This window comes from Tasmannia lanceolata, unplaced genomic scaffold (assembly GCF_043159265.1).
Source record: "Tasmannia lanceolata isolate RefF3 unplaced genomic scaffold, GAP_Taslan_0.1 ptg000005l, whole genome shotgun sequence".
Taxonomy (NCBI): domain Eukaryota; kingdom Viridiplantae; phylum Streptophyta; class Magnoliopsida; order Canellales; family Winteraceae; genus Tasmannia; species Tasmannia lanceolata.
In genome coordinates, this window is record NW_027518682.1 from 4,340,090 (window position 1) to 4,483,568 (window position 143,479).

The 143,479-nt window shown below is 38.5% G+C and overlaps 8 protein-coding genes across 13 annotated transcripts; 5 read left to right on the forward strand and 3 right to left on the reverse strand.

Moving 5' to 3' along the window:
* The first annotated feature begins 218 nt into the window (after positions 1-218).
* PABN1 (polyadenylate-binding protein 1) lies at positions 219-25,394 on the forward strand. The gene is made up of 6 exons (XM_077379025.1): positions 219-445; positions 622-724; positions 6,398-6,468; positions 24,062-24,253; positions 24,333-24,460; positions 25,030-25,394. Exons 1-6 carry the CDS (start codon positions 317-319, stop codon positions 25,076-25,078), a joined length of 672 nt encoding a protein of 223 aa, XP_077235140.1. The 5' UTR covers positions 219-316; the 3' UTR covers positions 25,079-25,394.
* A 2,075-nt stretch (positions 25,395-27,469) lies between these two features.
* On the reverse strand, positions 27,470-33,064 carry LOC143877156 (Tetratricopeptide repeat (TPR)-like superfamily protein). 2 transcript variants are annotated; one of them, XM_077379027.1, is made up of 4 exons: positions 29,672-33,064; positions 29,512-29,579; positions 29,316-29,385; positions 27,470-27,999 (listed from the first exon to the last, which is right to left on the reverse strand). In XM_077379027.1, the coding sequence occupies exon 1, from the start codon at positions 32,882-32,884 to the stop codon at positions 29,834-29,836; it is 3,051 nt and encodes a 1,016-aa protein (XP_077235142.1). In that variant the 5' UTR covers positions 32,885-33,064; the 3' UTR covers positions 27,470-27,999; positions 29,316-29,385; positions 29,512-29,579; positions 29,672-29,833. The 2 variants fall into 2 exon arrangements, with proteins under 2 accessions (XP_077235142.1, XP_077235141.1); XM_077379026.1 differs by having other exon boundaries at positions 28,662-29,385.
* Positions 33,065-38,227: 5,163 nt separating this feature from the next.
* LOC143877157 (tRNA/rRNA methyltransferase (SpoU) family protein) lies at positions 38,228-85,456 on the forward strand. Of its 2 annotated transcripts, XM_077379028.1 has the most exons (36): positions 38,228-38,544; positions 39,220-39,307; positions 41,313-41,407; positions 41,503-42,026; positions 42,524-42,734; positions 42,854-43,210; positions 44,672-44,825; positions 44,941-45,078; positions 49,505-49,586; positions 52,423-52,709; positions 53,006-53,119; positions 55,309-55,571; positions 56,762-57,010; positions 57,103-57,258; positions 59,835-59,972; positions 60,117-60,359; positions 60,792-60,919; positions 62,199-62,322; positions 65,718-65,882; positions 69,844-69,991; positions 70,142-70,242; positions 71,399-71,560; positions 74,489-74,536; positions 74,651-74,758; positions 75,809-75,883; positions 77,398-77,448; positions 77,514-77,660; positions 77,759-77,889; positions 81,774-81,861; positions 81,992-82,051; positions 82,120-82,372; positions 82,639-82,790; positions 82,888-82,958; positions 83,425-83,581; positions 83,667-83,860; positions 85,150-85,456. In XM_077379028.1, the coding sequence occupies exons 1-35, from the start codon at positions 38,377-38,379 to the stop codon at positions 83,844-83,846; spliced, it is 5,616 nt and encodes a 1,871-aa protein (XP_077235143.1). In that variant the 5' UTR covers positions 38,228-38,376; the 3' UTR covers positions 83,847-83,860; positions 85,150-85,456. The 2 variants fall into 2 exon arrangements, with proteins under 2 accessions (XP_077235143.1, XP_077235145.1); XM_077379030.1 differs by lacking the exon at positions 85,150-85,456 and having other exon boundaries at positions 83,667-84,062.
* A 151-nt stretch (positions 85,457-85,607) lies between these two features.
* Positions 85,608-90,415, reverse strand: LOC143876499 (uncharacterized). Its single transcript, XM_077378201.1, has 4 exons — positions 90,286-90,415; positions 89,919-90,212; positions 86,271-86,453; positions 85,608-85,935 (listed from the first exon to the last, which is right to left on the reverse strand). Exons 1-4 carry the CDS (start codon positions 90,295-90,297, stop codon positions 85,876-85,878), a joined length of 549 nt encoding a protein of 182 aa, XP_077234316.1. The 5' UTR covers positions 90,298-90,415; the 3' UTR covers positions 85,608-85,875.
* Positions 90,416-91,427: 1,012 nt separating this feature from the next.
* Positions 91,428-109,476, forward strand: LOC143877159 (mediator of RNA polymerase II transcription subunit 31-like). 2 transcript variants are annotated; one of them, XR_013250566.1, is made up of 8 exons: positions 91,428-91,595; positions 91,768-91,837; positions 92,045-92,142; positions 96,067-96,163; positions 96,343-96,421; positions 97,073-97,320; positions 101,863-101,932; positions 108,902-109,476. XR_013250566.1 is itself a non-coding variant. In XM_077379031.1 (7 exons), the coding sequence occupies exons 2-7, from the start codon at positions 91,791-91,793 to the stop codon at positions 101,873-101,875; spliced, it is 582 nt and encodes a 193-aa protein (XP_077235146.1). In that variant the 5' UTR covers positions 91,428-91,595; positions 91,768-91,790; the 3' UTR covers positions 101,876-102,087. The 2 variants fall into 2 exon arrangements, 1 of the variants encoding a protein (XP_077235146.1); XM_077379031.1 differs by lacking the exon at positions 108,902-109,476 and having other exon boundaries at positions 101,863-102,087.
* Positions 109,477-112,606: 3,130 nt separating this feature from the next.
* Positions 112,607-116,791, forward strand: LOC143877160 (glutamate dehydrogenase 2). The gene is made up of 9 exons (XM_077379032.1): positions 112,607-112,806; positions 112,900-113,013; positions 114,696-114,917; positions 115,009-115,083; positions 115,184-115,300; positions 115,427-115,677; positions 116,036-116,111; positions 116,195-116,281; positions 116,386-116,791. The coding sequence occupies exons 1-9, from the start codon at positions 112,699-112,701 to the stop codon at positions 116,569-116,571; spliced, it is 1,236 nt and encodes a 411-aa protein (XP_077235147.1). The 5' UTR covers positions 112,607-112,698; the 3' UTR covers positions 116,572-116,791.
* A 149-nt stretch (positions 116,792-116,940) lies between these two features.
* LOC143877161 (light-harvesting complex-like protein 3 isotype 2, chloroplastic) lies at positions 116,941-119,363 on the forward strand. 3 transcript variants are annotated; one of them, XM_077379035.1, is made up of 3 exons: positions 116,941-117,905; positions 118,370-118,457; positions 118,648-119,363. In XM_077379035.1, exons 1-3 carry the CDS (start codon positions 117,479-117,481, stop codon positions 118,841-118,843), a joined length of 711 nt encoding a protein of 236 aa, XP_077235150.1. In that variant the 5' UTR covers positions 116,941-117,478; the 3' UTR covers positions 118,844-119,363. The 3 variants fall into 3 exon arrangements, with proteins under 3 accessions (XP_077235150.1, XP_077235149.1, XP_077235148.1); XM_077379034.1 differs by having other exon boundaries at positions 118,373-118,507; positions 118,648-119,349; XM_077379033.1 differs by having other exon boundaries at positions 118,370-118,507; positions 118,648-119,344.
* A 1,381-nt stretch (positions 119,364-120,744) lies between these two features.
* On the reverse strand, positions 120,745-124,286 carry LOC143877162 (light-harvesting complex-like protein 3 isotype 1, chloroplastic). Its single transcript, XM_077379036.1, has 3 exons — positions 123,821-124,286; positions 121,356-121,493; positions 120,745-121,260 (listed from the first exon to the last, which is right to left on the reverse strand). The coding sequence occupies exons 1-3, from the start codon at positions 124,158-124,160 to the stop codon at positions 121,010-121,012; spliced, it is 729 nt and encodes a 242-aa protein (XP_077235151.1). The 5' UTR covers positions 124,161-124,286; the 3' UTR covers positions 120,745-121,009.
* Positions 124,287-143,479: the final 19,193 nt, after the last annotated feature.

Below are 143,479 nucleotides of genomic sequence, written 5' to 3' on the forward strand. Positions count from 1 at the left end.
CTAGTGCATCCATCTATAGGGAAATGATAAATTCGCACCCATTAAAGGATGATTCGAACCACTTGAAGGTGAATTGACGTCAAAAAGCATAAAAAAGTGTCAGACTTTAACGCCAAATTTCACGTTAAGGGGGTTTGAATCATCCTACAGGGGGTGCGAATTTGTCATGATCCCCATCGATAACACCCCTCCTATAAATTAACTTGAGTATCTTCTTCCTCTCTCTTAGGTTAGATTTTGAGATATCTGAACTCGAAAAAGCCAGAAATCCAAAAGAAGCAGAAGGTGAAAGAGAGGCAAAGGAGGAGGAGAGGATATGGACAGAGAGCAGGACGAACACGAACACGAGCACGAGGAGTACGGAGGCGAAATTCCAGACGAAAGAGATATGGATGCTGATGTTGAAATGGCTGCCACTGACGAGGACCCTAATTCCAAAGAGGAGGTCTCTTCCCTAACCCTAACCCTAACTCTAATATTTCTCTTTCTTACTCTGTCATCTTCGTTTTCTGGTCTTCTGCTTCTGGTGATCTTTTTCTGCCCTAATTTTCACATGTTTCATCTTTAATGGCGGAAAAATCTCTCTTTCTACCTCTCTTTCTGATTTGCTAATTCTTGCAGAACCTTGAGGAGATGAAGAAGAGGCTGAAGGAAATCGAAGAGGAAGCAGGTGCACTTCGTGAGATGCAGGCCAAAGTCGAGAAAGAGATGGGCGCCGTTCAAGGTACACTCACTTTTAGGGTTTTTGAATTTTTAATTTCTTCTGCCCTGTTCGTTTCAGATTATGACAACTGATTGTAAGTCCAAAACCTATTATTAGATCCAAAATTACATTTAAATTTGAATCCAATAATAGGTTTAGGGCTGACAATCGGTTATCATAATCTGAAATGAACTGGGCCTTCGTTTGTAATTAGGGATAGTTGGCGCTGTTCCGTTTCACCGCTGTGTAGAGGAATTCCCTTATGTTTTTGATGGGCTGATTGCATTGCCTGATAAATTTTAAATATCTACAGAATATCTGCTTTTCAGTTTTATTCACATTGTATGTTTGTTATTCCTCCTAGTACTCCTCCAGTTAGCTACATCATATATTTTTCTCTTCAAACATGTTTCTTGCCTTGGTCTTGTTTGGTTTCAAGAGAGAATTCTGAGACCATCCTTCCTTTCCCTTCAAACAGTGCGTGGTCCATGCGCTAGAATAGCTCTATTACGATAATGTGCCTTTGCTTATAGGAATAGCTTTTGCGACACTGGTTGTTTTTTAACTCTTGAGCGTGCATAGGTCATTGAAGAGATTTAATTGTGCTTTTAGGTCTAAATTTTCCAAAGGATTTCGTATTCTTCACGTTGGGGGTGTTGGAAATGTTCTCATTGGTTTACTCTAATCAGCATGCCAGCATCCATTTGGAAAAGAAGTGGAAATTTCAGATTCTCATCCCATAAATAGAAAGTTTTGACTAATGAAGGAAAAGGAGAGGATTTTATCTTGGATTGGCAACTTTTTCGCCTGGGAGGTGAATTTTATACATTTTTATACATAAGTACCCGTGGACTGTTTTCACTTTGAAGTCCCCCATAATCATGTATTTTAAATTTTCACCAAAAATGACACGACACAACCAAAATGTTTCTATTTACATCCCTACCGAAACACATGCATAGTGAAACCAAAACGTAAGGGTGTGTTCGGCAAAGCTTCTCATTTTTGGCCCAATAACCATGCAAAAAACGAATTGATGAGATCTTGGGAGTGACTCCATGTCTCTCTGCAGAATCCCATCTTTTTAGGGTGTAAAATGCGTAAAAAGTAAGAAAATTTAGAAACGGGTTTGTCGTGGGTCGGTGAGCCGAACAAGATTTTTGGGATTTACCTATTTTTTCTCATTCTTGTGCCTACAAAATAGGCGGAAACTACTTTTGTAATGGTTGCCGAACACGCCGTAAGCCCGTAAGTGTGCAATATGTTTCTCCCTTCCCCTCACGGTTTTCTCCTTTCAGCCTCACAGTTGGATTGCAGTCCATGACTGCACCGTCCTTCACTCTCACCTCTCCTTCCTTCCTTCCCTTTTTCTCCTCTCCTTTTCCCCTGTTATGCTACTTATGGTTGAGATCTTACCAGGTTTGATCTTACCTTTTTGTTTCTGGCCCCACTAACCCTGGCTGTGATTCACCAATATCCATTTACCATTTTCCCTTGCATCTATTTCATGCTTGAGACTACTTCCCTAGATAGGAGGTTATTGGGGCCCTAGATTTTTCATTTTCTTACTTTCAGATTATTTCAGTCCCTATATTTGTTGCTGCCTTATTTATTTATGTCTTCTTATCTTTTGGTGCGAATTATTATTGCAATGCTGTGTGGATTTAAAGACGATAGAAAAAAGTTTTCTGTAATGTATGGATATATATAAACCGTATCAATGTTTTGCTTTTCCTTTGGACTGGGCCCGGCATGTCAACCCAGTCCACTTTTAATATTTTGTAATGCTGTTTGGGACTACTGGTCCCATCTGCTATCTTAATATTAATGAAATCTGTCAATTTTCAAAAAATAAAAATAAAAATATTGCAATGCATATTTGAGCATATTCTAACCCTATTGTTGAACTCTCTTAATGGCTAACTACTCAGTGAAAACCCGAATTAGATTGCTTGCTTATCGAACGCTTAATTCTGATATTGGGGCTGTTTTTTGCTATTTTTAATTTGAAGACTAACCCATCAAGCTCCTAAGTTCTCTAAGGTAGCCCGCAAAACCCTGGGTTTACATCATAGTTACCGGAAACTTCTTAGTCGGATGGGAAGCTTGCTTCATCGGAAACTCACTTCCAAAGCTAAGTTCTTCTTGCTTCCTAAATTCATTGAAAGCACGCTTCCCAGAAGCTTCCTATGCGTTTCCTCTTAATTAAGAGTACGCTTCCTATTTCGGTGATTATTTGCTCCCAAGGTTTTAAATTTCGGTTTCAATGTCGGTTTCGGCCACCATTGAAACCGAAACGTTTTGGTTTCAGGCTGAAATTTATGCCGAAATCATGTAAAAATATGATTATGATTTCGTTTATTTTTTAAATTTCGACCGAAATGTCTAAAATTTCGGTGTCAATTTCGGCGATTTTGGTTGAAATTTTGGCTATTTTTGTGGAAATTTCATAAATTTCAGTGTACATTTTAAATTTCTGTGGAAATTTTGTAAAAAAGGACCAAAAATGAAATTTCAAGCCGAAATTCATTTGGCGACATTTTGGAATTTCGGTCGAAATTTCACCATTTTGGTGAAATTTCGGCGAAATCTTGTAAAGAAACGACTTCATTTAAATTTCGTTTCGATTTGTACCGAATCCGAAATATTTCGTTTCGGCCGAAATTTAAACCATGTTTGTTCCCAAGGCTCCGTTTCTTTCGACGTAAAAATGGACGTAAAATTTGTTTTATGTTGTAAATATGAACATAAAACAAATTTTACGTCCATTTTTATGTTAAAAGAAACGGGGACTAAAATAATATTTCTCCTTTTGATAATACTGAAGGAGCGTATTTAAAAAGAGAGTGTATTTAAAGCTTGAAAACTCATCTTAAGTTTCAAATAAAAATTACGTGATACTTTTTCCAAAAACTTAACATTACATATACATGAATAAAACATGTGAGACTGTAAGTTCCTAAAACTTGTAATTCTAATTAGTCACGCAGTGTTCTTTTCCACTCGTAATCCTTACCTATATTAACCCTTCCCCCCAACCTACTATAATACTACTCTTTCTATGTATTTGTTCGCTTCTAATGAGGTTTATTACATGGTTAATCTTGGCTTTCAATGACAGTTCCCATACATTTTCGGTTTACTTTCTCTAGAGCTTCTCGCTTCTCGCTTCCCATATTTTCTTCTTTATAAACCACTCGCTTCCCATTTCCACTTCTTGCATTGCTTCTCGCACTCGCTTCCCACTTTGGTAACTATGGTTCACACCAAACTGAGAGTATGAGTGAGTGTGAATCTGGCAGTTAGCACACAATGATAATGTATGAAACTACAAGCTACCGATAGTCAAAGAATCATATAGTTAGAAAAAACAAATTTACTTTATTGTGGTGCAAATATCCTCGATATGGGCCATATCCATGGCCTTTGGGGATGATAGGAAGAAGTGATGGTAAGCATTGACCGCGGGGTATTATGTTTGGGGCATTAAATAGGGGGGAATCTCTTGGGCAAGACGTCTCTATATTTGAGAATACAATTTAGAATTGTTTATCTGATTTCTAAAACGTATAAAAGATTATTTAATTGTTTTTCCTCTTTTGAAGGGGTTTGTATCGCGTCGAGTTGTAATTTATGATGGGGTTTCTAGATGATTTAACTATGGTAGTTTGTGGCATTGTTTTTGGATAAGTTAAGTGCTGACTATATTTGTTAAATTCAGAAAGATTCACAAACAAATCACGAAATTTGTTATTTTTTTAATAAATATCACAAACATTTCATTTATTCGGGGATTTCTCATGAAGAAATATTTTTTTAAAAAGAAGAAGAAAAGGCTAATACTATATATATTTTTTGAAATTTTTAATTTTGTAACCGTGGGGAAGCTACATTCTACACATACTTCCATTATTTTTGTTGAGTTTATTTGGATCAAAATACTATCATCCGGGTCAAACCAAGGTTGCCAGAGCGGGAATCGAAAGCGGGAATCGAAGGCTCCTAGGGAAGAATCCTGCTCCCATGGGTCAAACTGATGCAGTTCTTGTATTTAATTCCAATTTGTTTGATATATATTGTGGCAACAAATTGCTACTTGCTTCATTTACCATTTTAGTCTTCCATGGTTCTTTTTAAAGGTAACTGATATTAATAGGGAAAAGAGTAACAAGCGGGGCAGGGGTTTCTCATCATACGAAACTTCTCGATAGACACCATCTTTAGCGAACAAATCGGCTGGTTCGTTGGCCAATCCGGAGGATACAAGAAATAGTATCTGCTAAGTCTCTACAGCTGTGAGCAGTTTCATCTCTAAAGAAGTAAATTTCAAGGATCCCTTTCTCCTATCAGCCCAAGAAATTGCATTAGACGAATCACACTTAATGATATGAGGGAGACTAAACCGTCTTTATAAGATCTTAATCCTGGGTAGAGCAACCCTGATTTCCGTCTCATTTGAATTGTATCTTCCTATCGGCCCCGGGAAGAAACGAAGGAATGCTGTACTGTACCATTCTCATGCCTAAGTATATAGATCTGTCTTTGTTACGTGTACCATTCTCATCCCCAAGTATATATATAACTGTCTTTGCCACGTGGAAAAATACTGATAACTGCATATGCACGACTCGTTGAAGCATTGAGTTAAACCATGTGGCAGTTTCCATAGATATTACCTAAGTTGCTTTGAAGGGCTGATTCCATCAGTTACAAGATGCAGAAAAAAAGATGCAGTAATCATCTCATGAACATTGAAGAGCTCTTTGCCATTCAAAAAAAAAAAAAAAACATTGAAGAGCTCTTTAGAAATGATAGAGATGAAGGAATTTGCCTTCTCTGGCCTTACAGGAATCATTGATTCAAATCATTTCAAGTCTTTACCATTAAAAAAACAGGTCTCAAGCCTGTAGAGCTCCTACAAGGATTAGAGATCTTCTATCCATCTTTTTTGGGGGCATCTCTTCATCAAAGGTGAAACTGTTAATGCCTTCTTGTGGACATTGAAGAAAAGTCTGGGCCCATGGAGGTCACTGCATATGATCGATGCGATTTTTTTATTTTTGGCCTAGCATTATCATTTTCTGGGTATCATCAATGCGAGTTTTTTTTTTTTTTTGCCTAGCATTATCATATTTTGCACTAGGCTAATGAGATAGTCAGCAGTCTAAACGAGCGGTTTGAGTGGTTTATTGTATTGGAAAAAATTGACCCTTTTGTAATTGTGTCATAATAATTATGTCTTGTGATAGTCGCAATTAAAAAAAATCGGTAAACCAAAAAGTAAAAGAAGCAAGACGGTATACGCGATCCATGTTTTCTTAAATAAAAAGTAAAGAAGCAATACCGTATACACGACTCATGTTGTCTTAAATCAGAAGTTGATTCTTGTTACATATGCCTGTTTTTTTTTTTTTTTAATTGAAGCAGATAAGCATGCTTGGCGTGCATGCTAGAAATTTTCCCCTACTTCGGCAGCAGCACACTTTGTGATGATTGTCTGCCCTTTTATTCATTATGCTACAAATACCTTACATTTCATAAGGAATCAAATTTAGATGCTAAACTACACATTGCTTTTAATTTTCATATTACTTTGGCTTTTCTTTTGTTTGCTTATGAGGATGGCCTCCAAAATATTTGTCTAGTCAGCCTGTTCTAATATTTTTCTTAATTGTGGTTGAATCATGTATCAAGATCCCTCTGGTGCTGCTGTGACACAGGCTGAGAAAGAGGAAGTTGATTCCCGTTCAATCTATGTTGGTAATGTGAGGTTTTGCAACCCTTTGTTCTTTGTTGGTAATTCTTGATTATGTTCTACTTAGATGTAGCTATATTTTTCTACAATACCGGTTTCTTGTTGCTATTTCCCATCTATGAATATTTTATTTTTATGTTGGTCAATATGGATCTATGACATGTCAGTTAAGTCAACGCGGTTGTCTAGTTGTAGGCATGATTTTAAATTAGACGAAATTTAAAACAGAAACCAAAATTTAAAAATTTGGCAGAAATCCGAAATTCAAAACCGTAACCGAAATTTAAAAATTTTGGCCGAAATTGTAAGATTTACACCGAAACCGAAATTGCCACCGAAGTTTCGTTTTCAGCTGAAGCGGAATCCGAAACTGAAATTTCGTTTTCAGATGAGGCCGAAACCGAATCCAAAATTTCAAACCTTGGTTGTAGGCCTGTGGCCACCCGCTATGTTTCAAGATTATTTGGGAAGTGGTTCTCCGAGAGGATTGATTCATTGAGTTTTTAATTAGTGCACTTGGATACAAATCTTATTCTTAATATATGGATTTAGCTGCCATTCAATATATGAGGAATGATAGATGCAACGGCGCCCTTTCATAAAGAGCCGGAAAAGGGCTCTTGATTGGATCCACATCATTTTCAGTAACCTTTTTAAAATCAGTTGAATAAATAAATTCGGTTCACTTAATGACGTGGATCCAATCAAGAGCCCTTGTCCGGCTCTTTATGCGGGCACTCTTGCATCTATCATTATATATATATATATATATATATATATATATATATATATATATATATATATATATGTGGATTTAGCTTTAGGTAGAGATCGAGCATCTGAACTGGATGGATTTTGCATTATCCCAAAATTCTTCAAAGAGTTCTATGAAGGTCTAGAATTAGATAAAGGAACCACCTTCATTGCTGTTAGCCCAAAGGAAAAGGAGAAGTGAACATATCAGACTTCATAATAATAAGTTTGGTAGGATGCTTATGCAAAGTGCTGGCTAAAGTTTTTGGTGAAACGTCATAAGAGGGTTTTACCTAAGGTAATCTCAACCAGTCAGCTTTTGTTTAGGAGAAGCAAATATTGGACAGTGCGTTGATAGCTAATGAAGTCGCGTAGTAATATTCCAAAATGGGTATGAAAGGTATCCTATGCTAATTGGGCATGGAAAAAGGTGTATGACCGAGTTGAATGGAGATGTCTGTATTATTTACCAAGAAGAATGAGTTTCGGCAATGGGCGGTGTGATTGGACAAGGAGATGTGTATCCTCGACATGGTTCTATATCCTGATCAATGAGTCACCAATATTAATTCTTTGACGAGATTCAGGACCGAGTGGAAGGGTCAACAATCATTTTTAAACATATTAGAAGATTTGCTAACTGGGAAGCTGATGGACTTCTTAGAGAGAGAGTGGGGAAGTTGGTTGTGCCCCAAAAATTAGAAGATCCACAGCCTAAATAGGTTGTGCCCCAAAAATTATTTCCATAGGTTGATCTTAACCCCCTCCGATTAGAGGGTTAGGATCAATCCTCTAACATTCAGATCGGAGGGTTAGGATCAACCTATGGAAATTATTTTTGAGGTACAACCTATTTAGGCTGTGGCCCATCTAATGGATGGTTTGGATCATCCTATGGTGCGGGCCATATCGTACTTTAAATAAAGTGAGGAGTGCCCTCATCAAAATACAGTAGTGCTGATAACATTTCCCTAATTATATCATTTGATGCTCTCCTTTTTGGTGTGTAGGACAATAGAGCGTTCACACTACATCAATATCTTTCTGGGGAGCTAAGACATTAATATTCCGATCAAGCAACTTCGCAGGAGACTCCAACACCTCAGGCAAAGAGAGTTTTAATCAGAAAGCAAGCATGTGATCTTTAATCACAGATGATAGACTGACGTTGTGATGCCTTTTGACGGATGCCATACTATATCGGTAGGGGAGTGCCCTCATCAAAATACAGTAGTGCTGATAACATTTCCCTAATTATATCATTTGATGCTCTCCTTTTTAGTGTGTAGGACAATAGAGCGTTCACACTACATCAGTATCTTTCTGGGGAGCTAAGACATTAATATTCCGATCAAGCAACTTCGCAGGAGACTTCAACACCTCAGGCAAAGAGAGTTTTAATCAGAAAGCAAGCATGTGATCTTTAATCACAGATGATAGACTGACGTTGTGATGCCTTTTGACGGATGCCATACTATATCGATAGGGGAGTCATCTAGGGCGGACTGTGTTGATTTTTTCCTTTTCCATGGGTGCCATACCACATCAGCAGAGGAGTCCTCTGGGCGAACTGCACTGATTTTTATTTTTCCATGGGTGTCATACCACATTGGCAGGAGAGTCTTCTGGTCGAACTGTGCTGATTTTTCTTTTCCATAGGTCCCATACCACATCGGCAGGGGAGTCATCTGAGGCGAATTGTGCTGATTTTTTTTTCCGGCAGGGGTAGCTTATTGAGGCACCCCCTTTTTTTGGGCAGCTGTGCTATTTGAATTTACAAATTTGAACTTACTGTTGGATCATCATACTGATTTTGTATTTTCTCTGTACTGATTTTATATTCTCTTTTCTTCTTTCAGGATGGTCAAAGAAAATTTAAAATCAAAGGATGATCATGAAGGTGAATACACTGGAGTAGTATTATTATGGGGCGATCCTTTATTTAAAGTGCTGAAGAATTTTCGTGAGTTGTATTCCGAGGAAACAGAGGAACTTGGTAATCTGGACTACTGACTTCGGTATTTCTCGCAGCATAAGGAAAAAATCCGTAGTCTGGTTCCTGATAATCGTACTTTTGGCCCAGAGGAGTTCGACATCCTCTGAAAACTTATTTCCTGTAAGAGACGTCAACCTTGGAATAATTGTTTCAACATAAAGGGCTGCGTGTCACATGACCATGTATTTACGGCATGGACACAAGTTATCTTAGGAATGTTTGGTAAAGAACTTAAAATGCTGGGAATATATGGGGCAGTCGTTAGTTCTCAAAGTAAATATAAGATTGATCCTCAACTGACGCGAGCTTTATGCGAAATGTGGTGCTTGAGGACTAACACTTTTCATTTTCCATGGGGGAAGATGGCTCCATCTTTATGGGATCTCCGTTATATCTGTGGTTTGCCTATCTATGAGAAGGCTTATAGTGAGTACGTTCTGACAAACAATGAATTATATTTACCGATTTTTCACGGGCAGCAAGATGCATGTGAACATCCAAAAGAGGCTCGAACGTTATTTTATGAGTATAATAAAATTTGTTCAGATCCAGAGTATAAAAGAAGCAAGTCTCGTATTACTTATAGTGATTAGATTGATCATTTCTTCGAAGAAAATCCCTTCTCACAGAATAGTCTAGAGGGTGATCATGTTCGATTTTGCCGTGTTAACTTGTCCAGACACGGGTTCCTAGCTGCTTACTTGTCGCAGTGGTTAAGTCGCTTTGTGCTACCACGAGATATAGACCATGTTCACCCAGAAACGTTTGTAGTATCGGCACGAATGGCGGCGGGAATCAAGCACTCGCTTGCCCCGTCGGTTTTGGTAAGTATTTACAACAATCTCGGGCAAATTACCCGTTGTAAGGACAATCATGGAGATGTTAATGTACATTTTCCTGTTCATTTCTTAGTCGTATGGGTGTGTAGCTATTTTTCGATGACTTATGACAGGATGCCGTCCTATAATTGATTGGATTGCATTGCAGAGCATTTTATGAGTGCTCATCTACATGAATATACTTATCGAAGTAGCAGACTTCTATTCATAAGCAAGAAAGATGTCAATTTTCGTCCTCGTACCCTTAGTGGTGGTCCAGAAGATAAGACTTTAGTCGAAAACATCTACCTGACTACAGGTGAGAAAAAAATAGCATTTCTAAGTTGGATTTGGATTTTTTAATTTCTATTAGGGAGGCTCTTCTTCCATTTAGGGATCTTCAGCAAACTGGCTTCGAGCCGTATTGCCCATACTGATATGGTTACGTATTTGGTTATGATCAAAGGGTTCTGCTACCTCCTCCATCAGAACATTTGGATCGTCGAAATGTGAATCTTGGCGAGACGATCGGCCTTTTGGTAAATTTATTGCACGCACAGGTATGAAGTTTATAATTCCAAAGAACTCGAGAGGAAGGTATTCGTTTGGGTACGTACGTTGGTGGTCTTCTGCCTGGAAAACCTTTTTTTCTAAGAATATTGACGATCTTATTCCGTCGGAACATGCGGCTTTTGAATCATATGGGGGAAGATATCAGTTTCAATGGCGTAGCAAAGCAAACCCTAAACCTACTGCGAGGGTCCAGAATAAGACTTCATCCACACCAGTTTCAGCTTCATCCAAACCCACTGCACCATCGAAGAAGAAGAATGTTGCCTCGCCTCAAAGGGAAAAACGGTCCCTAAGACCTACTTCTGAAGGTTCTTCAGATGAAGACAGAAATCCTAAGCATAGGAGGAGGAAAACGACGATTTAGAGCATGCTCCAGATGATTTAAAAAAAAGGATCGCCAATATTCTTAGGAAAAAAGGTTTTAAAGGCAGAAGACCACTAGCGCATGTACCTAAACGTATACCTTCCTCTCGAGTTTTTTGGAATTATAAACTTCATACTTGTGCCCTCGCGCAATAAATTTACCCAAAGGCCGACCACTTCGGCAAGATTCACATTTCAACGATCCAAATGTTCTGATTGAGGAGGTAGCTGAACCCTTTGATCATAACCAAACACGTAACCATATCGGTATGGGCAATACAGCTTGAAGTCAGTTTGCTGAAGATCCCTTAATGGAAGAAGAGCCTCCTTTATAGAAATAAGAAATTCCAAATCCGACTCGGAAATGCTATTATTTCCCACCTGTAGTCAGGTAGATGTTTTCGACTAAAGTCTTATCTTCTGGACTACTATCAAGGCATAAGGACGAAAATTGACATCTTTCTCGCTTATTAATCGAAGTCTGCTACTTCGAGATGTGTATTCTTGTGGATGTGCACCCATAAAACGCTCTGCAATGCAATCCAATCAATTATCAGACGACATCTTGTCATAAGTCGTCGAAAAATAGCTACCCACCCATACAACTAAGAAATGAACCAGAAAATGTACAATAACATCTCCATGATTGTCCTTTCACGGTCAATTTGCCCGAGACTGTTGTAAATACTTGCCAAAACCGACAGGGCAAGCGAGTGCTTGATTCCTGCCCCCATTCGTGCAATCGTGCCGATACTACAAACGTTCCTGGGTGAACATGGTCTTTATCTCATGGCAGCACAAAGCGACTTAACCAAGACGACAAGTAAGCAGCTAGGAATCTGCTTCTGGACAAGTTAACACGGCAAAATCGAACATGATCACCCTCTAGACTAATCTGTGCGGAGGGATTTCCTTCGAAGAAATAATCAATCCAATTACTATAAGTCACACGGGACTTGCTTCTTTTATACTCTGGATCTGAACAAATTTCATTATACTCATAAAATAACGTTCGAGCCACTTTTGGATATTCATATGCATCTTGCTGCCCGTGGGAAATTGGCAAATATAGTTCCTTGTTTGTCGGAACGTACTCATCATAAGCCTTCCCGCAGATAGGCAAACCACAGAGATTACGGAGATCCCACAAAGATGGAGTCATCTCCCCTCACGGAAAATGAAAAGTGTTAGTCCTCAAGCACCACATTTCGCATAAAGCTCGCGTCAGTTGAGAATCAATCTTATATCCACTTTGAGAACTAACGACTACCCCATATATTCCCAGCGTTTTAAGTTCTTTACCAAACATTCCCAAAATAACTTGTGTACACGCCGTAGATCCATGGTCATGTGACACGCAACCCTTTATATTGAAACAATTAGTCCAAGGGTGATGTCTCTTTTAGAAAATAAGTTTCCCGAGGGTATCGAACTCCTCTGGGCCAGAAGTACGATTATTAGGAACCAGACTGCGGATCTTTTCTTTATGCTGCGAGAAATACTGAAGTCGGTAGTCCAGATTACCAAGTTCCTCTATTTTCTCGGAATACAACTCACGAAAATTCTTCGGCACTTTAAAGACAGGATCTAAAGAATATCTTCCAAATAAAGGATCGCCCCGTGATAATACTACTCCAGTATATTCACCTCCACGATCATCCTTTGATTTTAAATTTTCTTTGACCACCTTGAAAGAAGAAAAGAGAATATAAAATCAGTACAGAGAAAACACAAAATCAGTATGATGACCCAGCAGTAAGTTCAAATTTATAAATCCAAATAGCATAGTCGCCTAAAAAAAGGGGGCGCCTCAATGAGCTACTCTTGCTAAAAAAATATCAGCGCAGTTCGCTCCAGAGGACTCCCTTGCCGATGTGGTATGGGACCTATGGAAAAGGAAAATCAGCATAGTTCGTCCCAGAGGATTCTCCTACCGATGTGGTATGGCACCCATGAAAAAGAAAAAATCAGCACAGTTCGCCCAGAGGACTCCCCTGCCGATGTGGTATGGCACCCATGGAAAAGGAAAAAATTTGTGCAGTTCGCCCCAAAGGACTCCCCTCTCGATATAGTATGTTACATGTCGAAAGGCATCACAACGTCAGTCTATCATCTGTGATTAAAGATCACCTGCTTGCTTTGCGATTATAACTCTCTTTGCTTGTGGTGTTGAAGTATCCTGCGAAGTTGCTTGATCGGAATATTAATATCTTAGCTCCCCAAAGATACCCGATGTAGTGTGAACGCTCTATTGTCGTGCACACGGAAAAGAAGAACATCAAATGATATAATAAATGTATTGAAGATATAAATGATTGATGAAATTGGCAAAGTCATGGGTACTGATCATGATGATGATTTAAAGCGAAAATGTCCCATGTTCTTTCGCCAAAATCAGCCTCCATTTATAAATGACATGAATAAAATATACATGAAGACATTGCTATTATCAAAGAATTTTCCTCAGATGAGCTAGTTTACTAGCTAATAAGTTGGGAGTGCCTACGTAACTATTACAAAGATGCATTGTCAGAAGCAGTTACAATACATGAAATGGCAGTTACAATACATCTGATGGTGTGGGAAATCCGAATTAAATGTCCTTAACAAGAGATAGTTATCATGGAGTTGGATAAGGAAAATAAACAGGTCCAGCTTTTGCTGGGATCCCCGCAAGTCTGCTGTACTAAGTGAATTTTCCTTATTCCAAGTTATATGACAGAAAAGGAATCTGAAATTGGATGATTGAAGCCATTCAATTATTTGGCTTCAAATTAAATGTAATATCACCACAGAATCATCCTACGACTCCGATCTGTCGTAAGATGGCTATGGAAGCATCAGTGAATCGGAGCTAAGACCATTATAAATGATTTCCGAGGCTCAGTCTATTCAAGTATAGACCCAACAAATGAATGGTTTGGATGCTTCAACCATATGGAACTTACCGTGTTTTTTTTTTTTCTTTTTTGATAAGCTAATTAGTCCAAGGTCGCCTGCAAAAGTGAACCTTGAAATGACTTTCTACAAAATTGCCTAGCAAATCCCCTGATATGATATTAAGTTCGTGGACATGAACTATGTTCCTGCTGCAGAAGAAATTGCGGAAAGATCACGTCAGGACCATGGCAAACCAGTCTACCAAATCATCTTCATAAACAGTTCAGATCATCTCCATTGAATAAATTTTCAAAAGAGGTTTCGCCAACAACTCCACTCAAAAGGCACGAATGCCAACAGTGCTATATAAAAAAAAGAACAAAAGCATTTAAATGAGACAGCAGGCGATGCCTTTCAAGACCCGCGATCTCTGATCGCTTTAAAGAAAACTTTATTTCATCCCTACAATTTCTGAGGAATTCAATTTCGGAAATAAATTAAAGACATTACAATTCTGGAAATACAAACGTTTTGATCTCACGAATGGAGCCGACATGAAAACATAATCATGTTAAAAAAGAGAGAGCAGGAGGGTGGTCTCACACTGATTAAAGAATATATATAAATATATATATATATATATATATATATATATATATATATATATATATATATATATATATATATAGAGGAAACTGTTGGTGAGCTTAAGCGCCCCAAACCTATGGTGCGCTTAAGCTCCCCAATCACATGTGGTGATCCAAACCATTCATTTGCAAGGTCTTATGATAGATAGGGGGTGTACCAAAAATCAGCTCCATAGGATCATCCTAACCCCTCCATTTGTGGAGGACAAAAAATGGGCAGATTTGTGTCTGTCCATTTTTGTCCTCCACAAATGGAGGGGTTAGGATGATCCTATGGAGCTGATTTTTGGTACACCCCCTATCTATGTAAGGGACTTTAAAATGAATGCTTTGGATCATCCTAACAAAGTGGGCCCCCATGTGATTGGGCGCTTAAGCTCACCATAAGTTTGGTCAGCTTAAGCGCACCAACAATTTCCTCTATATATATATATATATATATGGAGGAAAGTGTTCCTAAGCTCTAGCTTAGATAAGCTTATCTAAGCTATAGCTCAAAAACACGTGGCCCCACATTTTTTGGGGGATCCAAAGCATTCATTTGGAAGGCCCTTCCATGGATAGGGTGTGTACCAAAAATCAGCCCTGTATGATCGTCCTAACCCAATCAAAGGTGGAGGGGGAAATGGACAGACAATGTGTGTCCATGTTTCTGCCCATTTTCCCTCCACAAATGGCAAGGTTAGGATGATCCTACAGGGCTGATTTTTGGTACACACCCTATCCGTGGAAGGGCCTTCCAAATGAATGCTTTGGATCCCCCAAAAATGTGGGGCCACATGTGTTTTTGAGCTATAGATTAGATGAGCTTATCTAAGCTATAGTTTAGGAACACTTTCCTCATATATATGATAATAATCATCTTTCACCACACTTTATCAGAGAAAGCTGCGATACCTGCATATAAGCGTTGAAGAGTTGCACAGGTGAGAGATGTTGGAACTGCTCCACAGCCTTTGATGAAAAAATATTCCTAAACCTAATTGAATTGCCTCTTGACGAGATGAGGCTTCCAAACGATGCACGAGTTAGAAATGTAAATGCCATAATGGATGGAGGATTCAAGGGTCTGCGAAAGAAGAGCAGTTGATCATGGATTGAGAAAAAGAATGCTTATAAAAGCAGAGAATAAATAACAACTTAAAGAAACCTGGAGAAGCTGACGAATCCTTTGCTTGTGAGAAGAGAGAGTTCGGTTCTCTTTTATAAGAAAAGGAGAGAGAGACCCACTTAACTTGGGCTCTCTCTCCCTCTCCTAATTGAACTTCTATACGCGGATATGATTTCCTCTCTAGTTGTTCTCATCCTTATCTTTTCTCCTTTTCACGTCTTTTGGAAACAACTTAGGGCGTATCCCCTGATTACTCTCATCCTTATCCGTTATGAGGTGTAAAATTTGGCCTAAACTGGGCCCACAAGATGCGTACTGGATTTATAAATAACAAGCAGTTTATTTGCACTTAAAATATACGATGATGAATTATCATATCACGAGCTTATTATCAGAGACTAAAATATAATAGAGTTATAGTCAGTACGTTTGTTGCATGTGCTTACTCCCATTAACTTTCATCCTTCCCTAATGAGGCCCACAGGACGCGTATGGGAGTTGTATCAAATTTCGTGTGAACTGGTGCGTTGATGGTGTGGGGCCTATCACGAGCCCATTATCAAAATCTGAAGTATAAGAGGGTGGGCCTTACATGATGCAAAAGAATTCACCCCACCCGATCGAGATTTAAGGAAAATTGTAGGCCCAATTTGTACAATAGACCGATGACTAGAACATCCCTTTTATGAAGCGGGATTGCCGCAATTGGGGAAAAGTGTACAGTACTTCCGAATTAAGGCATGAAGTGTGGAATGGTAGCCGCACCATCCTATCTATAATATGAAATAGTGGGCACATCAAATTGAAGATTAATCTCAGCCATTCGTGTGGATCCAGTGGGAACTTTCCTCGAATTGAGGAGGAATTCATTCCACCTCAAATCGAATGTGGAAATCAAATCCGAACCATCAGATCAAACCACGGAGACTTTCCGACTCCCAGAATTAGATCAAGTAATCCATAGTTCATATCAAGGATCGATCATGCTGTACATTAAGACCAAATAATTATCTGAACCAGATCGAGTTGAAATTTGGTGCATGCCATTGATTAGACATAAGAATAAGATCAGAAGTTTTAGATCGCACTATGGAATCATGGTTCCTCTCCATATTATATTATTTTAGTTTCACCCTCACATTGAAAGTCGATCTCGACCGTTGGTTTAGAATGAGTGGTTAACCTCTTCATATCAAACCTTAAGTTGTTGGGCACATCAAATAGAACGCGAAAATCAGGTCTGGAATGCCAGATCGAAGTGTGGAATAGTGGGAGCTCACCAAGTCAGGTAAAAAGATTAGAATACCCTCGGGTCAAGGGATATGGTCAAGATACCACCAAGTGAGGTAAAGAAGACCAGAATACCGTCAGGTCAAGGCAAATGGTCAAGATACCACCAAGTGAGGTAAAAAAGACCAGAATACCTTCGGGTCAAGGCAAATGGTCAAGATACTGCCAAATCAGGTAAAAAGGACCAAAATACCCTCGAGTCAAGGAAGATGATCAAGATATCGCCAAATCAGGTAAAAAAATCATAATACTCTCGGGTCAAGGAAAATGGTCAAGATACCACCAAGTCAGGTAAAAAGACCAGAATACCCTCGGGTGAAGGTAAATGGTCAAGATACCACCAAATCATCAGGTAAAAAGACCAGAATACCCTCTGGTTAAGATAATGGTCAAGATACCACCAAGTTAGGTAAAAAAAAAGGCACGCCCTCGGGACAAGGAAAATGGTCAAGATACCACAAAGTCAGGTAAAAAGACCAGAATATCCTCGAGTCGAGAGAAGTGGTCAAGATACCACCAAGTCAAGTAAAAAAAGAAGAAGACCAAAATACTCTCAGGTCAAGGAAATGGTCAAAATACCACCAAATCATGTATAAAAGACCAGAATAATACTTTCGGGCCGAGGAAATGGAAATTACTATACTATCCTTATATCAAAATCAAGTTTTGGGGCATTTGTTGGACTCAAAATTTTACAAAAAAGGGCATAAAAGTAAAATCCATTATTAAAATAAGAAAAAAGAGAAAAGGAGTGGTTACGCATCACGCTATCTCCTAAAAGTAATAAGGGATAAATATAAAAAGTTAAATCCGTAAATTTTAGGAAATAAAAATGACTCGCAAAAGGAGAAGTGAGTCACCCACTTTTCAAAAAAAGGAGTTACGTAACTCCCCACGTAAAGGGAAGTGGAGATCGTGAAGTTGAGAAAACAAGGGGTGAGGTGGCAATTGCTAACCATTTCAAGAGAGTTCGATAAATAGACTGAATCTAAGAAAGAGATTGGATCTTCGGGGGAGAAAAAGCTACGCGAAAGGAGAAACATAAGAAAAAAGAGAGAAATGTGAGAAAAGATTTGGGTTAACATTTTCTCTTTTATTCTCTCTTTCTTTTTTGGAAGTTTTCTTCGGGAAAGAAGACCTTTCTCTCTTTAAAGTTTCTTACAGGGACATTCTAAAGGGAGAAAGATGATAAAGACTCCCTTTAAAGTCTCTTGCAGGAACTTTCTAAAGGGAGAAAGATGATGAAAACTCCCTTTAAAGTCCCTTTCAGGGACTTTTCAAAGAGAGAAAGATTATAAAGATTCCCTTTAAAGTCTATTCCAGGGACTTTCTAAAAGGAGAAAGATGATAAAGACTCCCTTTAGAGTCTCTTCCAAGGACTTCCTAGAGGGAGAAAGGTGGCAAAGACGGTGGTTTTCCCCCAAAAGATAAAGACGACGGTTTCCCCAAAAGAAAGAAGGCTTTTATATTTTAAAGAGAAGAATAAAGACTTCCTTTAAAGTCTCTTTCATGGACTTTCTAAAAGGAGAAAGACGATAAAGATGACGCTTCCCCAAAGGAAAAATGAAGAAAGTTTGAGAAAGATGAAATTTCCTCCAAAAAGATCTGTTAACAAAAAATCAAATAATTCTGGAGGATAATTAATTAAAAAATTGTATTTAGATAAGGAACCTCTTGATGGATAATCAGAGGTATTTTCTTTCTTCAAGAAATATAATTAACGGTCAATAAAGCCGGAAGTGTACGATCCCTACCAAAATTAATAAAACCTCGTCTCGCAAGAGGGAAATTTGATCCCATTATATTTTATGTGTGTGATTTCCCTTTTCATGCATGTGAAATTTGTTGCGAACAACAACTTCGGTCTTCTGTTTTTCTCTTCGAATGAAAATTGCAACCATTTAAAAAAAAATTACTTGAATTGGAAGAGTACTCTTAATTAAGAGGAAACACGTAGTAAACGTCTGGGAAGCACGCTTCCCGTTAAACTAGGAAGTTTCCTGTAACTATGCCATTGTTTATCTTATGTTTTTTTTTTTTTTTTTGTACATTTATAGGAATTTTCTTGGCTTTTATATGTACATGGGTATTGTGGGAGTTTTCTCTCATTATGTTTGTTTTTCACTGAAGTCACTTGAGTGACTTAAGAGTGGGTCCTCTTTGGGTTTTCCTACCCATGTTGGTAATAATGTATGTTCATGGGAGGGGTACCCCACCGGCCCACCCTCACACTCCCACCCTGCTCTGCTGCTTACTGTTGCTGTTGCACGAGTGTGCATTTCCTCACCTCTCCATCCTTTGGTACGTGGTACGGGCGACTGATACAACACTTGGCTGGATCGGGAATCCGCTACTTCTTCACCCCCTCTTGGACTTCCTTAACATCGAAATTTGACACCGATGCATGTCAATCCCTTGATTTCACCAACTTGATTTTGCTTCCGTATCCTTAGATCAACCCTACATATACCCAGTTTTCACATTTAGATCACTTATCACAGCTTGGTGACTTTTGGGCCCTATTAGTTTATTGTTTTCTTATAATTTCAGATTGTAGACAACTTGTCAGACTCGCTGCACTGTTGCTGTAAAACTGTTTTGTTTGAGATGCAAACTAATTATTTGAATTGAGAACACGCTTTAATTTGAAAAGTAGTCTCTTTTCTCCTAAAAATTCTCCAAGAAAACATGCAAACCCTAGGCTTGCATCAAGTGTACACAATATGGAAAGAAATGACATACTCGAGTCATGTGTTGGGATTTACACCATCGTCTTTGCCCAAAGACAAGATTAGAATTTGCCTACATTTCTTCTATTGAGGGGAGATAATAGTGCCCACCACAGTATTGTAGGAAGGTTGATGATCAACCTGAGGGGTTAGGCTATCGAAGAACTCAGTAAACAACATTTTGCCCTCAAAAGTCTCTTTTAGCACCTCATCCGCCACGGATAAACCAGGTATATCTTGCATATGTCTCTGTTAATCATACTTTCACCTGGCCAAACACCTCCACTTCTTATATCATTTGTTTAGGAGTCACAGACCGTATAACAGCTAAATATTATGATTTTCTTTTACTTTCTCCCTTGTCTGGTGATGTCAAACTTGCAGGTAGATCCCTTTTGTAAAACTCTTGAGATAGTAACCTATCAACAGCCTTCATTATGATTTCCTTTTGTTATTCATGCCCTTATTTTTCCTTCAAATGGGGTCGCTATTAGCAGTTACAAAACAATTAAATTGTAGTGAGACCTTTTTTCCTTCTTACTGTATCTTTCAAAATTTGGAAACGTAGATGATTGGTGGTGGTCATGAGCATAACGGATTGTGCTTATTGGATATGAAGACTACTTGTCCCATCACTCGTCATTCAACATCTGTGGATTCTTCTAGTCATATGTATTTATGGCGTTGTCGTCTTGTCCATATTTTATTGGAGTCCTTGAAATTGATGTTTCCAAATAAATTTACCTCAAATATTTTGTTTAAGTTTAATTGTGAAGTTTGTCATTTGTCAATTCTCAAAGCGAGTGCAAATGGGTTTATACACCAGATTGTACCATCGAGAGATGCAAAGCGTGTCTAGTTGCAAATGGCTTCACTCAGCTGAGAGGCGACATTGATCGTTTATGTGGATAACATTATGCTCAATTAGAACCAATTAAAAAAAAACCATTATGCTCACTAGAGCTAGCCGGTAGATCCTTTCACCTTCTTCATGAAAATTTTCTAAAGGATTCATTAGCCAACCCCAACTGCAACTAGTTTGGGACAAAAGCTTAGTTGAGTTGAGTTGACTTGAGTATGCTCACTAGAGCTAGCCAATAGTTCTCTTGAAGTTAATCACTCGCTCTTCATCAAGAATACAACTCTTCATGATCCTTTCAAATATCACCGCTTGGCGGGCAAACTGATATACTCGATCTCGATCACCACACATCCCAACATTGCGTATGTTGTACGACTAATCCATTCATATATTTCCCTTGCTTTCATTGTTAGGAAGCTTCTCTCCGCATAATGTGTTATCTCAAAGGGTGCCACCGGGAAAAGTTGATTATACAAGAATCATGGGCATTTGGAGGTCATGGGATATTGAGATGCTGTTTGTGTGGGATCTTTGACTGTCAGGAAATCAACTAGCGGCTATTGCACATTTGTGAGTGGTAACTTAGTAACGTGGAAGAACAAGAAACAATAGATGGTGGCTTGCAATGTTGTTATACTCGTACGATTCAAATCGAATTGTGGGTAAAACGATGCAAATCAGAAGGAAGAATCGTTTTCTGTAAAAATTGCAAAATCGCACGATTTTTTATGATTTTTATGATTTTTTTTACGATTTTTATGATTCTTTTTTTGCTTGTTTTTCTAAGGTGGACCCTTTGTGATTAGAAATAAATCGTATATAAAGTACTCGCCCCAACTTATAAGCTAAAAATAAGTAAAGAAAACCCTAATTCTATTCTTTTTCTCCTTCCTCCTTTTCCTCCTCTTCTTTCATTCTTCCCCTCCTCATCCTTCATACTTCTTACCAACTTATAACCTATAGACCCATTGTCCTCATTATCTTATATTTAATTTAATTTAATTGTTTTAAATGAAAAATAGATAATTACTCATTTTTTCCTTGTTTTTCACCATTTTATATTTTTTCATATTTTTTCTCATTTTTGCCATTCAAAAAAATATTTTCTCATTTATATATATATATATATATATATATATATATATATATATATATATATATATAAATCTGGAAAAAAACTTACAATTTACGATCCGATTTACGATTCGAACCCTGTTACGATTTAGGATTTGATTTCAATTTTCACAACCTTGGTGGCTTGATCATCGGTTGAAGCCGAGTATAGATCCAATGCAAGCATCTAGTGAGTCAATGTAGCTGTGTTGCCTCATGATTGAGATGGGAGTTGAGATTTTACTCCAATGGCAGTCCATTGCGATAATCATGCTGCTATTCACATTGCCTTTGATATGCTGTTTCATGAAAGGACGAAGTACTTCGAAGTTGATTGTCATTTTGTTAGGGATGAGGTGACTTCCCAAGGCCATTGATACCTTATTTGTTTGTTTTACCTCCCACTTGGCCAATATATTTACGAAAGTGACAGTTTGAGTAGCTTTTTATGATGTCTTGGGCAAGCTAGGCACGTGTGACATGTATGCACTACCTTGAAGGGGAGTGTACGAGAAACAGTGAGGCCCGTCATTGCACTATTTATCTTATGTTTTTAGTACATTTTTATAGGGCTTTTCTGGGCTTATTACATGTACATGGGTATTGTGGAAATTTCTCCCCGTATTATATTTATGAGGCTGTTTCACATGCGTCGCGGCGCATGACAGAAAGCTTCGTCGCCTATGTCTCGACCGTTAGATTAGGTGAACGGTCGAGATTAGATATGGTTAAAAACCCATTGAAAAGGTATCTGATATCCTCGCTTTCCCCTTTTTTCCTATGTTTTAGATGAAAACCCGGATCTAGCTGAAAAAATGCCGCCAGTTTCCCATCTCTGCTCATCATCCCTAATCTCCTTCTTCTCTGTACTTTCTTTGAACAAAACCAAAGAAATTTCCTCTCAGGCTTCCAAGGGAGATTTTTTTTTCTCGCCTTTACCGACTCCTACTAATTTTGTATTTGAAGAAATACAATTGAATAGAGAATTGAGAGAACCAAAAAATAGCAACCTGTAGATGAGAAAAAAAAAATAGCAACATGAAGGTCCTGAAAATGGATGCAGAGATCAAATAAAGTTATAAACAAAGAGCTGCTCACAAGAAATAGAATCTGCACACTTGTTGTTCATTTAAGAGCAGATTTAGAGGTCTGGGTTTGTCAATTTGGGTCAAATTTTTCATTGACCAGACAATCTCAAACAGATTTCAATTGATTTTGCCAAATTTTAAAAGTTTTCAATAACCGATTTACATCAAGAGAGTGGAAATTCTTGTTTGAGCAGGGAGCAATTTGAATTGGCATGGGCAATGTACCTTTGGTCTCGCTGTGGGGTGATGATTCAGGTTCGGATCTGAAGTTTAAAAAAAAAATCTCCATTCTTATTAGATAAAATATCAATTCCTATTTCCTTTGTATTGCTTCCCAAAGGTTTTCATTCCAACAATTTTGTTCCAACTTTTCTCTGAATTGGAGTATTTGAATCTTTTTTATTAAACTTAGCATCTGATCCTGAACCTCTGCACCTTCCCTTTCCCTTTTAAAAGTGTGAAAGTGAGAATTATTCTTCCACCATAACAAGTTTTCCCCATCATTTACCCCTTTTTCATGTTATTTTAAAATTTTGTTTCTTTTCCAGCTTAGTTGGTGATTGAAATATATGAAACTCTCTCTCTCTCTCTCTCTCTCTCTCTCTCTCTCTCTCTCTAGCTTCACCTGGATGGAGATCTTCGAACATGAAGAATTCTTGTGAAGTAGGAGGCTGGTAAGAGAACTCTCTCTCGCTCGTTTGCTCATCTGGGAATTTTTCTCTTCGTTCATACTTCATACTTCTTCACATATTAAATGAGGAAGAAAAGAGAAAAAATCCCCAGAGGAAATTTCTTTTGTTTCGTCCAAAGAAAGTCCTGCGAAGCAGATGAGAGAGGGAAGGAGCCATTTTTTCGATTGATTGCGATTTTTCATCCCAGAACACAGGAAAAGGGGAACAGAGGATACTGGATACCTTTTGGAGCAGCTTTTAACGCTATCTAATCTCGACCGTTCACCTAATCCAACGGTGGAGACATAGGCAAGCTTGTTGTCTTGTGTCACGAAGCATGTGAAACGGCCTCTATATTTATTTGTCACTCAATTTTTGTGATCTTAATTCTTTTTGTAGGAAATGCTATTAGGGGTACATTTTAGTTAACGTGTAACGGTTGCTAATATGCCTGAAATAAAGTGACCAGAGTTTTGACCAAGTCAAGCATGTCCCATGTTGGTGACTGGCTAGATATACATTATCCAGAATTATTCCCTCTTTATTTTCCAAGTCACCGAATATGTTCTTGTTTTAAATTTTCTTTATATCATCCTGTTTCATTTGGGTATCTATTGCATATGTGAATTATCGCTTGTCATGTCAGAAAGATGTTGGCCTATGCATTCTTTCATCATCATTCCCTTAATTTTTTGGTGCGAAACCTCAGGTAGACTATGCATGCACTCCAGAGGAAGTCCAGCAGCATTTCCAATCTTGTGGAACGGTGAACAGAGTGACTATTTTGACCGACAAGTTTGGGCAACCAAAGGGATTTGCCTACGTAGAGTTCGTTGAAATCGATGCTGTTCAGAATGCCCTCCTCTTAAATGAATCTGAGTTGCACGGTCGCCAACTGAAGGTTATCCTGTTTTCAATTAATATAACATGCTTTACCTGTATTTTCACTTACATATGAATATTGTTCTATTATTATACAGGTATCAGCTAAAAGAACGAACGTTCCGGGAATGAAGCAGTACCGAGGAAGGCGCCCAAACCCATATCTTGGCTTTCGGTCACGAAGACCATACATGGCAGCCCCCTTCTATCCTCCTCTAGGATTTGGGTAAGTGCTTGATTCTCGGTTGATGGTGTTCAACTTTTACTGACTCTTAGGGCATGACAACGCTGAATAAAAATTCATGGAGTATTTGGTTATCTAGTGTAAGAGAACATTGTCAGAGGAGAATTTTTTTTCTCTGTTTTCCAACCCTTTACATGCTCTTTTCCCTCAGAACCCTCTCAAATCTCTCTCACCAGCCTCTCTACCCTTCTCACCTTGGGTAAACAAATATTGCATGAATTTTTTCCATGGCTTCCAAACATTCCCTTAATTTCTATTCATTTTTTTAAAAAGAAAAACTATTAAAAAAAAAACATTCCCTTAATTTATTGAAGGGCATTATGAAGGGAATTTATGCTTGGTGCTATTGGTTCTAAGTTCTATTTCTCATTTTCTTTGGTTGATCTTTAATTATTGTTGTTCTTAGCATTTATTATTAGTCAAGGCCTTGTTCATTCTGGAATATGAGAACCGACTGTGGGTCAGTTTTGGACACAAATCGGTTCTCGTGGTCAAACGGGGTGTTGCCGCTACCTCTTGCGCTCTAATCTGTTTTGCGTCTGTACCTGCAGAAAGGCTCCAAGGTTTAGGCGGCCAACGCGATACAGGCCATACTACTGATGGGATTCTTTCTAGCTCATGTTTGCCCCAAAGTTTTCGAGTTCTCCGAGACATTTTGCTTGGGGGCTATATTTCATGATATGCCTAGGCGTCAGATCCTTGTTTGTGCATTTTGGGGTAAGGAATCCATTTTCCTTGCAGCTTTTGTATCATCTTTGTATTGAAGGCTAACTTGATTGCCCAAATTTGCAACCCTCTTCTAGGACTGTCCAATCCCTGGTCCTTTGAACAATGGGTAATTTAAGCGATGGTCGCTTGGAAAGGATGGGAATGTTCTTACGTTGTAGAAAATACAAAGTTTTTTATTTGTTGCTTAGCTTGAGATAAGGCAGAGGTTTCATGTCAATAATCAGAAGATTTCTGTGTTCTCAAACTTCTGCTACCAATTTCTTACTGAAGTAAGTACACCATGAAATAGCACAATGCTAAAAGACAGGTGGTGTCAGGCTCCTCCCTAACTCCCACCCATTGGACCCCTCATGTGCCATGTGTCAGTGATCATATCCATTGATTCAATCAGGGAGGACAAGTCTGGCCTAAACCTGTTGAGAAGACCTTGATCGGATGATCATGTGCCTTTGATCCGTTGAGCCTCACTTAGGATTCTCCAAAGAAAAGCTAAAGGGTTGGATCACCATTGCTGTGGTGGTTGTGGCACATCTACATAGATTAGGACCTTGATCAGGTAGAGCCCCAACTGTGGTCGTTGGTCCAAATTCTACCTTCTGAATGATAAAGCCTGTGCAATCTGGATCATCGATCGACTTTTGATCTACTATTTTCTAGCCTTCCATTTCATGTTTGTTGATCCAACTGCCAAGATAGTCCTTGGCAGTGGTTCGGGGTTGGCCTATCCAATTCACAACGTGATAAAGTAAGCGAAATTCTGTTGAATCAGGGAACAGGGCCGGAAAGGTTTTTTTTTGTTTTGTTTCCTGACAGAGGTTTTGGGGGTTGGGCCAATTGAGCTTTGAACCAATAGACTGTTGTGGAAGGCGATAGACTTGACTTGAACTCTTTCCTCCAGAACACCTAGATCGGATGATCTAGGCCCTTGATCTATCAAAAAAGTTTTAGGGTTCCACTATGAGAAGCTAAACCGTTTATTTTTGTTGTCCATATCTTATGCTTGTGATGTCTATTCGAGACAAGACCAAAACAATGTGGATTGCCTTATGATACTCTACAAGATCGACGGTCTTGATCTCACATACACAGCCACCAGTGCCCCCTTGCGAGACCCTTTAATTGCCTTTTCACCATTGATCCCAAAGTCACTTTCTACAGCCTTTCTCTAAACTTGAAAGAGTTCAGCTACCCTTGCAGTACCCAGAAGGGCATGCGGCGCATTAGAAGATCTGAACCGTTGATCTAATTGGTCAACACTATTCTTTCAAATTCCAAGCTGAACTTTAGCCTCTATTTTTTAGAATAGCAGGATGCAAGAATCTATGGCTAAACTCATATTGCTGAACTTATAGGATGCCTTTAGGCCAAAGGGCTGAGAGATAATCTATTGGCAATGGGTCACAGTTCCTCTTGGGCCATGCAATGTAGCAATAACATAAGGCCAAGGAATTTTCCGTTAAAAGGTTGGAAAAGAAAAAATTTCTCCTAAAATTTCATGCTTTTCCATTGTTTGATACATATGAAAGAGGTGACTTGGAACAGTGACCTTTAAGTTATTTGTGCCTTGCTCAAGCCCCACTTTTGTCCTTTTATAGAAGAGGAATGACAGGGGGGGAGGGGAGAATATCAGTGCTCTTTATTTATTTTTCACTGAAACTTTCTCTCTTGTGTGTGAACTTGTGTTGGTCATGAGGGGAGAATATCAGTGCTCTTTATTTTTTTTTCACTGAAACTTTCTCTCTTGTGTATGAACTTGTGTTGGTCATTTTTGGCTCGGAAAATAACTAAAATCTATTTAATTTTTGAAACTACTGTGCAAAAAGTCGTAAGATGAATGATAGAATGCAGAGCTGTGGGTCCCATCAGGGGACATTTTTCTTAATTTTTTAACTAATTATTAAAACCAACTTAAGAATTGAATAAAGTTAGGGCAATGATAAATTCGCACCCCTCTAGGAAAATTACGCATAACATGAATTGACATTAAATAGAGTTAGAGTCCGCCACATACCCCCCTTTAATTGGGTGCGAATTATCCTACAGGGGGTTTATATGACTACTTATGCGACTGTCCTGTCTATTAGGTATAGCTATATCCCGGCTCTCTAATTTTGATAATGAAACCCCTAGATCAGTAGAAGCCTCAGATCCTTAAGATGTTGCATCATAACAGGACTACTGCCACAACTGTAGAATCTTCAAGTTCATAAGATTAAAAAAAAAAAAAGGGGGGGGGGGGCCTATTTCAGGTCATCCATCCAGAATAGAATTTCATGTACAAGATACCCAATAAATAGTCTGTACATAAGAGCAAAGTTATCTCAGTAATAGCCACTGGAATAACGAGGCCAACCTTCTTTATGCAGAGTGATAACGTTCCATGTTCACAAGCATTTTTCTTTCGAAAATCAGCAGTTTTATTATAATTAGTAGCTACATACAGCAGAACCCGTAAATGGTTGGTAGTCGCCATATCTTCCAACTCCACTCCTTGCTTGGCCAATCTATCTGTTTGTTCCTTCGCCAATCTCCTCATATGGTAAAACTCCCGTTCGTCGCAACTAAAGATCTTGTGTCTACATAATTATGTTCATCCACATTTTCTCTAAAATAACACCAATTTACACTAACGGGTAAAGTAAACTGCAGATGGGTTCCTCTGGTTCCTGCAAATCCACTTACAAGCTGTAATTATATTCACATGCATGCATTGCAACATGTTAGTATGCCAATTAAAATGTTGTCCGGGGTTCAAAACTTCTTAAACCCAGTTGTATCAGACCCCAACCTACCTGCAAGAAAAATATCATGTTAGATGACTGGTTACTGGGTTCTTCTGAGATTAGAGATTACAAGGAATAAAATATACGGTAATGCTTGAGATGAATAAGCGTCCAGTTTGACATAATGACACAAGAACATGCTCACTTCATTGTAAGGAAATTAAATCATCTGTAAAGCAATGACCAACAGTAATTTGACTGAGTGGGACTCAGTTGAAAAAACCAATTGGGGCTTGAAGATACTCAAAAGATTCAGAACCCATCTGATGTTTGCTAAACAGGAAAATAAATTTCGCCAAGGCAATAAATGAAGTGAAAGATAAAATGGAAATTCAGGGTTGACTGGCAAAATCTGTGAAGTTCTAATACAAACTTCTTTTATGTGGGGCAACTTTTAACGCTTTTTGACGTCAAATCACAATATAAGGGGGGCGCATGCCTAACGCATGGGGAGTGAAAATATCATCTCCCATTTGAAATTGGGATATTTTACCGAAGAAACATGAGCCATAAACAATAGATGTAGAGAAACCGATTCTTTTCCAGAGATTGATGGGTTTTTTTGCAGTGCCAAGAAAGGTTGGGCCGATGGGTATCTAGAGTATATGAATGAAATAGTACATTTATGTAAACTAATTCTTTAACTTTATTGTGAATGTTATGTTCATTACCATGGGTATCTAGAGTATTCTCTTCAGAGGCCTTGCACATTTGTGAGGTTCCGCCTTGCAAGCGTGCGGTGCCTGTCATGTGCCACAGGGTTGGGGGCGTGACAGGTAGTAACTAAGTGGTCGTAAGATTGATGAAGGGATGCCAAAAGAAGTAGGGCTTGATCCTCCTCTTCCAACTTGCCTCCAGAGTTCAACAGTTTCAAGACCATCATTTTGCAAGTGTTGAGCTGCCCCAACAAACTTGAGTTTTCTTCCATCCGAAGAGCATATAGTTGCTTCTTGAGAAACAACTTGTTGGTTAGCGATTTCTCCCTGTTGAGACTCAACTTGATTAAGTTGTAAACAACTTCATCAGTCAAACACAGACGGGTCACGCTAGCCGCCTTCTTATCCAACTCTTCCCAACTCCGTAGCTCATCTTTTCCGGTTTAATGTCTCTGCCTAACAAAGCCTTCACGAGACCTTGCTGAAGCAAGAGATCTCACACTCTTGTTTGCCACAGACTGAAGTTGTCAGCCCCATGGAATTACTCCACCTCGAGTTTGTGTATCATTTTCATTATTGATTGTGCAAGCAAAAGAACAGTTGATGCATAGCTTAACAATAGGAATAGATCCAACAGCAAACTTGTAATAATTTAATGTAGGAAACTACCCGGTGGTTGTTAACAGCACATAACAGACTTCCTTTGTATATTGTCTGGTCCATAGACTCCACCAATTCCCTGAGAAAAATAAACCAATCAACATTTTCCTTACTGATCATGCAAGCAAAAGAACAGTTGATGTGTAGCTTAACAGTAGGAATAGATCCAACTACAAATTTGAAATATTTTTAAGTAGCAAACTACCTGGCAGTTGTTAGCAGCACATAAAAGACTTCCTTTGTACAGTCTGGTACATAGACTCCACCAATTCCCTGAGAAATATGAACCAATCAACAACTGAATTTCACATTTCTACGTTGATTAATTTAGAAATTCAATGAGGTGCCTATGAGTAAAAAATTACCTGGAAAGAGTATATTTTAGTAGTGCATACAGCAAGCAAAAAGCTTTGGGACAAAGGCTTTAGTTGAGTTGAGTTGAGTTGGGTATACAGCAATCAAAAAGATTTGCACTTCATCCTTGGAGTGACTCTAGAAGCTTTATGACAGGTGTGGAAAAACAAAAGCTAGTCCTCATAGACAAGCATATTTTCCTCAATCATAACAGCTAATTCAAATTCTCTTTCCTTATAGCATGTTTCCACCAGGAGCGCCTTTGTTTCTTGATCCGGAGCTTTTCCCCTTTTGAGCATCATATCAAAAACTCGGTGAGCCTCCTGTAATTTGACTTCTTTACAGAGGATTTGCAACAATCTGTTATAGTTACGATGGCTCGGTAAATAGCCATGCCAAAGCATTTCTTCAAACAACTTGAAAGCAAGATCACTAGAATGACTGTCATAAAGACGTCCAATTAATCTATTGTACGAAACCTTGTTGGGAATAAGGCCCCTCTTACACATTGATTGTATCAGTGATAAAGCATCAATTGATCTTCCAGCTAAAGAAAAACCTTTTATTAAGGCATTGCATGTGCCCCTATCTGGAGCACATCCAGTCGCGTTCATTTCATTGAATAACTTAATGGCCCAATCAATTTGACCTAATCTGCTGTGGGTATTGATGAGAGTGGTGTAAGTCACCTGATTTGGGGCCACACCAGCTTCCAGCATCACATCTCGAAGTTCATATGCATGTTGCATCATGTTAGCTCTACAATATCCATTGATCATTGCATTGTAGATGTATAAATCTGGCATTAACCTGGCCTCAAACATATCTTGCATCAAAATGAATGCGAGGTCAATCTTTTCTTCGGGAGATGTGCAAGAAATTACTTGCTCCAGTTCTCCTGGTGTTACAGTTTTTTGAGGGAGCAAACTGAAAAGCTCATGTCTTGCTTTCTCCAATCTTCTAGCCAAAGGGGCTCTTCTAGGGGTACGAAAGATGTCTCTGCAAACCCCACTGATCAATGATCCATATGTGAACAAATCAGGTTCGATCTGGTTTCTAACCATCACATCAACCAAGTTAAATGCAAAGCTGAGTTCTCCTTTTCTCGCAAACTGATTGATTAGAATCGTGTAAAGAACAGTGTCAGGTACAAAACCATCTTCCAACATTCTACCAAGATATCGGCATGCTTTCTCAAACATGTTTTTCCTGAGTAATCCATTTATAAGTGCGCTGTAAGCATGAGAACTCGGCTGAAATCCATAGCCTAGCATCTCATCAAATAGGCCACAAGCATCAATAGCTCTTCCATTTTTAGAGTAACCATTAATTAATGTGGTAAAGACATTTTCATCCGGCATCACCCCAGCCTCCAACATCCTTCTAAACATAAGATCTGCTTCTTTCAACCTTTTCTCTTTGCACAAATAACCAATGATGGAATCATACATAGCAACAGTAGGTTCAAGTCCTCTATCGATCATCTGTTCAAAAACCCTGAGGGCGGATTCTATATCCCCATGTTGGCAATGTGCATTTATCACAATCAAATATGTCGCTAGGTTCGGAGCTATGCCTCTATCCTGCATAACGCCTATCAGGGACTCGGCATCCTCGACCCGGTTCTCCTTAAAAAGGCATCTGATTAAAGAATTGTAAGTAGAAACCAAAGGCTCGCATCCATGGCCAATCATTTTATCCATGAAAAGAGAAGCAAGATCTGTCTTTCCTTCTGAGCAGAAGGCATTTATCAAGATATTGAAAGCCACCTTTGCAGGAAAAACATTGGTTCTGATGATTTCGTTGAACACGGTCTCGATTTCTTGATGTAGACTCTCGATCGGATGAGAACTAGTCAACCTAGAAAATGACTGGTCTATACAGCAGTGCTTGGCCATAGCCCGCAATATCTTGAGAGCTATAAGAGTCCCTTGACCTTTTGGATACGTATTAATTAGGCATGAGAACATTCGATGATCCGGAAACAAACCACTGTCTAGCATATCATCAAACAACTTATCAGCCTCCACCAGCCTATTTTCCCTGCAAAGTGTAGAGATCAAAGCAGTGTAACAACGAACATTAGGAGCTAAACCGCAATTACGCATTGCACCAATAAGCTCCAAAGCACAATCAGCCTTCATATCCCTGCAATACCCATAAATCATAATACTATAAGTTACCACATCAGGATCCAATCCCCTACCCACCATTTGGTTGAAAATCTCCCAACTCATATCAACATGACCCAATCTCAGAAACCCATAAATTAACGTGTTATAAGCATAAACATCAGGCTTGCAGCCCATATCTTGCATTCTTTGAAAAACATCCAAAGCCATTTCCATCTTACCCTCCTTACAATACCCATATATAAGTGAAGTGTACATAACGCGATTTGGAAACAAACCATACAACTCCATCTCACCACATAAATACTCCGCCTCCTCAATCCTCCTTTCCTTACACAGACAATACACTAATGATTTATACAAGTGAAGTGATGGCCGAGTACCGATATTCACCATTTCAGTAAACACATAAACAGCATGGTCTACATATCCTTCATTGCACAGTCCATCAATCAGTAAATTATAAGACGAAAAATCAGGACGAAGGCCAGTTTCAAGCATTCCAAACAAAAAATCAAAAGCCTCTGATAATTTTCCTTTTACACAAAGCACGCGAATCAAAGAATCATACCCTACCTTACAGGGCAAAGAACCGATTTTTAAGATTCGAGCTAAATGGGTCTCTGCTTCATTTAATTTCCCTAACCTACAATAACATATTATCATACAATTCAACATAGAAGGGTCCAAACATATACCTCTAGAAACAATGATATTCTCATAAAACTCTTCAGCTTTTTGCGTCTGACCGGAGTTGGTGAGGCCATGGAGAATATAGTAAGTGACGGAATTTAGGTCTAGTCCATGAGAGGCAGCGAAATTAACAGTGGAGATCGCTTCGGAGAGTGATGAATGCGTCATTATGAAGCGTTCGATCACTCCCTGAGCTGAGGAAATCATGCCGCGATTAATTAGTTGCTCCGCTAGAGAGAGACAGTGATTTTTGTGCTCATCGGCTAGGGTTGAATGAGATGAGTTATGGTCGGTTGGGATGGGGCAAGTGAGAGTAGTTCTGATTTTCATGAAAATTGAAGTGTTTGATTTTGTTGAAGAGAGGAGATAGTTTCGACGATGGAGTTTGAAAGCTCTCATCGTAGTAATAAGGTATGTTTAGAGAGGTTTTTCGATGGAAGAAGAAAAACCCTAATAATAAGAAGGTTAAAGCCGGTAAATGGCGTTGGAGAAGCATTCGAACCAGAGAAGCATTAGCCCTAGAGAGAGAGAGGAGGGAGTAATCTTTTTCGACGGGGAGCTTATATAAGGGAGTTTTTATATGGTGTAAGCCCTTATAGTACCGTATTTTTCAAAAAAAATTGTACGGAACACATCATAGGATGGAGAAATTACATGGTGCAAGGCCTCACGAAAGAGTAGCCATAGTCCCAAGTAAAGAAGGGGGCGAATATATCACTTACTCCTAGATGCTTGTTTTTTGAGCAGTGATATTGCCCCCCTCTGATGGCTACTCCCCCACGGGTGGAGACGCAGCCGTTTCTGTTAAAGGGTATCCAGGTAGGGGGGTGAAATATCACTGCCCAAAAAAAAAAGGATAAAGTTTCAGTGATTGGATGGCTAAGATAGTCCCATTAGAAGATTGGGAAATGATACATTCACCCCCTTTTTACTTTGGGACAGCCCCATCAAGTGTGAAAGAGCGGTGACTTCTCTAGAAGGGGCGCGCATTGTGTGATCGTGTGGTCCACACGCCCCCTGTTAATGTGAATTGTGGGCAGACTTGCTTTTGACGTCAAATCACGTTAGAAGGGACGGCGCATTATCCTAATGTGGGGTGAATAAAATCATCGCCATTTTTAAATTAAAAGAAAGCTTTCCTTTTTCTTATTAGGCCTCGCCATGGTCCGAAGTGCAACTCGGCCCGGGTCGGGTTGGGTTGAGGCCAACCCGACCCGAGGAACCCATTTTTCCAACCCAAACCCGACCTGATTTCCAACCCGATGAAGTTCGACCCGAGGAACCCAATTTTCCAACCTGAAGGGACTCTCTCCAAAAAGTAGCATCGTAGCAAGAGTGGTTTTGACTAAGCATATGACGAAGGATCGGCCGAAGCTAGAGCTAAGTGGCTGGTGGCTGGGTCAGGTTAAGTATGGAAAGCATAGGTCGACTTAATCCAATTGATTGGATTGGTTCATTTCGTTACTAATCCGAAAAGGTCAACCCATATACATCATTTGGAGGGAAATTCCCTAAGTCATTTCGGGACCCACGAACACTCACTTCCAACGCGAGGTCAGGAATCAGCCGACTAATGGGCCGCCGCGGGAAACAAGGCAGGTCGGGTACTAAGAAAACTGAGGCAAAGGCCTCTGTAACGGTCGGACGATAGTAAAAAGTCATAGCAAACCCTGTAGCTACTTGTACTAAAAAACAAGTAAGTGTAATCCCCCCTAGGCAATGAAATATGTTGACATGAGGAGGAACATATTCACTAAACTCCCTCCCGGGCTCCACGGCCCATATCCGATAGCTATGGAATGCTCTTCACTTATTCTCCACCTCTATTTCTACTTATGCCTCGCCTCACATCCCTGCAAATAACCGATAGCCAGTCCTTCCCAACCTTAAAGGCGGTTGATTGGTCCCCAGGTGCGTAGCATGCCCTATAAGTGTAGCTAGGCAGTGGAGCTAGTCGGTGCAGCAGGGTCGGGTAGGTCAGTCATGCTTCCTTCCCCCCCTAATACCTCTGCAACTAGGCTTACTAATAGGCCCTATTATAGTAAGGCCCTTTGGATGAAATGCTTCCGTCTTTCCATCCCTCCCAAAGCAAGGAATGGAATTGAGAATCAAGTTCTTGATGGTAATGTCACTCAAACCTCTAATCAGTTCGTTTACGAAAAGGCAAAAGTCGAGATGTCGGGGACCCAGCGACGCTTCTCGGTTGAGCGTTGATTCCATCCAATGGGCCGCCCTTACTAAACTAATATGGCATCACAGAATCGGCCCTTTCTTCCAATCCTTGGCGGTTGATCACTCGACTCTACCCCACGAGCTCCGCTGCGAAGGGTTGTTGCCTCGCTTGTACCTGAGGTGTCAAAGTAGTTCTCTAGACAGAAACTCAGGTGTGTTAGCCAACCCCGTTACTAAAGAAAGGAATGAGACCTTCTAAGCCCCATACCTGCCACCCCTGCTATACTTGCTATAGCCCAAATCTCTGTCTGGGGCCTGCTCATGGCCTCTCCCAAGCATAGGGAGGCGGTGCTGAAAGAGCTTAACCGCGCACAGGTCTCCTTAGACAGTAGAATCATCATTAGTGGATACAGCACCAACAACAGCAGCAAATCAAGAGGCAGTTCCAGTCCTTGTCGCAGTGCAATAGTTAGTAGGTGATCCAACACCAGAGATAAGAGACGCAGCCGAATTTGTTGATTCTCGGATACGAAGATATCAAATGGCTTACATCAAACTGGCATTTCCAGTGACTCATGTGTGGTATTTTAAACGTCTTCCTAGTTATATCGCGAACTGCTAGGCTGCTTTACATCGTTCGGGTGAGTAGCTATAAGGATTCCTACCTATTGGTCCGAACAAGTGCTTCTCTCCCTTGACTGCCTCGGAAGGCCTTATTAAATGCTTGTTTGTAAACAGCCAATTCGTCACTCAGAGAGGAAAGCACAGGAGGTGTCGTCGGAATGTGGAACGGTGGACGGACCAGAGTGAAACCAGTAGCGAAGGTATTGGACTCCCGGGGCAGTAACGAAGTGAAGGCCGATTGAATCAGCGAGTGGAAGTGCTCGTACAATCAAGCCACCCGGCCGGCATGTATGTCGGTGGTACCCGTGGGTGGAAGAAAGACTTCTTATCAAAAGAACGAGTGGCGTGACGCGGTCTACTCAATTAATGGGGAATACGCTTTGAGTTGAGAAAGCTCCATTTCCAAGGCAATGATGAGCGCTTGATACTCAGCCACGTTATTTGAGCACTTATGAGTGAGAACGAACGAGAAAGGCAGGATGTCTTTCTGTGGAGTCTCCCGCACCTGCACCATCTCTTTGGGCAGCCCCGTCAATGAAAGAATCTTCTTACGACGGTGTCCGGTTACTAGTGTTGCAGGCCTGAGACACTCGTGTCCCACGTTGGCCTAGAATGCTACACCAAAAGGGCCGGCCGGCAGATTGAGGGCAGGGTATCGATCATTTGTTCATGGTCAAACAATAGGGGGCCGTAGCACTGACCTCCTTTTTTACTGATTCAATACAACAGGGGAAAAGATCGTATTGTTCCCTACCGAGACAACGGTACCGGCTCTTATGCCTTGCTAGCAGAAATCAATCAACCCAGGGCCAAAGCTATTGAATCGAGGGATAGCGAGTTCGAAATAGCTGATAACCAGTCTTGGGGGATTACCCACCCTTAGATCTCAAGCCCAGACCCACCTACCTCGTTGCCTAGATTGGACGATAAAGCAAGCGCGGTCTCCAACAAACCAATCCCTAATCCCTTCCATATCATAATCAAAAGTAAAGCTATTCAAGTAGTATCTTAGTTTTATCCGGTATGGCTCGCTTCTTCTGTGTAATAGGCTTTATCCCTTGCTTCTTTGCTTCTTCCCGCAGTTAAGGAGTTTGATAAGGTCTTAGCTCATGGAATACTAGCTCTTCCTCTAGCTCCTGCTTTTGCTAACAGTCAAATCAAATAGGTCTAGCTCTATGGAATTCTTTAGCAGTTGCAGTAGCAGTACGGATGGAATCCCTTTAGCACTATACTTATTTTCAGGTACTTGCCTAGTCGCTCGGGTAATCCGTCCACGAATGAATAACGCTTCCCTTTTCTTTTTGGAAATCGTTATCTTCCTTCCCCTGCCAGGGCAGAATTTCTTGTATAGGTCTCCTTCCCTTGTCTTTATCTCTTTCCACTCTCGCAATTGGTCTCCTCTGGAATCTTGAATTGGCTTGCTTGTTTGGCACAACTTCTACTATAAAAAAGCAATCTGATAGGTCTGTCTGGTTTGCTATTCCATTACTGGAATTAGTTTGTCTCTTCTGTCATCGGTCTGAGGTCTCGCAAACGATCCCGTCTCCTGTCTCAATCAGTCTGTCCCGTACTCAATCTGTATAAAAGACTTCTCTTCCCTGCCAGCGAATCTATCTTGGTTGGCTCTCTAGGTTAGGTGCTTCCTTCGGCCGATAGGTGCTTTTATGTTATGAGTGAATCTCTCTCTATGGCCTTATTGGATTGAATCTCGTATAGCCGATTTTTTGCCTTTACTTTAAGGCGTATGAAATGGCTTTCATCAAGGCCCGTCGATGATTGAAAAAGAAAAAGGGCTTGATTTGAGGATCTCTTTATAAGGTGCAAAATCCATAGTAGCATTTGGGGATGCAACAACAATAGTAGAAGCTGGAGATCCAAGAATAGCTTCCGCAGGAGCTGCTTTCGAGCCCCTTTATTATTATTATTAGTAAGATAGTTGCTTCTTCCTATGTCCAGTACCGGTCCCTGTATCAGGGAAAGAGGTAGGCGCAATTTGTCAATCAGTTCGATGGATTGTCAATCAATTGCTTGGTCTGCCCGGTCAAACGGTCCTATTCAGTCAATCCGGTAATTGAAGTATGAAAGTACTCTTCGCTAGTGCGCTCATCCAGCAATAAACTTTATGTATAAAATAGCGCGTGAAGCAATCAAAGGGCTGCCCTACTTCTCTAGCCTACAGCGCCCTTTATCGATCAAGTTCTTTCGCGCTAGGGTAGGGCGCTCAAGCAAACGAAGGCTTGGCTCGAAACAAGCAACGGCCCTTGACTATCTTTACAAAACTAATAAGTGTGCTAGCGCGCCTTTGAAATCAATAAAGGATTGATAAAGGGCAACAAGCAAACAAGCAAGGGATTCGCGTCCTCCGGTAGCAGCCTCAGCGGTCCAAAGTCACGCCAAGGCGGCTCGGGCCCCCCAGTGGGAAGCGGGTGAGCGGTATGAGCCGCCCCGGCTGGAGCCCGTTCCTGAGCCGCCAGGGGCAACCATTGCCTGTAGAAGGCTGCCCCGTTTTCAGCAAGAGATCGGGGGACAAGTTCCCCCGAGCAACCCGAGTTTTTAAGCTTTAAAAATAAAAAATTATAAAAAATATTGGGTTTCACTCGGGTCGGGTTGTCAAAATCTCAACCCGACCCCGACCTGGGTTGGGAAAAGTCAACCCGACCTGACCTTTTTTTCGGCTGAACACGTGGGTTCGGGCTGAACCCGACCCGAGTTGCTCCCCTAATCCCAAGGCCCGCCTTTTCTAGTTTTCTTCGGGAGATGATTTTTTTTCTGTCCGCTTTAGGATAATACACCCCTCATTTAACGTGATTTGACGTCAAAAAGCGTTAGCTCACATCCACGTTACCCGCGGGGGTTTGGGGCGCGGGGTGTATTATCCTACAGGGGGAGCGAAAATATCATCACCCTTTTCTTCCTTTATAAAATTCGGCGGGCTTTTTAATCTTTTTCCTGACTTCGAATTAATACAAGCACTGAATCCATCATTTCTAACCAACTCATTAGGGTTTGTTTGATTGCACAAAATTAGGGTTCTGTTCTTAAGTTCTCAAAGCGCCGAATCTATCCTACCTTCGATCTCTGCAATTTCTCCAAACATGTCTGCATCCGATCCCTCCGCCATGGTTTCTTCGCTAACCAAGAGCTTCGAAAACGTTCCATCTGAAGCTATTCCTTCAATCATTGATTGCATTTTAGCTTCGACCAGTCTATCCCCTTCTTCACTCTTCTCTTTGCTTCTCGACACATTCCACACTCTCACAACGGTAATTTTCTAATCCATTTCAACATGGAAAGTATTAAGCTCTTTAATATGATATTTCGGTACTCCGTAGAAATCTGTGGCAGTAGTACTGATTTAGAAACCCTAAACTCCTACGTAGAAAGAATTCTGTGGCGGTAGTACTGATTTAGAAAATTCTTATTAATTTATTAATTAATGCAGTGATTTTCTCCATTCAATTCCATTCAAGTAGCTTTTAAACTTCAGATATTGTAAACCACATTTTTCATACCTAAAAGCGAAAAAATAACTTTTAGATATGTATTAGAAGTGTAGATTCCTTTATTCATAATAAGATATTTAATCGGAGTCTTAGTGATTTTTTACTTTTTTGATTTTTCTCCCACATTTCATGGAGATGCGAAGGCTGATAGATGATAAACTCAAATTAGTAAAACAAAACTTTCTTACGTGCTTATTCATTCTTTATGTACTTTGTTTTCCTTTGCTATCAAATCTCTATTGTTTTTATTTTAGGGATTTTTTTTATCACGGCATGAAGTCAATGTTATGCAAATACCATCTTTGATTTCATTTTTTTCTAAGAATTGTGTTAGATGCTATTAGAAATATTTTGTTTTTGCAGTTGTCTTTTGATTCTTTTTTTCTTAACATTGCATACAAATAGAATTATTGATATTTTGATTCTGTTTCTCAGGATCTTCTCGGTGCAAAATTGAACTGTGATCACTCAAGCTATATCATATCCTTCACGAGTGCACTTTGTTACCTGATAAAAAACTCTGGTGAGTTATCTCAATCAAGATTCGATAGTGTAGTTTCTTCATATGGTTTTACTAGACATGCAAATGGCCATTATATTGCAATTTTGACTACTCTATTTCACTGTGGTACATGGAACGGTCGGAGTTCCTTGCATCTAGATGGACTAAAATGAATTATGAACTTAGTTCATTTTTTTACCCTCTCTCTCTTTCTGTCTCTTCTCTGATGAACTATAACGTTCCATCAAAACACATCAACTATTTTTATTACAAGACTGCTAAACGATGCCATGTCATCAAAGCCCAAATCTCAACTCAAAAGCTGGTAGTTTATGAACCAAAACATAAGTTCTCCTATCTATATGGGAACTGGGGTATTGTTTATTTCATTTTCTTGTACCTAGGAAAGAGGCACCATGGTGGTGAAGATGGCCTCTAAGCTATGTGATTGCATTTGTAGTAGATTCTCCACCAAAGGATGATTCGGTTTTGGAAACTTCCTTAGAAGCTTCTCAATTGTAACCATTGAAAATAACTAGGTCCTTATGCTAGAGTTGGGGATGGAGCTACATCTAGATATTTTACTATACTCCATGGACTAGTACTCTTACTTTCTATCGTAAACTATACTTGATTATTCTATCCAATGTTTCAAAATTCACATGCAGTCCAAAACCTGGCATCAGCAAATCCAAGTCAGATAGGCCTGACTTGGCTGTGTATCGGTTGCTTCTTTTAATATAAATTTATATTTTTTTAAAGTAGAGAAATAAAGGAGCCAATAGTGTTGCCGGTTGTAGTGTTCTAACTCCAACAAAACCAACTGTGGTGAGGAATGATCACTCTCTGTTATGTTGGCTAGTTTTCTGCCGTGAAAGAAACTCCTTCAATAAAAGGACATTAGTTTAACTTGTAGAGGCATATCAAAGAAACTCCTCTAGATCAAGCAACAACAAGAAGGGGGACCTCTGAAGATGGAGTTTAAGTATATGGGGAAATTTTACAAGTCTTTAACAAGGTGATTCTATACTAAATGCTATGGCTGCTTTCTGATGAGAAAAGTTTAACCTTTGATCTTCTAGTTCAAAAAAAGAGTTGCGTTTACTTGCACCAAAATTGTTTGATGATAGGAGCCTTAAAGCATAGCTTCTTATAATTGATGCAAGGATAGTCCTGCTTGAATGCTGCATATTATCATTCTTCTTCTTTGAACTCAGTCACCCACTGATAAATATAGTCAATGCTTTAACATGAATTTTCATATAATACGGAAGGTGAGCTTATCAGCTGCATGTTGAATACGGGATACATGCATGTTCTATTTGATTTTGATTGAATTCTTTATTATGCAAGTTTTTGAATGCAGTTGTAACCAATAAGTTTTCTATGTAAATAATAAGATGAGATGAACGTGCTTCTACTCTAAGGGCGAGGAAGTAATCAATTGAATGTCCGTTACAATTGAGAATTCAGGATGTTTTGTGGAAAGGCGAATCAAATATTCTTTGAATTTTAATTCCAGATGGGTATATTTTTGATTGGAATGCTTTGTGAGCCTAGAAATCACCACACACAATTTTGCGAGCCATTGTGCCTTGCTTTGAAGGAAGATTATCAGTCAGGATGATGGCTCATGGTCTCTGGATAAGATTAGCCAGTTTCAATTATCATTGTAGATATTTTGTGCTTGTGCTGCGTACATACGGATGGTTTTTTTTGGAATAGATGCGTATTAAAAAGGAACTTATCTGATTTTCGCTTGATAAAACATGAATGTTTATTCCTTATGGTGAATTGTTGTCACTGGTGCGATGATAGGTTTTCTAATCTCAGCAACTTTTTTTTGTGTGATTTTTTCACTGTTTCCCCAGTTTATAGAATATCTAAAATTTAAATACATGCAATGGCCAATAGTATTTTCATGCGATAGGCAATAGTATTTTCATGAACTTGTTTTTATCATTGGGATGTATGGAATATGTAGAGGCTTCCTTTGGCTTGGGTATTTATGGATTTATCAATGTAGGGACTGAAACTGGTGCTTTGCAGTCATTTATTTGGAGAGCTTTTCTTCCTTTACTAAAGATAATCGATACAAATGATTATGAATTACTTAATCAGGTACGAGTTCTACTATTCTTAATTGATAGACTTCATATCTCCTGCAGAAAAATTTCCTAACGAATAAATTGATATTTATTTTAAACCATTCTTAGATTGCAGAATTACTATGTGATATTGTTATAGAAAGTCAAACCTGGGGGCTTATGGAAACAACTTTGGTGCCATTTGCTTTAAGGTCTGTGGGTCTTTCCATAGGTATGTTTCAAAATAAAGAATCATCCATTTTCCAGTGGAGTAGGCACAGTCTTATTCAAGGGCCAAATGGCGATGTGAGGGATGTGGATTTAGATCAAGAGGTCATGCTGCTCATGTCTGGATCTTTTCCGCCATTTAATGCATGCCATATTTTAACTTCGCTATTAGTTGCTGCTCTAAAAAATTGTCAAGCAGCCCAAAGTACAGTACAACCGAAGGTGATGGATAGGCGTGGTTCCTTGGACAATTTTGCCAAAAACATTCTTTGGGATCTCTCTGATATGACAGTTTGCATGCTTTCACAATGTGCGGAACATCGGTCCTGTGCAATTCACTTTCTTCTTCCGGTCATCTTTAGGGCACTTGATGCATTTCTTATGTTTGAAGTTTCAGTACATGGATTGATGTTCATCCTTTCGAGGTACAGGACCCCAACTTAATCTAGTTGTATGTGCAGCACATGTTGTCCATGTAAATCTTCTTGATGTCATGTAAATTCTATGTCACACATATCTCTGGTATTTTCAAAATATCGCGTTTTTATCGTGACATTTTGATAAAATGACAAAATCCCGAAATAATCCTGGGATTTAAAAAATATAGCGATATTTTCATTTTTATCATAAAATATCAAGATATTTTTACGATATTTTTATTTATATTTTTTCTTAAATTTTATGTATTTTTATATTTTTTAAATAATTTTTTTTTATCATTTTTCCCGATATAAACCCAAAAAAATAAAAAAAATTGATATATCCTGAGATTTTCCCTTGCCGAGAAATTCCTGAGAACGATATTTGTGACATAGTGTAGATTTAAATCAGCTTATCCAATAGATCAGTTACACTTTAATCTGATGCTTCGCCATTGAAACCCAAAAGTGGCCTGCTAAGCATCTTTGGCATGGTTGTGCAGGGAGCATTTCTTTAGAAAAATTTGGGAGTGCTGCAAATCACTATTTTCTCGTGGGCCCCTAGAGCGACAAGATGCATATAGTTTACTCGCTTTGTATTTATCTTTCTTGTTACATATTGAAGGGTATGAAAATGATGCTGTGAGAAATGGTGCAAGCGAATTTGATGTAAGAGAAGAAAAGGAGTTTTGGGAGGAAATAAGGAGAGGCTTGGTACATTTCTAAAGTTAAATTATTTTCTTCATTTTATTCGTACGATTTTACCTTGATTTGTTAAAACATTGCACTTCGTGTATGTTCTAATATGTTCATTTTGTCTTGTGGCATATTAGGTTGACAAGGATGCATTAGTGAGAAAACATGCATTACATATTTTGAAAATTTCATTGGGCCGTTATTCTTGTTCTGTAAGTAGCGCAGAAAATCAATGCCATGCTGTTGTTTCAGAAAATAATTTAGACGCTAAGAATTGTTCGACAATCTTGTCCGATGGAAGTTCAACACTTTGTGGTATGTCAAAGAGAGGAAAGTGGGCTGAAAAGGAAGCCAAATCTCTAGGTGTGGGGCAATCATGCAATTCCGCAAATTCTTATATGAATGGTCTGCAGAGATGGGAGGCATTTCTTCTCCTGTATGAAATGCTTGAAGAGTTTGGTACACACTTAGTTGAGGCAGCCTGGACTCATCAAGTAAGTTGCCATGTGTTTTGTGTTTCATTATGCAACTGAACTTACATGGCTTCTCAATCAACTGTTCTCAAATGACTTTTCAATCATTTTTAAGCACTTTTTGAAATTGAGTAGATAAAAATATATTTTTCTTAGTGAAGCTATGGTTAAGGTTTTTGAACACTTATAATATGCCGGCTGGGACAACCGGTCATGAGTTTTGCTATCTCCAGCAGAACTCTTTCTGCTTGCTATGTTTCATTGATGTACCCCGTTTAAATGTACTGATATGTGTTTTACATGAAAAAAATATAATGTGTTTTCTGTGCTGTTACAATTTTTTCTACACTGTTATGATTACAGTCGGGTCCAAGTGATCTAATTCTGTGTGTTGTTTATCTTTGATTGAATATAACATGTTCCTGTCTTGCTACAATTTTTCTACTCTGTTATGATTTCAGTTGGGTCCAAGTGATCTAATAATTTGTGTGTTGTTTTTCTTCGATTATGAGCAACATTTCACTTGCTTCCAAATGCTTCATATTCACTAACTATGCATAATAATTAGCGTTAAAATCCTTTTAACTTGTACTTATATAAGTTCAACAGTGTAGGGGTGGAACACTTTCTAACAACGATATTGAACTAGTATTTATCATATACAATATTTGGTTATTGGGGGATGTATTAGAAGAACAGAAAAAATGCTATGATCTATATGGTTAGGACTGATTGAGTTTATTGGCAGAGAAAGAGGTAACACTTCTTCACCCGACCTCTCATGTCTTGACAGTGATGGTATGCTGTTTGAGATTGATCTTTCCGAGGAATGTAAATCATGTGACAGAATCTTATGTACCGCCTATCACGTTCTCTTAGTGACATAAAGATGACTTATCCACTAAAGTCTTGTTTTTATACATTGAAATTTATCTTTCCTGATACTTGAACCTTGTCATATTTGGGCTAGCAGATGAGGATGGTTTGTTGGATTGTGAGAAGCGTAGGAGACTACAGGTCATTAAGGGATTCATAAAGGGATGATGCTAAAAACAGGATAATGATTTGTATGATCATCGACCTACATATTTACACACATGGTTATTTTCATCATGTGTACTTTTACTGTTTAGTGTCATTATGTGATTCAATAGGTAGATGGAGCGTCAAAAACATCCAATCCACTTGCAGTTTGCTAACTTCTATCATTCAAAAAAAAAAAAAAAAGTTTGCTAACTTATCTTTATTTGTTGTAGTTTTTCTGTCCTTTCTTCCGGTCGTGATAAGAATACTAGTCTGAATCATGATTTTTTTTTTTTGAAATGGTCTAATCCTTTAGAAAAGGGGTCGACTCCACCATTATTGCTATTGTGTACAAATCCTTCTTTTTAATGGTGCTAATATCTACAAATCTTAAACTGGTAGCCAGTTTCTGCCTAATGTTACCAGCTGTTTGAGTGACTGACCACATTATTCTTCCAGGTATCCTTGTTGCTTCATTTTTCTTCTCCATGTGATTTGGATATGAACCCTGTTGGTAGAGGGCTTCACCAAATTCAGTTGGAAGCTGTAGATGGAATTTTTAGCTGGTTAGCAATCTTATGGGAAAGAGGCTTTTGTCACAATAATCCTCAAGGTATATCAGGGCCCTTATGTTGATGGTGAATGGTTTATGTGATTAGTTTAGAAACTTAGTTATGCAACTTTTTTTGCCATTCTGAACTAAATTTCTTTTGACGTTTTGGTTGCAGTTCGTTGCTTGATCATGCAGTCATTTTTGGGTATAGAGTGGGAAAATCATGGAAATTGTGCAAAACTAGTGCCTGAAAGTTTTGTACTCGGTCCGTTCATACAAGGCTTGAATGATGCTGTGCACCACAAGGACTTCGGTTAGGTTTTCAACTATACTTCTTGCTCTTTTAATTAGCCCAATGAAAGGACCAAGGTATCATTATTTATTGCACCACTCTACTAGCTGACAGTTTTAGAGATGAGAGGGGTTTTTGTTTGATCACTTCGGTTTCAGTCGGCACGGAAGCGGAAACATTTTGGTTTTTGTGGAAATCTTGTAAAATCACGGGAATGTATGGAAACATATACAAATGATGAAATTTTAAGATGAAACTTTTCGAATTGCTAGAATAAGCACAAATACATACTTAGAAACCATCACATAAGCAAGAAAGCCATACATAACAGCTTAATCACGTCAAACACTTAGTGACATGTGTCACTGTCACACATGTCACGGACAGTAAAGCCAATAAAGAAGTACAATGCAATGAATTATAAGAAAGTACAATGACCAGTCTCCCCTCCAAGGACCCCGACTCTATGTCAATACGATGTAAATAGCTTGATATGATGGAAATCAGAGCAACTTTCCATTTTTTAATCGTTCCGACTATTTCAATCAAATTTCAGGAATTTCGGTGATAAGCAACCTAGATCACGTCGGTTTTGGTCAGCACGGAAACTGAAACATTTCGGTTTCGGTAAAGTTTTGGTGGAAATCTTGTAAAATAACCGAAATGTATGGAAACATATGCAAATTATGATTTTTTTAAGATGAAACTTTGAGAAGTGCTAGAATAACCACAAATACGTACTTAGAAACCACAAATACGTGCTAGAGTAAGCAAGAAACTGAAATGACCATATTGAAGACTGATTACATTCAGGCGGTCCCTCATCACAAGTCATTATTCTTGGTACTAGGAGCTTGTGACCGATAGGGCTAATTGAGTTTGTTACAGTTCCTATGCTTGCTCTACAAGTCCAAATATGCCCTGCTTTGATGGGTAAGAATGTGCAAGACATATCTAACTAAAAGTGATCTAGGTTGCTTAACGTCAAGTCGTCAATCAAGTGTGGCATATCATGACCATACTCTTTGAATTTGATCATGCATTGCAGGTCTCTGTCATTATATAGTCCTAGACTCTTGCTTGGGAGAAGATACCACCATAGTTTTAAATTTCAGCCGAAATACTTCAGTTTTGGTTATGACCGAAACAAAATTCCCACGGAATCATATTTTTCATTTTTACAATATTTTTTTATGACGATATTTTCACAATATCACTGAAATTTCGGCTGCACACCTATTTACACGTTTTCCACCAAAATTACACGATTTCCACCGAAATTTTCACGAGTTCCACTGAAATTATAACCTATTTTTACAAGATTTCAGCCAGAATTTCCACCTTAACCGAAATATTTCGATTTCGGTAGTGGCTGAAACTGATTTTTTTTTTTTTTTTTTGGTTTTGTTTTGAAAGATCCCGAAGCCGAAATTTAAAATACTGGATACCAGTAGTGTCACAGTTCCTTTCCTTGGCTGGATTTTGATCTCATGTTGGCTACTCGTATTCTGATTGACATCTTTTGCCTTTGCTGCCGCATTTGTGTATGTCAGCGACTCATTATTTGCGACAAACTCTCTTTACTACTGGCAAACAAAATAGTTCTCCCAACCATTGCAGTGTATCTATGGATAAGTCATTGAAATTAATTCAACATACAAAACTAGCATGGACATTCAACAGAGCCATACTGCATGTGTAATCTGCTAAAATTCTCTCTTGACTCTTTTCCATTTTCAAGAGAATTGATGTCCTGCCTACATTATTTAAACCAAAATCTAGGACCCCATGCTCTTGAATCAGGTCAAGCGAGTCCATGTAAAATCCTAAATTTTGCCGAAAACTAAAGGAGAAAGACCGGAACACATATTGTTCAAAAAGAAGAAGAAGAAGACAGGAACACATAAATAAAAATGGAAGACCTCTGCTAATTGTAAGTAATAAAGGGAGACATGTTTTTTTTTGTTAGAATAAATCCTAGTTTTTGTTGTCTTCATCTCCTCTTTATATCATAAGTGTTCATAAAGTAGTGCCCCATGTGCAGCTGTACAAGTGGTTGACAGGCAGCAGGATTGTAAAAGTGGCTATACTTTAAGCTTCAGCTTTCACTAGGCAAGCTTTTAAGAACTCATGAAGTTTACCATTCAAAAAAAGAAGAAGAAGAACTCGTGAAGTTTCTATATGAATGGAAGAACACTTGCCTCCTGACCCCGTCTTATCGTGGCTGCTGGCACGGAGTTAGCAGGGGCTTCTTCCTCAAATCCTGCCATGATCACACTCGTCGAAAGAGCTTTACAAGCGTCATTGCCCTTCTTCACTCTCGCGATATTGCTGGATCGGGCTTTTGCCCATTGTCTAAGACGAAAGAGCTTTACAAGCGGCATTGCCCTTCACTCACGCGATATTGCTGATCGGCTTTCGCCCAATGTCCAAGATTCCCCACTGCTGCCTCCTGTGGGAGTCCGGGCCAAGGTTGCCAGAGCGGGAATCAAAAGCGGGAATCGAAGGCTCTCGGAATGGTCAGAAGCGGGAATCGAAGGCTTCCGAAGTGGTTAGAAGCGGGAATCGTGAACTCGCGGGAAAGTCATCGGGAATCGCCTGAGAGTTGGGAATCGCCAAGGAATTTCCGAGGAATCGTTGGAAAATCGCATTTCACTTAACATTAAACCGCGGTTCCCAAAAGTGGGAATCAGGTTTCCGGGGAATCATTAACCGCGATTCCCAAAAGTGGGAATCCGGTATCCGGTGAATACGAATCGGGATTCCTAGTTTTTGGGATTCGAGAAGATTCCCGTTTCGGATTTGCGAACCAGGGAATCGCGGTTCCCCACTCCTAGAGAAGAATGCTGCTTCCTTGGTCCGGGCAGTGTCTCAGTCTTTGAGTGCTCGTCGTACCACAAGGTTGGTGCACTAGGCTGATCGAGACTCTACTTTTCGGATCTGGCACTCGTGCCCGGCCCGGTCTGCCAGCTCTTAGTGGCTCTACGCCCAACCGTGCATGGGTAGCCCCAAAATTGGGTTGGTTTGGTTAAGTTTTAACTGGACCCTATGAGGTTTTAAATATTTGAATGGTATATAACCCAAATATACAATAAATTCACTAATAAAACAGCGCATGAACTGAGAAAAGCAATCCAAACTAGAAATCCTTTAACCCTAACCACACCAAGCTGAGAAAATGGAAAATAATTAAATCAAGAATTTCTTATCTACTTTTCCTTCTATAATCAATTGTCTACATGTTATGCCCTTTTACAAATTGAAGTTTCTAAACTAATTTTCTATTTTCCCCTATGTGGTTTCCTTGTAATATAATCCAAGTCCGTATTTTTGTTGCAAGCAATGGATTTTAAGCAACAATTTTCTCAATCAGAGTGATTATTATAGGAATATTGAGTTTCCCAGGGAGCTAGAACCCTATAACGATAACAAAGCAGTGGGAGGGATCTATACTAGGCTAATCTCCTTTCATCAGGGCAATACTCTTCCTGATCAGGGAAAACTGGTCACTAGCAAATCTAATATCACAGTGATCTATTCATAAAGACAGTCTGATGGCTAATCAACTGCATAACGGTCATAATAAATCCTTAGACTTGCTTTCCGTGGAATCCTACAAACCTACATCGTAAAATGAAGAATACACAGCTCTGATCCATTATGCCCTGAAATCATAGGAAAAAATTGTACATCTGGATATAATGGCACGAGCAAAAAGAAAAAAATTATGTCAGCAACTACGGATTTTCTCGGTAATCTAAAACCTACCTAATTCAGGGGTTCCTATTCTCATGTTTTTGCTCTTGGCTTTTTGTGGATTTTGGGGAGCTCTAGTTTCAGATTTCATGACCAAAGTTTAGGAGATAGGGTTTAAGGTGGTAAAGTTACATTTACTTCTTCGTTAAGTTGTATTTGTTTCTCCTAGAATTCAAATTTTTCCAGTTGAATTGTGCCAAAGTCGTCACAAAAGACAATTCATAACGACAATTGGTTGCATGGACATTTTCATATGTTCTTCTAGAAAGTCAGGATTTTGATTAATACGACACTCTTGAAAACATTTTGGGATCTGTACGCCTACTCAGGAGCTATTAGGTGAAACCCATTGAGGGAAGGCCTAGAACCTCAAAAGTTTATTATTTCACTGCTTGTCATGACTTCATGTACTTGAGACTCGCCTGTAAGCTCCATAACTTCTTTCTAATATATTGTTTCACATATAGCTTTTTTTAATGGTAAATTTCACATATAGATTTTCTAGCAATATGTTTCATTTCATCTCTGTGTAAGGCAACTTCAATAAATTTGTTCTTGAACCTCAAAATTTTGGTCGTGTTAAAAAGGATTCGGTGGGTTACATATTTCACGTGTTTAAAGTTCAAACTTGTTTGTAAGCTTGAGGATGTTTCTGATATGCTAATAAGCAGATTGCATCATTGTGTTGCAGGTGTGAAAGGAGTTTACTCTTCAAAAACAATTGAATGCGCAAGAAATTTTATACGCTACTTCTCTAGCTATTTCTCTAGAAGGTATGTTGGTATTTGTTTGATTATTTTGTGATTCATGGCATTTTGATTATTTGCTTGATGGAAGTAACATCACATACTGCTATTAGCTCTTTTGGCCAATTTATTGTTGGTGTAAAGTTAAGGGTTTATGTGAGAGTAGAAGAGAGAAAAGAAGAGGAGGAGAGTGTGGGAAAAAGGGAGATTCATAATGGTGTGCAAATTTGGTCGGCATCCAATTTCTCCTTGCTGAAGTGTCTGTCCACTTGCAAGTTACAATATTATTTGTTCAACGATGCTGTACTAGATGATATGCAATGCTGATTGCAGCCTTTTGATCACAGTACAATCTCCTATGTTCTCAAAATGCATTTGTATGGGAAAAAGTGGAGGTGCATGTGATCGATGGTCCTTCAAGCTGAGCCATCACATGCCTTAGACTTTATAGATTTGTTATTATTTTCTTAGAGGGAATTGAAACCTACTGAGATGGATATTAGGTTGCATGTGTAGAAGGATGGCCTGTAGAACTTGTACTAGATGAAGTGACTGCATGAGCTGCAGAGATATTCAGCGTATTGAACTTGGTCGGTTGACCATGCAGATTCCAACATGTCTCCTTAGTGTGCCAAGAAGTCAAGAACATCCACTATGGTCATACTTCAATTTATCCTTCTCACCTGATACTTCTCCAAAATTTTTTCCAACTCATTCGACTCTTTGAAATAGTTGCAAGTGCTGAATGATATTGTTCGAGTCTAGACAACATAGCATTCCGCCTAATATAGTTGTGTACTTGCCCTAGAGATGTAGGGAGAGGATCACACCCAAGGATCAGTATCCTAGCATGTGCATAATTAGAATTCAGTCCAGCCAAGAACTTAAAATATCCTTGTTTTCTCTACAAGGCTTTTGTCTACTGCTACATTGGTAGAACAGATGTGGTGTACCACTGATAATGATCATTTTCTTCTCATTTGCTCCTTAGGAGGGATAGTACACCACTAAGGGCATCTCCTCCGATCGTAGATGCAATATCTCTCGTTGCAACTCTTACAACATTGTAAAGTTCCCAACCTGGGAGTATGCTTGTTCATCCGATACCCATGTTTCTTTTGCTCTCTTTAGGAAGGGAAAATCTTTACTTATTGACATCTGCATCGAATGCCAGGGCCACAGCATCACAATTAAGTTTTCTGCTTCCCACTTCTCATAGCTAGGATCCAACTGATCTGGTTCTTGAATGCGTCTGTTTGTGTATTCAACTTTTCCTCATCCACCAATGAACAACCAGACAGACTGTACCCATTCCAAATAATCACTGCCATCTTAAACTTCACTTTTGGAGTTTGCTGTCCCAGGTTAATAATGCTATGAGCCTATGACTACCCTAATGTGATACACTACTTACTGCACTGGAGACAATGGGAGATTCTCCAGCAACACTGCTGTCAGAAATTTGGCTGATTTATTGGATCCAAAACAATCTTCCAATCGTACGATAGAATCCATGAGGAAATACGGAAAAGAAAAACATCACGCTACAAACCCTCTTCAACATAAAGAACAATCAGAATTTTCCAGATTTGATATGTTTAATCCTCTATAAAAAAAATGCAGTCATAAGATGCACACAGGCAGTAAACCATACCAATCTCTTTGAAGAACCCCATAGATCTATTTGTACAACCAGATTTGTCCCTGTTCGTATGTGTAGATTTGACTGTACATGGAGATCTGACCGTACATGTGGTGGTTATGTGGACATAAAAAAAAGAAGAGAAGAGAAGAAGGGGAGAAAAGTAAAATTCATAATAGTGTATCTCACCCCATGAAAACCCAAATACATATAAACATGACTTCAAGCAACTACAAAAAATTGTCACTCTTAAGTGACTTATAGGTGAGGGCGAGCCTTGGCGCAGCGGTAAGGTTGCTCCATTGTGACCTGGTGGTCACGGGTTCAAGTCACGGAAACAGCCTCTCTGCAAAGTAGCGGTAAGTCTGCGTACATCTAGCCCTCCCCAGACCCCGCAATGGTGGGGACCTCGTGCACTGGGCCGCCCAAAATAAGTGACTTATAGGTGATAGGCTCCATCTACATAATACAGTCACTAACATTCCTTATCATTAGCCGCTCAAAAAAAGGTCCTAATCACTATTAAGTCCTGCCATAGAGCCCTGACAACAGTGTTATGTGCCAATACTTATTTATTTGAATTTAGCCTCTCAAAAAGAAAAAAAACTCTAATCACTATTAAATACTGCCATAGGGCCCTGACCACAGTGTTATGTGCCGATACTTATTTATTTGTGTTTGTGATGTTATGCCTTCTTTTGTTCTGTCAATTTGTTGAAAAGTAAGTTGGGATGTTATTCATTTACATTTTACACTGCAATACATCTACACAACAAATTTATTCACATTTTGATATTGACTCATTCAGAGTCTTTATGCTGAAGAAGCTTTAATGATTTCTGAGTTAATATTATGCTTTCTATATGCACTAACTTTCCTGATTGTTAAGTATGGCAATTAAGCTTGTTGGTTATTTTGTTATTTTCTAAATATTAGATGATTGTCGAATGTCAGCTGCAATCTACACCTCCCACTGTTACATTTTTTCTAGTCACATCTTCTAAGGGCATCTTGCTAAGTTTCAAAGCCAACAGAGAATGAGTCCATATCAAAGGGAAGGAGATAATCCTATCACTTGAACCATGTCATCAAAAGATATAATTTGGTTTCTAGTACCAACGAAACATGGTGACAAGCATTGAGAGCTTGCGGTTTGTATTTTTAGAAGTATTAGTGATAGGTGAGAAATTGATTCAGATGCTTCTTTTATGTTGGTTGCAGGGAGCGGGTAGCATTCCTATGCAGTTTAGCATCTGTAGCAAACCAAGAGTCTCTTACGCGAGCTGGATTCATGGCTCTTGCTATTTGCATTGCTTCTGCCGGCTCTGGAATGAAGACACATTGTGGAAGTGAAGCACGATGTGGTGAAAATAGTTGCCCTGACGTGGTGCGAGTGGAATGTACTCAAGAAGGTCTTTCGGATGACAATAGAGCAGATTTGCTGGATGCTCTGGGAATTGTTATCGAGAGAAGCAAACAGCACTTCAATCCGAATTATCGTCTTCGAGGTCTCTTTTTTATGAGCTGCTTAAATATTCTTATTATTTGCTTTCCAATGGGTCATCTTATTTACTACTTGTAAAGGTTGAATTTATGTCAAGACCAAGGTTTTAATGTCGGTTTCGGTGTCAATTTCAGCCACCACCGAAACAGAAATTTTGGCCGAAATCATGTAAAATATGGTGAAAATTTTCAGTATTTTTTCAAATTTCAGTGGAAATTTCGGATTTCGGCTGAAATTTCGGACATTTCGGCCGAAATTTAAAACTATGATCAAGACCTTGATATTTGCAATGCCATTTAGTTTGTGAGCAGGTTCTGGAAGCTGCAGTTTCTGTGATGTGCACCTGTGACGTGCCACTTGATGTACTCTTGCATTTTCTTTCGACAGTACCACGTGAATTTACTGATTATGGTGGTAAGTTCAAAATTCTTGGAAGTTGTTTTCATCAATGTATATCTCATATATCCTGTCACTGATATGGATTCTTTTGTAGCTGCATATGATTATGTGTATTGTGTTATATATTTCGTTACATAATAACATATTGCATAACTACCTCTAACTCCTCTCCACTAAATTTCTAGATTATCAATATATATGCATGATTGGAAATTTTAGGTGTTCATCTTTCTAAAAGAAAAAAAATACCACCTTTCCATCTTCTCCTTACATATTGTATGTCTGTTTTTTTGTGGGGGAGGCGTAACATATTAGAAGCATTAGGGGCTGTTATGAGGCCTCATAATTCATAAGTGTTTATCTAAAGGCAGCTATCCCGATGGAGTTGGCAGAAGCCTACTCCGATTGTCTTATGCTTATCAATAACTGGATGATGCAATTAACTTCGGCAAGCACTCCCAAAATACCTATTGAAATACAAAGAAAAATCGATATCATAGCGTCATCTACTTATCTCAACCTCATGCTGGCATCAGCAGTTTGCTACACAGATTCGATTTGAAGAAAATAAAAAATTAAAAAAAGGAAAATTTAAGTTGCATTTTAAAGTTGTTTTTGGAAGGTTTTGAAATTCCTCTAACATCCCAAAACCGTATGGTAGTTTGGAGGCTTCTCTTTCTAAAAATTTATTTGGCGATTTCTCGAGGCTGATGTTGGACTGTTGTAGGACCAAGAACTAGAATTAGAAGGTGGTGGTAGAGTGAGGAAGGAAAAAGGGATGTTCAGAGGGGCAGTCGGGTATTGTGGAATCCATGACGATTGGTTATAGTTCTGTTGGTTGTTGTTAAGGTGATATTTTAGAATGGTAGATTGGGAAGACAGCAGTGGTACCTGTCCCATATAAGGTTAGATATCAGTGCTAGGAAAGTAATGTGGTGGTGGTGCTGCTAAAGAAGTAATGCAGTTTTTTGGAGATTGTTGACGAAGACAATGGATTAATTGGAAGGATTGTAGTGCTGGAATCTGGCAGAGCTTGGTCGGGTAAAGTTTCTCTTGTTTTATTTGTGGTATAAGGCACGACCATCGATCAATGCAAGAAGAAAGGGCCCACACTGTGCTGTTGTTGTTTTTGTTCAGATCTTTGGCTCAGGGTATGCCCTGGCCAATCTCCTTTGATATTACGTAATGCCAGGAGGGACTCCTGGTCCCCAATGTAATTACTTTAGTATCAATGAAAATATGTCATCTTTCAAAAAAAAGAATTAGAAGGGGGTCCATATTTGGGATTAACTTGGAGTTCTAGGAGAATCGATAGAAATTGTGAAGTTTTCAGAAGTTATACTCTGGTATGAATAGTAGCTTGCCTTTTTTTTTTTATTTGGAGTCTTTTTAGAACTTTTTGGTGGATCTTTTGATTTTATCAATTATAGGGACAGATCTAGGCCTGAGATTGGGCTCAGCTTTCATGAGAGTTGGAAACTTTTGGATAAAAAACTTCTTTATGTAATTTGTGGGATTCTTTCCTTAACGGGAAATAATATCACCAGTACCGTATTTTGATGTTCGCACTCCTCACTTTTTTTAAAAGTACGGAAATGATTTTTGGGGCACAACCTGTTTAGGCTGTGGTCCATCTAATGGACAGTTTGGATCATCCTATGGTGCGGCCCATACGGTACTTTTTAAAAAAGTGAGGCGTGCGAACATCAAAATACGGTAGTGGTGATATCATTTTCCAAATTTTATTAGCATCATATATTTAGCTTTTGCTCAGGACTTCTATCCATTTTTGTTGTTTTATTAGTTTATCCATATCTAACAACATTGAGCAGTTTGATCAGTGTGTTTTTGTTTCATTCCACTCTTGTAATATTGCCTACTGAATGAGGATTCCAAGTAGATTGATTGCATTGCTGTGTTCCCAAAATTGTACCTGGGACTGGAGTAATTTTCAGTTTCTCTTGAATAATCTCAGCTCTATTTAGTCTGGTTCTTCCGTTGCAGTATATCAAAGTATTCTTTATTTGGACTTCTCAGCTTGCAACTTATTTTTCTGCTTGGTTATTTGAAACATCTTGTAATTATTTCGATGGTTTCTTATGTGTTAACCCCATCAGAAATTGAACACACATAATTCAATTTTTGTATGGCTTGCTTTTCATTAGAGGGTGGACTTGATTCTTCTCTTGATGTTGTGCATCTAGGTTCCTTGAGAGGGAAGGTACGGCGATGGTTTTCTTCTAACAGTACTAAACATTGTAGCTCCGATTACTTTAGTACTGAATTGCATGATTTGAAAAATCTTTGCAATTTTCCTCAAAGGTTTGTTAAGAATCATCATTTGCCCAATGCTTCTATAACTTATGATGATGAGGACTTGGATGCATGGGGCTATGAGGTGCAAAGGTGGGCAAGGGTGCTTTTTCTTGTAGTCACCGACGAACATCATTTGGAACCGATATTTATGGTACACCTTCCTAACCTTTGTAATCATTATTTTTTATGGTTTTTATGTTCTTATTTCACAAAATTATGTTGCTACCATGCTTTATTTTAGTTTTTATTTTTATTTTTTAAGCGAATTATGTTTTAATTTTTTGTCCTCTTACTTTACTATCAAGCTAAACTTTGATGGATATCATGTTTATATTATTTTCTGATAAATAACAGGCGTTATTAGTAAGGAGACAAATAGACACGAGAGAAACTACGCTAATGAACGGGAGGAGGCTTCCCAAAACTCAAGGGCATCCTTGAAACACCTTTGGTTAATGACTCTGTAACATTATTAGCCTATATTTCGATAAGAAACACCATTGTATAGATTTATGTTATCGCCTGGTCAGAGATCTGATAATTTATCTTGCTATGGAGTTTCTCCACTCCCACCGCCCTGAGTGTAAAATTTATCAGTGGGGCTATTCTAGTGGTAGCAAAAGATATTTCACTCTGATAGTTGTTGGTCATGATATCCATGTTTCGGCTGTGGCTTCTATGTAATCAGCATTTTTACCTTGAATATGTATAATGTTTAAACATTGTCAATATTGGCATTCTGCATGAATGCACACATGAGATTTTAAACTTTAAAAAAAAAAAAAAAAAAAAAAACTTTCAGATGTATATCTGGAGAAAACTGGGAAAAAGAATATTTAAAATATATAATTAAAAAAACTATAAAAGAGAATATTGTAAAAATATCGCGGTATTTATCACGGTAAATGATAAAATTGAAAGTATCATGATTTTTTTGTAAAAATCTCGGAATTATTTTGGGATTTTGTCACTTTATCAAAATCTCACGATAAAATGAAAACAGTTTATTGTTCCGTTCAAGTCATTAATATGCGGCCCTTCAAATATATAATTAAAATAACTATAAAATAAAAATATCATAAAAATATCACAGTATTTTTCACAGTAAATGATAAAATTGAAAGTATCTTGATTTCTTTTTTGTAAAATTTCAGTCATTATTTTGGAATTTTTCTGTTTTATCAAAAATGTCATGATAAAATGAAAACGGTTTACTGTTCCGTTCAAGTGATCAATATCCGGGTTTTCTTGGCTTTATATTTTCTTTTTTGTATAGACTTTTATTTCCGCAGTTGTTGCGTAGTGATTTTATCTGAAGGCTGATACTTTTTTCTTTTGCAGTTTCTCCAGGATTATGACATTAATATCTGCACACAAAACCATAATTTGGAATGGATTCCTCAGAAGTTTCTAGTTCTTATTTTAGGCTTGGTCGAAGAGCTACAAATTGGGCATGAAAAATTGAATCGCTATGCCGCTGATGTCAAAACCGGGAAAGAAGTTGGCATGACTGTTGTATTGGATAAATTGAATGCACCACCAGCTTTCAGTGTTTTTGAAAAGTTTACTGGACGTTTTCTTTTTATGTTGGTATAGAATCTTTATGCAAATCATGTTTGTTGTATTTTTGGTTTTTGCAGATGATAATGTAAATGACATAAATAATGTTTTATGATATGCAGGAGAAGCTTGTGTCATATACGGAATCATCTTGTTCCATATTCTGGTCCAGCCCTATGAAAAGTGATGCAGATCTACCTTGTTCTGTTAGAGGAAAGCTTGGAGGCCCTAGTCGACGGCGTTTGGCTTCTCCGACAACTGTTGCTGTGTTGCAAGCTGTATGCTTATTTTTACTTTTAATTTATATCTTAATTAATAATCTATTTTACTGTTAAGTCGGATGGCTTGGCTGCCTAAGTCAAGAGGGTTGGTTTCGTCAAATGTTCAACCACTGTTGTTGTGCTATGTGACCAAATTCTGGAAAAATTTAAAAAGTCACTTATTTGCAAGTTTTCTTGAGAAGCTTTTCTTCCCAAAAATTATTTTTTTTGTGAATTTTTCAAAAATCTCAATTTTTTTTGAATTAGTCACGAAATTTATGACTAGTTCTTCTTTAATTCAAATTTCTTGCTAGAATTCGAAAAAAAACGAGGAGAAGAGGGCTTGGAACCATGATGTTTAAAGTATACAATTTACGTAACCAACAAGCTACGAAATTTACTTGTGCTAATATATTCATTTTATATATATACACACACACACACACAGAGAGAGAGAGAGAGAGAGAGAGAGAGAGAGAGAGAGAGAACTGTTGGTGCGCTTAAGCTCACCATTTTTTTGGTGCGCTTAAGTTGTTATAACGCCTCCCATTCATTTAAATGTTTGGCTCCCGCTGGGTCCCGCTTAAGCGCACCAATGGGAGGCGTTATAACAACTTAAGCGCACCAAAAAAATGGTGCGCTTAAGCTCACCAACAGTTTTCTCATATATATATATATATATATATATATATATATATATATATATATATATATATATATATATATGCATGTGTATGTTCAGGCCAGGGTAAAGAAGCAGAAGCAGAAGATAGAATTATATATTCTGAATTTCTGATTATTCTGAGACATAGAAATTGGAGACATACATCAATAGCTCATAGCTTTAGTGATGTGTAATGTTTTGGTTAATAGTAAAACTGTTTTTTTATCTGCATAAGCATTACTTTCTCTCTTTGTCCCAACTCCCAAGGAAAACAAATCCTTGATGATAAAGTTGAGGCGTATTTGTTAGATGATAATTGTGTCTTCACAGCTGAGTTGAGTGAAACTTAAAGATTATATCACTAAATGATAAAAGTTGAGTTGAGTGAAACATAAAGCTTGTATCACTAAATGATCAACACAGAACATGAATCTAGGTTTGACTTGAGTATTTTTCTCATGAGAAAGACTTCACGTGGCATGAAGAGATAAACTTGGGATTCCATTTATCACAATTAATTTAGATCACTAACAACCTGTTTATGTTCTACTAATCTCATGTTAATTTATTTTTCAACTAATAAAACTGTAGTATTCCCTATTGAAATTCAGCTGGATCAATATTTCCCTCCGAAGCACCCACATAAAAAGCAATAGTTAGGCTCTGTTCACCTGCCTTCTTGAGAAAGGAAAGGAGAAGAAAGTAAGCCAAATTTTCCCATGATTGGACATGATTTGACATTTTCCGCCGTTCACTTGTTTTCTCGGGAAAGCATAATGACACAGGTGGAAAATATAAATAATGACATGGAAAACGAACTTTCTTGCACTTTCCCTCTAAATTTTCTCACCAAAAGGGTGAGAAAATCACTTTCCTGAGAAAACCACTTTGCCTGCATACTTTCTTTTCCTTTCTCGGCCAAGTGAACAACGGAATTTTCTCACAAAATGAATTTTCTCACAGTTTCTTTTCCTTTCTTTTCCAGTTTTCCACGTCAGATTCTTTTCTTGCTGCTAGAAAACAAGTGAACAGAGCCTTAATTTTGCACACAAAAGTTCCAAACTACAGAAGCTATTTTCTGCAACGAAAACTCTGGTTCCTAAAACTTGTGTGTCAGTGTGTGTAGAGCTGGGTTCCTTCTGTGTTTCCATGTTTCTTTGGCTTTACTAGCATTGGCCTCTCCTTAAACTTTGAAGTTGCCAATGTCAATTCAAGTCAAGCTAGAGTATTTTACTGTAGTGAGATTGCCAAAGTCAATTTTTAGTAGGAGTTGATCACTGATGCATTCATGATGCAATATATCCACGAGCTATTCTTTGCCCATTGGTTTTTGACATCAGGAATAACAGTTCTATGATGTACTTGCAAAATGAAGCGTACTTGTAACTTAACATAATTAATAAGTCGTCGTTACTGCAGGACCATGGAGAATAAACTTTGTCACTTGTCAGTGCTGTAATATTATTCTCATTTGCTTTTTTGCTAGATGTTTCAATTTTACAGAGTGTAGTTTTGTAAGCTCCGCATATTGGCTGATTTTTCTTGATGAAATATCCAATTAGTATGAAGCACGGATGGCTCTTTTTGCTTAGCATTTTTTGTTTTGTCTTAATTTAGACTGGTCAATTCTTTTTTATTGCAAATGGTCCTTGTAGTTTATCCACATCTTATAATCCAATACCTTCGGTATTATCCTGTGTACATCTTCTTTTAGAATCAAAGGGTGAGTTGAATATTTTGGGGATATCTGATACCTGACAATTTTCCATCTTCCTCTTTTATTTCTTAGGATATTCTTTATTTACCTTAAATGGCTATGATTTCTCTGTCATTTGGTTTATCCTTCTGGGGATTCAGACATGTCTTAGGTGTTTTGGTCTCATCGATTACTTTATATTTTTTGTTGATTTCCTTTTATGTGATTGAGCAGATATTATCCGTGAAGACTCTTGCCGCCCTCTCATCATGGTGTGCCCAGTTAAGAAATGGTGTTTGGCTCGATTCTGCCTTTGCTTATTTATGGGATTTCTCTTGGAAAGTTATTTTGTCTCCTACATATGAATCAGAGGTATATGCTCAATTGGATGTGGAATTTTTGTCAAATTTTTTAATAATTCTATGTGATTCTAAAGGCACTTTATTATTCTGGATGGTTTTTTGTTATTCACTAGCTTCTTTCACTTATTCAATTTGCTCCAATGTCCCAGAGTAGGCTGGAGCAGAAATTCATCTGGCAGCATATGAAGCATTAGTACCTGTTTTTAAAGCGTTGTGTACTGCCTTTTCACCATTGGCCTTTGATTTGATAACAGCCTACAATAAATCAGCACTTGTAAATGAGGGGACCAGACCTTTGCTGGATCCTTTGGTTCTTAGTTTTCTTAAGAACATCAATGATCTCCTTGCTGTAGGAGTTTTGACCCGAAGCCGGCGAGCAGTCTTGATGAATTGGAAGGTGCTTGCTCATTTTTGCACATAGTTGTTTTTTAAATGCTTGTACTTACCTACCCTCAAGTGCATTTATTTACTGCAATTGTAAGGTGTTTGAACAAACTGGTTTTAACCTTTTCTTTTTCTTAATTATATTTTTGCATTGCCGAAACCTCATTTTTCATAAACAACATATAGCTGCATGGTACTGCTCGAAAAATTAGCTGCTTCTTTTGTTTATTAATGATACATTCAGTGAGAAGGATTTTCATGCTGTTCATTTTTTCGTAAACAACATATATTTGCGTGGTACTGCTCACAACATATATCTTCGTGGTACTGCTCGTAGAATTAGCTGTCTGTTTTGTGTATTAATGATACATTCAGTGAGGAGGATTTTCATGCCTTTCTTGATGTTGGAATGGGAACTAACGAACCTATTCGTAATGTGATGCAGTGGCTCTGTTTGGACTCTCTGTTGTCCATCCCTTACTATGCCATTGAGAATGGAGTTCGTTTTGGGAGTATGTTTCCATTCTTTTCGGATACAGCTGTCAGATGTATATTTATTGATCTTGTTGAGAGGTAAGGACTTTATTGACTTATACAATCCAGTACATTAGCTATGAAATTGTTTCCTTTAACATGTTCGTTCAACTATTTTAGCCCATTTGTTTCTCGTGTAAAATCTGGTTCTAGTTTTGCCCACTTGACAGAATACTGTAACATTTACATTCCTTTTGATTGGATCATGAACTATCAATTTCATCACTTGTATCTCTTTCTCCAATGATGTATGTGTACTCTCGATTTTTTGCAATCACATTGTTTTGGACTGTATTGCTTTTTATTATAGGTTGTTTGTGTGGGGTTGTTGTTGTTGTTTTTGGGGGGGGGGGGGGGGGGGGGGGAGATGAATCGTAAGTCGCGGTCCTATTAGGCTACCGCTGAAATAAGAGGAGCCACTTAAGTGAAGGCTATGCATGGGCCACGAAGTAAAACGTTAATAGGAAGAGGAATACGGTTTGGGTCCCAGATGATGTGGACAGGCCCCACTTCTTGGATAATAAATATTCTAAAATAATAACAAATTCCAAATAAAAAATAGAAATAAACCTAAACTAATTGAGTCCCTCATATAGTGAAAGAATATCGGCTCTCACAGGAGCTGGATCACATCAACACCTGCTTGAGCGCTAGAGTTTTCCACATATTCCTGGTCTTGGGCCATAGTGTCCATGGCTCTCATAAATTTAGAAAGCAATTGACGCAAAGGCATCTATCATGCAACCTATGCATCTAAAAGAATTTCTATGTCCATTTTTAACTTAGGAATTTTCTTGAATACTGAAAGATGATCCGTAAGTGAATTCACGTTTAGTGGCAATCAACTTTCCACCAACAAACAGGCTGTTGGCCTCCTTTCTTAGACATTGGAATCAGCTAACTGTTCCCACCATGAGAAGGTGCTAACATTTTATTGCTATTTTTCTCATAGTTTTAAAGCAGACATTCAATCGTATAGGACTTTCAGATCACCGTTCTCAATTCTATTGTAGGGTTATCACTAACCCTAACAATGGTACGTTCTTTCTTGCTTGGTTACTTTTTTTTTAATGGCATTCATGCTTGGTTACAATATGCCTATTTTCTAACTGAACTTCTAACTTTTCTATTGCTGTTTGTTTTAAAATAACCAGTTATATTATATCTGGTGGTAAAAGATATCCACGGACAGAAGTCTTTATTGCAGTTCATATTCCTATTTTTGGCCTTATATATTGAAGGCAGTGCAGTTAACAGTTTTTGAATTTATTGTAACTACATGATCAGTTTTTAATTGTTCTCATAAATTCATCTGCAGCCTTGAGAATGCTGGCGAAAGCTCTGTTTTACCCATATTGAGATCTGTAAGATGGGTTGTTGGGCATTTGTGTTCAGGAAGATTGGCTTCAATCGGTTCCTCATGTGACAGGATGGATGCTCAGGTTTATTCATGGCAATGCTTTGTTTATATATTTATTTATTACTTTTGGAATAGAATATCTACCTTGTTAATGCTTGATTTTGCGGGGAATGTTGCAATAACGTTTCCATCAGAGTGTTGTGAATAATATGGTGTAAGATGACTAAATGAACAAGTGAAAGACAATTAGCACTTTCTCTGATCCGGGCCATTTAGTGGTTAAATTTAGGATGGCAACTTGGATTTGCCATTCATTAGGTGAAAATGAAGTCGACCCTAATGGCTTCTAGTTGGGACCTTGAGATGATAAAGTGATATTTACACCCGCAAAAAGTTGGTTACGACCAAGGTTACCTGGAACGCGGTACGGGAACGGGTACGGGGTATGGTAGCCTGGTACGCGGTACGATGAGGGTAGGTTAAGTTAGTTGGCTATTTTAGCTCGCGGGTCGATTTGGAGTGCAAATCTGGGTCGCTCTGGTACTCTATATACATAATTTCATATATTTTACAAGAATATCATTCTGTAGTCTATACTACATACATTTAATAAACAAAACCAAAAACCTCGTGTATGCCATTCATATATATATATATATATATATATATATATATATATATATATATAGAGAGAGAGAGAGAGAGAGAGAGAGAGAGAGAGAGAGGAAAATGATTGTGAGCTTGAAGCTCATATAGCTTATATGAGCTTGAGGGCCCAAACACATGGGTCCCACATTTTTGGTGGTGATCCAAACAATTCATTTGCATGGCCCCATCATAGATAGGGTGTGTACCAAAAATCAGCTCCATTGGATCATCCTAACCCCTCCAAAAGCGGAGGGCAAAAATGGGCAAATTTGTGGCCAACGGTGTCTATCCATTTTGCCCTCCACTTTTGGATGGGTTAGGATGATCCTATGGAGCTGATTTTTTGTACACACCCTATCTATGTAAGGGCCTTTCAAATGAATGCTTTGGACCATCCTAACAATATGGGCCCACATGTGTTTGGGCCCTCAAGCTCATATAAGCTATATGAGCTTCAAGCTCACAATCATTTTCCTCATATATATATATATATATATATATATATATATATATGAGGACACTGCTCACCAAACTTATGGTGAGCTAGCTTGCCCAATCACATGGGTCCCACATTTTGGGGAGTGATCCAAACCATTCATTTGCAAGGCCTTATCATAGATAGGGGGTGTACCAAAAATCAGCTCCATAGGATCATCCTAACCCCTCCATTTGTGGAGGACAAAAATGGGGCACTCCATTTTTGTCCTCCACAAATGGAGGGGTTAGGATGATTCTATGGAGCTGATTTTTGGTACACCCCCCATCTATGTAAGGGACTTTCAAATGAATGGTTTGGATCATCCTAACAAAGTGGGCCCCCATGTGATTGGGCAAGCTAGCTCACCATAAGTTTGGTGAGCTTAAGCTCACCAACAGTTTCCTCTATATATATATATATTCAAAATGAAAATTCGAGTTCCAATCCAATCCATAATATATAAAATTTGAAGTTCCAAATATCACTAAATTAAGTAACAACATATATTGCATTCTCAATCTTAAATGAAAGCAAACAGAAAATAACTACGGTTTGAAATAAGAACATAAAAATATGAACAAACTTATAAACTATTGTGCAACTCTCTTTTCCTAGTCCACCGAAGTGTTCCTTCTATCTATGCATCTCTCCCTTTCGTGCGGGTCACCCGGGTCGCCATTTTTGGTGATCCAGGTTGCAAACGACCCACGTTTCGGGTCGGCGATCCCGGATCGTGGGTCGGAGGGTGAGAGGGCGATCCCGGTAACTTTGGTTACGACGCCCCCCTTTCATTTTGTTCTTGCTGTTTGTTTCTGGCAGTGTTTGTATCAGTTGAACTATAGCCTGTCTTTATTTTATATGTTCGAGGAGTAAATATATTCTCTCATTACTGATGAATCTGTGTGTGTGTGTGTGTGTGTGTGTGTGTGTGTGTGTGTGTGTGTGTGTGTGTGTGTGTGTGTGTGTGTGTGTGTCCATCCCTCTTTTTGGTTCTGGTAAATCCCTGAAATCGCAAGGTGAAACTTTCTGCAGGAGATGTGCATGTGGAAGTGCTGATAGCAAAGAATGCACATAGCAATGTGATTGAACCTAAATTTCTAAACAACATCAAATCAATGATGGTGGTCCAAAATGAGGTGAGTGAGAGAAAGATTTAACTGCAGAAAACGAAGGGAAATGGATCAACCATGCCTGTAGATATAAATATCCGCAGAAAGTGTGAGATCTAACTGTCAATGCTAGCAGAGAATATGAACATGAAAATACTCTAATTGTAGGACCTAGAAGCTATGGATATGGCAGTCCAGAGAGACATTAATGTGAGAAACTCCTAGAAGCAATAATTGTAATAGACATAAGTGGAATGATTGTCCACCTAAATTTCTAAGAAAATCATGAGTGAACTTAGAATAGCAAGATTGAAAAATCCTATGAATGGCACAAAACCAAGTGAGTGGCGGCCCAGATGATGATGTATCTGGAAGAAAAAAAAAATGATCTCATGAAATGTTATAAAAGGATAAAGAGCTTGGTATTGGGATTGAGTCTAGCTCAATGGTCAAGGCTTTGTTCTTCGACCTGGAGGTCGGAGGTTCAATCCCAGTTTATCTACCAAAAAAAAGAGCTTGGTAATGAACCAGATCGACAGAGGAAATTGAAACCCATAGGGTTTGTGAAACGATCCTCCTAATGCTGTAGCAGAACTTTTTATTGTTTCTACCATAATAGGTAGGACTGTAGGTGAAAAATACTAAAACAGAACTCATACTATTCTGAGATAACTGCCCCGTTTTCACGATATTATTGTGTTTTATTCAAAATGGATTGAAGAAAATGATCTGGTAATGAATTTCTTCAGGACACCATGGCTTGCGGGGAGGGCAGGGACTTAGGGTGTGTTAGGACAACATGCTTGTTTGTACTCGAGAAGGGAACACATTGCTGTCTTTTGGAAAAAAAAAAGACCCAAAAAAAATAAAAAAATAATTTGGTCATAGAGGGGGAGAAAAAGAAGGGTGACAGATTCTTGGTGGAGATGCGGCCGTGGCCATGGCAGCAGAGAGCCAGTAGGCAGCTGCTGCTGTCATTCCATTGTATACATGTACGTTTTTGTCAATATGTGAAAACAAAAAATGTGTTGAGATAACTAGAACAAAGGCAGAAGGTTTCACCTTTAAATCCATGTCAAACTGTATCCACCTTGCATGTCGAACTTGAATCCAGATGCGATTTTTTTTTCTCATATAATGGACCAGCCACAGATGGAAACTGAGGGTACTGTCGTGTTTATCTTCTGAAATTTGTCAAATGTATAGAAAGTTTCATCTTATTATTTTTTTGCTTCTGTGCAGATGATGTGGCAACTGGTACATTCTTCTTGGATATTGCATGTCAGCTGCAATAAGCGTAGAGTTGCACCCATAGCTGCGCTTTTATCTTCTGTTTTGCATCCTTCTGTTTTTAATGACTTACGCATGCATGAAACAAGTGACAGTGAGCCGGGACCTTTGAAGTGGGTGAGTGACATTTCCCTTTCTTTTTCATTTCTTCGTCTGTGTTGATATTACCAGATTATTTATTATGTAGTTTGATGCAGTCCGCGGAAGGGGTTTACACGCTAAATCAGTTCAAGATGATTGTAAGAACAGGTCCAAACAATCACTTAATCAAATATTCTATCACGAGATAATTAGGTTACCCAACAATCCCCAAAACTATCTAAAGAATAGATTTGAGGTAGAATAAGAAAAATCCAGCCAAGCTCCACTCTAAATCCACATTTTTGAGGACACAACCAAGAGGATCTCTTTGTCTCTCTCTCTCTCTCTCTCTCTCTCTCTCTCTCTAAAACACTATAGTATCCAAAACCCTAAAATTTCTATATTTTAACCACTCCCATACAAAAAATATACATAAATTTGGGTGAAAAAACATAACTACCCCTTACTTAAGGCTCATGTGAGCCCTTTGATGAGTCATGGCCCCCACACATGCCAATCCTTTGCAGGCCATTGTGCATGCTTTGTTGTGGGACGAAATTTATAGCAATAAATTATGTGATTCAATATTCATGATAGCTCTCCCTTATCTTTTTACGCTAGTTATGGATGAACTTACAGAGGGTATCCATGATGAGGTGCCGTGGTGTATGTTATTTGCAGATGACATAGTATTAATTGACGAAACAAAAGCACGAGTTAATGCTAAGTTAGAGTTATGGAGAACTACTTTGGAATCCAAAGATTTTAGACTGAGTAGGATTAAGACAGAGTATATAGAGTGCAACTTTACTAATGTAAGGAGGCGGGGCGAGGATGTGGTAAATATGACTGGACAGGAGGTACTTAAGAGGGATATCTTTCGTTATCTTGGTTCAATCCTACATAAGGAAGGAGAGATTGAAGAGGATGTTAACAACATAATAAGAGCATGTTGGTTGAAGTGGAAGCATGCTTCAGGAGTTCTGAGCGACCGTTAAATACCTACCAAGTTGAAGGGAAAGTTTTATAAGATAGCTGTGAGGCCAGCCATGCTGTACGGATCAGAATGTTGGGCCACCTAGAAGCAACATGTGCATAAGATGAGTGTGGCAGAAATGGGTTAGATAGAATTAAGAATGAAGACATCCGTAAAAAGGTGGGGGTGGCACCAATTGAGGAAAAGATGAGAGAGCACCGCTTAAGATGGTTTGGGCATATTCAACATAAGCCTTTGGATGCTCGAGTGAGAAGAAGTGACTCGTGCCAAGTTGTTGGAGTAAAAATAGCTTGGGGCAGAAAACAACTTGGGTAGAAACAGTGAGGAAAGAGTCGATGGCTAGGAACATAACAGAGAACATGACCTTGGATAGGACAGAATGGAAAAAAAAATGATCCATGTAGACGAACCCAACTAGTGTCAGGATTAGACTTAGTCAATTTGAGCCAGGTAGATTCTTTCACCTTCTTCATGAAATTTTTTTAAAGGATTCATTTAGCCGACCCCAACTAGTTTGGGACAAAGGCTTAGTTGAGTTGAGTAGAATATTCATGATAGCTATCTATCTCAAAACTCTTGTTTAGATTATAGTTACTAGAGTGGGGAGCGAGTTCGAGAAGCGACATGGGAAGTGAAAGTGGGAAACAAGGGGTTTTGAAAAGAGAAAATGCGGGAAGCAAAAAGCTCTAAAGAAGATAAAGAGAAATTGTGTTGGAAGCATCGTTGGAAGTCAACATGAAGCAGGTAATAAGCCGCATTAGAAGCGAACAAGAAGTTCGCAGAATGGGTAGGATTATTGTAGGTTAGGGAGGAAGGGTTAATATAGGTAAGGATTGCAAGTATAAAAGAAAACTTTGTGACTAGTTAGAATTATAAGTTCACGAGAAGCAGAAGATTGCGGATTGTTTGACCACACTTCCGTTGTGAAGGAAGAAGAGTCTTTTCTTGGTAAGCAAGCGGAGGTCTTTCTCTTCTCTTCTCTCCCAACTGACTGTGACCGGGTCTCCAACTGGTCTCTGAAGGTCCTTCTTTTCTGTCTCATTGACAATTGTCCACAGGTCCTTTTGCCCCAGCAAGAATTCCATCATGTACTTCCATTGTGCATAGCCAAGCCATCCAAGGCATCAACCGCAGCGGGACCGAAGGCTACTCTCTCAGGTACATGTCCTTCTTTCTCTCTTCGGTGACCATCTTCGTCTACTTTGTCTACTACAAGGGTTGGGTGCCATAGATTCTTGGGTCATTCGTCACCAGTCCCAAAAAGGTCAAGATGTGTTTTTGAGACTGCCAGTCTACAAAAACCATCCCACCCAAAAACCACTCGGAGACTGCCAGTCTGCAAGAAGCTGGCAGAGCTTTAGCCATTGGACCACATCCATCCTTCCTACCTAAACAGTCACCCTTTTCTTGTTCGTTCTTCGAATGACGCTAGTGGAGACTAATTCCTTCCGGCTAATGAAGATACTACTCCAGTCTTCCCATTCATTCCCAGTGGATCCTTCTTCTTCCTAAGAATTGAACGAACGGACCCAACGACACATTCCTCCTTCTTAAGCATAGCAGATACCTAACTTGAACCTATATTTTCTGCCTCGTCAACCTCTGATTGCCTAGCGGAAGACTTGATCCCTTTCCCCTTGTAGATAGCTTCTACAACACAAGATTCACCTCCCCATGGGCTATCGATTCTCTGGGGACCTATGATGTATAATCCAAGTGCAGAGCGAGTCTCGGATAGCTTTCACATGTTTCATTCATGTATATTTAATGTTAATTTTTTGGAAAAAGATACAACATTATTTTTATTTGAAAGTTAAGATGCATATTCAACTTTTAAATGCACTATTTTTTAGTGATGTCCCTTCAGTATTATCAAGTATTATAAAACAGAGAAAATATTCTTTTAGGAAGAAATACTCACCTAAATAGGAAGCGTACTCTTAATTAAGAGGAAAAACGTAGGAAGTATCTGGGAAACGCGCTTCCCCTAAATTTGGGAAGCGATAAGAACTTAGCTTTCGAAGCGAGTTTCCGGGGTAGCAAGCTTCCCATCTAACTAGGAAGGTTCTAGTAACTATGGTTGGATTGGATGCTTCATTGATGTATGGACACCGCTTATTTTCAACATCAATCTTTACAGTGGATGTGTGAAATGGACTCGCATGTATGATTTTTTTTTTTCATTCATAAAAAGTTTTGGTAACATATAGTTGTTTTATTGCTAGTGTAATAAATGTAGGCAACATCTAGGTATTCTATGCTGTTATAATGTTTTATTGCTACTGTAATAAAGGGCGGCTAAATGTTTGGGTACAGACTACAGAGACATTTGATATGGAAAGTAGTTTCATTGTGCTTATGTTTGTAGTTGGTTTTACTTGTAATTTAGTCTTACTTTTTTATTTGTTTTTTCACCAGTTATGAACTTATGATAATGTTTGAACCTCTCGCCTTCATGCTTCACACTTGAGCCCATGACCACAAGGGCAAAGGATCAACTTTGTAATCGATTTTTGCACTAGACTTTTCTTTGCTATTCTTGGACGTAACATATAAAAATTGGAGGGAAATCAAATTGTTATGCCGAAGGCATATTTGATGAAAGAATTATTTTTGGAAGTTCCTTTCTTCAAAGTATACTTGCATTTTACTTTCAAAGTATGATTGATGGTCTAGCATAAATTATCTTGCAGTGACAGTGGATATATGCTATATCACTTAATAATTATTAAGGTTTTTGTCCAGTCTTGTTTCTTGTTTTTTTGGCCAATCCATAATGTGCATGAAAAATGTTTGCACAAGTGAGTTGTGTTGAAATGAATTCTTTGTGTAAGGGATTCTAGTATCAGAGTAGACGAAGGTGCTAGTTGCACTTCAGGCTCGAGGGATCATGTCTTGCTCAAGGCACAGTGCCCTTCCTGGGGATTTGTGCAATATATTTCTTTCTTTTCTTTTGATATTTATAAGGATTTGTTGAAGCCCTAAGTTTCAATTGTGCAGTTTGTTGAAAAAATTCTCGATGAAGGCATGAGAAGTCCGCGTACTACTCGTCTTGCCGCTTTGCATTTAACGGGGTTGTGGCTGTTATATCCAAGAACAATCAAGTATTACATAAAAGAGTTGAAGTTGTTATCACTTTATGGTTCTGGTATTTGACACATTTATTCACAAGTATCGCTATCACTTTTTTGTCTTATATCTTCAACAGGTCTTGCTTTATAAAGAAAATACTAATTCAAAATTAGTGGTTCCAATATTTATTATGAATTTTGTTTTATTTTACAATTTTTGTGCCCAGTGGCTTTCGATGAGGATTTTGAAGCAGAATTAACTGAAAATCGTGATGCCAGAGAGGAAGTTTCATTGCTAGCTCAAATCCCAGATGCTGAGCTGACTGAGGTAATCAAGGCACTGTGTTCACAAATTTTTTAGCATTATTAGGATATCTAGGGCTTTGAGTGATGAGTTTGGCCTTTTATACCATTTGAACCAAACTTCATATGTTTTGCTACCAATTTAACACCACAAAGGGGTTATGATTTGTTTTTATACTTAGACCTGATTGTTTTCGCTCAACTTTCGAGTATGTCACACCTGTTAGATCAATTAATAAGGTGAGAAATAGGTGTCACAAAATAGCGAGCCATATCAGCAAAGGAGTGTGCCAAGTTGATGGAGTCAAAAGAGGTAGGGGCAGACCAAAAACAACTTGGGTAGAAACAGTGAGGAAAGACTTGATGGCTAGGAACATGACAGAGAACATGACCTTGGATAGGAGAGAATGGAAGAAAATGATCCATGTAGACGAACCCAACTAGTGTTAGGATTAGACTTAGTCAATTTAAGCCGGGTAGATTCTTGCACCTTCTTCATTAAAAATTTTCTAAAAGAATTAGCCGACACCAACTAATTTGGGACAAAGGCTTAGTTGAGTTGAGTATCGGCAAAGGAGTGCATGCAGGCTTTTAGCTGCCAAAAACAGTAGGGGTGATAATCATGCTGAGTAAGTTGTTGATCATGCTATCTGCCATTGTAATTGGACTTGCAGAAACCAATAAATGCTAAAAATCTTTGGTAAGTGAAAAACATACCAGATGGGTGAAGTCTTGTGCATGGATAGCAGATGAAGGTATGACTATTTCTGGAGAAGAACACTGATGGAAATTCTGGATTGGGGAGATGGATGTCAGATCCTACTAATCGTCACACATCATCAATGTGCAACATATACCAATTATATAACGAGGAATGCTAGGCTAATGGGAGCCCTTGCAAAAATGAGATGAAAGGGCTCCCTCATTGGCTGCACGTCAATTCTAAAATGTAAAAATCAATGAATGTTAAACTTACTAGAGTAACATGCAGCCAATTGGGGGAGCCCTTTCATCTCATTTTTGCAAGGGCTCCCTTCAGCCTAGTATTCCTCATTATATTTGGGTTCTGATGCAGTCTGTATTTGACTACTAATGCCTGTTGATCTTTTGTAATCTATTGATTTACTGCATACATTTCTTCTAATAATGCACTCTATAATATGCTGGGATCTTTCTGTCAGACATTTATCAACACGGAGATGTACGCTCGTGTTGCTGTTGCAGTTCTCTTTTACAAGCTAGCAGAATTGGCTGTTAGGTCCCAAATTGTAATGGAAAACGAAGATGTGCATGCTGCCCTGCATTGCGGAAAGTTGTTTCTGTTGGAGCTTCTAGATTCTGTGGTATGTGCTCTTGGAATGATATTGCAATACGGAAGCTTGTTGTCCTATAATAGGTACATCAAATACAATTGCTGACTTATGGAATTGATATTGCCGAGGGTATATACCTTGATCTATATATGTATTACAATTACTTTGTGGCACAGCACTCCAATATTTTATTAACTCTAATTAGCTTGCTTACATGCCTGAATTTGAATGTGCAATTAATTAAATCTTCTCAGATTCTTCATCCAAGTACTACTCGGTAATTATTTGGAAGCTTTTCTGGAAAATGCAGGTTTTCTGTATCTGTATGAAATTTAAAATTTCAGTGCTACCCTAAAATTTTGCAATTGCCAATAGGCCATTTGTCGTTGCATAACCTGATAAATTCATGCATTAGGATTTTATTGAAATTGTCTTTAAATTTTATCCAATTGCAAAACCATCCATGTTGGTTTTTGAGTTATATGAGGAAATTTTTGAAAGCTTTTTTTATTTGCACATTTTACAGCATGGAAGTTTTGGGTTTTACCAAATTTGACTTCGAGAACATTGGTTGAGATATATTTGGGGACTGTCCAGCAACCACCATTGCCAGAAGTTTAATTTGCTAATAGATGACATTCCAAGCTAAAGGTAATGTCTTCGAAAAAAGAGAAATGTTTAGGTACCAAGAACCTTTCAGTAATGGTGCTTTCGGCTGCCTGTGAGAATGTATGGAGATGGGTTTACGTAGATAATATATCACAGACATATAGTCTATGGATTTTCTTTACCGATAAATATAGGGTTGTTTGGCTGAAAATAATGTTATGTTTAAGAGACCACAATTGTGGTTGCAGTAAGGGACTGTCGTATGGGGCACACCTTTTGGTGGTCTGATCTTCCTCACAACCAAAGAAACCTTGGTTTTTCATCTGTTTATGGTCTACTTGCAAGACCGTATCAAAACTGACATATGGTTGATCTTTTGTTAAAAACGATGTTGGAGGTTAGCTGCTCAAATAATGGAAAGACGGGGTTTTATCCTGAGAAGGAATCTGATAGGCATAGACTTTCATTGAGCGACAACAAGGGAAGGCCAGCATCAATCGCTGACAACGGCCATCGAGGCTACACCAAGGGAACGCTGGTCATTTATCACTGGTGGCAATGATTGATGTACTGACTAATCTGAATCGTTTGTGAAGAGAGGATCTCTATAGGTGGAATCTGCACTCCGACAAATCTATCGGCGACGTTGGTCGACACCAGGAATCCGAAGAGAGGAAGGTTTGGATGAAGAGGGAAAGAAACGGGCTGGTTCAAGGTAAAGTTGACAGCTTGAGAGCCTCAAGATAAGAAACCTTTCTACGTGGTGGAAAATGTTTTTTTTTTTTCTCACAATAGTGGGTCAAATAGAATGTTATAGAATATTCTTCTTGGTTTCTAATGATCATTGTTAGTTCCATCAGTAGTACTTGATTTGGGGATTGAGCCTCTCGCTCAATGGTAAAGGCTTTGGCCTTCCACCTCGGAGGTTCGATCCCAGCTTACCTGCCAAAAAAAAAAGGTAGTACTTGATTTTTCAGTGTCAGGAATTAATTTTAAGCATTATTTCCTTTACTTGGGTATCCACTTGTGTGTGGGAGGGAAATAGTTTGGTGTAAAATAAACTGCAGCTTTGGTTGGGATTTCTGTTGAGAAAAAAAGCATAAAAATGATTGTGTTAAGGGTGAAACCGGATTTTGTGTAAGAGGGCAAAATAAATCAAATGATCAAGGCTTTCTTCACCTGTATAGCATGGTTCCAACAAATAGAAAGTTGAAAGCATTTTTATTAGTGAATTGGGACACGTCAATATATGTTTTCTAGGAAGTTTAGGGCTCCACTTGAATTATGTATATTATAAAATGAAATTCTGGTTTGTGTTCAAATTAATGGCCGCAGCTTTGGGAAATTCACAATACTTAAGGTTGGCTTTGGAGTGGAACATCGTGGATGCTTCATACGTGGAGCAGGTGTTATTAAGGAACTGTCACCAGTTTCGGAATTTTTTCAAGGAAGGCACACAAATTCTGTTTATATTTCCATCTTCAATTACACTTATCTTCAAGGTTCACATATGTGTGCATATTTGTATTATTAGCAAGGTTGCAACTCAGATCAACTTTTAGGATTTGGGGTGGAGATCTTACATTGAAATTAGGTTTAGTCGGGGTTGAATTCAATTCATTTTTCAACAAAATATCAACAGGAACAATCCAAATTCCACCCCTGATCATGGGCAAACTCAAAATTTTCAAGGTGTTATATAAGGTTTTATATACCTCCAAAATTAGAATAATGAACTGATAAGTTGGATTGGACAATTTGCAGTAAAAAAAGTACAATTGCCACACCGGGTGTTTAAAAACATTGTCTAATTTATTTGTTTCTTGGTGCATTGAACATCGAAGTGTTCCTCCAGATGTTATTTCATGGCTTAAATACATTGAAAGCCCATCATGCTCCTCCTCATTGTTTATGAACAAGAGGCACCAACAACATGTTAGAGCTATGCAAATTTCTTTGTCTGTTGTGTTTCTTCTCGTTTCTATACTTTTGGAAATTTGGCAGAGGAGCACAGAAGCGATAGTGTTAGGCTCACGAAGACTTGTGCCCAAGGTGGTGGAGTGCATTATCAGATGGGTCATCATCTCTAGGCAATAGTGAATGGCCACGTATTATATGTTGAATGCTTTTATCATTTCATATTATTTCTAGTGACAATATCTGAAGTTGTTCAAGTATATTTTCTTGAATTAATCCTGCTTTTGAATAAATTATAGAATAAGATTAAATCTTGAAAATTGCTCAGTCCCTGAAAGTCTAAGATTAATATGTATCTTTAACTTGTTTGATTAAGCGCTTATTTTTCAATAATCTTGGCATCTAAGCCGCCTCTTTCGTTCACAATAATAGGTTAAAGATAAAGATCTCGCAAAGGAGTTGTACAAAAAGTATAGTGCGGTGAGTTCTAGCTTCCATGTACATTGGCTTTTTGTGCATCACATATTTCGTTCAGGTTCATTTGCAGTTGTTATATTTTATAGGCTGCCTAACAACAATCCGATTCTCCTTCAGATCCATAGGCGCAAAGTTCGTGCTTGGCAGATGATATGTGTATTGTCACCATTTGTTGATGATGATATAGTTCAACGAGTTACATCTAGCTTGCACATATGCCTATATGTAAGGGCATCTACTTGTTCAATTTTTTGGTTAAATTTGATTCCATTTGTCTGTCACCCATTTCCTAATATATGATCTTTCTAGACTTGATCAATGACTTTCAGCCTTTATATTATTATACATTCCTTTTTCTTGTTTTTGGAAGGGCACTATTGGCTAATATGTTATTTTTCATGATGTAAATTTTCTTATTAGACCTTGATATCTCTTATTAGTTTACAGTTTAAAGCTAACATTGAAATTCTTATAACTATCCCAAGAAAACAGGTGGAGAATACCTGAATGCAAAGCCTATAAGTATAATCAAACTTGTGTTGGGGCTTGGTTCCCTAGAAGAGTATGCTCATGATGACTACATTACCTCCTTTTCTGTCCCTCTGTGTTTGCCATAATGAACTACACTAAGTGAATAATGAATACATGTTAGAGCCATCAATTGAGTGTTGACAGACCTGCGTGTAACTTATAATTATATTACCTGCATTGACCGTGTCTATCCAAACTTGGATGGTTTTGGCCATTGAAATGAAAAACTGCTACATCTAATTTTCTTGATGGATTGTGTTTTAGAGATACAGACCGTAAATAGGAAAGCTAGTAAAGTAGATATGCATCCACAAACATGGATTACATGTGAATGTAGATGGTTATGGCATATCATGTTGAAAAGGGCACAGGACATGTTTCTATATGTGAAACCCCTTCTCTGGGTTCATGTTTACATGTCCATAACATTCATCAAACATCTAATAAATAATAGGTGAATCAGGTTGACTAGCTGGTACTTCATTGGTTACACTATCCAATGTTGCACTTGGTGCCCTATATTTATATTAGTTAAGACAAGAAATAAAATGTTGACTGCTAGATCTAGGCATGATTCTGTTGCTACAATTTTATACTCCTGCCGGAGTGAAAAGAACATTTTTTAATGTATCCATCTATGAATACAATTTATGTTTTTGACATCTCTGTGGCAATTGTTTTGAGTTTTCTTATATAAATGCAGTTGCATAAAGCTGATTTTCTACTTTTCATTTTGTCTTGTAGCGGAACAACTTGCCTGCTGTTCGGCAATACCTAGAAACATTTGCGATTCAGATTTACTTGAAATATCCATTGTTGGTATGCATTTTTCTTATATTTCATCAAGGGTTTTATATTCTTATGATGTGTTTTCATTGTTTTCTGGCTACAAGTTCTCTTTGTGGTGTAGCACCTTTTTTCCATTAAATGAAATCCAGATGATCTCTTCTATTTTTCTATTGCAGTTTTTTTTAGTGACAATGATTGTTATTTCATGGTTAGGATCTTGGATAGGACGATTCTTTGATTTTTTTTTGTTTGGAGAGAACCATTGCTTCTAGCTGTACAATATCTGAGTTGGATTTTATTTGACTTCCTTAGCCAAAGTTTATTTCTTGTTGGTGCATTGCAAATTGTATATACTTTTGCAGGTTTTATCCCAGCCCATGCTTGCACGCACGAACAAATGGAAATAAGAGAGATTAATAAAGCCAACTTATGTGCTTCTTTGCTGTCTTTGATATAAATTTCTTGTAGCGTCCATCTCCTATTACAGTCTATCTTGGAGATTTTTATCTTTAACCATCCTCTCTTTACAGTCGAAGAAACCCTTATATTCATAACCATTCCCCTCAAGGTGTGACTTTGACGTGAAGTATTCTGTTGTTAAGGAAAAAACCCAGCTGAATGTAGGGGTCGATGCAGTTGCATATCCCAGCTCTATTCAGTGGACTTTTCAGATCTGTATTTACATTACTAATAAATGCTCATATTTTCAGTAAAAAATTAGTAACAATTCGGTTAGCATTAGGCAAATTATTTAACAAAACAACAGTTGGGCAGAAACTTGCAAAGGGTACAATATTGAAGCTGGTGAAAATTCTTACCAGTTTTAGTTTCTATTGTATTATTTAGTGTGTCATTTATTAATCTAGAAGACTTGAAATTTCACAAATTACTGCAATAATCCAAGTACGAAAAGAGAAATATATAAAATCTACTCCAGAAATATTCATAAATCCCTATAGAAAATCCACCAAAACTACTATAAAATTCTCTAAAAAGTCAATTGATAGAAGTCCCTTCTACATCTTGAAACTCATATGTTTACCTAAAGTCTGGCTAAAACACACGTATTTAGCAAACAAACAAGTTGCTAATCTAATATACAGCATGAATCCAATCTAATAACAACAAGAAACTAGTTCATGCTTGTAGTCTTCAAGAATTTGATCTTGACTCTTAGACGATTTTAACGAGAATACTTATATTGCCCACAAATCAACATCTCCAGAAATATTGGTTGCAATCCGAACCGTGAGTGGGTCCTCTGCCAATGTCACTATTTGAAATTCATCTTGATTTTCTTCTTTGAACTTTGACCCACATTTTAGCGCCCAAATGATGAAATCTTGCACAATCTAATTGCTGTTTGTCGTGAAAATCTCTTCTAAATAATCTGTAAATAGCTTCAGCTGAAAAAGTTATGCCTCATTTGAAGGATCCCTTTTGTTCTGACTCCATCACTTCTCTTTTCTTTTTTCAGAAATTAAACTACCTGCATTGAATTCTTTTCTGATGCTTAATTCTGAGATCTTCTTTTGTATTCACAGATTGGGGAGCAGTTAATTCCTATTTTTCGCAACTATGATATGAAGCCTCAGGTAACATTGTGGTTGAATGTATCACCGCTTTTTGCTTGTTCTTAACTTGAGGGCGTTAATTTCAGGCGCTTTCCTCGTATGTCTTCATAGCTGCAAATGTGATCCTCCATGCTTGTGAAGTTCCTGTTCAGTTAAGACATTTGGATCAATTACTTCCCCCATTGATTCCATTCTTAACCTCACATCACCACAGTTTACGTGGTTTCACTCAGGTGGACATTTTTTTAAGCTTTTCGATTGTCCACTTTTCATTATCTTAGCATTGACATCTATTGTATGTATTTATGTGTTATTCCATATTGTTTTTCAGATTCTGGTGTATCAGGTTCTTTGCAAGCTGATGCCTGCCTTGAATCCTAGTAATTTAGAAGTAATGTCTTTAGAGAGAAGGTGCTTTATGGATTTGAAATCATACTTGGCCAAAAACTCTGACTGCATGAGGTACACCTGTAAATTCTACTTCCCATTAGTGAGCTGGAACTTAGAAAGTTTTGAAGCCTATTTCAAAACTGCACTATTGGAATCATAGTTTGTATATTCTTCATTAGGAAATTTTTTAAAAGCTATTACTGACTAGATGGAACAGTTCCTGGAAGTGAGAAACTCGTGAAAGTGAGAAATTCAGTCCTGCATAAACCCTCTTCCCAAAAGTCCACCATGTCCCAAGATCTCCTGCACACAAAAAATTGAAAATGCAGATGAAGCTGACTTTTTCTTGCTAGAGGACATGTATTTTGATTATAGAACTCTCAAAAGAAATGACGCCATTTTCCTTGTTACTGGGTGTCTATGTTCATATAATGCAATGTATGCTTGGGATGAATGCCAACTGGTTTACTTGTAATCCTTTGTATGATCCTCTTTTTTTTTTTTCCTGTTTCAAAAACCTTCATAGGTTTCAAAATGCTTTGGAAAAAAAGGAAAAAAATGAATAAAAACATTAGGAAGACCCTTGAGACCTATGATTTAGACGACACTTTGAATTTTCAGCGGACACACTTGTCAACACGTATCGACATTCCTTTTGGCACCTGTAAACGTAAGAATTGCCAGACCTAATATGGGCGCATCTAGAAGTTATTATACCATGTCAAGTGATACTATTTATCATTAATTCTATTTTTTTTTTTGTCAACTCTTCTTTAATTAATATTTGTTGGTATCCCCCTCCCCAAATTCTAAAACACTAAACAAACTGTTCTTCCAACGTTATATTCATTGTATCCTATTGATCTCTCTTTCTCGATGCATATTGGAGTATGAAGATAACTATAGATTAGATTGATGAATGCACTGTTATTTGATTATCTCATTATTCTTTGAGACTTATAGTTGCTTAGTCCTAAGATTTATTAGTTTCTTACCTTTCAAAAAATTTTTTTTTATTAGTTTCTTAAATGAGTATCATATTTATTTTGTTACAAATTAAGATCAATAATCAGTAATTTAATATGTAATTCCGCATTGGCTGGTCCAAAGGATCCTGCATGAAAAAATCAAGTCTGTGGCGGGTACTCTATTTCACCCGGCCTAAATCTGTTGTGGCAGACTCAAGATTTTACATGCTGTTATCATGTTATAATTCAGGCAAACTTCCCTAAATTGGTCAAACTATTCTTCTTTTTTCATTTAAAAAAAATATATATGTAATTACGCATGTGTGTACTATGTCCGCATTTCTAGATTTTCTAGGATTGCCGTGTCGGACATCTCATATCCGTGTAGACACTCGACACATGAATCCATGTCCACAGATCATAGCTCAAAACCCACGAAGAGTACTAGGGTAACCTTCAAAACTCAGGAAAGGTATTACTATTAGAGATCTATATCTATATAGATCTAAAGTTTTCTTACCAAAGGGAATGAGAACTGACTATCGGTTTCTCCTCATGAATCTGTCCAGATCTAGATCCATATAGATCTAATGTTTTCTTACCAAAGGGTGTGAGAACTGAGTACTGACTATCGATTTCTTCTCATGAATCTGTCCGTGCAAATAGGTTGATGTAATCACTCCTTCCTTCTAGATCTGATTTCTTGAATGTTCTCCTCCCCTTCACAAGTCTGCAAAAAAGCATCTTAGAACTTCTCTTAGCATTGATGCCACATCAAACTAGAGAATAGAAGAAAAGGGAAGAAGAAAAGTAGTCAAGGAGGCCACAAATTGGGGGGAAATAGTTAGAGTTACCAGCTTTCATTTTTTCCCATATTAACGGTATATATGTCATTTCTACATCTACTATATAATCCATTGTAAAAACCTCATTTTTGAAGTAGTGAAATTATAGTGGCACTTCTTCCACAATGATTTTTCTCTCTTCCTTCTTGCTCTTTCTCACATTATATTATATTATGTTATATTCAGGATTTTACAGCTGCATGTACAAAGGTAGGGTTATGCCTATTTTATTTTATTTTGAATGGTAACTGAATATATTAAAAAAGGGAGAGACCAAAAAGTCCCCCCACACACCCCACTATGACAGTATTACACAAAGGAGGAAAGGAAAAAGGAAAACAATACAATAAGATATTAAGGGGGCAAAAAGTCGTATAGCTCCAGAGACTGCTTGACCGTACCCGCTTTAGCCAGCTTGTTAGCGACTTCATTAGCTGATCTCCTAACATTTTGGAACGCGACAGAGCACCCAACCGTTATATCCTTTATTTCATCGAAAAAACGAAGAAATCTCCAAGGAGGAACCTCCGAACCCTTAAGCCACCTAATGACATTTAACGAGTCTCCTTCCACGATAGTGTTCGCTACCCTCTCGCTCCCTAACAACAGAATGCCTTGATATGCGGCTCTAACTTCAGCTTCGTTTGAATCTGCAACACCGATAGGCCCGGAATAAGCCTGCACAACTTCCCCATCTGAATTCCTTAAGACACCCCCGATCCCGGCTAGACGGGGGTTGCCCAAACTTGATCCGTCAAAGTTCAACTTGGAAAAGCCAACAGGAGGATTGGCCCATTTCTGAGAAATTCTAGGATCGGGGACTTGACTGTTGCAAACCACTTTCCATCCCGCCCACAGGTCGAAAGCCGAGACAAATTTGAACATTGGCAGCGCCCTCGCCCAGGAAATCGATAACGCAACTACCTTGATATATAGATAGTAAGAAGAATTAGCACGCCCAACGAAAATCCTATTGTTTCTTTCCGACCACAGAACCCACACCGTGGCCAATAACGAAATCGACCACAAAACTTTCCCTTTTTTCCTCCATGGAATAAAAGACCACCCTTCAAAAAGATCCTTCACATTGGAAGGGAATACCCACTTGATACCGAATCTCGACAGTACCCCTCCCCAAACCTCTCGAGCTACTTTGCAATGAATAAATAAATGCTCCACAGACTCCCCCACTTCTATACACAAAGCGCAATGATTGACTATGATCATATTCCTTGCCCTCAAAAAGTTTACTGTTTGAATACGGTCTTGAATCGCCGACCATCCAAAGAAACAAATTCTTGAGGGAACCTTAATCTTCTACAATTTTGCAACAGAAAGATTTTCCTCAAACGGATTCAGTCCTTTGTAGAAAGATTTTACCGAAAAATAACCCGTAGAATCCCAAACCCATAACCTTTTATCCACCCCTGAAGAACTAATGTAGTTACCTTCTAAGACCTGAAGTAACGAGACCATCGAGAGCAATTCCCTGTCAAAGAAATTTCTGCGAAACAGCGGCTTCCTAGCTCTTGTAAAAAACAGGTTTTGGTGTTGACCACAAGCGGTGAAAAGGAGGATTGTTAGAGACCAGCCTGGAACAGAATGTCTTCCTAGCATCTGTCATTTTTTAATTATGATTTCACCTTATTATCATGGTAATTGAGCCATGCATTAATTAGAACCTTTGTAGTCTAAAGTTTATGAAGCTTAGCAAATTAACTGCCTTAATTTAGCATATAAATGAACTGCTTGGGTTGCACCCGGACAGTCACTTTTAGTGGTTCAATTGATCCAAATATCGAACAGGAAGTTCATTTGATTTTGAGTAAAATTCAACGGCTTTGATGAGACTTGACCAAATACATGGCCTGTTCTCGTCATGGTTCCGGCTTTTAAAACATTGTTCTATTGTGCACTTGATTCTGTTGATTTCTCATCAATATTCTTGGGCAATAGCACATGGAAGCATTAATTGCAAACCATAATTTTAGCTTAGATATGAAACTTTTCCATTGTTGTTGTCGATTCAGGTCAGGTACTGGTCATATTCTGTATCTGGTGTCATTTGCCATATATGTTGAAAGCATCAAGCTCTACTTTATTGCATTACCTTGCATAATTATTTGATTTATCATTGTTTCAGGCTAAGGGCATCAATGCAAGGATTTCTTGATGCGTTTGATCCCTGTACCTCAGCAACTCCAGTTGGAATTTTTAGTGCTCGAGACGAGGTAGAGTGCTTGAAACTTCGAATTGCATGAAAGATACTGTATACATTAGTCATTGCACTTATGCCTTTCATCTCTCTCAAATCAATCTCATTCTTTGGGTATCTAAACAACTATCTGCTCACTTTTGAAGGGAGTCGAGTTTGAATGTGTTCCCATATCCCTCATGGAGCAAGTGATCACTTTTCTGAATGTAAGAAAGTAACCAATTTTCCGTACTCCCTATCCGTATAGTTCGTATCTCATCTTGGAGCATTACAGGATGCTAGAGAAGATCTTCGACATTCTATGTCGAATAATGTAATGACCATAAAGAATGAGAGTCTCGCAACAGGAGAAAGTTGTAAGGACATGGACGCGTTTTTGAAGAGCGATGAAGGAAAATCAGCTACACAAATCCCTCACGATGCATTCTTGGATTTCCAAAAGAAAATCACGCTCTATAAGCATGGAAGGCAGGATACTGATGCTAATTCGTTTTTAGGCAATGTTGAATTTCTCAATGCATTACTAGGTATTTATGAACCTTAAAAACTTATTATCTCAAATGGTTTATTTTTCTTCCATCTACTATTTAATTTGATGTGGCTCATGTTCTAATATAAGTATTTTATGTTACTTATTTGGATTACTTAATTCGATTCCGTTTTTCAAAATATTGCTTCCGGCAACTGTGTAATTAATTATTTGAGTGGTATATGTGTGCCTTCTTCTCCAACTCTCAGTCTTTACATTTACTCTACTAGCATCATAATGTACTGAACTTAATGTGGATGGCAGAAATGGAAACAGAAGATTTGCATCTCAGTTCAGTAATCCACTCAAGAAGTGTAGCTATGGAAAGGATTAGAGAAAGTCGTCAACCTTTAATCCTTGTTGCGTCGTTGCTTGATCGCATACCTAACCTTGCTGGATTAGCACGGACATGTGAGGTCTGTTTTGAAGAAAATCATTTTATGTTTGTATGTCTTGGGATTTTCAATAGTTTCCTTAAGCTCATCTTGTTCTTTTTTCTTGTTACCATGGTAGGTATTCAAAGTTGCAGGATTGACCATTGCTGATGCGAGTGTTTTACATGATAAACAATTCCAACTCATCAGGTGAATTATGGCTATGCGCTGTCATCTGCTCTTTAACTCGTGTTATTCTTATGAGATCTTAATATCTATGTGAGTCAGTTTTGTAGCCCGGTCAATTCGTATAAATGTGAGTTTATATACAGTTAAGAGAATTAGACTTGCGTTTAAGGAAGGTGTAGTAAACAAATCAATTTAATCTTGTCCGTAATCTGTACCAATTCCTAAGTTTTTCTCAGTTTATCTCTCAATTATTGGCACTGATCAATTCCTACGTTTTTCTCAGTTTATCTCTCAGCTGAGGCCGAAACCGAAATTTCAAACTAGCTTGGTTTATCTTTTAGGGGAGATATTTTATCTGTTTTCCTTATCCGTGATACTAAATAAAGTTGTCCTATTGTCACCTTCCAACTAGCTTAAATTACAAACTCCTTTGCTTTTCTCTAACATTATCTTTGGTTGCATCTCAAATGACTGCTTTGATTGTCAGTGTGACAGCTGAGAAGTGGGTGCCTATCATGGAGGTTCCTGTATGCAGCTTAAAAGTCTTCTTGGAGAAGAAAAAGCGAGAAGGTTACTCCATCTTGGGTTTGGAGCAGACCGCCAACAGTACGCCTCTTGACAAGTATTCCTTCCCAAAGAAAACGGTATCATATCAAAAACTCACAAATCCTCTAATGTTTGTAGTTCACTGAAATCTCTGAACATCCTACTAACATTACCTATTTCCAGGTTCTGGTTCTAGGGCAGGAAAAGGAGGGTATTCCTGTGGACATAATACATATTTTAGATGAATGCATTGAGATTCCTCAGTTGGGTGTTGTCAGGTCGCTTAACGTTCATGTTAGTGGTGCCATCGCCCTGTGGGAGTATACTCGACAGCAGCGATCTAACCAATGCCGTTCCGTATGAAATTTCATCTCAGAGTAAGCATTAAACTCTCTTTGCTATTTACATGTTTGTGTGTGCTAATTGTAGAATCTTACATCTTACCCTAAAAAAGCTTCATATGTGATAGTGTTTAACAATTAATCAAATGATTACCAATGTGACAAAAGCTTCATTTTTATTCAAGAAAACTCCTATGAAGAAATCTTCATATGTGATAGGGTTTAACAATTAATCAAATGGTTACGAAAGTGACAAAAGCTTCATTTTTATTGAAGAAAAGGAGCTATGCATCTGCTTTTGGTCTAGTGGTAGTTTAGCACACTCTTTATTTGCAAAATACCAATGTAGAAATGCATTTATTCTGATCTACAAACTTCCAAAAGGGAGCTTTAGGGCCTCTGTAGATGCCCTCAAAAGTTATTTGCCCTTGAGCTATAGAGCCTTGTTTTGACAGCTAGAAGCCCCCTCTCTTTAATCTTTCCTATGTGGATTGGGTTATAACAACCAATGATAAAGTGTAACATAAATAGGTTGTGTATCTATCAGAAACAGGCGGGCCATTTGGATTGGCATTTTGCTAACTATGATCCCAACTCTTTGATATATAACCTTTAAATAGACGTCAGGAAAAAAAGAGTGAAAAAGATGGGTCCACACATTTAGAAAATCTATACAAATTAGGGGATTAGAGATCTAAGGGGAGAGAGATTAGTGGCATGCCATCTTAAGATGGTCCCAACGGCCTGCACTTCCCACAAGGAAATTCAAGAATACATTGTCACGTCTATACAAGTTCAATAAGAAATGGACGTGAATAAAGACAGGAATAACAAAAAGAAAAGGAAGATGCTGTCCACCCTTCCTTGATCTGATAATGGCACTCTTCTCTGACTAGTTGATAGCTCTGATGATCATAAATATCTGTGAAAACACTATTAGAACTCGGCACCTATTCTCTAATCAAATCAATAAATTTTTTTTTAATTTTTAGGAAAGCCTTCTGGATCCTTATAATATCTTGTTTTGAGGGTAACTATGATTATTTGGCAATAATAATTATAACCGTTCTAGAAATGATGTACAGTTGGGGCTCAAATAATTAACATTGTTGGTGGACGCATTTTATATAAGGTTAGGGGTTGAGCCTTAGTTCAGCTGGTTAAGGCTTTGTTCTCTAACCTGGGGGTCAGAGGTTCAATCTAGCTTAACTACCAAAAAAATTAATCATCAGGTGTTATCCATCACTCTTGCCCCTTGCCTTAGCCACATAGCACTTCCATCGGCAACTCTTTGTTCTTGTCTTACCCATGATTATGGTGCACAGGTTTTATATCGTCTCTCAGGCAAGAAGAAAACCCAGTGATCTTCTATTGCTACGGCAGAGTCTTCCAAACTACATCTTTCATTAGTGCCGCTACCATTGCTATGCTAGATTCCATGGTTATTGCAACTATCACAACTGATTCTCCCAAGGAGACTAAAGAACGTTTCTTATGTATATACAGTATGTACTTTGAACGGCATTAATGTTTACCCTTGTATTTTTCAGCATTGAAAGAGTGCTGGTTCTTGGTCCGAGCAATAAGATATAACAGATAATCATTTTATCAAACATTAATTGTTAGAGCTCCAAGTGTAGTTAATACCTCTAAATACACGCTTAGGGGTTATTTGGATGTTTAGATTATCCTTTAGGTTTGAAACTCCAGCTCACATTTGAACGACAGCTTTTGACATGTGAAGACCAAATACAAGGGTGTCCAATTCAGTAAATAAAAATAGGGAAGGATCAATGTTATATAGGGTGGGCCATCAAATCATTCTACTTAAGAAAAGAATTTAGTAATATCTAAAACAGAGAGAGATTAGAAAAAGCTTACAACTGCATTTAACCTTTTTTTTCTCTTCTCCTTCTTCTTTAACAATATAAAATTACAATCTCTTCCGCCCTAATGTCAAGCCGTGATGGAACCCATGGCCGAATACATCGATTATAAAGTGATTATTTAAATGGATTACGAAATTAACTCCAAAGTTAGCTGACTAATCATCACCTGCCTTTTCCAAGCGTAGAGAAAAGCTTTGAAACGAATCCCCACTTCTTCTTAACCTGAACAAGTTCTTCAATCAGTTATTCAAAACTAAGTAGCACCTTAAGGCCTCCTTTGTATTGTAGGAAAAACATTTCTCATGGAAATTCTTCACCCAAAGGCCCCGTTTGTATTGCAGGAAAAACATTTCTCACGGAAACTCTTTGTTGTTTTCACAATTTACAGGGAAATGTTATGGTTACCTTTTTTCATGTGTAATGAAAAAATGAAAAACCTGAAATTCTTAAAAAGTTTTTCTTTTCCAAAATTTTTTAAAAGATTTCCTGCAATCCAAACAGGGCCCCTATAAAATCAATAGTTTGAGTGAATCATGATTTCTGATAATTCATCTTACGTCGAAACTTTTCACAAGTGCATTCATCTTATTGGCAACTGATCCACTTTGTTTCTTCGTCTTCTTTTTCTCTTTCTTTCGTTGAAAGTGCCCCAGCGATCTTATAAAACTTGGAAGCAGCACCTTCTTCCAGTCGCCCAAGCAAGTGGGTGAATATTTCCGCTTCCTATGTACGGAGATGGCCTATCAAAATAGATTAAATGAGAGTGAGATGTTATAATTTGGATATTAAGGAACTTATTTTTATTTTGGAGATCACAAGATGGGATTTTATGCTTTTGTTAATTAAAGAGTGGTGAATAATCATGTGAAAGTGCACGCACCAAAAAGCTCTAAGCGGCTAATGAGAGATCGTAAAACAAAGTGAGTTCGTCCCATTATCCAAAGACAGTCTTCCGGATATTAGTAGCCAGTATATATATATACTAGTAAAAAACCCGTGCGATGCACGGGCCGACAAAGAACAGTACAGACCACGTGATAGGTTGATCCAAACCGTCCATGTGATGGAACACACCATACATAGGTTGTGCCCCAAAAATCATTTCCATAGGCTGATCCTAGCCCTCCAATCTATAGATGTTTCCATAATTCCTCTTATCTTAAATCGGATGGTCAAGATCACCCTATAGTTTTTTAATTAAAAAACCTTAAAGGAGGGGGATAAGATCGAAATTATACGGCTTTAATGGGTGCCTTTGTTAAAAGCATAAAGGGGGGAGGGGTAGGATTGAAATTATATTATTCAATGGGTGCCTTTGTTAAAAGCATAAAGGAGGGGGGTAGGATTGAAATTATATGAGTTGAATGAGGGCATTTGTTCAAAAAAGTCAAAAAATGTGACGTGTAATTCTCAAGTGATTTTCAAAAAATCGAAAAAACCCTCCTCTTTTCATCCCAACTTATTATATACTAGTAAAAAAACCCGTGCGATGCACGGGCCGAGAAAGAACTGTACGGACCACGTCATAGGTTGATCCAAACCGTCCATGTGATGGAACACAACATAAATAGGTTGTGCCCCAAAAATCATTTCCATAGGCCGATCCTAGCCCTCCAATCTATAGATGTTTCCATAATTCCTCTTATCTTAAATCCGATGGTCAAGATCACCATATAGTTTGTTAATTAAAAAACCATAAAGGAGGGGGTAAGATCGAAATTATACGGCTTTAATGGGTGCCGTTGTTAAAGCATAAAGGAGGGATAGGATTGAAATTATTTGATATAATGGGTGCCTTTGTTAAAAGCATCAAGGGGTAGGATTGAAATTTTCTCGGTGAAAAGATGCGAATGGCAACGGTTGCTAGCAAACACAAAAAAAAAGTAATAATTACAAATAAAAGATCCTCGCAAAGATGCGCATGTCAAATGATGGCAAATGTTGGTAGCAAAAAACAGAGTAATCATGACAAAAAAAAAGTAAATAAGCTAAAGTTATAAAGTTTTCAATGACAAATTACCAATAAATGGTTACAAAGTTTTTAAATTACCAAAAAAATAGAACAACATGTAGTAATTTATGACAATTACTGGAAAAAAGTCAAACATCTCTGACATAACTATACACCGAAATATCTCTTTAAAATGGGGTATACACAGAAGCTGCATGTATATGGGGTAAATTGAGGGGACGTATGCCTTTCTATACACAGAAATACAGTGTATATCTTTCTCTTTAAGAGGAGGTATACACAGAAGCTGCATGTATATGGGGTAAGATTGAAATTAAAGAGGGAAATCAAAATTTGTTGGAGGGCTGAACCGTAAAGAAGCAGACAAAAAGCAGCTGGGGGAGGAGGGGACGATGACACGCGGCAGGGGTGAACAGTAAAAAATGCTTCCGGCTTATTATAGTAGATATATATATATATATATATATATATATATATATAGAGAGAGAGAGAGAGAGAGAGAGAGAACATTTCCTACACACTTGTGTAGGTAAGTTACCTACACACTACCTTAAAATACAGTGGGGGCCCACAATGTTTGGGTGATCCAAACAATTCATTTGAATGGTCCTCACATAGATAGGGTGTCCACAAAATATCAGATCCATAGGATCATCCCAACCCTACGATTTGTGGAGGTAAAATGGACGTGTATAAACCTTCACAAATTAGTCCATTTTTTGCCCCCATAGTTTGAATGGTTAGGATGATCCTATGGATCTGATTTTTGTGGACACCCTATCTATGTGAGGACCATTCAAATGAATGGTTTGGATCACCCAAACAATGTGGGCCCCCACTGTATTTTAAGGTAGTGTGTAGGTAACTTACCTACACAAGTGTGTAGGAAATGTTCTCTCATATATATATATATATATATATATATATATATATATATATATATAGAGGAAAATGATTGTACCCTCGACCGTATCTAAAGTTAGGTACGGTAGAGTGCCAAATCACATGGGTCCCCCATTTTTGGTGGGCATCTAAACCATTCATTTGCAAGGCCCCATCATAGATAGGGTGCATACCAAAAATCAGCACCATTGAATCATCCTAACCCTTCTAAAACTGGAGGCCAAAATGGGCAGATTTGTGGACAAACACTGTCTGTCCATTTTGGCCTCTATAAATGGATGGGTTAGGATGATCCTATGGAGTTGATTTTTGGTATGCACCCTATCTATGATGGGGCCTTGCAAATGAATGGTTTAGATGCTCACCAAAAATGTGGGACCCATGTGATTTGGCACTCTACCGTACCTAACTTTAGGTACGGTCGAGCGTACAATCTTATTCCTCATATATATATATATATATATATATATATGAGGAAATGGTTTGTGTGCAGCTGCACAGATAAGCCATTTGTGCATGGCTGCACAAACCATGGGGTGGCCACATTTTTTGAGGGATCTAAAGCATTCATTTGGAAGGCCCTTTCATGGATAGGGTGTGTACCGAAAATCAGCCATTTAGGATCATCCTAACCCTGCCATTTGTGGAGGGAAAAAATGGGCAGAAACAGTGTCTGTCCATTTTCCCCTCCAACTTTGATTGGGTTTATTCTATAGGGCTGATTTTTGGTACACACCCTATTCATGGAAGTGTCTTCCAAATGAATGCTTTGGATCCCCAAAAAATGTGGCCCCCACTATGATTTGTGCGGTCATGCATAGATAAGTTATCTGTGCAGCTGCACACAAACCATTTCCTCTCTCTCTGTCTATATATATATATATATATATATATGATATCCCCACTCCCTTGTTGATAGTGGTACTCCTCATTTAATTAAACACTTTTCTGATTTGCTGATGATAGCCCTATGGAAATTATAACAGCAAATTGGAAAACTGTAAATTAAGGGGAGAGTGACATTGCTGAAAATGGTGTTCATATATCAATTCCCTATATGAGTTTTATATTTTACCCACACATTAGGTGCACCTACTTTAAAAATTACAGAAGCCTCTTCAGATAGGAAGATTAAGATCATCCTATGGGTCCCACTGTAATTTTTTTTTAAAATTTGCGGCCTAGTTGGGGACACCAAATCAAATGTACCAAAGAAACTAATATAGAATCTATCTTCGAAAAGACCAAAACTTGTGTACCAAGTTCATTCATCTTGAATTAATCATTTCATTAGAATTATAGAATGGGTTAGGGAGGTAGTGTTTAGTACCCTAGTTATGTGTTGTGGATTGTTCGGTGCCGAGAGAGGAGGATGGACTGGAGTGTTGGCTACCGATTCGCTTCGTGCGGTTTCCCTCAGGTGTTGTGAGTAAAGAAGAAGATCCGCTCTCCGATCATACGCCCCACCGCCTCTACTATGTGTTTCCTTTTGTTTAAGGCGGTGATAGCGGTGGTGGTGGTGATGATGATGATGACGGTGACGATTAGGGCTCACATGTCTCTGCCTCCTCGGCTTCTCCACATATACTGTCACGAGCACCGCCTTTTCTCCGCAACATACAGCCTGCAATCAAAGATTCAACCTCATGAACCATGTGTTCATGAATCACACACACAAGAGAGAGAAGGTGCCTTACCCTTGTTGGCATGAGGAGAGAGAGAGAGAGAGAGAGAGAGAGAGAGAGAGAGAGAGAGAGAGAGAGAGAGAGAGAGAGCAGTGGGAGGGAAATTAAGGAGAAGAGATATAAAAATGGTTGGGTTGGGAGATTGATGTGTACGTCTTTTTTGTTGCTGGCGTAAGGAAAATCCAAAGGCATTGCTTTGGTCAGATCGAAAACGAACCCATCTCTTTGTTTATTACCAAATCAACTAGATCCCTCATTACAAAACTAATGAAACTCCAGCATACGGATCATGGGTCCACGACCAAGTCTTGAATACCTTGGACTTGGCATTTATAATATATATGGGATTTGCCAGTATTCTGGGCCTATACTATGCATGGGTGTAAAATAATGAGTCTCACACCATCAAAGCTATTACAGTTCTAAAAAAACTGTTAAGGCATGTGTTGGCAACCATGAAATAATATTCCATGCAATATTAGTGGGGGCCAGATGAGAGTGATGAGCGGAGAGGGAGAAACTTGAGAGGGACTCCTTAGATTAGGAGTTAAGCAGGTGAAACATCAATTCGAAATGGGATTCCTACTTTGACTAGCATTAGAAAATTATAATCCATGATACTCATCTTTACAGACAAGAGTATAGATGAGAGGAAAAGATAAAACAAGATTCATGTGAGGGAGTATTTTCATGTGAGAGATAGGAAGGATTACTCTTGTAAAGGGAGATTTGGGATTTCTTTTTCTTCTTTGTATTTCTCTTTGTAATTCTATACTCAGTGTGCTATGTTCTATACTCAGGGCATGGTCTCTTCTTCACTGCAATCATCTTCTTCATGGATATATCATGAAAAACATAGAAGACGGGGATGGAAAAACAATACTATTTAAGGGCTCTAGTACTTGGCTAAGAAGTGAAGATAAATGAATACGACGACAACATACATCTTTTCTGGTGTTTGGATCTATTGAAAAGAAAATTATGGAATATACTTTTTTTTCATGGAAAATTAAATTCCAGAGTCTAGGCTTTTAAGGAAAATTTTTAATTTTGGAAAATGGAAAATGAAAAAAAAAAAATATTAAAAACATAGCTGATCGACTGATACATGGGTCTCAAAAGAATAGTTCAACTAGAGACATGCCATAGGGATATGTTTGTCATTTAAAAGATTATTCGGGGTCATGTGACCAAAAAAAAGTTCAACTCGAGTCAAGTGGGCGGAAAGGGTTTTAAATATCCGGTTAGGGTTTCTCCCGATCCTTTGTATTTCGTCGTCTCATCGTGTTTTTTCCCCGCAGGATTAGAGATCTCTACTACAGGTGATTTCTATTCGGCCATAAACTCTAATAGAAGTTGCATTTAGACTCTTGAAATTACCTTCTTTTCCCTGGATTTTAAGTTAATTCATCTCTCGTACCCACATACATACATACATACAGATAGAGGGTTTATCTGCAGTACCTTAGGGTTGATGAATATTGTTGCCTACAGTGTTGATGTTAAAGTGAGAGGCAATGTCTTCCACTAAAGACAATGATGATATGGCCCAAACTCCATCCATGCAAGTTTCTGATCTTCATCCTATTAGTTTATTATTTTTTATTCTTGTCTTGAAATTTTATTGGTGTTATATGAGCTGTTTTTTGGGTTTTTTGGTGGAGCTTTAAGAATTTGTGTTTGGTATCACTAGGCTGGGAAGCTTAAGTTGGGGATAATACCATCTTGGATTGTTTTATGATAATTCATCTCACTTCACTCTTGTGTGTAGGCCCAAAGATGTGTACAAGGACCCTGATGATGGGCGTCAGCGCTTTTTACTTGAATTGGAGTTTGTACAGTGCCTAGCCAATCCAACCTACATCCATTGTAAGTTCTCTAAAATCATATGACTGGCCCTTAGCTATAGGTTAGAATAGTGGAAGCATAGTTACTAGTATTGATAGTAAGCGAGGAAGTGGCAAAGAAAAGTGGAAGTAAGCTATCTTATTTTATTTTACTTTTATCAGGTAATCTTCTTTTTACACAAAATGGAAACTAGATCTAGTGTCCTTTTTTTTGCAAAGCCAAAAAGTGACACTAAGGAGAATTTTCTACTAGAAAGAAATGGTACTTTGTACCACTAAAAACTTGATCTGGGTATTGCATGACTGTCTGGGTGACAATGACAACCCAAAATAAGCTCTCTCACAAAAAAGATGAAACCACAGAAAGAAAATTCAGTGGCCACAAGACACCGAATCATATAGTTGATGAGATAGTGGTTTGCAATATTTGGTGGCCCACGAGACTGAATAACATGGTTCGCAAGAGTTTTGGGATACTTGGGCATCGTTCATAAGTCCCGTGCAGGATAGTTCCTGCTTGCACTTGCCTATTGATGGTAAGGCATACAGAGCCCGTGTCATGTAATGTTGACTGAATATTTAATGGGAAGACCTAGCTAGCATTAGTGGGACACTTGGGTTATTTAAGTCAATCAGCACCACATGCCCTGACATCAAAAGCATGACTGATCACCCAAGATAGCCAGAAAACTACTACTCTTGGGATTAGGCGTTGCCATCCAATTTTATGACCTGAAATGTCTTGGAGTCACAAGATAATTACGCACCTTAAGTGTCTTGGCGATCAGAGGATTACTAAGTAGCAGTGGTACCCTAAGTAGTAGACCCATTCAGATGTAAAGGGAATAAACATATAGATTTCATCAATAATCTGTGTAGCTTTTTGAAGCTTGATAAATTATTGGGGGCCAAATATATGCTATTTATCATTTTCAAATCTTCGTAGGAATTATTCTCAAAATCAAAAGAAAACTCAAAATTAAAATTACCAGTTATGTTGGGTAATCATGGCTAAAATCTTGGTTAAGTATCTGAGATACAATGTTCTTGATTGGTAGGTAGCACATGCATGGTTGGAAAACGTTCATAGGTAAATATTGTATTGTTAAAACTTAAAATAATAGAAAGAAGGATACCCCTCAACCAAATAGCTATATTTTATGCCAAAACAGGAGCAAGTAACTATAGCATTGTTAAACTAGATTGTATTCTTCATCGATATGATGTCGGAGAGTGACAAGGTGTGGAGTTTTTGGACTCTAGGGATCTCTACTTGTGGCATCTTTTTCTATTCTCCTTATTGCCACATGTTTGGACTTGACTTGTGTAGTCAGTCAGAAGTTGGCTTGGTCCATCCCTATAGAGGGCTTAAAACATTGCTTTAGTAAGTAATATAGATTTATCACTTTCTTCTGCATTGTTCTATTGTATCTCAGCTTTGCTATTCTTTTTTGTTAATGTGTGGGCTTTGGACGTATAGGACGTAATTGATTTGAATGTAGTATGAGAAAACTCGTGACAAAGGAGAGGAACAATCCCATTTTTCAAAAATAATAACTATCTTCACATTCAGTTGTTGGATGGAGTTATATGTTGATTTTGGAGTTGATTTGCATATCATATTCTTAGCAGATATCAGCATTGGCCTGAGTGAAATCAATGTGCAAGTTTGTTGTCATGAGGACTTTCTTAGTGAGGGTGGGCAGAGCTAACTCGTTCTTGTTGCATATAAGGGAGCATATGCTTAGCTAGTTCTGGTGGAAATTTTAAATATTATAATGTCCAATATCCTACTGTTATGCCTTGGGCACTATCAATGCATGAGGCGAGGTATTCGATCCTCTTGTGAGGCGAGGCATAGCCTCTCAAATTTTCTGATTTCTTAAATAAAATTTTTTAAAAATTAAGAAAATTTTGAAAAGATCAAGAAATTACCTATAGAATTTCTCTAAAATGTAGAAGAAAAATGTGCTTAATTTCCAAGAAGAAGTCACCATCCAAATGTCATTCCAGTAAGAAAATAAAGTCTGAAGTATGAACCCATCTCAAAGATGTTACAACATTATGAATGAGTTAGACCATCAATTAATGGCTTAGTGGCGAGGTAAAACTGAGTCACCTCCGGCGAACTTTTATTACCTTAAAAAAGTAGCTTTTGATTGGCTTGCCAGGGCAAAACTCTCGGACAAGAATTCTTTAGTTTTCTTTTCTTGCCTTGTATTGACCATCTCGGTCACAGGGTTCATTCCCTTTCTCCTTTTAATTAATATACTGCACTATTACCATTCAAAAAAAAAAACTCTCGGATGAGAATTCGGTCAAGATAAAACCGAGTCAACTTGTTCAAGTCAATAATCGACTCGGGGAGTCCTTAAACAGTGCATAGCATAAACTTGTATCTTTTTGGTTAATGAGAATCAAAAGATTTGATTGGAGCACTGGAGAAGAAGGAGTACTTTGGTTCTTGCAGTTTATAACCGCCATTTTGTATCTAGAATATCTGTCTCATGAACAATTATATGAAAATGACCCACGAGGCTTATTGCCTGTAGTGACATAGCCCCCATTCTGCATATCCTCTTGTTTGTTTCTGGTAACTGTGTCATAGCCGGAATTCTTTAGTTTTCTTTTCTTGCCTTGTATTGACCGTTTGTTTCTGGTAACTGTGTCATAGCCGGAATTCTTTAGTTTTCTTTTCTTGCCTTGTATTTACCATCTCGGTTGCAGGGTTCGTCCCCTTTCTCCTTTTAATTAATATATTGCACTATTACCATTCAAAAAAAAAAAAAAAAACTCTCAGACGAGAATTCGGTCAAGATAAAACCAAGTCAACTTGTTCAAGTCAATAATCAACTCGGGGAGTCCTTAAACAGTGCATAGCATAAACTTGTGTCTCTTTGGTTAATGAGAATCTAAAGATTTGATTGGAGCAATGGAGAAGCAGGAGTACTTTGGTTCTTGCAGTTTATACTGCCATTTTGTATCTAGAATATCTGTCTCATGAACAATTATATGAAAGTGACCTACGAGGCTTATTGCCCGTAGTGACATAGCCCCCATTCTGCATATCCTCTTGTTTGTTTCTGGTAACTGTGTCATAGCCGCCATTCTGCATATTCCCTTTCTGGTTACCTGTCCTCTCTCAGTAATGTGTTATTCGTAAACAAAAGTGTATGAGCAGAATTGTAATTTACCTTGTCTGAGGACTGGTTGATGCAATCGTGGGTGTTTTCTTGGGGTGGTTGTTAATTAATTGATTCTCTCTCTCTCATGCCATTTCTATGTAGTAATAACTTTAGATAGCATCAGATAATTCAAACATTTGTAATTGATTCTCTCTCTCTCTCTCATGCCATTCCTTCGTAGTAATAACTTTAGATAGCATCAGATGATTCAAACATTTGAAAGAATTCAGCATTAATCTTTATCTTACAATTTCATTTAATCCAGTTCTTATTATTAAAATATTCTCATTCATCAAAGGTAAGACATTCCAATTTTAGTGAATTATATCATTCTATGAAGAAATTTTCCAATATGATAGAAGTTAAATGGCACATCGTTTCTTATTGAGTTTGAGTCGGATTTTAGGATTTGAAATGTAATCGTATGATTTTGAACTTTTATAGCACAGATGAAATCATCAACTGGCTGGTTTAAGAGATATGGGTGTCTATTCCGTATGCACAGTAGAATTCCGTATCCAACAAGGTCAACTGCTTATGGGCCTAGAATGAAGCTACAATCTTTCATGATTAATCTGGAAAATTAGGTCCATTGAATCTCTTAGAATCACAATCTCTTATTGTTTCACTCTTCGCTTTGTACTGAGAATTGTTTCCCGAGTTTTGTTTGTAAGCTTTTTTTGATATATTATGTGTGTTTTTAAGTCCAGCAAACTTCTTCTTAAGCCACTGGCGAATTTGTGCTTAATTTGTTTCTGTAGATTTGGCTCAGAACCGCTATTTTGAAGATGAAGCATTCATTGGCTACTTGAAATACCTTCAATACTGGCAGCAGCCCGAGTACATAAAATTTGTAATGTGAGTTACATTTGAAGAACTGTTCTTTTCCATGTAGTTATGATTGCATTTCCTACTTGAATTAAGGTCATAACAATTTGGTCATTGTTATTTTAGTGCCCAGATATCGATATTTATATTTTTCAATTTGTTTAGTTTTTATATCTTTACCTCTGGAGAACCACTTTCCTTATTTACAGGTATCCACATTGCCTGTTCTTTCTTGAACTTCTCCAGAATGCAAACTTCCGCAATGCAATGGCACATCCAGGAAGCAAGGTTACATTCTTACCAAACTCCTGTTGTTATTGGGAGAGGACTACTCCAAATTGCTTTCATATCTTGGTTTATTATCTCGTTGAATCTATTGCACTCAAGTCTCTTGTTGTTTGACTGATTAAAAGAGAAAGTTAGGAGCACAGTTTTATATCATCAATAAAGGAAATTGCATTTCGAATGTTGATATGCTGGCTTTGTTTATTTATGATGGGTGTCAAAATGCAATGATGATATGCTGGCTTTGTTTATTTATGATGGGTGTCAAAATGCAATTTCCCTTGCAGGTCCTGACATTTTAGACTGCCATTTCTGTCCTCAATTAACTCAACTATTGTGTTAATTCTTTATAAAATCCATTTTCTAGATTCTCTGATATGGATTAATTATGTCTTTCTGCTGCTTGATTTTCTATCTCTGCCTTCTTGCCCCATTGTATGTATATATGTACCTTCTATGAAGCACCGTTGAATTTCAATCTTGAATGTGATTCCATTTTCTTTTTTTTATAAAGGCTTTAAAAACATTTTCCTAACAATTTTCATTGTACAGATTTCCTTTCTTTCTATCTTCTATTCCAGTCTTCTAGATATTCCGTAATTATTATGTCTATTTTTTCTGAAAAAAAATATTTGTTTATTTGGAGCTTTTCAGGAGTTGGCCCATCGACAACAGTTCTTTTTTTGGAAGAACTATAGAAATAATCGGTTGAAACACATTGTACCACGTCCTCTTCCTGAAGTTGTTGCACTCCCAGCGCCAGTTCCACCTCCTCCACCTGCGCCAGTTCCACCTCCTGCACCTGTACCTTCACTTTCTCCAATGCAATATGGTGCGCCACCTGGATCTACTCTTCCAAAGAGTGACATGAGAAATAGTGGGGGAGATCGAAGAAAGAGAAAGTATGTTCTTTAATGTCTCTTTTTCAATGCATGTTTGGACATTGTAGTAACTTTATTTGATCATTTAGATTTTTAATTGATTTAACGAATTCTTTCATAAAAGGCATTCATTTCAAGAAGATTTGTTACCCATTTCAAGAAACAACTTGTCCCAGACAACAGTCTGTCTCTATAATTTTATGTTCTAAATAATGGTCAGTCATTTAGGTTTCAATCTGTTTCTTTTGCATACATACCCACAACTTAAGGATGAGCATGATAGGTTCACAGCGAAATAGTGGGGGAGATTGAAGAAAGAGAAAGTATGTTCTTTAATGTCTCTTTTTCAATGTATGTTTGGACATTGTAGTAACTTTATTTGATCATTTAGATTTTTAATTGATTTAACGAATTCTTTCATAAAAGGCATTCATTTCAAGAAGATTTGTTACCCATTTCAAGAAACAACTTGTCCCAGACAACAGTCTGTCTCTATAATTTTATGTTCTAAATAATGGTCAGTCATTTAGGTTTCAATCTGTTTCTTTTGCATACATACCCACAACTTAAGGATGAGCATGATAGGTTCACAGCGATTCTAATTCATCTCTGAATATGGATGTGATCATGTGAAGAACATTTAAGATGGATCTTTTGTCTCATTGTATTTAAATACCTTCCTGGTAATCAGTTTACTACTGTCTTTGGTTCCAATATATTTCATGTGTAGCTTTTTTTGGCCGTTCATTTTTCTGATATATATATATATATATATATATATATATATATGTGTGAGAAAACGGTTCCTACACACATGTGTAGATAAGTTATCTACACATTAGATTAAAATACAGTGGGGGCCACATTGTTTGGGTGATCCAAACCATTCATTTTTAAGGCCCTCTCATAGATAGGGTGTCCACAAAAAATCAGATCCATAGGATCATCCTAACCATTCGAACTTTGGAGGCAAAAAATGAACTAATTTGTGAAGGTTTAAAGACATCCATTTTACCTCCACAAATCGTAGGGTTGGGATGATCCTATGGATCTGATTTTTTGTAGACACCCTATCTATGTGAGGGTCTTTAAAATGGATGGCTTGGATCACCCAAACAATGTGGGCCCCCACTGTATTTTAAGCTAGTGTGTAGAGAACTCTGTACACATATGTGTAGGAACCGTTTTCTCTCTCTCTCTCTCTCTCTATATATATATATATATATATATATATATATATATATATATATATATATATGAGAAAAAGGGTTTCTGCGCTCGAGCACAGAAACAGGGGTGGGGCCACATTGGGGGGGTGATCCTAAGCATTCATTTGGAAGGCCCCATCATGGATGGGGTGTGTACCAAAAATCAGCTTCATTTGATCACCATAGGGTGTACATTTGTGAGGGTGAAAATGGACAGATACTGTTTGTCCACTAATCTGCCCATTTTTTGGCCCCTCAAATGGACACCCTGATGATCCGATGGAGCTGATTTTTTGTGGACACCCTATCCATGAAAGGGCCCATCAAATGAATGCTTTGAATCCCACCAAAAATGTGGGCCCACCCATGTTTCTGTGCTCGAGCGCAGAAACCCTTTTCTATATATATGAGGAAAAGGATTGTTCGCTCGAGCGCACCAAGCTTATGGTGCGCTCGAGTGCCCCAATCACATGGGTCCCACATTTTTGTGGTGATCCAAAGCATTCATTTGCAAGGCCCTATCATAGATAGGGTGTGTACCAAAAATCAGCTCCATTGAATCATCCTAACCCCTCCAAAGGTGGAGGGAAAAAATGGGCAGATTTGTGGACAAACAATGTCTGTCCATTTTGACCTCCACAAATGGATGGGTTAGGATGATCCTATGGAGCTGATTTTTGGTACACATCCCATCTATCTAAGGGCCTTTCAAATGAATGCTTTTGATCATCCTAACAAAGTGGGCCCAGATGTGATTGGGCGCTCGAGCGCACCATAAGGTTGGTGCGCTCGAGCTTACAATCCTTTTCCTCTCTCTCTCTCTCTCTATATATATATATATATATATATATATATATATATATATATATAGAGAGAGAGAGAGAGAGAGAGAGAGAGAGAGAGAGAGAGAGAGAGAGAACTGTTGGTGCGCTTAAGCTCACCATTTTTTTGGTGCACTTAAGTTGTTATAACGCCTCCCATTCGTTTAAATGTTTGGGTCCCGCTAGGTTCCACTTAAGCGCACCAATGGGAGGCGTTCTAACAACTTAAGCGCACCAAAAAACCCCGTGCGATGCACGGGCCGGCAAAGAATTGTATTATAGACCACATCATAGGTTGATCTAAACCGTCCATGTGATGGAACACAACATAAATAGGTTGTGCCCCAAAAATCATTTCCATAGGCTGATCCTAGCCCTCTAATCTATAGAGGTTTCCATAATTCCTCTTCAATTGGATGGTTAAGATCACCCTATAGATTTTTTATTAAAAATGCATAAAGGAGGGGGGTAAGATTGAAATTATGTGGCTTTATGGGTGCCTTTGTTAAAAAGCATAAAGGAGGGGGTAGGATTGAAAATATGTGGGTTGAATGGGTGCATTTGTTAAAAAAAGTCAAAAAAAGTGATGTGTAATTCTCATAGAATTTTCCAAAAAATCAAAAAATTCTCTTCTTTTCTCTTCTACTATATATATATATATATATGAGAAAATGGTTTCTAGACACTAGTGTAGATAAGTTATCTACACACTAGCTTAAAATAAAGTGGAGGGCATATTGTTTGGGTGATCCAAACCATTCATTTGATTGGCCCGTCACATAGATAGGGTGTCCACAAAAAATCAGCTCCATAGGATCATCCCAACCCTATGATTTGTGGAGGTAAAATGGACGTGTATAAACCTTCACAAATCTGTCCATTTTTTGCCTCCACGGTTCGAAGAGTTAGGACGATCTTATGAAGCTGATTTTTTGGGCACACCCTATCTATGTGAGGGCCCATCAAATGAATGCTTTGAATCATTCAAACAATGTGGGCCCCCACTGTATTTTAAGCTAGTGTGTAGATAACTTATCTACACTAGTGTGTAGAAACCCTTTTCTCATATATATATATATATATATATATATAACTTGAGTAATTTCATTAGATGTTGTTTTTTTTCTTTTTCTTTTCATCTTTTTGGAGATGATTGATAAAGATTGAACACAAATATTATGGTTTGCAATAGTTATGAAAATGCTTTGAATGTTCGGAAGTTTCCTTTAATTCTTTAAAGAAGATGTTGCACAATCTCATGGTTTTGACCAGTGTTAGAAAATCTGAGCTTTTCTTAGATATGCTGTTTTATGACTTCACTAACTTAGAAAGCAATAATTTTCATCTCTCTCTCTCTCTCTCTCTCTCTCTCTCTCCACACATACTATGCATTTTCATTGAATGGTGTTTTTTTAATTTTTTTGGGTAACTCTCTCTCTCTCCACATAATATGTGTTTTCATTGAATGGTGTTTTTTAATCTTTTTGGGTAATTTTCACCTTTCTCTCCCTCTCTCTCTCTCTCTTCACTAAAGTAGAAGACAATGATTTCATCTCTCTCTCTCTCTCTCTCTCTCTCTCTCTCATTCGAACTAATATGTATTTTCATTGAATGGTGTTTTTTATCTTTTGGGGGTGATTGATAAAGGTAGACGTAGAACACCAATATTATGGGTTTTTTAATGGTACACAAATATTATGGTATTCAAATTGTTAGGCAAATGCTTTAAATATTGAGAGTTCTGCTTTAATTCTTTAAGGAAAATGTTGTTACCCAATCTGATAGGTACACAATCTTATAGGTTTGACTGTGTTTATAAAATCTGATCTTTTCCTCTTATAGGGATACAGTTTTATGACTTCAGTAACCTAGAAGGCAATAATGTTGTTTTGTTGCAAATAGTTAGGCAAATGCTTTGAAAATTCGGATCTTTAATGAAGTTGTAACTTGTAACAGATGTCATTACACAATCTTATAGTATTTGGTAGTGTTAGATTTTTTTTCATAGAACATAATATTCATCCATCCATCTATACAGATGGAGTCCATCTAGATGGCTTTGCACCTATTCCACGTGAATTTATGAATGCTGACAATTGCAATATCGCTTACACACTTGCCTTTAACATTATTTAAAATGTAGTAGAGTTACAGTTTTGGTTATTTCTGGTATCCTTGGATATCATTTTGAATAATGAACGTCTGTTTTTCATGAAATAGGAGAAACTCTTCTGCAATTTAGTTTATACATTTTTTAATTATATGTAACTTTGTTATTATGATTTGGGTCCATAGGTTATTCTTTGTTTAATTTTCTAATTGTTATTATAAATAGAGAATTTATGGTGATCTGGCAATCTTTGCCCTTTTTAAGCTTTTGTTATTTTCCTTATTTAATTTTCTTGTTTTGGTCTAAAAAAATGTCACTAATTGGACTAAATGAAGAAATCTGCATTTAAGCTGAATTGACAGAAATCAGATTACTGACCAAGCTTTGTGGAAAGAATTTCTGATATGATGAGCCGATATTGCAGGAAAGAAGTTTGAGTTAGGTGGCAAAAGATCTAATTTACTAAGAAAATGATGTATGCAGCTTTCCAGCAGGTACTCTCTCCTTTTCTTTTCGTGGTTCTTGGTTTAGGTGGTTGGAGTTGGTGGAAGTGGGTTGATGGGAGCACTATTTCATGTAATGTGCATTTTAGAATACTAAAAAATGTGTCTAGAATGGAGAAAGCATGGTCTCTTTTATCGAAACACAAGGACATACCCCATAGAATTATCATTTCCCGATATTTCCCGTTAGTGTGCATTTGAGAATATCAAAACAAATCATTCAAAAAAAAAAAAGGAATATCAAAACAAACATCAAAAAATGAGAAAGCACGGTCTCTGTTGTTGAGACACGTTGACGTACAACATAGAATTATCATTTCTCAAGAAGAGAATAGTAACTTCAGATTTATCTTAAGATACCATGCTTTTCCCAGGATACCATATACTTGGTAAATGAATCCATATATAGGTTCGTATACAAGTTAATCTTAAGATAACTACCCCAGTTTTTTTCTTTTCAAAATGCATGCCATGAAGTTGTCATTAACATAGATATAACAGACAGATAACCTGATTTACTTGAGAAACGATCTTCATTTTGTCTTTGACATGGAATAGGGATCTGAAAAGATGTAACTAAATAAAATTCTGAAAAAATATGGAGCAATAAATTGTTTGGTTTTCCTAACATCAAGCATACATAATTTGTAGAAATAAATTGCATGGGATTAACGTAGACAGAAAACTTGAATTATCTTGAGAAACGATCTTCATTTTGTCTTCGACATGGAATAGGGATCTGAAAAGATGTCATTAAGTTCTGAAAAGATGTTGATGCAAACCTAGGTTGACAGGTGGTATCCAAGAGGGGAAAGAGACAGAGCTTGAGTAAGTGAAAAGATGGGCTAATCTCAGCCAGAGAAGGAAAGAAAGGGAGTTAGGAGATAAAGAGAGGGATCATGGTGGCGGCTCTACAGCTAGCCGTGAAGAGAGAGAGAGAGAGAGAGAGAGAGAGAGAGAGAGAGAGAGAGAGAGAATGGGGGGGGGGATGGGGATAGAAAAAATGAGCTCGAGTCACAGCCCAGTTTCCCTAGGCATCACACTTAGGATATGAAACTTCACGTTTTCCACAAATAATAACAAGGCAAATATCAAATGACTTGGTCAACTCCTGAAAAGGCTCCGATTACATGGGCTCTATCAATTCCTACTACAAATAAACTAGGACTTTTCAAACTTATTATGGAAACTAACCCACTTCAAATCCTAGAAATACATGAATCCTTTACGTTGCAATGTAGGCCTTTGTGGTCACTTAACAATTTAAGTGGTTAATTACTAATGACTCAAATGCCCCATCCCACAAGATTTTTGTAGTAAGTGTTTGGCCCCCATTTTAAGTAACTACAACCAGCTACATAACTTGTAGAAATTAATTGAGGGAGTGAGAACAACATAATAGAAGTGGATATTAGCTGCAATGTTGCTGACTGCTCACAAGGTTAAGAGACTAACCAATTGTGGCTCTCCTTCAAATCACCTAGGATGCCCAAATACTTGTATAAGCTTAGGGTACTTGTATCCAAGGTTTCGAATTTCGGTTTCGGAATGCGTTTAGTTCCTCACCGAAACCGAAATTTCGGACGAAATCTAACGAAATCAAATAAAATAATATTTTATCTCGTACAAAACTTCAAACTAAATTACCGAAATTTCAGCCGAAATTACCGAAATTTTGGGAAAATATTAAATGAAGGATAAAATCCAGATTTTTTGGAGAGTTCCTTTAAATTTCGGACCGAAATTTCAGGGAAAACGAAATTTCGGTCGAAATTTTGTAACATTTCGAGTTTACCCAATTTCGGTTTCGGGGTTGACCGAAACCCGAAATATTGGATTTCGGTCGATATTTAAAACCTTGCTTGTATCAACAAGATTCCAATACATGTAGCCGGCGAAAAGGTGCGGGACTTTACTCTTTCAATCAAGAGAGAAGATGAAGAGGCTTCTTATGGAGGCGAAGTTAAAGCGCCGAAGGTTTTAGCTGACATTGTCGAATCCATTGCCGATGTTGTTTATATTTATAGCAACTTCAATCCAGAGGTTCTTTGGATGGTTTTTATGACACTTCTGGGGCCCATTGATACGAAAGAAACCTATCAACCATAGCCTGTGATGGCCTTATTTAAGTTTTGCCAAAAGCAAGGGAACCACTTGGATATGCAAGATTGCGAGAATGGTTCTAGGACTATTGTAAGCATATATGTTAATAGAAAGCTGATCACGAGCTCTTCCTCAGAACATAAGGAGATCGCAAGGCTGAATGTGGCAAGAGTTTTTGCAAAAATTGATGAGTTCCCAACCGCCAGGCATAGAAATGGATGTCAGTCCGAAAGAAAACGAAGGTGCTAAGCATGGGCTAAATGAGCTTTGTAGGAAGAATAGGAGGTCTAAGCCCTCATACATAGTAGAAAAAAAGAAATGGAGCTTGCTCGTGAATAAAGATCAATTTGTTCAATTAGCTTGCTCTGATGGCCACTTGGAATGGCGGGCAACTAAGAGTGAAAGATGCAGAGAACACATCTATTTCTTGCTTGGTCACGGGTGTACGTAACATTAAAAATGATTATGCCAAGCATTGGATCGTAGTGCAGGTTTTCTTTGTGGTTCATGAATGACTGAACTTGAAGTGTGAGCAGGTCACCTTGAGACAGATTACTCAGCTTTATCATATTTAGTCTTAATGGTGGTTTCTGTGTTATTTCTTCCAAAAAAAAAACTTCATTTTCCTTGGAAAAAATTCAATGAAAAATTTCCTAGCATCCAAATATAAAACAACCCTTGAAAAATAATGAAGTAAAAGCCAGTTGGTGGAAGCAGTGGGACCTGTCTCTTCCTACGTATACAACTAAGCCCGGAACTAATTAGTCTTGGGCCTTTAGAATGTGCTCTTCTTAAACATAATAGTTGAAATGATAGAGAGAAGAAGAAGTTAATTTTTTTTTAAAGATAAGAAGAAGAATCTAATGATGATCATTAGATTACAAATAAATTAAAGTGGTGAACTCGTGTTTGGTTTTAGACGTTCTGGCTGCTAGCCTATATGTAATTTGACCATAAAAAAGAAGCAGTCTTTGTAACTAAACACATAGATCCAGTGTAGAGAACTAGAAATTTGAGTTCTATCACTTATCAAAGGCCTTGATATGTTATATCATTTCATGGGTTTGAGGTTGAAAGAGTTCGAGAGTATGGAGGATTTGGAAAGCATGTCCTTCACAAACCACATATCGCTCTCCTACCCATACCTCGATGCTGGTGATCTCATGTTCTCTGTTTGGCTAACATCAATATTGAGAAACTCGCTCTTGCTGCCATTCGTTACGGCCTCTATTACTATCTTTGGCGCAATACCCCTTCCCTCAACGAAAAGGCCCTATAACTCTGTAAGATGGCGATGTTAAAGCGCCGAAGGATTTTGCAGATTTGAATGGAACAAATGAATCTTTTATCATCAGCAAGCCTCACTTCCTTTTCCACTCTATATGAGGGCTTAGACCGCCTGTTCTTTCTACAAAGCTCATTTAGCCTCTACTTAGCACATTCTTTTTCCTTTGGACTGGCATCCATTTCCATGTCTGACGGTTGGAAACTTATTAGTTTTTGTAAATTCTCAATTGCCGCATTTTGCCTTGTGATCTTCTTATGAGGTACAACTCATGATCATAAAAATTAACATATACGCTTACAATGGTCTTAGAACCATTCTCCACTCTTGTATATCCAAGTAATTTTTCCTGCTTTTGACAAAACTCATATAAGGCCATCACAGGTTATGATTGATAGGTTTCTTTCGTAATAATGGGCTCTAGAAGCGCCCTAAAAACCATCCAAAGAACCTCAGTAACGTCAATGGATTCGACAATGTCCGCTAAAACCTTCGATGCTTAACATTCGCCATCGTACGAAGCTTTTTCAACTTCCCTCTTGATTGAAAGAGTAAACTCCCTCACCTTTTCGTTAAGGGAAGGGATATTACACCCCGTAACATAAAACAGAGATATCACTGGCATCGAGGTCTGGTTAAGAGAGATATGTGTCATGTGATCACTGGCATCGAGGCCATGCTGAGAGTGACATCCCCGACGAACTTAAGCCGCTGATAAGACTCCACCTTTAGATGAGACAAGTATGTAAGAGCTTCTTCAAGAAGAATCTTGTTTCTAGACCATTTAAAAAAAAAAAAAAATCTTGTTTCTAGAACCCGTGAAATGATATCACATGTCAAGGCCTTTATTAACTGATAAAACTCAAATTTCTGGTTCTCTACGTTGTATCTATGCATTTAGTTAGAGTGATTGTTTCTTTTCTATGGTCAAATTAAGTATAAACTAACAGTCAAAATGTCTAAAACCAAAACCACTTTATTAAGGCCTAAGAATAGCTAGTTCCGGGCTTGGCTCTATATGTAGGAGGTGTTGGGTTCTACCGCTTCCGCCAACAGGCTTTTACTTCATAATTTTATTGGAGTTTGGAATTTGGATGTTAGGAAAAATTTTATTAAATTATTTTTCCAAGAATGATTTTTTTTTTTGGAAGAAATAACACAGAGCCATTCAAAAAAAGAAGAAGAAAAAGAAATGACACATAGAAAGTACCATTGAAACTGAATGTCATCAAGTAGAGTAATCTATCTCAAGGTGGTTAATTGCACACTCCATGTTCTGTCATTCAGGAACAACAAAGAGGACCTGCATTACAATGTAATGCTTGGCATAACCATTTTTAATGTTGTAGACCCATGAGCAGGCAGCAGCTGCGTTCTATGCTTCTCTTTCATTTGTGGGTTGTTTCTCAACGCAGCTTAAAGAATCTTGGAATGCGTGGACATGAAGATATTTTTATCCTTGAAGATGGATGGAATGTCTATAGATGACTTTGTTAGAATGAATGGGCGAAGTCTAGAGCATGATTTATTATTCCTTTGATAACGTAAACTTTTCGAGTTATACTTACTTCATGTTTGGATGTAGTCATTTCTATTTCTCGTAGAAGAAACTTTCCCTATAAAATCAGAAATCTATGATTTGGTAATCTCTTTTAATAGAGATTTTTGAATTATCGAAAAGAACTTTCTTTAAAAATTGGGGAAAGAGAAAAACCTACTGAAAGGTGTTATTTCACTTTCCAAGAAACAAAATTCGGGAAAGACCATTTGCTTCCCACCGTTTAGCCCTACCTTAATATTTTTCTATCGCTTTATATCCTAGAGCCAGGGTTTTCCATTATTGAATATGAAGCTTGGAAGAGAGAACGAGATGAGAGATGGGGCGTTGGTGCGGGGTCCGTCTTGGTGCTCGATCCTTCGTGGCAAGAAATGGAAAATCTGGGTGGCAACAACTGGCCTGAGTAGCCATTTCAAAAAAAACAAAAAAACAAAAAAAAACTGGCCTGAGTAACATCAACAGTGACAGTCTGACATGGTTGTAGGAGTACGATCTGGTTGGGAAGATCGGGGAAGGTATGTGCAGTTTCATCTTCCTTCCCAAGATCATAGATAGGTGTGATAGACGAGTCGATTCATTGGCAAGACAGAATCTTCTTCCTCTGTGCCGCCTACGCCCTCGTCTCCTCTGTCGCTCTGGTTTGAATCTCTATCTCTATCTCTTTCTCGTTGCCATTAGGACTCAGATTTGTCGCTCACTCTAGTTTGAATCTCTTCCGTTGCTCTGCTTCTTGGATGTCATCCAGTTGGGTTTAGGGTTCGTGTACTTGATTTTGTGCAAGAAACAGAGGGTTTCTGATCGTGCTTCTGCTAGCTGAGATCAAGTTTATGCTTGTAAGGAAGGGAAGCGGAATAAGCAACACCCGTGAAGAATGTCTTGATTGTTTGGGTTGTGTCCAGGTGATTTCATCTTTTCCACTCATAAATTCATAGCCATGGAGATTTGAATTCTCCCATGTTATTACTTTAAAATCCAGCTCCCCTCCATAACAAGTCTATTCAAAGCCTTTCTCCTTCACCAAAACCTGTAAAAAAGATCTCCAAGTCCATGCCATGGTTTTAAATTTCGGCCGAAACGAAATGTTTCGATCGAAATATTTTGGTTTCAGCCGCGACAGAAATGAAATTTACATGTAGTCATTTCTTTACAAGATTTCGGCAGAAATTTCACCGAAATTCTGAAATTTTGCCAAAATGTTATTGAAATTTCGGTTAAAATTTCGTTTTTATCCTTTTTTACAAAATTTCAAAATAAGTCCACTGAAATGTTATAATTCCCACTGAAATATTCACCAAAATAGCCAAAATTTCCACTGAAATTGCCGAAATTTGCACCGAAATTTTAGACATATCAGTCGAAATTATAAAAAAAAACGAAATCATAATCATATTTTTACATGATTTCGGCCAAAATTTCAGCCCGAAACCGAAACGTTTTGGTTTCAGCGGTGACCAACACCGAAACCGAAATTTAAAACCTTGGTTCATGCCTGAAAGGAGCAATTGAGGAAAATATGAAAGAGTGCATATGAATATTTCAATACCCTGCCATACTTCGAAAGAATGCCTAAGAAAGTTTCCTCTTGAGCTCTGTTTGAAATCTGGAGCTGAGGCTTTTCCATTCCACTTTACCGTTTTTTTTGGAAAATTTGGCCAAGTGAATCAAGGTTCCTTCCATGTAGCAGAATTTGAATTTTGCTCCAGACATTTCAGAAAGTACTACCAGAGGCTTATTTCTAATATTGAAATTTCCTAATATGTCTCTAAGTAGTGGTTATAGAAACTTTCATTCTCTAACAGTTTATAAATTGGGATGAAATATTAGTACAGGCCCATTGGTTTTGGCAATGAATTTAGTTGGAATTGATTCCAATTTTGAGGCTCTGGACTGAGCCTTAGATTCAAGTTTCTGCACATGAGTGGAGTTGCTGTTCATCTTTGAATTTCATTTTGATTGGAATACTAGTAGTTGAGAAATGTCATGGATGTTTATTAAGCTCTCTTTTAATTCGTAGTGGTATATCTGTCGATTATCAAAGCCATGAGCGCAGAGTTCTGTCCCGCTCGTTTGAGTGTCTACTAAGTAGATTACAATGCCAACATCGACATCTTTTCGATCTCATCAGTACTCAGCAATTCCTGCAACAATGTCAATGGCTTCAAGGTTTTATGAGGCACTTGAGTCGACCACGTCCTCAAAGACACTAACAATAACGGTCTCAGGAACTGTTATGAAGAAAATGAGCCAAATACTCCACTTGTTCATTGGACGGCATTAGTTGAACCATTGGATGTACTAGTAGAGATCCTATGAGCTCTGTAAGAGCATCAACCCTGATGACTCTGTTACTTGTGGTGCTGCTGTCCAAGTTGTTATTTTGAAAGGCGAGGGCAATGAGGTGAGGATTTGCTTTGGTGGTGGATTTGAAGCGAGACGTGGAAGAGAAGGGTGGTGGTTGAAGGGGTGGAGCAAACTGTAGAATTTAAAATTCCAGAAAATTAGTAGATGTGCAACCAAAATGTAGAAAAAGAAAATCTTGAATGGAAAATCCATGAAAAGAACTTCTACCCATCCAAAATCCCTGTTTGGATTGTAAGAATTTTGTTGGAAAAGTTTGGAAAGAAAAATATTTTTAAAATGTCCTGTTTTTTACACACCGAAAAGGATAATCGGAAACAACCCTATGCAATTTTTGTTTAGAGGGACCTTCAATGTATGATGATATCACTCTAAATAACCGTAATCACATCATTTCCCTCTTAAATCGTGGAAAGAAAAAAAATTCCAAAGAAAAAATTGTCCAGCAGAAATGTTTTTCTTGCAATCCAAACTTGGCCTTCAGTTAATTTTTTTTGGGTACAATATATTTAAGTCACTTACAAATAATGAAATGTATTCAAGTTTTGGCCCTTTCCTCAGTCCCAAAGGTGATGAAAAACTGTTTCATCATCAATTTACAGCTCTGATCTCTGAAGGTTATGGAAGTTTCAGGTCTTTCTCATAGTACCCCTTACCCAATTCACAGTCTCTGATGACTGCTTTTCCTGACACTTGTATGAAGAAGCTTGTTCTTTGAGCATATTAGGCTCTGTTTCTTTTGATGTAAGATGGGCGTCAAAGACGAATGGGCAGAAATTTTTGTTTTGACGCCCATTTTATGTTGAAAGAAACAGGGCCTCTTGAAAGAAAGAAACATTCTGAGTTTCTTCGATTGCCTACGGTAAAAAGTCATACTGGGTGGGTGTGTTAAAAGTTTTTGGATTGGGAAGTGATACATTCACCCCCTTTTCTTCTCTGAGTCTCCCACTTTAGAGTGTATACTACTCTCTTTATACTATAAGGGGGGTGGTGGTCCGGGGAACTGAAAAGGGGCGAATATATCATTTTCCTTTTGGATTTTGAAATCCTTCCACGTCATGTTTTGGGTCTTTCGTTACCTATAGGTAGAAGAGTTGCGTGGTGCATTGAACAAGAACAGAAGTCACCCCATGTTTTCCTTGCTTTCTCTTTTTAATAGTAAAAAAACTGTTCATGAGACGTGTCATACACGTAGTGAGATGATATTAAATAGTCTTATCATAGTTTAGTCGAAGTTTATTAGGCTATTGACAAATTATTTCATAAGAAGATAGTAGTTGTTGATGATCTTTTGCAAATTAAAACAGCTTTTAATAAGAAAGTGTATAAACAAAGAGAATGATAAATGAGTGCGGGTATGCCCATTTAGGATAAACGATTAGATTATTGTAGTAATCTTCTAAATAATTATCTTATCTCATATCATGTCTATCTATCTGTTGTACATGTTAAGGAAAAATCGACTCTGTTTGCTTGTTTTCCTAATGATTCCTCTCTAAGAAATAGTTGTTGCTTTCCTCGATTCACACCTCTCTCATGCTTTTCTTCCTCAGGCCACCCCCTCTAGTATATTTATGACTACTTTTACAAAAGGGGGTGATCCGGAAAGAAAAGGGGGAGAATATATCAACAATACAACAGTTTTAAGCGTGTAGCTTGCTGTCATACCGTATGAAGTGTGACAGTTCCAGTAGCAACAACTTAAGAAAAAGGGGAGTGATAATATTTTATCTACCTTTTTGTTCCTTGGGCTAACCCTCTAGTATATTTATGACTACTTTTACACAAGGGGGTGATCCGGGAAGAAAAGGGGGCAAATTTATCATTTCCCGCAGAATGGTAACAGTACATCTGTTTTAAGCGTGTAGTTTGAGTTTCATTGGCAACAACTTAAGAAAACAGGGAAGTGATATATTATCTAATTTTTTGTTCCTCGGGCCACCCCTTTATGGCTTGTAATGCTATACGAATTACATCTCATTATCTTCATTGTACAATTGGGGTGGGTGTGATTGTCATATTACCTCTACCTGAAATCTATAAGATTTTAGATTTTGTATCCATCATTCCCCAAAATATCCCCTCATAAGATTAGAAACTACAAACCCTCATTGCGCCATGTGCATGGTATTTGCAATTTTAGTTAGGAAAACAAATACCAAGCTGCTAAGTTTATGAAGAAACTTTTAACCCGCCATGTTTTGAGCGTAAAGTGTTTGAAATATCCTTCTTCTTCTTGCCTTTTTAAAGGGTTTTTTTCTATTATTATTATTCTTACTTGTTTAAGGGTTAGCCTAGCATGTTCCATCAATCCTGAAGATTTTGGCATATTCTAGAACTTTTGGTATTTTTTTAGGTGCCTAATATCTGGTGGTAGGGCCAAAACTACATCTTATGTTCGAGCAAAATAAGGAACGACTTGTGAAAAAGGCTACATGGAACAACATGAGTGAAAGCCATTAGAAAGTGAGTCAAAAGGATTACCTAGAACAACCAGAATGAGAGCTATCGCAGAGGTTAGCTGCTAAGTGTGGTAGAATGTTACGAAGTTAAGTGGTTTGTCGCGGCTTTTGGGGAATTGAATAGGTACCCTTTTCTTTTTCTTTTTTGAAAGAACAAAAAGTGAAGTTGAAGATGAAGAAGATGACAAAAAAAAATAAAAAATAAAAAAGAGTAAAAACAAAGAAGAAATTAAAAGAAAATGGTAAAAGAATAAGGATGGGAAGGAAAAAGGGCAAAAAAAAAAGAAAATAGAGCAATGATAGAATGAAGGGCGCCCTTGCAAAAACCAGCTCCAAGAACACTCTCATATGTCAATTTCAGCAAAAGTTACAGCCGTTCCCACTTTTTATGGGACCATCAACTTTTTTCTTTCCCTTAAGAATTTTAATCCACGTCACATAGACGCGGAGATTCGAGAGCGTTTTAGCCACGTCAGATAGACGCGGAGACTCGAGAACGTTAGAGCTACTTGCTGGTCTTGCCAGCGCATAAAACCAATCTGCTTGCTAGCTCATCTTTAACGAAGCAGATCTTGCCACGTCATCGAAAATTAATTACTCCGACTTTCGTGCCACGTCAGAATGTTCTTATCCGGTGACGCTGCAACTCGAGGGCGTCAAACCTGGCAGCTGGCAGAATTTGGAAACCATCTTCTTTTAGAATTAAAATTTTAAATTACCCCTATTACCTTCTAAAATTACAAAATGGCCCTATTTCTTCTACGGCTAGATCATTGAGATAAAAGTATATTAAATTTCTAGGGGTATATCAGTAAATTGACCACAGCATATCCCCCATATGTTCCAAGGCGATTCTCGTAATTTTACCCTACTCTTCCTCTCTATAAATACCACTTCCCTTCTCTGACCTTTCAATCTCCTAAATCTCTCTGTTACTCTGTGTTTTTCTTTTAACCTTTGTTTTTTTCCCCTTATTATAATATTCATAGCCATGAATTCCCTTGTTGCCACAAGTCGTAACTTTCGCCGTGCTGCCCAACTTCTTGGGCTCGATTCAAAGCTCGAAAAGAGCCTTCTAATCCCCTTTCGAGAAATCAAAGTGAGTAACTTTTTGTAAATTTTTGTGGGTTTTTTTTTATCTATGTAGAGGACTTTTTCAATTTGGGTTTTTTTTTTTGTATCGATTTTATAGGTCGAATGTACGATTCCAAAGGACGATGGGACTTTGGTTTCGTATGTTGGATTCAGAGTTCAACATGATAATGCTCGTGGGCCCATGAAAGGAGGGATTCGTTATCATCCTGAGGTGAATCTTTCTTTCCTTTTTTATATCTTTCGTTTCCTGTTTTTTGTTCTGTGATTCATGTGTTAAAAGTAATTATTGTTGATTATTTTGGTGCCAATAGTGTTTTTGGTTTTAATCCTCGGGATTTTTGTACTGAGTGTTTTTGTCTTGAACTGAGATCGATCGGAAATTCGGAATGAAGGTGTTTATTTGGTATATATATATAATTATTTGGGATTTGCTAGGCAATTTCGCTGACAGCCATTTCGTGGCTGGCTTTTGCATGACTTTTTGGCAGATTTTGTCTTATACATTTAATTGGCAGATTTTGTCCTTTTCTAATCGTTGAGCCATTATATCTTATAGCACCTCTGATACATAGTATGACATAGCATGGCAGATATCTATTTTTAAGCTCAACTCATAATAGAATTCAAAATGTTGTTAAGCTTAATGAATGACAGACCTTAAAATCATTAAGGAGTAGATTGTCCGTATGTGGTCATAATTTTGATTATAGTAGTTCTATGATCCATCAAGTGTTTTCATTTTTGTCCTCGTTGTATTGTATTAGTTTTAAATAGACTGTTTTTTTTTTTTTAAATGGCTGTTATAAACAGACTGTTCTACAAGTCTGTTGATGCTTAATCAATATTATTGGGCCCATAAGTTCAGTTGCTCTGTATGAAACTGCAAGCATTGCATGATTTTCATGTACTAGTAATGCATGTACGAGGTAGGAACCAAATGGAAAATGTTGGAAATAGAGCTAAATGCTATAGAAAGCATATCCTACAGCTTTAGGATATGATTTTTGTTCATTTAAAAAAAAACTTATCCTACAGTTTTTTTTTTTTTTTTTGAATGGTACATGTCCTGTGGCTTTAGAATCACTAACAGGTATCTATCTCATGAGAACTCTTCCAGTTTTTTTTTTTTTTTTCTCATCTTTCATCACCTTTATTTTGCATACAATGGCTTTAAATGTGTACAGTTGCCAACATCTTTATCACCTTATAGGGTTTTTTTTTTCAAATCTTTGTATGATGAAATAAATGATGAATTTGATATTTGGTGTTCTTCAGTCATCATAAACTTCAATGAATCACAACTGATCATCCACGAGGTAGTTTCACTTTTAGATTGGGCCATTAGAAGACCCCTTCAATGTTTTCTGCCCAAACCTATAAAACAAGTCTTGTAACCAACATTTTGTAGGCAAATTGATTCAAATCTGTGTCGCTTTTGAGTTAGGTAAAAGAAAGTTCATTCTGAATCAAACCTAGTTTTAGAACTTGCACTTACTTGGTAAGTCTCTCCGTTTAAGTTTATATTAGGAGCCTGTTATAACTGATTTAAGAATTCATTTGGCATCTTATTTTCCTTTTGACTTGTTCATAAGCTGCCTTCTGGCTACATTTTAAGTTTCATGCATAGTTAGGTTCTTATGCAATGAATTGAATGATCTTTGAGACCAAGTATTCATCCTAGAAGGTTTGTGAAGTCATGTCTGACTCATTGATGTAACACTCTGTTTCACACACACACACGCACGCACACACATATATATCACTCAGATTGTCAAGATGATTCTGGTCATCTTTCTTGATCTTATCTTGCTAGACTCGATAAATGGAAACCCTTATGTATTCGCTTGACATGATCATGTTTTGACTGAAATTTTCCTGTATTTAATACATAAGGTGGACCCTGATGAGGTAAATGCTCTGGCTCAACTAATGACGTGGAAGACAGCCGTAGCAGACATTCCATATGGCGGAGCAAAGGGTGGCATTGGGTGCTCTCCCAGGGATTTAAGCTTGAGTGAGTTGGAACGCCTTACCCGCGTCTTTACTCAGAAGATCCATGATCTCATTGGAATTCACACAGATGTTCCTGCCCCTGATATGGGAACTAATTCACAGGTATCTCATATTTATTGGTTTGATCTATCACAATTATCAGTCATCTGTTCTCATTCTTAGAACTGAAATTCTTTTGGTTATATTTGGACAGACAATGGCATGGATTTTGGATGAGTACTCAAAATTTCATGGTCATTCACCGGCCATAGTTACTGGAAAGCCTATCGTAAGAATTTAAGACTGACAAAACATAAAATTCATATTTCTTGAATATCAAATAAAATCTAAAGTAAGTCATACCTTTTTAATATCACTGGACATTCTAGGATCTCGGTGGATCTCTCGGTAGAGATGCTGCAACTGGACGAGGTGTCGTATTTGCAGCGGAGGCTTTACTTGCCGAATATGGGAAATCTATTTCTGAATTGACCTTTGTTATTCAGGTAAATATTATATTATATCTTTTGATTTGATTGTTATACTTTTAAAATATACTAAAACATTAGGATTCCACCTTTGTTGAGATAACTCAGACTACACAATCTTATTAAAGGAAGTGCAATTTTCAGGGTTTTGGAAATGTGGGTTCATGGGCAGCACAACTCATTCATGAGAGGGGTGGTAAGGTGGTTGCTGTGAGTGACATCACAGGTGCCATTAAGAATCCAAATGGCATTGACATTCCAGCCTTGAGTAAGCATAAAACTGAGACAGGCAGCTTGAATGGTTTCCATGGTGGAGATGCAATGGATATGAATGAGTTGCTTGTACACGAGTGCGATGTCCTCATTCCTTGTGCTCTAGGTGGAGTCCTCAACAGGTCCATCCCTACCTTGTCAAGAATTTCTTCCATTTATGGTTTATAAATTGCCATCTCCTTGGGCACTGCCTCTTATTTTTTTCGTTATATAGAAAGGGTAGTTCAACCTTTTGAAGTAAGAAAAAAAAAATGTTTCCAATAAGCATTTTCATAATCCATCCTTCTTGCCGGAAAAAAAATGCATTTGTATTTCAGTCATTAGTATTTTAATTGGGAAGTCATTTTCTGATTGAAATTAAAAAAAAAAAAAAAAATCGAAACCGCCTATGTTTCTCTTACCAATTCAGAGTCACCAATGTTCCTCTTATTAATTCAGAGTAATTTCTTTTTTGTCTGAACTATTTTTTTTCCTCTAAAGGGAAAATGCTGCTGATGTGAAGGCCAAGTACATAATAGAAGCGGCCAATCATCCCACTGATCCAGAAGCAGATGAGGTAACCTTAGTTTCATGAACTTTAGTAAAAATTGGTGTCTATTAATAACACAAACTTCTTAACAAAGAACATTTCTTCTGCAGATTTTATCTAAAAAAGGAGTCATTATACTCCCTGACATATACGCAAATGCTGGGGGTGTGACTGTGAGCTATTTCGAGTGGGTTCAGGTACGACGAAGAAAAAAGATAGTGAGAAAAGAGACAAATGAATTATGTTTCCGTGTATGTTATCTAACATTGGAAATGAAACGATTTTCTGTTATATTTTGCAGAACATCCAAGGATTCATGTGGGAGGAAGAGAAAGTGAACCAAGAGCTTCAGAGGTACATGAGGAAAGCTTTCACAAACATCAAGGCGATGTGTAAAACTCATGACTGCAACCTTCGAATGGGTGCTTTCACATTGGGAGTGAATCGCGTTGCGCGTGCCACCCTCCTAAGGGGTTGGGAAGCATAAGAAATTCCATTATTTTTGCTCCTCATACATCAAAAGCTACCTGAGGAACAAGGCAGTTCTTTCTGATTACCCTTTTTTGTTGTTCATTTTCCTGTCTAGGCAATTATTTTGAAATGATGAAATGAATTTATATTCATGGAGATTATCTTATGTGTGAAAGTGAGGCTGAAAATCACCCAAAGAAATTATATAAAATAAAATAAAACCTTTTGAAGTTCAATGGTGCCTTTTAGTGTTTTGGTTTGTAATTTCCGTACTCTTGAATAATGATACCAATAACTGCATGGTTCAACATTATTTTGGACCTTCATCCTCACCCTAATGTGTCAGCATGGTTTAGAGATAGGGGTGTTTTTATCTTCTGTTGAGAATACTAAAACTGCTAAATGAGACAAATGCGGGTTACATGCATCTCTAAACCATATCTTTAAAAAAAAAAAGCATCTCTAAACCATGTTGTTCTTCGTACAACTTTGAAGTTCTGCCTACTTGAGAAGGATTCTCTAGTGAAAGTTTTAACAATAGAATGGGAATTTGGTGGTCTCTTGGCTATATCTCGGATCTCCTGACTAACTCAGGTTTTCAGAGTGAAACCTAAAAGTTGGGTGGGACCAAGGTGTTGCTCCTCAAGTCCTCCGGAGTTCCACAAAGTGCAACGCAACGCAACGCAACTAAAGCCCGTTATAGTCTTCCACAAGCAATCCCAACCTACCCAGTGTCATTTTGGTCAGTCAAACGTTATGGGTTCTGCATAGTTTGGCAGCCTCTTTGTCATTTTTTCCAAAGACAGAACTTTTGCCATTTCTTTACTAAAAAGGAATGAAAGAAAAGTTGAGTCCCTTGTGTGAATGTTACCCATGACTATACTGACAAGGAAAAGGAAGGATAAGCTTCTTCATTTTCTAGCATGGGCCTCCATTCCTTCTATCCCTCTTTAGCTCAACAAAAAGGAGCTCAGCAAGAAAGAACCACACCGTGTACATTCATGGCCTTGAATACCATCTTTGCCTCTCTTCAAAGTGCTTGCAGTTCTCACCATTTCCTCAAAAAACAGCAGCCTGTTGTGAGACATGGCTACTCATCTCGAGCTAAACACACAACCCATGTCATCACTGTTGAAGACCAGAAACAACTTGACAGACCAAAAAAGGAAGGGAAACCCAGCTCCGACCACAATGTGTCGGAGGGAACCGAAGGTGAACTGGTGCACAGGATGGACAAGGGATCTTCAACTGCTCCCAGGTTCAAGGATGAGAGATGGAAAAATGGGACTTGGGACCTCAATTTGTTTGTGAAAGATGGAAAGATGGATTGGGATAGTGTGATTGTTGCAGGTGAAACTGGATAATGGATAATATCATGATTGTTAAATTTCTGTTTCTAATTTTTTTACTGCTTTCTTTGAAGTAGCCTAATAAAAATGATTTGATCTCCTTTTCACAATGACAGACATCATTTTTGTAGGAATGCATTCCATGTTTCTGATTAAGACACACATAAAGCTACCTTACAGACACATGTAAAATACATCATCTCACTTAAAACCCAAAACCAGATTTCTAAATTACAAAGCACTTTACCTTTTATATTACATGACTACAAACCCTTCCTTTTTTTGACAATTATTTTTTTCTTTTTTTGACTTCTTAGCGATGCCTGGTTTTCTACCAATCCCATCCCTACAAATTTCTGACTACAAACCCTTACCTAACTATTAATTTTCTACCAATCCCATCTTTTTTTACAACTTTCTTAACCTTGTAGGCTCAACATCCTACAATTTTCTGTTTCTCTGTAGAAGCAAGGAGGAGGAAATTTCTCCAAATGTATCCAGAGCCAGCAACAAATGAAGCTCAAGTGCTCTTCAGAAGCTCCATCATACCTTGGTGGGCATGGCTAAAGAGGTTTCATCTGCCTGAGGCAGAACTGTTAAATGGTTACAACAATTTTCTCCATGATTTCATTTTTGCTCAATCAAAGCCTTCATTTTTTATTTTTTTTGGAAAATCAATCAATCAATCAAAGCATTCATATCTCCCCTTATTTGTATAATTTCCTTTTGTGGGCCTCCCGCAGGTCGAGCAGCAATGGTGGGATTTTTCATGGCATACTTTGTGGATGGTTTAACTGGGATTGGTGTGGTGGACCAGATGAGCAATTCAATCTGCAAGGCATGTCTTTTGACAACAGTTGCCGGTATAATCCTTTTCCGCCAAACCCAAAATTTTGGCAACCTGCAAAGCCTAATCAACGAAACCACATTCTACGATAAGCAATGGCAAGCTTCATGGCAAGATAGTAATGCGAGCAACACTTCGAAACAAGACGAGGAATCAAAGAATTGAAGCCTCTGAATGAGAATTAAGTAAACTAAGTAAAGCCTATCAGCTTCAATATTGCTTGACATTTTGAGGTTATGCTAAGAGTCTCCACTCTATAGACATGACTACTTGGGTACACCCTAGATACAGTCTATACTAAATGCCTGATTTGCTGAAAGAATCTCTTACGTAATTTCTCGTCTGTTTTGGTGAGGTTGTGGTTAAAATGATCCATGAATGCCAGTGTGTAAAACAAGAGGAAACAAGAACTGCATTATAAATAAGCATCTGTCATAGACAATCTTGAAACTGGTGGCGACTTACATAAATTAAACATGTGAAGCTTGAAATGGACTCCCATCTCCATCACTGCCTTCATCTCCATTTTGACCCATAAAAGTGAAAAATATATATGACAAAATACTGTTATACATCACCATTTTGCAAAGATCTAAACTGGCACTTCCATTCTCCATGGCTTTCTTTTTTGAAAAGATCTAAATATGCAATTCCATTCTGCATGGCTTTTCTTTTTTGAAAATATGCCAAAATTTTATTAAAAGGAAAAGGGAGCAGAAATAAAAAAAGTGAGCATAGATCAAGGCAGGTTTGTCGGAGACTAGATCAATAGGAGGATCGGATCGGACCTGGAATCAAAGAATTGTCTCAATGGATCGAGATAATTTGGCCTAGCTTGCCCTTTCTCTTGTTCAGATACAGCTACTGCGGATTGGGAGGCATCGGACCTAGTTGGATGTTCTTACCCGCCGCTAGAGGCTTAGTGACTGCTTTAGATCTTGGAGTTTCATGGCTTCTCCCCTCGGTAGCCACACAGGAGCAAGAGACCTGGGGGATACGAACTAGTTGGGAGGTCAACACAAGCCAACACTGGCTCCTGCTCTATACATCCATTAGGAGAGTAGAACACCCCGGTAGATCCTCTGCATGAATGGATACTTTCTCCTGTGCTAAACAAAGACTTTATGTTATGTAAAGAGTTTGCTTAGCTACTACGGCCCAGTTCTTCCACGAGCAAAGGCCCGTCAAATTGGTCTCAAAGATCATCAAGGAAACCCAACCCCCTCGTCTCTTACCCCTCCTATCCAAAGACACTTTCCCAGCTGTAGTAGCCGTTCTCTTCTCTTCTATTGATTGAGCTTTCTCACTTAATTCCAAAGGGTCTTAGTAGACAGGTTTTAATTTGGCAACTCGATCGCTTCTTCCTTTGCTGGAATTGCCATCTTTGCTGCTCTTTGCTTCTGAATTCATATCATTCAACAGCCACCACCAACAGAGAGAAAGCTGGAACCTGCTTCCGGAAGAAAACAAGAAAGCTGGTTCCCTCTCCTTCAAGGTCCAGATATTTCATACCCTTCAACCATTCATTCTATAGGGCGAGTGAGAAAATCCCCTTGTCAAAGAGGAGTGATCCAAATTCAAATCCTGGAGATGAACATCGGATCAGATGGATGCCTGACCGTCAGAGTTCCGATTTCATTTGGAGGGGTAGCAGTAGATCCTGTCGATTAACTTGGTCCAGCAGCTCTTTTATCCTTTAGGATGAACCAATCCTTAAGCGGGTGACTGATCAGTGATCGTGATCAAGCGATGGAACCGACAGTTAATAACTTGAGTTTCACTTTGGATTTCGTGAGTATCAAAGCATGAGAAAATCCTGCAGAAACTGAGGAAGTAATAACCTCAGAGGTGAGTGAAAAGAGTTTTATGCTTTTAACTTCCTCACAAAGGGATGATTAAGAAACATCAGAAACTGCACCAAAATTCAGTCATGAAAAGATGAGAAATGCAATGTGCGAAATTAAACATATCAATAATTATTCAAAAGAGGATCTGCGGCTATAAAGACGATAATTTGTCACATTGCCATTAAACTAATGGGATGTGAACTTTGAACTTTGTGCAAGGTTGTCCATAATTTTTCACTGAAAAGAAAAATACTGAAACTCACAATCATTTTTTTTTTATGGACAAGAAACTCAGAATCGTGTTCACAACCCTGCTCTATATATAAAAGCTATAAGAAATTACAGCGAGAAAAGAAACTAAATCGGCAGCCGTGAGTAGAAAGAAAGATGGATTCATGAACTGCATGCCAGCTAGTCTTTTTTGGAATTGCTAGGGGTATCATCCTGCCAGGTTGCTTGCCATTGCTTGTCATAAAAAGTCGATTCATCCAGAAGTTTCTTCAGATTTTCTAAATCTTCATTTTTCCTGATCAAAAGGACCCCAACTACAGCTATAAATAAGAGAGTTTTGCAGAAGAAATTCCCCATCTGGTCAACAAGACCTACGCCCGTCAAGCTATCCACCAGATAAGCCATGAAAAAGCCTATCATTGCAGCACGGCCTGTATAAATGCAAACAACATTGAATGGATTACCATGGAATAGCAATTGGATAAATTGGTCCAAAGATTCAAAAAGAATAAATATTGAAACCTACCGTTTAGAAGCTCAGCTTCAGGTAGATGAAACCTTTTGACCCATGCCCACCAGGGTATAATGGAAGTATCGAAGACTACAGGAGCGTCATTACTAGATGATTCAGGATTATCTTCAAGCCATTTCCTCCTCCTGACCTCTGAAAGGATGGCCAATGATGTCTATGAAAGCCAAACTCTACCCAAAAAGATCTTGAAACATCTTTTGTGATAGAAGAAAGAAAAATATATCTAAGAAGATTAAACAATGGCTTACAATGTAAACAAACAAGGAAGTTGTCAATATCTAAATTAATGGCATTGCATTTTGGTAACATTGAACCATTACCAGGCCTACATCAAGATCATAGAAATAGGTAATAATGGCTGCATACCGCTTCATGGGAAATGAACGAACTCGGATCCTTCAAAAGCATTGAGTATCCAAGTATTGGATAAGGATACTCAGATAAGGATAAGGGATATGGACCAACTACTTCTAAGCAGTATATTATTTTACTTCCCTTATATTTATTTATTTTAATTTTTTAGTTTTGTTTTCCATTCAGATAAGCAGTAGTTCATACTTCATAGTACCAATACCAGATCCTTTCATTCTCGTATATGATGCAACACATCAAATCCTTATTCCTTTCTGAAAAAGAAAAACTTGAGGAATTGTGTTTTTTTTTTTTTTTGGTGTTTTAGTTAGTCTCATAATGGCTTTGACTACATGGTGTGCCTACCTAAATTATGTTCCACAAGTGACTCTAACACAAGCAGATAACTAGGAAACTCCTCACCAGTTGCACTAAAGCCTCTTTTAGCATTTCAGGGATCTCTATACCTTATAACTTACTGTATCAAATACCAGTATCAGTATCCAAGCATATAACTTTAAAATCAAGATATTCAGGTAGGCATAGGTAAGAAGATACAACGTTTTGGTAGCAAAACTAATCTAAAAAATCCTCCAAATCCAATAGGCTAAGTGCAAAAAGAAAGATGTTCACGAGAAATGGTTAAAGTATTTATATAACCCATGCTCAGAATATCAAAAAAGAAGTGAGGTATTGAATCTGTAAGGTGAGTATTAAGGGAGAAAGGCCTGAACTGTCAAGGGAGAAAATTCACCATGAATTTGTCCTTCATGAAGTGGCTTGTGAAATAAAATCATGGGAATCCAAATCCCTGAAATATATGTGGGATAATATACAACCAAAAAGCACAAGTGAGAAATGGAAAATCCCTAGGAGTCAAATTGCACAACAAAAACTTTCACAAACCAAAAAAATGCAAAATTTTTGAATGATACTTGGAAAAGAGAGTATTCACACTCTAAATCAGTGTTTAAAAACACAGATGTGACGCGGAACGCGGCCAAGAATAATCCTTGTCGACTCGGTCAAGAACGCGGTTGATGCGGTCATAACTCGGGAGAGTCAAAGGAGTTTTTATTGACTCTGTAGGGAAAAACACGGAATGCGGATGCGGTGCAACGCGGAACGCGGCCAAAGTAAAAGGGAGTCGGTTCGGGCGAGTTCCGAGTCGGGTCAACGAGTGTTTAAACACTGCTCTAAATCAATGGATTATCTAGCAAGAGAAGCTCTGTAACAAATAAATTAGGCTTCCAAAATGTGCTGCATAGATGATGCGTTTCTAAATAATAATAACGAAATTCGAGCACGATTAGAAGCCTTTGCTCATTTCAGTGTGTCGGAGGTTCCACGCGAATGGAAAGATCCCACATCAGAAAACTGAGAGAGAGAGAGAGAGATTAGGATGGGCTTATAAGGGTTTGGCACTCCCGTTAATGTCTAGCTTTTAAGGGTGAGTTCTACCCTGGTCCCAACAAGTGGTATCAGAGCCGAGGTGTGGTAGCTCCAGTGTACCCTCACTCTCGAGGATGGATAGAGAAAAAAAAGTCACTCGGGAAAGATCCCCGTTACCCAGTGTACCTTGAGAGAAAAAAATCCTTCGGGAAGATCTGTTCCATGTGGAGGGGGGAGATTGTTCAGGGTTCCAGGCGAAAGAAAAGATCCCACATCGGAAAAGTGGGAGCTTTTAAGGGCTTGGGTACCCTCTCCCCTTAACAGCTAGCCTTTAAGGGTGAGTTCTACCTTGGTCTTGAGTCCCAACAGTGTATGTTGTTCATGTCAGAACTCAGAACTTATAAGATCAAACCAATACCAAGGATATCAATGACAACACCAATCCGAAGAAATCACACTTGATACAGATGTACAGATTATAAAAGAAAATCAAAAGATGTAATAGAAGTAACACCACTAGACAGACAAAGTCACAAAGAACACTAAACCCAAGTGTAAACTCTCAACAAGTGCAGGAATTACAGCTGAAAACTCGTAATTCCTACTAATCTAGCAAAAAAAAAAGGCCCAACTGAGATTCCGAATTCCATCACACATCAAAATCAGAACCTCAACTGAGAGAAAGGGAAAACAAGAGTATGACAATACATTCTTACCAGCGTCGATGACAGAATCCCAATTCGTCTTCCCATCTTCTGTAAACTGCTTCAAATCCCATGTCCCTCCTACCCATCTCGAGTCTTCGAACTTGGGCAGCACCGTGGTCCCCACCACCACATTCGAGTCTAGAGAATCCTCTTTTATTTTGGACTTATCATCCAAAGCCTCTTCACTTTTCTCTGGTTTCTCCTCTAAATTTACAGCCCTTGTGAGAGTGAGAGTGAGATTTTTCTTGGATTGATACAAGAGATAAGGTTTGTGAGGAAAATAGGGTTTTGCAGAGAAGGTAGGGAGGGTCCGAATTGGGGAAGGAGAATACAAGGCGGCCATGGACATGGAGAAAATTTTATAGAAGATATTAGAGGAAAATCACAGGCCTTTTTTTTTCTTATTCTTTGAAGCTCTTCAAGGCAAGAACAATCCTTCACCTCAGAATTTGCAGAAGCAAAAGAGATTACGGTGAAAGAGAGAATGCAATTATTGAAGGGCCCATTCCTGTGAGATGGATTTGATTAGACCTGGCAAAAGCGACCCGTGCCGGCGACCCACCCGCAAATTTGCGGGCAGGGGTCTGAGTTTTAGTGACCCGTCAAAACTAACCCGCGGGTTGCGGGTGACCCAACCCGCAAAAACACGGGTCGGGTCGGGTCAACCCGCGGGCACCCGCAAGTCACTTGGCTTTTTAAAGGGTGGTGATTTTGTTATGCTAATCTAGTTAGATTTTGTCATGCTAATCCATTTTTTAAGGGTTTGATGCCTAAATAGGTTATGGCTGGCACCATAGAATATAAATAGGTTGTGGCTAGCACCATAGGTTGATCCCAACACTCCGATTTGAATGTTAGAGGGTTGATCACTTGATCCTAACCCTCTATAGATCGGAGGGTTAGGATCAACCTATTGAAATGATTTTTGGGGCACAACCTATTTAGGCTGTGGGCCATCTAATGGACGGTTTGGATCATCCCACGGTGCCGGCCATACCCCCCTCATCAAAATCTGGTGATAATATTTTCCAAAATAAACTACTGTTTAAATTTGCGGGTGACCCGCAGGTTGACCTGGCCCACCCGCGGGCTGTGCGGGTCACCAAAATTCTGACCTTCAAAAATGCGGGTCATTTCCTGACCCGACCCGTGTGACCCGCACCCGCATCACCCGCGGGTTGACCCGGCCCGACCCACCCGTTTGCCAGGTCTAGATTTGATGGGCCGATTCTCATTAATCCAGGGTTGATCAAAACTGTGGGCCCCACTTTCCTATCACAAAAATCTTTGAACATTCAATGAGGCTCTGTTCACTTCTTTTCCCTGGTGCAGCCTTTTTTTCCTGACAAGACAGAATTTCTGTGTTCACTTCTTTTCGAGGGAAAAATATTATCAGATATGGAATTTCTTATTTAAAAGCTGAAAATGACGTGGAAATTGACTTTTTCCCTGTTACTCGAGATTTGGTTTCCAATTAAATATATCAGAAGGAGGCTTTCCAAGGAAAACGAAACATTTTCCTTGACATTTTCCCTAGATTCCTTTTCCTTCTGTCATGTCACCTAGAAAGGAGAGGAAAACAAAATCCTTTCCTTTCCTTTCCGGGGAAAAGAAGTGAACAGAGCCTCATTGGAATTTCCTGCACTGGAAAAGCAAACGCGTAAACTACTTATTTCTTTTCTAACCGTGTAGGAAGGTTAGACTTGTCTTATTCGTCAGCTTTTGGTTATGGCACATGGATTGTCTTAACATATTAACAACGGGGGCTGTTCAGAATTTAGGCCCAGTCCTTTTTGTTTATGAATGTAAATAAATGTTCATATATGAATGGGCAGTGATAAATCGAACCGCATATATCTTAAATCGACCCCATATAGGGCAGTGCTTCGGGGAAAGAGAGAGAGAGAGATGGGGTCGATTTAAGATATTAAGGGGTCGATTTATCACTGTCCTTCATGAAATTGTTCAAAGAAAAAAGCTCAGAGCTGGGGCTTTATTTTAGCAAAGCGATCAGACCCAAATTGCACCACTATTTGGAGAGCAAAAAAAATCAATGGAAGCATAATGTTTAGGTTTATTTAAAAAAAAAACTCGAAGAAGTTAAAAAACCATATCAAAATATGGAATGTCAATGCTTGGCGTGGAGAATTGACGTAAAGCTACCTCTGATTGTCGCCTTGATGAGGTTTGAATTGCCCTTCTAAGGCCCTGTTTGTCTTGGATTTTGAGAACTGATTGTGAGTCTTAAAACTGATTATTGGACTTGAATTTACATCTACTCCCTGTTAGTTTTCTCTATCCAATTGTTTCTCGTTGAATGGATTTAGCATAGACCTTCACTAGCAAAAATCAAAGCTTACTTGGATAAATTCATGCATTGACAATTCTCTCGTTTTTGGAGAGAAGCAAACTCCTTAGTTATCGACTATCTTTTCAAGGTCGATTGCTCCTCTTAGAGGAGCTCATATTCCCTCTCCTCCTTCCCGCAAGATCCCATCTCCATTATTCATGAAGATGACTTGTGAGAGATTTTGGGGAACCATAATAACCTTTGACAGCACTTTAAGTACTATAAGATAAGAAGGGTTAGTGAGAATATCAAGAAATGGTTGTTCTGGTAATTTATTAGTGTTCCACCTAGCCCCAGTTCCATACCAAAAAGGATAAATAATAAAATCTGCATAGCCATATTCCTAACTGAAAAGGACATGCATTTATCATTACCAAGGAAATACTGTCAAGTGGTTGGGGGTTGGGCCCAGCCCTCAGATTAAATCAATTGTTCAAATTTCGCTTCGACCTACTCTAATAAGAGCTTGGGGCTAGGACTGGCAATTAAATCCGCCCAGCCCGCCCTTCGTGGGGTGGGGATTCCCCAATTTTATGTTGAGACGGGGATTGACAAAATTCCTCGGAGCGGGGGCGGGGATGGCTTTGGCCCCTCCTAACCCATGATCCCATCTATAAAATTGCATAAATATCCCCACATATCTTTAATATTACGAAAATACCTCATATATATATCATCCCCGTTTATGTTATTATTAGGGTAATGATATTTTCATTCCCCTTACACTACGCATTCGCTCCCCTTTTAATGTGATTTGACGTCAGAGGCGTTAAGTTGCCCACTGTTCATGTTATAAGGGGAGCTAATGCGTACTGCAGGGGGAGTGAAAATATCATCCCCCTATTATTAGGGCAGTGATAAAATCTGCACAGCCATATTCCTAGCTAAAAAGGACGTGCATAGATCATTACTAAGGAAGTACTGTCAAGTGGTTGGGGGCTGAGCCCAGCTCTCAGATTAAATCAATTGTTCAAATTTCGCTTGGACCTACTCTAATAAGAGCTTGGGGCCAGGGCTGGCAATTAAACCCGCCCAGCCCGCCCTTCGCGGGGTGGGGATTCCCTGATTTTATGCAGGGAGGAAAATACCTCATATATATCATCCCCGTTATGCTAAAAACGGACGTGCATTTATCATTACTAAGGAAGCACTGTCAAGTGGTTGGGGGTTGGGGCTGGCCCTCAGATTAAATAAATTGTTCAAATTTCGCTTGGACCTACTCTAATAAGAGCTTCGGGCTAGGGCTGGCAATTAAACCCGCCCTTCGCAGGGTGGGGATTCCTCGATTTTATGCTGGGACGAGGATTGACAAAATTCCCCGAAGAGGGGGCGGGGATGGCTTTGGCCCCGCCCAGCCCATGATCCCATCTATAAAATTGCATAAATATCCCCACATATCTTTAATATTACGAAAATACCTCATATATATCATCCCCGTTTATGTTATTATTAGGGCAGTGATATCCTCCCCCCCCCCCGAAAAAAAAAAAACAGATATGGTTAGGATATATTAAGGGGTGGAGAAGCAACCTTTAACTCCTAATGCATTAACGGCGTGTTTGGATTACTGGAATCGGTAACAAGAATCAGCACTTGATTCTTTTTGCGTCAATTCTGGCGTTTGGTTTGTCATACAGGTAGACCTGGCAAACGGGGCGGGGCGGGTTTGACCCGTCCCCTACGGGTCTCGGTCAAAATGACCCGGAAAATTTTACGGGTCACTAAACTTGGACTCACACCCGGCCTGCACGGGCCGGGCCAACCCGCGGGTCACCCTTTTTTCAAAGAAATTTTTGTATTCATATGTTTTTTTGCAATCCCGTGAACAGGTTTGGGTCTAAGCGGTTTCAAAAAATTATATTTCCACCTCCTATTTCTTGCCGTAGAAGAGAGAAAGAGGACTGACAGTCTTTGTCTCTAGTCAAAGAGAGAAAGAGGGCATTTCCACCTCCTGTTTCAACAAATTATATTTCCAACTCCTGTTTCTTTTCCACCTCTTGTTTTGTCTCTAGTTAAAGAGAGAAAGAGGACTGACAGACTTTTTCCACCACATGTTAAGTCTTTTCTTTCGGGTCCACCCAGCCCGGACCAGTTTTGACAGGCCGGGTGGACCTGCGGGTCAAAATTAAACGGGTCACTTCTATTGGATCCGGACCCGGAAATTACGGGCGGGCCGGGTCGACCCCCAAGTCCGGGTCACTTTTTGCCAGGTCTACATACAGGCTGTAAAGGAAATTACGAAGCAGAATTTCGGGTGACTCTCGGGCGGCTTACGTTACCGCCCGAGGTAGGTGGTATTGTGATTCCAGCGCAGAACACACGAACGATTTGAAGGAGAAGAAATCTCTCTCTCTCTCTCTCTCTCTCTCTCTCATCAAGAGCTTTTTTTTATCTCTATTCGCTCGGGTTTTCTAGCGTTTCTTCTCTGCAACCTTTCCTCTTGTTTTAGTTTTGTCTAATCTTTAGTTTTATTTCTTCTCTGCTATGGTTTTCTTTGGGGTTTCTTCTCTGCAACTTTTTCCCTTCACATTACTTCCTGCTTTACTTGTTAGGGTTTTGTTTGATCATTAGTGGGTTTTTTTATAGGGTTTCCTCTCTTTTCTAGTGCTAGAAGACCTGACTTCGAAATAGAGGCTCTTTTCTTTGATAGATTTTTAGCTACGCTGGCATGGATAGAAGAGTTGTACCATGAACACACTGGTTCTTCTTCTCCGGATTTTTGATGGATTTTGTAATTTTTTATGAACAGTGACATTTAGGGGTGGACATGGTTCCATTCGGTTCGGTTTTGGGGTATACCCAGAACCGAACCATATATAATTGGTTCCCTGAAATTGGAACTAGAACCGACCATATATGTTTGGAACTGAACCGAACCAAAATCATATATAATCGGTTCGTTCTGGTTTTACCCAACCTTCACCAAATGTAGATATTTTGCCTAATCGTGTTTATAATCGGTTCGGTTTGGTCTTGTTTATATATGAACTACAAACAATAACAGGCACAAATTTGGGATAATTAGGCACAAATTTGAGCAATGCAAAAATCATATATGAACTACAAAGCAACACATTAAAGAGGGGTGAATTAAAAGGGGGTGGGGTGATTTTATCAAATGAAGGCATTGGGTTTTAAGGTGAGGGTGGTCGGTTCTCGGTTCCGGGATCCCAAACCCAGAACCGAACCGAATTTACACAGGTTCCAGAATTCCGAACTGGAACCGAACCATATAGATCTAGAACCAAACCGAACCGAACCAAATGTGCCAGTTCGGTTCTGTTCCCCGGTTTGAACCGGAACCATGTCCACCCCTAGTGACATTAATGCCTCTCAGAAAAATATATGCCTAATACAGTATTACGAAGAAACCAGGAAGAAACGATTTGCATGAATCAAAACGTATCGGAACAGTGAATGAGAGGTGAGAGGTTTAGAACCGCATGAATAAGTCACAAACCCTCCAAAGAGTTTGAAGAAATGCCCCAACGAAGGTCTCCTACGCTTATGCAATCAAACACCACCGAAATCGAAATGGTAAGGGAGACTGCCCAAACATAAGAATCGGAATTGACATACCGATTGCAGGGGGAATTGGAATAGGAAGGGATTGGAATGTCCATACCGATTCCTGACTCCGGTAATCCAAACGGACCCTAAAAGTTAACGATGTTATATTTTAGCTTGAAACTTTAGATTCTTATTTAATAATTGTTTTGTTAGATTAACAAAAAAGTAGAAATTGTTATTATAGCAGAGCAGAGAATTTTTCCCATGATGTGCGGGGTGGCGACGGGGATTCCCCACCATTCCAAAAGCAAGGGCGCAGGCGAGGATGTGGAATTTTCCTTGAGGCGGGGAATGCAACATCCGATCCCGCCCCGCTGCCATTCCTACTTGTGGCTCACAACTGACTGATAAAGATAACCTGATTTGGGTCGTCCATGTATGCTCGTCCACTTGGGCCATTTCTGGCCCGAGATTTAATATGGTGAGTTTGCCTAAAGTCCATTATTTTTCAAAAAGTACAATAGGGCAAATTTCACAGGATGATCTAAAGTGTTCATCTGCTGGGCCATTACATAAATAGATTGTACCCCATAGATCTTCTCCATAGGATGATCCCCGTTGATCTTCTTTATAGGATGAATCTAACCCTCCGTCTGTAGTGGTACTGCACATTACAAAAACCTCTATAAATCAGAGGGTTAGGGTCATCCAATAGAGATGATCTATGAGGTACATCCTAATTAGATTTTGCTCAATAAAACGAATGGGACATGTGGCTGAAATTTATAAGCAGTCTTGATTAGGGAGTCCTATTGTTGTGCGTCCTCGCATTTCTTCACTCGGCCAACCACTAGTTGTAGACACCCCATTTCTACCGGACCCAAGTTCGTGTTGATTGTGCAAAACCCCGTCCAAAGAGTGAATGGGTGCCCCAAATTTAACCCTAAGGTAGCTTAAGGTCCCCCGTAGATCCCCATAAATTTTCGTCGAGATCCGAAAGCGTTTGCTCAGTGAACAGGTCAAGACAATGAGCGTGATGCGAATCCGGAAGGGGGATGGATTAGTCAAGTCGGGGGTTGTCCACAGAAAAAGGGAGGAAAATATATCATTTTTTGTAGAAGAGGGAGGGTGAATCAGCCCATTTTTGTCGCAACGTATTCGTGCGCTCATCAATTTTGTGCGCCCATCAGTATGGTAGTGCCAATATCAGTGGTTTCATTTTAATATAAAAAGATTGAAAAATCAGAAAGAAAGGGGATTCTCTTGTTTTTTATCTAAAAATTCGAGAGAAAAGCAGAGAGATGGAGACGGTGGAAAGCTCGTCCCATCCCCATCTTCTCCGGTGTCTCACCGGAGATCCGGCCTCCCCATCTTAGTCGTCCTCTTACTTCTCCTCCAGCCGACACCTACATCTCCACCCTAACATCGCCACTTCCATCTCAAATCTACAACATCCTCACCCTCAAACCCACTCCCACTACCTTCACCTTCACCACAAATTTCGTTGATAAATCAGAGGAGAAAAACCCCATTTGCAGAGGAAAATTACAGAGGGAGAGAGAGAGAGAAGCTCGGCCATTTTTTCTTTCTTTCTTCCATCATCTTCTCACCGCCATTTTTTCTTCTTCTCCGACCTCGCTCCCCAGAGCTCCGGCCAACAGAGAAATCTCAGATCTGAGATCTGAGATTGAGAGAAAGAAAAACAGAAGTAGAGAGAAGAGAGGAGGAGATTTGAAGGGGAAATCTCAGATCCAGATCTGAGATTTGATCTGAGATTTTCAAAAATAAGAGAGGGCTTTTTCTCGTGAGACAGAAGGAGAGGGAGAGAGATTGCAGAGAAAAGGAGAGTGTTTCTCCTCCGGCAACGATGCCGGAGCTCCGATCGTACACCACCACCTCCACTTCTTCTTCTTCCCCATCTGTGGAACCCGATCCGAGGACGGTGCCGAGGGACGCGAGATCCCTCCCGCAATCCTCTAAGATCTCCACAAAGTGAAGGAGAGCTCTACCAAGGAACTCTCGAAACAGGTGTCACCCTCACAGCATAGCATGAGTGGCGATACAAAACGAATGAGATACATTCTGATCAGGAGCCAAGGCTCGAAACCGAGATGTCCCTAAAAATAACTCAGAGTCGCCATCCATGGATGCGCCATGGAACCAAAACAAATGCTCTGTTTGCAATGGATAACCAGAGATACAAAAGGTCCGTGCCTGATGACGAATGGAGAAGGTCCGAAGAGCGCCCCCAATTCGCCCGAGTGCGAACACTTGGTCTCTTATGCCATTTTTCATTAACTTCGAAGAAGTTTGGGTAAAAATCATGTGAAATGGGAACAATCCTCAGGAGTCGTCTATCTAAGCATGCATTTCCTGAGAATAGAAATAATAAGCACACAAAAAATAAATGAAAGAGGTGCCACCTAAATATTGCTAGGTTATGAGTGACATGCCTAACAGGTGTCTAAGTTCTGGTGGACGAACACATGCATGCTACAGCTAAAAGGTATAGGTCTGCACAAGAAAGTAAGAAAACACAACAAAATATACAATATAACACAACAAAAATCCTAAGACTCTAAAACGATTTAGCCCGAGCCTTCGGATGGTCTGATGTTCATCCAAAGAAGCCTACGTATCCCCGCCTCCACGAGAATCAAGGCAACGTAGTTCTTCGCACCTAATCTAAACTAGGATGCCTAAGACACCTAGACCTCTATCCTAGACTCGATCTAAAAGACCGGACCAGTTATTAAAGCTTCTTATGCGATTATTTAAATTCCAATGGATCGTAGATTTTAGGATACCCTATATGCCCTTACTAAATGCAGGTTAGCCCTAAGCTAATGCAGGTGGTTCCTACAACCTGTGTAACTAGGCTGTATTTCCTAAGGAAAACAATGGGATCACTAGCGCATCTTAGACCTAGTCATCAGTCGGCGATCTGAATCGCCAACTGACCGGACGGAGGCGCTCCTATAACTCTAGGACAAACCCCTAACTCTAAAACAAACACAAACAAACACACAACACATCAAAGACGAACTCCTACCTCTAAAACTCTCTATCTAGGACAAACTCCTAACTCTAGAGGAAGATTTTGTTGAAAACAAGGTTTTGAAGAAAACGGGTTAAAGCATTTATTTACAAAGTTTGGCTGGACTTGGGATGAAGATCCCGAGCTGCACTACGTACCTCGTGAGAGAGGATCAAGCCAACGTAGTTCGAAAATCGAACTCTCCTAACCACACTCAGAACATTTTAAAACAATTCAAATGCTTCGATATTTTTGGATTATCGGTTTCTGATGCTTTCACCCTTTTGGTCAAAGACCGGAGGGAAAATACAAAAAACAACACCCTATGGCCAAATCCTAGGGCTAAAAGGGGAAACTAGGCTCTAATAATATCATTATAAGAGCAAATGAGTCAAAGACTCTCTAATAACACCGCAAAGGACAAGTGAGTCAAAGACTCTCTGAAAGAAATGGAAACATGAGTCAAAGACTCCAATAACACCAACTAAAGGATAAATGAGTCAAAGACTCTCTAAAAGAAATGGAAACATGAGTCAAAGACTCCACTAATACCAACTAAATGATAGATGAGTCAAAGACTCTCTAAAAGAGAAGGAAACACGAGTCAAAGACTCCACTAACACCAACTAAAGGATAGATGAGTCAAAGACTCTCTAAGAGAAATGGAAACACGAGTCAAAGACTCCACTAACACCAACTAAAGAATAGACGAGTCAAAGACTCTAAAAGAAAAGGAAACACGAGTCAAAGACTCCACTAACACCAACTAAAGGATAAATGAGTCAAAGACTCTCTAAAAGAAATGGAAACACGAGTCAAAGACTCTCTAAAGGAAATGGAAACACGAATTTGCACATTTGGCAGAGGTAAAACACCCAGCCGGGCCGGACAGCTACCTAGCCCTAGGGTGCAACAAATGTGCAACCCAATACCCATAAGGGTAGGGGTATGCTGCCAAGCCGAGTAGGGTGCTCTCCCAAAACCAAACAACGCACAGAGAGGAGGATTAACGAGATAATGAGACCGGGCGGGTCTCCCAAACACACGCAAAGATGGGCTCCAAGTAACATTATCATTGCCCTTGCAAGGGGGAAGCGAGGCTAAGACAACTAATTGAGAGGATTCTACAAATAAGGCCAAGCAGGCCTTCCAAAGGCTAACTACTTACAAAGTCAAGACAGATGACTCCCCAATAACATCAATAAAGATCAAATGAGTCAAAGACTCCCCCGATAACATCACCACACAAACGAATGATTTAAAGGCTCTCTAAATGAGGCAAGGCATGCCTCCTATGGGTACACCATTTATCAAAATCAAAGCAACCTCCCCGAGGTTAAGCTAAAAAAGAGGCTTGCCTCCAAAGGAGGATTGCCTAACGAGACAAAGTATATCTCTTAGCGCAGGGGTCTAATATCTAAAGAAATCTAACAGAAATCTAAAAGACTGTGCTAGTCTAACCAAAGAGAGGAAAATGCTACCATATAATCGTAAATTCCATTCCACTCTTATAAAAATAAATCAAGTGTGAAGTAAAGAAGAATTTTCAATTAAAAAATACACAACCTATAGCAATCATAAAATGATAAACAACATAAATTAGTCCAGACCAGCCGCTGGATAGCCTAATAAAGCAAAAAAAAAAATATCAAACACTTCCATGCCCAACCACAAACACCACCCCAATATGGGGATGAAATCAGATGATGCTAAAGTAATCATCTGATATCATAATACACATGATAATATTTCTAATCCCGCCTTGAAATCAGACAGTACTCATGTCGATAATATCGAATAGAGTAGTCATCTGATCTCCTTCTTTCCTAAAAACAATTTATTTAAATAAAATTTAAACAAATATTGATAAGCTTCAAAATAATCTCACCTGAACAGTCCATTCATTATTGTCTTCAGAACCTAACTCAATGCTTAAGATAAGAAGAGTATTAGAAATATCAAAAGATTATGATAATTCCAATTAGTAAAAATTTCAGTGCATACAGGGGACATCAACTTGTGCAGATCCAAGTGCGAAGCGGTGAGCCACAAAACATAAAGACGGGCTCCAAGTAACCTTATCATTGCCCAGAGAAGGGTTCTTTTAAAAAAATGGTTAAAAGAAATCCAAAATGTTGGGTAGGCCTACTAAACAAAGGAGGGGAGCGCTACTTGGATTGAGCGAGTCCCCTAAAGATGGGCTTGGGCTATCGCCTTCATCGCCCTCTGCAAGGATGATATCATTATTATGGCACAATGATTTCTCATGCAAATCACATTGCACCTCGCTGCTTGGAAATTATCAATCAAGCTATGGCGATCTTTTGAGAAGGAATTCAGTAAACTAATTGTAGAACAAGAAAATTGGCAAAGTGAATATAATTATCAAAGCATGCCTGTGTCAAGCTTATTTACAACTGGGGTTAAAGAATTCATGTCCCATTACTCTAACCATTTTAACAAGCTGGTTTATATCAGAGTATACATACTACTCGAAAATGAAACACAGCAGTAAGGTTTTGAATCCCTTTCTGCACTCCTGTCATGAGCATAATTCCAAAAACAAGGCATCAAACCATTATAACAGCCATTATTGCACACTGTTAATCCCCAAGATGATCTTGATAAAATGACATGAAGGGAAACATGATTAGCGACAGATTCTTTCATATTCAGATAAATCCATCTCTATTAATGATCAACGATAAAACTAAACATAAATCACAGAGAAATTGGAGTGAACAATATACACTTACAAATGGGCTGATGCATTGGACAGCAACTCCATGATCCCCTGGGGAAATCCGTTAGCAATGGCAATCTCACAGACAAGTTGAAGCAACAGACGCAGCTCGATGTGAGGTATGCGGCGATGGCATCAGATGGCCAAATGATGACCTTCTTCTTCTTCCAGCTTCTTCCTTCAAGTGATGGCCAAAAATAGCAGACAAAACCAGAGATGATCGGAAAAATGGCCGGATTCGATGGAGCTTGCCGGATTCCGGTGGCTTGTGACCGGAATTAATGGAGAAAAATTCAGAGGGTGGAGATAGTTTGGCCGGTCCTCCTCCTCCTTCCTCACTCTCTCTGCGATCTCTTTTTCTCTCTCTCTCTCTTTCTCTGTTTCTCCCTCTCTGTGGATGGGTTTGGGAAAAAGATGAAGTGGGTTTAGGGGATAATTGATGGTGGCTGTGGGGATGGCCAAAATTTGGAGGCAAGGATGGATGCGGTGGTAGAAGAAGAAGATGGGGGGGGGGAGATTTAATGGAGGTGGCCGGCCTGTGGGTGAGGGTTGGTGGCCAGAGCTCCGGTGACGGAAAAGTTGCAAAAAATGGGGTTGCAGAGGGGGAGGAGGATGGTGGATATGGTGCGGCTGGGATGGAGGATCGGTTGGAGGAGGAAGATGGTGGTGCGAGCCGCGGATTTGGCCGGAGGTGATGCTGGGGAAGAAAGTGGTTGCGGCTCCTTTCCTCTCGTTTCTGCCATTTTCTCTTCTCTTCCCTTTTTTTCTTTTTTTTCTCCTCCCAAAATTCCTAATTCGGATGGGTTTTAAAGAAAAGGAAAAGATAATCCTTTGACCCCCCCTCTCTTTCCATGGACAGCCCCTACTAGTGTATTTTACACTTTTCCTAACCTACAGGGGGGGATTAGGGTACGGTCAAAATGGGGTGTCTACACCATCTCCACCACCATCTCCGACCAAGACACCACCGCCACTACCCCTCTATCTTCACTATCCATTTTCACTATCACCTCTTCCATTAAAACCCATTTTCACCCCTAGCAGCCACCATCTCCACCACCGCTGTCTACCCTTCTCCATTGCCGCCACCATCGATTACCCTATTTCTCCGGTCAAACCTCCACTAATCTCAGCCATCTTCTTCTCCCAACATTCAATTACCCAATATAAACCCTATCTCAGTAAACCCTCATCATCTCTTAACTCAAATTCTCAAATCTCTTCAAATTTCATGGTCATGTCTTCCATTCTCCGAGTATTTGGAGCTGGACCTCGAGGAACAAAGCCAAATCTGTTATATGGAAAAGCTCGGGTAACTCTCTAACCCTCTTTTCATTTTTATTTTATTTTATTATGAAGGTCCATTCATGACGGCTTGTGATCTGTGTGATCCCTACTGTGAATTTTTCTTTTGAAGATTTCATGAACTCCATTGCAGAGCGGATTTTCGAATTTCATCAATTTTGGATCCTAATCACTATTTAGCTTGTAGGTGAATTTATCCTTCTTGCTAGATTAACCGTTTTGTCAGCTTTTTCACCTCCTGATGCGTATGCATTTTAATTAGAAGTCCCACTCCTCTGTTCAGAATTCTACTTTGGGTTCGTTTTCACAGGTTGATGCTATGTTGGAACCAAGTTATTGTGTGAACATGATTTCGTTCTTTAATTTTCTTTGATTCATGGCACACGCTCTCAGATTTCGATTTTGTATTGACATTCGATTAGTGGGTGTTTTGAATGTAAGGATGAAGAGTGGCTTACATGTTAGCTTCAAAGGAGATTTTCCCTTGAACTGATGGGGGATTCTTTGGTTAAGTGAATTGCTTAATTGGTTCAGCTGGGAATGGCAGAAAATCAATTCATATTTTTATCATAGTTGGTCCTTCCCTGTTAGAATGTTTAAGCCTGAAAATTTTCATGTCAGTACTCTTAATGTTTGATATTAAGCTTGTCTTTATGTTTTGTTAGGAGTATAAGCTTGTCTAAGCCTAGTCAACATATATTATGGTTGGAGTGATATCATTTCCTCAAGAAAAAGGGGTGGAACCTAGTTCAAGTTTTTACTAATTCATATATTTGTACATTGGTTCGATCCTTCATTGGTTTGGAGTGGTATTGTATGTGAAAGAGCCCAGAATTAATGGTAATGTAAAAAACAGTGTTATAATCAAATGCATGTAGTATAAAACCCTCTGGTTTGGAGCATTTTCCAAGTTGTATCCTAACTTGTTTCCCCCCTGTTAGTAGGAGGCCAACTTGGCCTGGTAGTAGTCTAGCATTCTTGTTTAAGAGACAGGCTTTGTCTCATTAAGGAGTTTCCCTTTTAGATGGCCTATCTAGCCTCGTGTTAGAGAGCCTTTGGCTCGCTCGTCCTTTGGATGGCATTGTTAGAGAGTCTTTGATTCACTCGTCCTTTGGATAGCACTATTAGTGAGTCTTTGACTTCATTGTTTTCTTTAGTTGTATTATTAGAGAGTCTTTGATTCATTTGTTTTTATTATGGAGTCTTTGATTCATTTTGTCCTTATTAGAGAGTCTTTGACTCGCTCGTCCTTTGATAGCGGTATTAGAGAGTCTTTGACTCATTTTCCCCTTTTCTTTAGTTGTTTTTAGGAGCTTCTCCTTAGTGTTGTCATCGCTCTTATTCGCTAGAGACTTGCCCAGTCTCATTAGAGATTTGCCTTTTGGGGTCTTAGACAATTTCATCATCCTTGTTAAAGCTAACCTGGTTTAGGGGTTTCCCCTGTTCGCCCTAGGGTTTTGCTTTGCATTTTCCCTTAGGTCTTTGACCAAAAGGGTGAAAATTCTTTAAACTTCAAAAACATTTGAAAATTCTTTAAACTTCAAAAAACATTGGAAAAAGTTTTAAAATCCAAAAAAATTGAATATTTTAAAACTCAAAAACATTAGAAATTTAAAACATCAAAAATATTTGAAAAACCTTAAAAAAAAGCCTAAAGTGTTGAGTGTTTTAGAAGTAGTAATTAGGAGAGTTTGATTTTCGAACTACGTTGGCTTGATCCTCTTCCGAGGTACGTAGTGCAGCTTGGGATTTATATCCCAAGTCCAGCCAAACTTTTGTAAATAGCATTTTTTAAAATCTTTTGAATAAGCAACCTTTAAAATCTTGTTTTCAAAAGATCTTCCTCTAGAGTTAGAAGTTTCTCCTAAATAGAGAGTTTTAGAGTTAGGATTTTTCTTTTGATAGGCTGTTTGATTAATTGTTTGTTGTGTGCTTGTTTTAGAGTTAGGGGTCTGTCCTAGAGTTATAGGAACGCCTCCGTCCGATCAGTTGGCGATCCACATCGCCGAGTGATGACTAGAGTAGGATACGCTAGTCCACCTTTGGTTTTTCTTAGGAAATACAGCCTAGTTACACATAGGTTGTAGGAACCACCTGCATTAGCTTAGGGCTAATCTGCATTTAGTTAGGGCATATAATGTGTACTAAAATTCACAATTCACTCGAATTTAAATAATCGTACAATAAACTTTAATAATTGGTCCGGTCTTTTAGATCGAATTTAGGATAGAGGGCTAGGTGTCTTAGGCATCATAGCTTAGAATAGGCACGAAGAACTACGTTGCCTTGATTCTCGTGGAGGCGGGGATACGTAGGCTTCTTTGGATGAATACCAGACCATCTGAAGACTCGGGCTAATAATTTAGAGTCTTAGGATTTGTTGTGTTGTTATTATATGTTTTGATGTATTTTCTTACTTTCTTGTACTGATCCTATACCTTTAGCTATAGCTTGCATGCGTTTGCACATCAGAACTTAGACACCCATTAGGCATGTCACTCATAACCTAGCTATGCTTAGGTGATACATCTTTCATTTTATTTTATGTCTGCTTATTATCTTTATCTTCAGGAAATGCATGCTTAGGTAGACGACTCCCGATGATTGTTCTCATTTCACATGATTTTTACCCAAACTTCTTTGGAGTTAATAAAAATGGCATAAGAGACCAAGTGCTTGCACTCGGACGAATTGTGGGTGCTCTCAGACCTTCCCCATTCGTAACCAGGCACGAACCCATATATATTTCTGGTTATCCATTGCACAGAGGATTTGATTTTAGGGTTCCATGGCATATCCATGGATGGCGACTCTGAGTTTATTTTAGGTATGTGTGGACCCCGATCCGAGGACGGTGCCGAGGGACGCGAGATCCCTCCTGAAATCCTCTAAGATCTCCACAAAGTGAAGGAGAGCTCTGCCAAGGAACTCTCGAAACAGGTGCCGCCCTCACAGCATAGCATGAGTGGCGATTGTAGACACCCCATTTTGACCATACCTTGAGCCTCCCGTGTTTGAGTAAAAATCCAATCAAATCAATCAGCTAGGATCCCAAATTCCACCCTTAGCTAGGTTAAGGTCTCATCTAGGTCCCTGCAAAATTTCGTTGAAAATCGAGCGCGTTTGCCTAGCAAACGAACCCAGGCGAAGCCTTAGTGTAAACCGCAGAAGGGGGGTGAATTTATCCTGGAGAGGACCGTGCATGGCCGAATAGGACACGATTGGATGGTGCGCCTATCAATTTTTCCGTCAATAGTGCACCCATCAATGTTGGTGGTGCCAATATCAGCATCCAAAATATCTTTAAATAGGAATTTTGGGCTCATTTTGTAAAAAAAAAAAAATGAAAAATAAAAGAGGGATCGAGGGAGAGGAGAAAAGGGGTTTGGAGATTAACTTCCCGCCGGCAAGTCCTCGTTTTCTCCGGCATCTTCATGCCATTGCAATCTCCATTACTTCCGTTCACTTGCTTCCATTGTAGCCACCACTTCTCTACATAATCTTCATCACTATCGTCAATTTCCGAGAGATCCACGGCCAAAATCCATTTTCTCCGGTCATCTTCCCTACTAGATCCGATCGGAATCCGGCGGACTTCCATGAGATCCGGCCGATCATCTCTTCTCCTCTACATCTATTCCATCAGCTATCATTATCAATATCTCCTTCATTTCAGACCATTAAACCCATATTTCAGATCTTGAAACCCATTTCATCACCTCCTTCTCCTCTTTTTCTTCTAGCTTTGAATTTTCACACAGATAAATTCGGTGGAAGAAAGTAAGGAGATCAAATGGCTGTAGCAGTGGGTTCACTACAGCTCAAAGGGAAGTAGAGATCAAAAGAGATGGAGGGAAGGGAAAGGGATTTGAAATCATTTTCAATTTCCTAACAGGCAGAATCCATTCCTTGACCCGATCACCATTTTCGTTGAATTCCAGACACACTTTTGCCGGGTTGATTTATCTGGATGATGTTCTTTTCTAATTAAATCTGTGTTTTGCTTAAATTCCATTAAAGATACAAGCTGAGGCATGCAGAGGTGCTAAGACGAAAAATCAAATCTTATACAATATCATTTGAAGAGCAAAGACAGTGCTTTAAAAGGACTGCAATTTTAGAGTTTTGGAGGGCTGCTATTTGAGGTCTGGAAGATCCATCTAATGGAAGAGGTGAAGAAAATGGATTAGATAAGAAGCATAAGAAAATAAAAAAGTGTTGTCATTTTATGGCACAAAGATCCTCTACAAATCACTTAGCATCAGCAAGGTGTATTGATCGAATCGATTTTGGCTTCGCCTCGGATGGTGTCTTGGAGCTGCTACTAGTGAAAGGAATTAAGGTGCAAGTCTCATTCTATCTGTAGATGAATCCAGTTGCCACAGACTCTCACAATACCCAAAAGCTTTAAGAAGATCAAAAGGTAAATTTTCAAGTTCCAGTTTTTAGAATATAGTGCTGGAAATCTGCACTTTCATATTTTTGGGGTGCTTAAGCTCAGAATTGTACAGATATACAAACTAGAAAGTTGTAGATATTTTTCCATAGATAGGAATACATATAAATTTTGTTAAATTTGGATAAGAATTGAGTAAGTTATGCTCATTTCAAGTTTATGTGGAAAAGTGGGTTCAAGTAGGTGGTTTCTTGTTTTCCGACCACATACAGCCGGAATTAGCCGGGGATCCGAACATAAAAGTTTTAGGGGATGTTTTTAAAAATAATTTTTATGTTTTGTAAAACTTCCAATTCTAAGTGTATAAAGAGTTACACTTAATTTGTGTTTCTGATATGAGTGGAAGCCCACTTTCTGACAGCAGAGGAGAAAATGGTAATTTCGAGCTGTTAGCAGTGAAAATTGGTTAAAGTGGTAAACTAAAAAGTTGTTCCTATACTTGTAATAAACAACTCTGATGTTCGGCAGTTTTTCAGATTTGGAGTTCTTGATGAAGAAAAAGTTAAATTAGATTTCAGGTTTTTTGAGAAGTTTTACTTAGGCCGGTCGACTAGGCCATAGAAAGTTATGTTTTGTACTTTCCTTCTTTGAGAGAGGAAATGTGTTTCCTCCTATAGTATGCATAGTCATGGTATAATATGTTTAGATATCTCCTGGTTTGAATGCTATATTGTACTTGCCTCTTCTTTTGAAACTTATTGAGGCTTATTAGTAGGTAACCCTTGTTGGTTATTAACCCTCTTATTAGAGATTAGTGTAAGACTTTTAGACATTTGCTCCCTCATTGCAATGGCGATGAAGGCGATAGCCCAAGCCCACCTTTAGAGAGATTTATTGGATTATGATAATACCCTCTCGCCTCTTCTTTCCTCTTATTTAATTTTGAGTTAGATTCTGAAGATAAATGGATTGTTCAGGTGAGATTATATCAAAGTTCATTATACTCATTCATTTTTATTTAAATAAATTGTTAATAGGAAGAAGGAGATCAGATGACTACTCTATTCGATATTATCGACATGGGTACTGTCTGATCTCAAGGCGGGATTAGAAATATTATCATGTGTATATGATATCAGATGATTACTTTGGCATCATCTGATTTCATTGGAGTCCCCGTATTGGGGTTTGTGGTTGGTTTTGAAGTGTTTTGATATTGTTTTTTTACTTTATTAGGCTATCCAGCGGCTGGTCTGGACTAATTAATGTTATTTATCATTTTATGATTGCTATTAGATTGTATATTCTTCTTTGCTTAGCACTTGATTTATTCTTAGAATAAAATTAGCGATTATCTGGTAGCCTTTTCTTCTCTTTTTGATAGACTAACACAGTCTTATAGATTTTGTTAAAATTCTTTGATATTAGAATTCCCTCTCGTTGAAAGGGCGATGAAGGCGCTAGCCTAAGCCCATCCTTAGGGGACTCGCTTAGTCCAAATAGCATTCTATTTTCTCAAAAGACTTGCCTAGTCTTTTAGATCCAAATCTTTGGAGACAGGCATTGTCTCATTAATGAATCAACCTGAGTTAACCTCTAGAAGACTACCTCTAGTCTCATAGGTCTTAAACCCTCCTTTTTGTGCGTCGTTTGGTTTTGGGAGAACACCCTGCCCGGCTTGGCAACATACCCCTTACCCTTATGGGTATTGGGTTGCACATTTGTTGCACCCTAGGGCTAGGTAGCTGTCCGGCCCGGCTGGGTGTTTTACCTTTGCCAAATATGCACAAGGTCTCTTTTTCCTTGTTACTATTTTTCTCTATCCTACCTCTGTGTCTAAGAGACTTACCTAGTCTCATTTTCTTGCTAAACCTCCTCTTTGTGCATCATTTGGTTTTGGGAGAACATCCTACTCGGCTTGGCAACATACCCCTTACCCTTATGGGTATTGGGTTGCACATTTGTTGCACCCTAGGGCTAGGTAGCTGTCCGGCCCGGCTAGATGTTTTTACCTTTGCTAAATATGCACAAGGTCTCTTTTTCCTTGTTACTTGTGAGTTTTATCTTAGCCTGATAGTCTCACTAGCACCCTTCTTTATCTCTTTTTCTTTTAGGAGACAGGCTTTGTCTCATTAGCACCTCCTTCTTAGAATCCTATTTTCAGAGTCAGTCCTTAGCCTAGGAGTCTGTCCTTAGCTAGAGAGTCTGTTTTTCTTTCAGGAGTCAGTCCTATCGTCCTAGGGGTTAGGATTTTATCCAACCTCTCATCAAATCTTGTGTTTTTCTATCCGCTCCTGCAAGGTATAGGATGTTGTCCAACCCTTGCA

Coding starts and splice junctions, on each gene's coding strand:
- PABN1 (XM_077379025.1), top strand. CDS start 317: ATGGACAGAGAGCAGGACGAACACGAACACGAGCACGAGGAGTACGGA. Junction 6,469..24,061: donor GTTCAATCTATGTTGGTAAT/GTGAGGTTTTGC, acceptor GCGAAACCTCAG/GTAGACTATGCATGCACTCC. Junction 24,254..24,332: donor TGCACGGTCGCCAACTGAAG/GTTATCCTGTTT, acceptor ATTATTATACAG/GTATCAGCTAAAAGAACGAA.
- LOC143877156 (XM_077379027.1), bottom strand. CDS start 32,884: ATGAGAGCTTTCAAACTCCATCGTCGAAACTATCTCCTCTCTTCAACA.
- LOC143877157 (XM_077379028.1), top strand. CDS start 38,377: ATGTCTGCATCCGATCCCTCCGCCATGGTTTCTTCGCTAACCAAGAGC. Junction 57,259..59,834: donor CTGTTGCTGTGTTGCAAGCT/GTATGCTTATTT, acceptor GTGATTGAGCAG/ATATTATCCGTGAAGACTCT. Junction 62,323..65,717: donor GTGACAGGATGGATGCTCAG/GTTTATTCATGG, acceptor GCTTCTGTGCAG/ATGATGTGGCAACTGGTACA.
- LOC143876499 (XM_077378201.1), bottom strand. Junction 86,454..89,918: donor ATCCACAACACATAACTAGG/GTACTAAACACT, acceptor CTATTTTGATAG/GCCATCTCCGTACATAGGAA. Junction 85,936..86,270: donor CACTTGTGAAAAGTTTCGAC/GTAAGATGAATT, acceptor GAACTTGTTCAG/GTTAAGAAGAAGTGGGGATT.
- LOC143877159 (XM_077379031.1), top strand. CDS start 91,791: ATGTCTTCCACTAAAGACAATGATGATATGGCCCAAACTCCATCCAT. Junction 91,838..92,044: donor ATGGCCCAAACTCCATCCAT/GCAAGTTTCTGA, acceptor TCTTGTGTGTAG/GCCCAAAGATGTGTACAAGG. Junction 96,164..96,342: donor GAGTACATAAAATTTGTAAT/GTGAGTTACATT, acceptor CCTTATTTACAG/GTATCCACATTGCCTGTTCT.
- LOC143877160 (XM_077379032.1), top strand. CDS start 112,699: ATGAATTCCCTTGTTGCCACAAGTCGTAACTTTCGCCGTGCTGCCCAA. Junction 112,807..112,899: donor TCCCCTTTCGAGAAATCAAA/GTGAGTAACTTT, acceptor TCGATTTTATAG/GTCGAATGTACGATTCCAAA. Junction 115,678..116,035: donor CTAGGTGGAGTCCTCAACAG/GTCCATCCCTAC, acceptor TTTCCTCTAAAG/GGAAAATGCTGCTGATGTGA.
- LOC143877161 (XM_077379033.1), top strand. CDS start 117,479: ATGGGCCTCCATTCCTTCTATCCCTCTTTAGCTCAACAAAAAGGAGCT. Junction 117,906..118,369: donor GGATAGTGTGATTGTTGCAG/GTGAAACTGGAT, acceptor GTTTCTCTGTAG/AAGCAAGGAGGAGGAAATTT. Junction 118,508..118,647: donor TGAGGCAGAACTGTTAAATG/GTTACAACAATT, acceptor GGCCTCCCGCAG/GTCGAGCAGCAATGGTGGGA.
- LOC143877162 (XM_077379036.1), bottom strand. CDS start 124,160: ATGTCCATGGCCGCCTTGTATTCTCCTTCCCCAATTCGGACCCTCCCT. Junction 121,494..123,820: donor GGATTCTGTCATCGACGCTG/GTAAGAATGTAT, acceptor CCATCCTTTCAG/AGGTCAGGAGGAGGAAATGG. Junction 121,261..121,355: donor TGAAGCTGAGCTTCTAAACG/GTAGGTTTCAAT, acceptor GCATTTATACAG/GCCGTGCTGCAATGATAGGC.